Here is a 144179-nt window from a genome sequence, read left to right on the forward strand (position 1 = left end):
GGGTTCACCAGCAGCAACCCAGCTGATGTGAACTATGACAGCAAAAGAGGTGAAGTGTCTGAAGTGTCTTGGCTTTCAATGCACCAGATTAGTTCTGAAAATGCCACACAAATTCCTAAGGTAGTTTCAAATACAGCTGGCTTTGTGTACTTTGGAATGGTTCTTTGGCAGAGAGTATTTCTAAACAGACTCACAAAATGCATAATGTCCTGCATTATTTGCATAATTTGCATAATTTGCCTTTCTGGCAAATATTTGGTTAAATTGGATGTTTTTGGGAATGTGCCCTGTACTGTTGTTGCTGACACTAAGGATTTGTCATTTTACGTTAGAGGACAAAATGATGGGATGGTTTGAAATCACAGGATCACAGAGTGGTTTGGGTTGGAAGACACCTTAAAGATCATGTGGTTCCAGACCTCTGCCACAGGCAGGGACACTACCAAGATCCACATACCTGTCTCTAGTGCTGGTTGAAGTAGTTTTATCCCACTGTCAGCCAAAATGGGAATTTTATTCCTGCTGTATATTTGAATTAGGATAAACTTCCCCCACAACCCCACTCCCCCCATACTGTTGAATTTGCTGCTGCAGTCATTGCAGTATAACCAGAGGAATAACAGAAATGCAACGTCTGGCTTCAGCTCCTCTGACCTGTATCTATAGGGACCTTTGTAGTCCTGAGTTATTCAGGCATCTGCTGCCAAGATTCAAGCTCGAATTTGTATTATAAATCTGCAGGAGCCTTTAAAACCACAAGAGACCAGATAACAGAGGCTGAAGAAAATCTGGAAAGAGAACTGGGCAGGCAATGGCTCAAGGTTTTCCAAGGCAAGGGTTTGCTTTATGGGAGCAGCCTGTAGTTGAATACATCTGCAGAACTGTGCTAGTGAAGGGGGACTAGAACTGTGCAGTGGGAAAGCTCCAGCAACCTGGGAACTGCAATCAGAATAAATAAAATGGTTTTATCGTTCTTAAAGGCAAATTGGTTTTGAGGGTAGCTGACTTGAAAATAAAACAGGAGCCACTGACACCATCCCTCAAAGTCCTGCCTTTGCTCTGCACTGAGCCCCTGACTGCCTGCTCGTGTGCTCTGCAGCTGTGGTGCCTTCCTGGGCTGCCCCAGCCTGGGGGATCCTGCACCTGAGGGATGGGTTTGGCAGAGGTCTGTTTATTTCCTGTTTTGGTCTGTTTGGAGAACATGTTTGCCTGCTGGCTCTGCACCCAGCACAGCTGAGGGCAGGAGCCCGTGGCTGGAGCAGTGGCAGGTTGGGTGTGCTGGCACGAGGAGCTGCTCCCTGCTGCCACATCAGGGGAGGAGACTCTTAATATAAAGCAGAACAAGGTCAGGAGAGACCAAGAGTCACATTTCATGTTTACTGAGAGGCACTGGAAAAGGTTGCCCAGAGAAGTTGTGCCTGTCCCATCCCTGGAAGGGCTCAAGGCCAGGCTGGATGGGGCTTTGAGCAACCTCTTCTCATGGAAGGTGACACAATCAAATGGCAGGGGAGCTGAAACTAGATGGTCTCTAAGTTCCCTTTCAGCCCAAGCAATTCTATGACTAGCAACTGGCTTTATCCAGCCTCTGATAAGTGGGTATCTGGCTCCTGAATATAAATATCTAATGAACAGATATAGATAAGATATGATTTACAGCATGTGCCAATGTGTTCTGATGCTGCAGCTGAGTTTCTGTAGCTGTGATGGAAATGAATCTCTAAGAAATGGGTTGGGGGTTCTGCTGCTGCAGTTTCTGAGGGGAAAGGGAGAGAGCAGGAGGGTTCTTTACCAGGAAAGAGAGAAATTAAGTGACAAAGGATTTTGGTTATCCTTTGCAGAAAAGCATCGAGCTTTTTCCCCCTCCAATTCTGTTCTGTGTTTGGGTGAAAACATAATGGCAGTTAAATGAGCTTTGCTAAATCTTTCATAAACCACACTCTCTGTGGAGGAAACAGAAGAGTTAAAATAAAACCTAGTGTTTTTCCTGCAGATGTTCTTGCAGAGACTCCTATAGATGCCGAGGTCTTCAGTCTATGACTCCTAAATGCAGTTGCTCATTTTTGCACTCAGAAATTCCTGCAAGTGGCTTTTTTCAGAGAAATCTCACAGATCCTGAATTTTTCTCTATTCCATCTGCAGTAATTTTCAACCAAACCAGTTCCATCTGAAGTTCATTTTGTTAATTTTTCTCCATCTTTAAAAAAAACAGATTTTTTTTTTTTTTTTTTTTTTTTTTTTTGTAGCTGTAGCAGTGTTTTTAGGTGTAGAGTTCTTTTCATGAAGGATCAGTTAGTTATTTTGAAAGGAACCACACAATGAGAAGAAGGAGGCTTTTGGGTGTAGCTATAAATTTCTTAAATATTCCCATTTCCTGGATATAAGTGGTTTGCTAAACTACCCCTGAATATAAACCCTGTATGTATCCAGGTCTGTGTTTTACAGAGATTTTGCAAAAAAGCCAAGGCTGTATGTGCTCAAATGATGGTGTAAGTTATATCACAGGTGACAGAGATGAATTTCCAATTTTATGGATTCCACAGTGCTGCTCGGATTTTTTTGTACTAATTAAATTTTATTACATCTGAAATTTCTGTTATCTTTTAATTATACTAAAATCTAAATTCATATTGAAAAGTGTAGCTTATCAGCCTACACAATACCTTTCACAAAATTGAATTAAATGTCTTGAAAAAAAATTTTAATCCATGTTTATCAAGATGAATGACAAAAGAGCTTATCACCTCTCTCTCTGCTTTTCTTATTTATATTCCTAGATGCTTATTTAATCTGGCTTTCAGGTCCCCAGTGTAGTGGATTTTTCCTGTTTAAAATAGAGCAATCTCTTTGCAGGCAAATAAATGTTTTTCTAAATGAGAAATATAAGTATTTGGCTTTTTTTGCCTTACTCACCAGAGTTGATGCTGTGAGGAGGTTGGGCTGCTTTTGTGTTGATCCTGGCAGTGTTGCTGTGTTCAGTACCTGGGCATTTCTGCTGTGACTTATGGCAGTTCAGAATATCAAATATTATCCCTAACTTTATTTTCTGCAGAATAACTGTCCCAAAGCAATGCAGTTTTTGTGTGCCTCCTTGTTTAACCCGGGCTATAATTTTTGCAGCATGTGTTTGATGTGGGAAGACAATTTAATGGAGACATATTTCCTCTCATTTTCAAATCACTCCCTTGTGATGAGCAATGAGTCAAATCACAGGGAGCTTAGGGAGATGTTGTATTTCTCGTATCATTTTCTCTTTGCTGGGTCATGGGTGACTTGAGGCAGCAGCTCTGTTTTCCTGCCTCTGTCAGATGGAGCTCAGCAGAATGTTGGCTTGAACATCTCATAGAGTGAGATGAGCATAGAAGAGGTTTGTATAAGAAGTATAATTCACTTTTTCTGCACCTCAGTATGGAGCTGTGCCTCATTCATGCCTCATTCACTCTCCAAAGTGGGAGTTGAGTGCTTTGGTCACACTCAGTTGAGTGTGACCATACTCACCTCCAGTTTGCTTGAGCTCATTTTTTTTCCAGTTTGTAGTTTTGTCAATCAGTTTTATACTTGAGTGACATGAAAGGGATATGCAAAGCAAAGTCAATGAATAGAAGGCCACGTCTTAGGGTCTATATATATGGCAGTGCACTTACTGAAGCAGGCCCTGTTTGCTCTGGTTTTTGAGGTTTTTTGGGGCAGGAGTTATTCCTCTGCATAGCTCTGAATTGGTGTTAAGATAGTGGCACCCAAATTTTGAGTTGGGTCTTTAAGGAGTTGTCATTCTTGCTAAAACTGAGACACTCTCAAGCATTTAGCAGCTGCTGAGGCTGTTCAGGGAGATGTAAAATGCTTGTGTTTGTCCAACAGCAGTGTCTTTTTGAGAAACAGGTTTGTGGAAGGGTATGAAGTGCAAACAGGAATTAACCACTATGGGCAAGGCTGGTGAGATCCACAGGCATGACTCTGCTGGGTGATGTTTGCTGGGTTCTCAGAGCCAGAGAAATCCCCATCCTGGCTTTGCATATTCCAGTCTGAATTTGCAGCTGAAATCCTGACTGGCATACATTTGACAAAAGCACAAGGAAAATTCTCATAATAGTGGCACTAAAATAACAAGGTACTTCCTCAAATTTAGCTCCTTTCTCAATATTGACTCACCTGTGTCACAACACACAGTGTACAGGGGTGTTGACATACCAACCAACTTGGCAGAGTTCCACGTTATAGCCCAATTTTATATTTCTACCTGGCCTGCAATTTGATATCTACTATGCCTGCATAATTTACAGTAATTGTGTCATATTCTCTGATTTCTTAGGACAGATTTGACATGTGGGAGCATTAAAAACTGCAGAGCACCTGGAATGGAGTCCCCCAATGGATAAGATTTGGAGTTATTCCTTTATTTCTCAGCCTGCAGATGGTTTTGCTGGTTTGGACATGTGAATGGGTTTTGCTTTGCAGCCAAATTATATTAGAGGTGGAGAGGAGTGTTTCAGAAAAGGCTGAGATTCTTGTGTGATATTATTCCAACAGCTCAGGCTATTAAAAAAAAAAATCCAAGCAGAATAAAAAATGCAGAAGAAGACTACAATACTTTGTTAGACCTTGAATGAGAAAATAATTGCAAAATCAAGATAAACCCAGTCATGGAAATATTTGTGGGAAAATATTTAGCATTGATCCTGTCCATGTAATGACCTTGTGTCCAAGCCACTAGGCAAAAAAAAAAAAAAAAAAATAAAAATGCTTCCAGCTTGTTGCTTTGCTATCAGAAAATGTGACATCTGTTCATCATTTTCTTTGACTGCATTAAGCTAGTATTGACTCAGTGGTTTGCAAGAGCTAATGAGAGCTGAACACTATCTGGGATGCCTAAATCAGGGGCAGGTTATCAGATACTCAGAAGTGTCAGTGTGGCTATTTGTGAAGGTATTTGCCATGCCCAGAAGTTGACACAATCATTTGGAAAGCTTATTTGGAGAGAGGCAAAGGGGGTTCTCCTGGCCCAGGACAGTCAGTACCTGGGCAGAGCTCTTCAAGGCAGGGCCTCTGCCTCCTTGTCAAATCAATGAGAGGGAGAGTGGCACATCACAGTGGTAAGTGGTGCCACATATGAGAAGTCTTTATCCACAGTATTGGGAAATATTTTTGGGGCTCTGAATTGCTGTGTTTGGGCATTTTGGGGACTGTAGTGCCTGTGCTGGAGGCTGCTCCTCTGACAGGCCCTGTCTGCAGCTGTCCCTTGCTGTATTTTGGTTTCTGGAGCTGCTCTACAAGGTTTAAGGAGGAGAGACCCATTGCTGCTGTGGTCTCTTGTTTAGGACCTGCATGCAGCTTTGATGCAAAGCCACATGAAGACATCACAATTCTGGTCTCATCCTGGTTTGAGACATCACAGAAGAAAATTAAATTAGGAGATAATATGAAAACTGCTTTACAAATTATACTGCTAGTATTTTGAAGGCAAAGCAATGCAGATAAAATACATGGAGCAATTCCAAATCCATTAGCAGCGGATGTGCTTAGAAGCCCCATGCCTATTATGGAAATTTGTGGGCAGGTGTCCATAAATTGATAAAAATGCATTCTCTAAGCAATGCTCACAAAGCTGAGGCTGGAACAGTAATGGGGAAGCTATGCTAGGCATCAGCAATTACTATTCTCCATAGCCATATGCAAAGAGAAAAAAAATACAAAGCTGGTAAAATCAGAATTAATGGCAATCTAACTTTACAAGGAGAAGTGAACTCACAAGTGCCTGTAGAAGAAATTTAATCTGCTTAATGCAGAAACTGAGAAATAAAAAATCATGGGATATAATCAGAGGCTTGGTCTGAGTCAAAGCTAAGTGAAGCACATTTCAATGGTATGGCTTTCTTTGCCTTATCAAACCTGTGCTATAGAATAAGGTTTAAACAAATAAAGAAGAATGTGATGTTATATGTTGCATTTTAAGGCTACAGGAGCAGTGAAAAGGATAATGCAACATAGTTCCTCATGTAATGGAGAAGCGAGAGAGAGAAGTTTATTTAAAGAAACACTACACTTTATAAAGTAGTACGTGCAAAACAAAAGACTCCTTGGCCCAAGTAAGGCAACACCTCTTTGAAAACATGCTTTCTGCAAAACATCACATCTCTCATGCACCCTGCAGGTGCACAATCATTGTTATAATTCTTGTCCTTGAGCAGCCTGAGAAAGGCAAGGCTTCAAGGCTGCTTTTTCCCTGGTTCCCAGCAGCATCCAGCAAAAGTTATAGATGCAGTAACTACCTGGTCTGGAAGGGGAGAAGGTATACAAATAATTCTAAGGACAATGTTGGCTTTAAAGTGACTTGCTTGTAAATATTAAGTTCAGGATCAACAGACAATAACATGATGAATTTTGGAAAGGGGAATGGAAGATTACTGTGGGTGATGCTGAGTGAGGTTTTAAAGCACAGAACACATCCTCATGCATATGACCAAGCCACTGAGGCTTGGACACTTGCCTAGAGGTGGGATTTCAGTTATGGACACTGCTGACAAAATTCTGTACAAAGTTGTTTCTGTTGAAATGAAAAAACCAAACCCAAAACAGACGTCTGCTGACATATGGGCATGAAAATGTCACCCACAGGATTTCAGATTCAATTTAAATGAATAAGCTTGTTGTGGATTAAATAAACCAACAGAGCATATCTGAACAGAATACTAAGAAGTGCACATATTTAAAAAATTTTCTTTCCCTTTTCTAAGGCAACATATCTGAAGAAGGAGGCAAACCAACTCCACTATGTTTTTAATTTTAATTTAATTTTAACTGTTTGAATGATTTATACAGAATTGTTTCACACAGGGAACCCAAAACATCTATTACTGAGCTGCAGGGGAAGCTGTAAGTATATAAACAAGGAGAATTTTATTTGATTCACATGGACAAAATACATTCCAGTCTCTTCACGCTATGTGTAAAAGTGAGAAAGGGATGCATATGAAGCAGAGATGTCTCTTTGTATGTTACTTTGGTAGGGAATACTAATTTAAAACATTGGGGAATCCAGGTACAAGCCTTTTAAAGCTGTTTTTGATCTTGTTATATAATACTAAGTGAAGGACATGGGAGCTTTGCCTGTGGAGCAGGTGGATAAGGTGTCAGTGAGCATGCTGCAGGACAGGTCAGCCTGGTATGTATTTGTGTGATGTCCTTTCTATTTGATACCAGAATCTATCATTGCAGAGTTCTTAAAAGTGTGGGGACCTTGTTGGTAGTGAGACTAGGGTGGCCTGATGTTTTGAGCTTGAGTATTGAACAGGAGCTATTCCCTTCGTGGTGTTAGTTATTACTTGTGTCTTCTATGCCATTGAGTGTAATCCCAGTATCATACAACTGGGAAGGACTTTTGGGTCTTTTATTCCACCCTTTTTGCTGGGCCATGGCTGCAAATGTCAAGTCTGAACCTGACAGTACTCATGGAATTCCCTTGCTGGATGTCCACACCTGCATGAGCTCTTTGGAATGTGTTAGGTCAGCTAAGTCTCAAAATGTTTCTCTACTTCCAGTGACCAAAAGGTTTCCACACATCAACATTTATTCTGCAGACACATGGAGTAAGGAGAGATGAATCTCACCTCTGTCACCCACATAGGTGAATTATGACCCAGAAAACTCTGTGACTTCACTACAACTCCCTTCTGAGAGGAAAAAGGAGAGGAAACAGCAGAGGAAAAGTAAGAAATTTGACAGCAGGTTCAGTTCCTCCTTTTATGTTAGAGTTAACTTGTGCCTTACTGTCTTCCCTTTGCAGCTTTTTTATTAGGTTAGTGGGTAAGAGGGGAAATGGATTGTTTTAAGATGGGGTAAGCTGATAAATAAAGTAAAATGAAAGAGAGCCTCCTCCCAATTCAGCTGCTACAGACAAAGAAAATCCATCTCTGGGAGGTTTGGCCCCCTTCTCAGGGTCTCTCAGGAGTGTGCCCTTCCTCCATTTCCCAGCAGACATTCCTCTTACTGCTGACTAATTCAGAGAAAAGCAGGGAAGGCTTGGATCTCCAGGAGACCTCATGCCTGAGCAACTTCCAGCACAAGCTGTTCCAGGAGAGGATGTCACAGGCTTATGCTTTGCCCAGGCTGTGTTAGCCAGGGATGGGCTGCAGCCTCCCTGCCACGCTCCAGACTTCACACCAGCTTTGGTTAGGCAGCATAAAATTTTATCTATATGCCTCAGGGGTTCCTGTTCTGAAAGCAGACAGAAAGAGGCCATCAAACTTTGATGGCAGACTGTAGTTAATTTACATGAGAGCTCTTCTTCCATTTCAGGGCATGGAAAATGTTTTTCTATTCCATATTCTTCTATTCCAATTTTTCTACATCAATAACCATCTTTTCAGGACTGAATTTATTCATGAAAATTCCACAAATTTTTCCAATAAGCACGAACTGCTAGAGAAGCCAAAGATGATGATCTATTACTGTGAATTTAAAAAAAACCCTGTTCTTTAAAAAACAACTATATTTGAGAACCTTGTGCTCTGAGTTATTTTACCCTTAATTTCTCCTGGTATCTCAGTGTTACATGGTCTTGTGTTAAGCAGCAGAGGCTGAATGGCTTCATCTGTTCCCACTGTAGAGATGTGTCTTATGGAAAGCACTTCTTCAGAGATAAACTGTGAAAAAGTGTTTCCTGCTCATCTTTGCCATTCCACTAATGATTTTAGAGGCCTAATGTATCCCATTCATTTGCCTTTTTCAAGTGTCATGTCCAAAGCTGTAGCTTGTTTGAAAGGCACCCCGTGCCCTTGGTGACTTCAATAACATCTGTCCCCCGACAGGTTTTATTGTCTTCCTTTGGGAAAACTGCACAGCAGGTTAGACTGCAGAGTGTAAAACTAGGTGTTTAGAGTGGCATAACTCTTTTTGTCACAAAATGAAGAAATGAGGGATGTTTAATCCACAAAAGGGACTCTCAGACATGGCCACTGCATAAATAAAATGTCCTTATAATTAAATCCCTGAGTAAATATTCTCAATGAACCTTTTAATTTTTCCTTCTTTCCCCTTTCTTTCTGAAGTGTGTAAGAAACTCTGCCAGCTTTGCATCTGCCTGGGTGGAACCCTTTTCCTCATTGCCTGTTTTCCCATTTCTGTCTAGCACTGTGCTTTAGCCAGACTTATTCTCCTCAGCATTTTAGTGCACTACATTGCATTATCCAAACCCTCCCTTGCTCTATTCAAACTAATAATGACAACCATATAATGAGAACCAGCCACACCTTGTGGCTGCTCTCAGCTAAACCCTCAAACAAATTGCCTTGTCAGAGGTTTGGGATATTGGTGGGTAAACATTTATGAGTCACAGTGTTTCTGCAAGACATCTGCCTGGGAACCAGGAAAGTGCTCATGTAATCCCTCAGCCAGGGAGGTCACTCCAAAGAGAATTGCATTGCTGGAGATGGGTCCAGACAGACCTGCTTTCATCTTTCCCCCCACCACTGAAACAGCAAAGTTCTCCACATTCAATCTTTGGGTAGCTGTTAGGGGGTGGGAGAAGTTAATATGTTCTTCTTGAGTTATTAGTGTCAATTAATACCAACCCAAATTCCACTGTCTGAGGGCAGCAGGAGCCCCACTGTGGATTTCCAATTATGTCTGTCAATCATTATTTCTCATTGCAAAGATTGTGCTACAAGATACCCTGGTATTTCTGTGAGGATGTATCATCCCTAAGATATCAGCAGACTAAAAGCCTGGTCTTGACACGATTTTTCTCTTCCTTTCCTTCCTGCAGACAGCAGACCTTCACTACAATCACTGCTCTTCAGACCAGTTATGTTTTGCAGCTTCCTCTGCTCCCATGGTGTTCAAGTGGATCAGACAGACCTCACTGGACTCCTGCACAACCTCCTCCAGGGCACTGAAGTGTGCCTCATTACACTTTCATTTATTTCATTTCCAAACTTAAGGAAACCAAATTAAATTACTGTCATAGTAGTTCTGAGCACGTGTCTCTACACAGTGACGAATGCAGTTGAATTTGTCCACTTTAAACATTAATTCAGAGTAACTCCCCCTGTGCCCCCTGTGCAGCAGAGCCAGCAGTGGTCTCCCATAGAGCCAGGAGACTGGCAACTTTCAGGGAATTGGAGAAATAAAACCACCTAGGGTGAGATTGATGTCACTTGACCTCAAAAAGGTCTCTGAGTTCATGCTGAGCAGTGAGGCTCAGCTCTGCTGGCCTCCTCTGCACAGGCACATTAGAAAACCCCCTGGAGCACTGAATTGAGGACAGCTGATGGATGTCTGTCAACATGAGAGATGATTCTCCCACCTTAAGATAGGTCAGTATCCTAAATGTTAAGGAAACTACATCAATTCTGTAAGGTAATGCAGTGGCAGTTATAATATTCACTGAACTAACTGTGCCCCAGAAAAATGCCCAAAATAATTATGAAGTGAAAGCTCTGCACCATGAAAGACAAACTTTCTTGAATGTGGGAGCTGGATTGATTGAGATCACCCAGAATGGCTTGGAATGACTTTCAAAAACATTGAGTTTCCATATTTTCTTTTATTTCATTCAGTTTTCAAAACTGAGCCCTGCAGCATTACCTACCAAAAACTCAGTCCTCCTAAAGTGCTGTATCACCAGCCAAATTGGAACAGCATAAACACAGGCATCTTGTGCCATTAGAAATGCCATGGAGGCCAGACCCTCACAGGGTTGGTAAGTCTAACACAGGATCCATGGCACCTACCTATTTCTGGAGCATGCAGGGAGACCAAACAGGGTGTCCTGAAGATGCAGATGGCACTGTTTGCCCCTATTGGGCTGCACTGCTTCCTTTGCATCTTCATTTCAGAGTCTGGGTCCTCTCCTGTTTCCAAGTGCTGTCCTGATGAGCATTCACCTAAACATACCTAGAGCCTTCCTTAGAAAGCGGCTAGAGCTACTTGTTAAGGATAAACACATAATTGGGTAAAGAAATGAGAAACTGCTCACCTGACACCTTCATAGGCCACACAAGAGAACATGTGAATGGAGAAAAGTGCTTAAGGTTGTGGTTTCATCCAGATCTGAGCCTCCCTGATGGCTCTATCTGCCCTGCTGTCTCTGTTCTCCACTGCATGATGGCTCTCCCTCCTTTCCTCCTGGCTCCAGACTCTCTGGTTCCTCCTGGAAATCAGTTCCACATTGTCCACTCCTCAGTGGATAAACTGTCTCAGAGTAGTGTTGCTATAGTTGGTGTCACATATGCATCAGGTTGAGAGCAAAAAGGGGACTGGTAAATGGGATAATGCCCTCATCCCTTCTCAGCAGCACAGAGCTGTTAAATGGACTCAGTTTGCCCAGGCTGATGGGTTGAAAACCCATCAATGATAAATGCTACACTGTGGGGTGTGAATGTATCCCTGTGAGTTTTCCTTAGCACTCAGAGCATCTGTGTGAGTAGCCAAGTGCTAAAACAGCCATAAGCCCTAAAAAATCAATTAAGAAAATACTAACAAATGTTAAAACCCTTTACTGTTTCCCTCTATCATAATCTGTTTATAACTAAGAGAGCAGTTTCTGTTTGGAGACACCTGAATTAACCTTCATGATGTAAGACATTCCTCTTTCCAAGTAGCCAGGCTTTTCTTCCTCATTTACTCCTTAATGCCACTCTTTGGCAACTCTTAGACATGAACTGCCAAGCTACTGCATTGCAAAATGACTACATATGCCACGGACTGCTCAGTGAGACAGGTCCCCTCTTTTGTGCTAGTTTTATTATTTACAGCAGTTTCTTTATTCTTTATTAATTTCATGCATTTTCAATACAAGGAACATTTTTGCTTTTGCAGAACCATGGAGCACAGTGTATCATATGTATGTTTTTTTCATGAGACATGAAATAATGAGCTAGTTAACACTTGTGTATTTGGTCAGCAAGTTGTTCAGTTAGTTTAATTAGGTTAAGCAAGACATTATCTAAACTATGCCTGTGCTTTGTCCCAAAGTCTACACTTGTATCACTTCAAGGACTAGTGGAAATATTACATTGATTATATTGCTGTGAGACTAGAACATCCTTTTCCATATGAATAATTTTAAAATGTTATAGTATGCCTGCAAATGCCCCAGGGAAATAAGAAACTAGAATAATTCCCATACAGCAGCTGCATGAGCTGTAATTCAGAGAAGATGTGTGACCAGCATCTCTACAGAGAGTAGATTTTATCCTCAACCCATGCTGTAAATCCTGGCATGCCTCTACACACCATGCTCAGTGTCAGAATATAGGATCACAGCATGGGATCAGGAGAGCAGAGCAAGGGCCTTGGGTGGGCTCCAGTTCAACCTCCAGCTCAGAGGAGAGCGATCCATGAGTGCAGACCAGATTGCCCAGGGTTGGTCCAACCAGGTTTTGAAAATCTGCCAGGACAGAGATCACACAGACTCTCTGAGATGGTTGTTCTAATCCTGAACTGTCCTCATAATTGAGATTTTTTTTTTTTTTTTATATCTGGGACATACAGGGAGAAATAACTCTGATCCATGGGAGGACCTAAACTAAAAAAAAATAATTTATTGTATCTACCCACTCTACCAGTCTCTGATATCTTGGCCAAACTCATAAGATTCTGTTAATTTTGATGGGATATTTGTACACTGGGGAGAAAAGTCTGGACTGGTAAATCTGGAGAGAGTCTATGGACTATCTGAAGAGGGTCTATGCATGCAGAGAAGGAGCAGAAGTTGAGTTAGTGCAGCAAATACCTGGACCACATGAAGCCTTGTTTAAGGATATACACCTCATAACCCAAAAAACCCCAGAATACCCAATTTTGGCATTGTTGCACCCCAGAACATCAGGCTATTGTGCCTCTGGAGGTTTTTTATGAGCCAAAACACTGGCTGAGCCATGAGCTGATCCCACCCAACTGCAGCTGCATGGTAGGAGGAGGAAAAAATGTCTGTAAAGGAGCACTATGAGCCAAAACCACAGACTTTTGCTGGGCTTCAGTAAGCAGCTAACTGCACTTGTACAGTGCAGTGCTTTGGGAAGCCTTATCTGCAGGATCCGTCATGAGCATGATGAAGTGTTTGAACAGCCTCACCCTGCCCTGGCGGATCTCCTTGGGTTAATCATAAACACAGGCAGAATCCCTATGGCAGGAAGAGGGCTGGGGTGTCTGGCATGTGTGGGATGAGCTGCTGAAGGCCAGCTTGACACCAAACAGGAAGGTGTAGGAGATGGAGGACAAAAAGCCCAGGTAATGTCTTTTTTTTGTTTGGTTGGTTTGTTTTTTTTTTTTTTTTTGGCTGTGAAAATATAAGCCATCTGCAGTTATAAAAAAATAAGGTTTAGGAATGTCTAGAACCTAGAATTTCAACATTAAGGTGCTTGCATGAGGGCTTCATTTAAGTCAGCAAGATATGTATATTTTTTTTGTTTCAAAGTCTTCAAGAGATGACCATAAATTCTACTGAACTACAAATGGGAAGAGATGAATGTCTCTGGCAAGCATATTTTCTCAAGTCTTTAGGTCTTTCCTCTGTTGTCCACTTTTTCTAGAATTTCAGTGTCTTCAGAATCACTCTGGTTCACACTTGGTGTGCATGACCCATCAGTGCAAGTTAAGAGAACAGAAATCCCTTGGTCACCCTAGTCCAGGACTGTGGGGCTCGAATGTGTAAGAGTAACTTCTGTGTCTCCATCAGTTGGCTTAACATAACTGGGACCTCTCCCTGTAATTTCATGTTTCTGTCCTGAAGAAGTACTTAGAAACAGCACTGCTGTGTTTCATGGGTAGATACATAGATAGATACATGTATACATGAATTTATCCATTGAGAACATCTTTTGATTTCAACAGGAAGCATCTAAAGGCAAAATACAACACCTAAATCTTTTATTGCTCAGGTGCAGCAGCTGGAAATAGTCTTACTTTCATGAAATTGATTCAATTCATGAGCTAGGGATTAGCTCTAGATTTTTAAGTGCTTGTTTTTCATAGGGAAAGGTTACTGGCTTTTTGCTGAAAGAGAACAAAGGAATATGAAGGTGTTTGTGTATTTGAGCATAAGCATATATACATACATATATATATATTATTCATATGTTTCTGTATTTCTGTTAACAGTAAGGTTATTTAAAAAGGATATCTTGCTTGTAACATGTATTCTTGTTTCTACCTCCTTTTGCAGTAGAGCTGAATGTGGATCTAGAAAACAAATTTTGCCTTGGCTGTAGAGCAAACCCAGAACTTTTTAATGGTTTTTGTAGCTTCTCTACAGGCTCACAGATGCGGAACTGAGACCAAAGCTTAGCCAAAGTTCTTAGAGAATTTGACTCAGAAATTTATATAGTTTATATGAATAGTAAATAAATGGTAGTGATTAAATAAATTTAATGTAGTGATAAATTTTAATTTGTGCCTCACCCTAAATTCAAGGACAATTGTACAAGATTTTTTTTAATGTGTAAAGAGAAAGTCATGTTTTGCTTTAATGATTTGCTTCCTTCATTGAAGCAATTTAATAATATCTATCTAAAATTAAATTACATTAGCTCTGGTAAGATTTATATCAATTTTTCAATTTCTTCTGCTGAAATGTATTTGTTCTGATGAGATATATATATATGTGATTTTAGAGTCCAAGTCATTTAGTGTTCTGTGGGACTGTTCCTGCAGACAAGGGATATCTCCATCAGAGAAGAAAGGATTTCCAGTTACTATCACATAGATATTTTTTCTGCATTACTGTGGAATACCTTTAAAGTTAACAAAAGTTTTCTGAGAAGGGCTTGTCACAGAAGAAAGGCAAGAGGAGGCTGGATAGGATTATTTGGATTAATTTTAGGTATTATGTTGTATCCAGGCTGCTTGATGTCCTTGAAGGAATTATTCCTCCTGAAAACAATTCACATAATTCCACATAAGCCTTTGTGGCTAAATGCTCCCTGGAAGAGCCTGTCTGTCTCCACTGCTCTTCTAGGAGGATTCTGCCTGCTAATAAACAGTGTGAGCAAACCCTGGCTCCCCCTCTCAGTCCCAGCAATGGTCAACATAGTGGGGACCTTTATTTCCAGTTTGGAGCTTTATTCCTGTCCATTACAGCTCAGCAGCTCTGTCAGGGACTGCAGCACAAGGAGAAGCAAAGCAGTTGGGCTAGGGATGAAAAGTTTTTGAAATAGTGGATATGGAAAATTACTTCAGGGATATATTGCTTTCCTCTTTGAGTCACACAAATACTCTCAGCAGGTTTGCAGACAACACAAAGCTGCAGCTGATCCATGTGAGGGAAGGGATGTCATCCAGAGGGGCTTGAGGAGTGAGTCTATGCAAACTTCATCAAATTCAACAAGGCCAAGTGCAAGGTCCTGTACATGGGTTGGGACAACCCCCAATATCAGAACTGCAGAATGAGTGGGTTGAGAGCAGCTCTGAGGAAAAAGGCTTGGGGATGCTGGTTGGTGAAATATTGGACATGAGCTGACAATGTGTGCTTGTAGTCCAGAAAGCCAAGCATGCCCTGGGCTGTACCAAAAAACCACAACCAGCAGTGATTGTTCCCCTCTGCTGTGCTCCTGTGAGAGCCCATCTGGAGTCACCTGCCCCACTGTGCCCAGCTCTGAGGTGCTCAGCATGAGAAACTCTTGGAGTGGGTCCAGAGGAGGCCACGACAATGATGGGGGCTGGAAGAACTCTCTGGTGAAGGAAAGCTGAGATACTTGAGATTATTCAGCCTGGAGAAGAGAAAGGTCAAGGAGATCTTATTGCAGCCTCTCAATATATAGAATAACAGAGAAAGACATTTACCAGGGCCTTTAGAGGCAGGACAAGGGGAAGTGGTTTCAAACTGAAAGTCGGTAGGTTTAAATTGGACATAAGGAAGAATTCTTTTGATGAGGACAGTGAGACCCTGGAGCAGGTTGTCCAGAAGAGTTGTAGATACTCCAGCCTGGGAAGTGCCAAAGACAGGCTGAATAGGGCTTGGAGCAACCTGGTCTGGTGAAAGGTGTCCCTGTCTGTGGTGGGGGGAGTTGGGCTTAACAATTTGAATAATAACCCAAACCAATCTACTATTCTGTGATTCTGTGAATAGAAGATTAATTATTCCTCTATATGTTTATATACAAAGGGACATATTAGTAATTCCTCCAGCAATCTTTCTTCATATAATAATCTGTATCTTTTTTTCATGTTCGTTTGCTTTTCTTCTTTATTAAATAGTCCCAGTAAAATATGAATGAAATTTGATGTAGATCTAATTCCTCACAAGAGGACCAATTTTTATGTGGAGAGAGGCTCCTTGCCAGCCTGGTATTTTTGACTGGCCATTTCTATCTCTGACATTAAAAGACTTGTGGCAATTGCAGTTTCTTGGCTGCTTCCAAACATCTAAAGAAACACTGCAATAACCAGAAGAAATTCAACTAAATGTGCTTTTTGTTGACAAAGTGTGAACCATACCCCCAAACAGCAAACTCCTTTAATTTCCACCCTGTGAAGGAGGATGCTCTCAAGGACATTGATGAGACAGAAATATTGAGACATAAAGATGTTACTGCAGGCATTAGTGTTCTAGACATTTTATACAGCTTTTATTTGAGTGGTTTCCCTCTAGCAACAGTGAAACAAAGGAGCAATATTGATAAAAAATGTTATATTAATGTCTGTGGTAAAAGGTGAGAGACAAGATACTTGTCCAGAACTTTCAAGCCTTCTCTTTTGAAAGATAAAACTGTCTTTGGATTAAGGTGTGATTCTGTGGAAAATTTGGACTAGTTATACACCTTCTTTTTACAAGTTTGTATTTTCTGGTAGCAAATGGAAAGTGGGTTGCTGCAGCACCAGAGGAGGCTGATTTCCAGTCTAGTTTAAAGGCATTTTACAGCATCAGTGTGAAGCACATACTCCTAGTTTCAGCTGGGATATTTTTTCTAGTAGCTGGTACAGTGCAGCAGGAGTGAATTTAGGGTGGAGAATAATGTAAAACACTGATGTTTTAATAGCTGCTGAGCTCTGCTTACACTCTGTCAAGGACTTTTCAGCTTCTCACATTGCCCTGCCAGTAAGGAGTCTGGAGGTGCACAAAAATTTGCGAGTGACACAGCTGGAACAGCTGACCCCAGCAGATCCAAGGGATATTCCACAGCATATGGCATCATGCTGAGCAATAAACTGGGGGAATTGACTGTGGGTGGGGACCTGCTGCTCAGGAACTGGCCGGTCATCAGTCTGTGGGTGGTGAGCAAACTGCATTGTGCATAATTTGTTTTGTATAGTCTATTATTATTGCTATAATTAGTAATAATAATAAAAATAATAATATTTTCCCTTTCATTTTTGTCCTATTAAACTGCTTTTTTTTCTATTCTCTCCCCCACTCCACTGAGGGGGAGTGAGTGAATTGCTATGGTATTTAGCTGCCTGCCAGGGTAACCCAGAAGTGCAGTGTGGCACTGATCAGCACTTCCAGAGGGTCACTGCTGCTGAGTGGCAGCAGCCTTGTCACCAGCTCATTGCCCTTGAAAACTCCCTGGGATTTGGTTCAGGCAATTATCCTCATGCTCTATAAGTAATTGTTCAAGGTGTTACTATTTTTTTCTCTCTCTCTTATGACTGGTTCAGGACTGGAGATTAAAGGAGTTTATTTGGGTAATAGGGTACAGGCTATCCATACTGGAAATCAAGTCACCTTGCAATGATTGCTGTCTGGACCAGAACATAATTACTGCAGTAGCAATTCTATAAAATACTCCATTTAAACTTCATATCTATAGAAATGCTGAAGGCAGAATCCACTCTTCTGGTTTTCAAAAGATATGTCTGTTAGGAAGATAATCCTCTAAAATCATACTGAAGATTAATTTAAAAGTTTAAAGGTTAAAGGAGGTTATTCTGGAATATGTGACTGGTAAGCTTTAGCATTTCACAGCCCCACTGAGACAGAAATAAGAGTCCTTTGCACTTTAAGATAAATGGGATTTTCCTTCTGTTTCAAGAAATGTCAAAATCACAAGCTACTTGCTTCTTCATCTGGGTGCTTCTTTTACGTTGGTCAATGATGGTCTTTTCACTTATTTGGACTGGGACTGAAGTGGGGCCAATAAGGACAGATTTATAATGGAAGAATAATGGAATTATAATGGAAGAATAAAAAGAAGAGAGATCTAATGTTGGCAGGGTGGGATCACAAGGACATAGGAAGTGAAAAATTGTTGTCAGTCTGTGAGCACTGCAAAAATCATTAACTTTAATCTCATACATAGGCATTTGTAAACAGAGAACTGTATTATGTGCTCAGGAATTGTCAGTAGCTTTTGGTAGAACTCTGGGAGGACAAAGTACATTCCTTATCCTCCAGGTTTACCCACCAGGACCCCTGCTACTGGATGCTGTACTTGTCTTGCTAAGGTGAGCTACAGCCTTTCTGAGGCTGGAATAAAAAAGCAGCTCTGTGCCAGGCGTAGTGACTTCTGAGCTGCTTTGTGCTCACAGCATTTCGTTTATGGAAACCAACCTGAGCAGTGTTTGAGCTTCATATCTCAAAGCTTTCTCTTGGTAAAGAATCTGTGTGTGGGATAAGCTGAGATGCTGAGCACTTTCCTCAGCAAACAGCCTGGTTTTGTTGCTGTGTCAGAAAGGATTTATTTGGGATTAATACTTCCCTGCCCACCAGTCAATGGTTATATTCCAATGCAAACAATCTACTGATAAAACAGAAGCATCTTTGCAAATGTCACTGCTTAATTGACATTCACAGTATATTTATTTTATTTCTTCACTGGAGAGTGAAGACCCAGACAGGAGTGTTGGTGCTATATTGGTGGGCTGTGTTTTTTGGCCATGGGTCCTGATAGATGCACTGGACAGAAGGCAGAGCCTTGTTTCCCCATCAGAGCATGTGAGAGCTCACAGTGCTGGTGCTGGCACTGACAGGGTTTGGTACAAAATAGGGCAGCCCCAAGTGTGTTTGATATCCAAGACCCAAGCAGCCTGCTATAACCAGGAATGGAAGGGGGGGAAAGGAATTAAACAACTGTGATTTAACTCATACCTTGACAAGAGACTGACTTGGGGCTGACAGGCACATCCAAAACATACATCATATTGTGGGTTAAGTGCATCCAGATGGGATTTATGATTCCTCTCCTTTTCTAGCTTCACAATAATTTACTAACAAATCTTGCTAATGGACTTTGGAAAGTCAAAGACTAAGTATATAGTGAGTACTGTAAAAAAACAAGCCCTCAGGGAGAGGTAGATTGCACAGCTGAGCTGCAAAGTTTGGGCTGAATACTGAGATCTGGCATGGCCTGGGAAGGGTTGGGCCACTGCCTGTGAGAAATGGCTGGGCAAGGGATGCTTGTCTGCCTGGCTTCACAGAGCAAGGCTTGGTCAGGAGCAGCTCCTGTTTTTACACTCACTAAGTCAGGTACCGTCACTGGCTATAGCAGATTACAGACCCCTCCTGGCTGGCCTGGCAGTGAGACTGCTCTGGGACTTGGCAGCTGAGCAGGGTTCTTTTGCAGACCAGCACAGCCCTAATTCTGTCACTGATGCTTCATTACTTCTGCAGATAAAGTTGTTTTTATGGCTGCAGAAGTAGAACCAAAGGCAGTAGCGGGGTCTGAGTCACTTTGTGCTGCCTGAGCCACTCTGCAACACCTGCTGTACAAGCAGGGGGATGGAAGGGGAACAGGGGCACAGAGACCTGCCAGCAGCTGCTCACCTGCCTTGAGCAAAGCTGGGATTACAATTCAGGGCTATTGAGTACCACTCCCTGTGCCCTTTTGTATGTCTTTATCTCCCTGAAATAAAATTTTTTAGAAAAGCAAGTGCAAAAGTTTTGAGTCAGGGATGGTATCAGAACACTGAGGTCCCCCTGAGGGCACTGAATATAATACTTCACTTCCATAAGCACATATTATGTTTCTCAAATTTGAAATATTTTTCTTTAGGTCAAAGCATCCATCTATTCAATATTCAGGAAGAAATACACTCACAGAGGGTAATCCAACAGCATGTCCCACACCAGCCAGGTCTTGCAGAGGTTCACAGAGACTCTCCATCCCTGTGTGACCACCTTGCAACCTGCTTCTCAAAGCTGTAGGAAGCATTTGAAAAATGCTCTTGCTATGGCCCTGTACAGCCACTTCCATATCTGCACTCCCCTTGGCCCTTGTTCAGCTTTTCATTATCACCTAGAAAAGTGAAATTGTCTTTATATTTGCTCTTTATACATGCTCTTTATACTTGGCTCTATCAAATTTCTTTATTTATTTTCAGCTAGATGGTTCTGCATTGTTTTTGACATAGGTATTTTTCTCAGAAAATTTAGAGAAATCCCATTTATAGGGCTACCCAGTCACTGAGAGAGCATCCCAATTTACACCTGCTGAGAACATAGCCTATTTAATGTCTTTTTCTAACCAAGTATCACTTTCTTCAAAAGCAGTTGTTCCAATGCTTTGAGGACTCCCTGCCAACAGATGATTTATGTTTCTTGTTCTCTGACTTGCCACAAGATGAAGTCATGACTGTTTCTAGCTGCTTGCATATGGCAGCAACACACCAGTTTTACCATGTGGAATCATAGAATGCTTTGTGTTGAAAGAGATTTTTAATGGTCATCTGATCCCAACGCTCTGCCATAGGCAGGGACACCTTGAGCTAGGTCAGGGTGCTCAGGGACCTGTCCAGTCTGTCCTTGAATGTACAGATGGGGCATCTACCACCTGTCTCAGTGGAACAAATGCATCACGTCCCTCAGGGTCTCAAAGGTGACTGAGAACAATATTCTGCACCCATTAAAGAAACTGAACACAAAACATGTGGATCATTAACTGCCTGGGGTAGTTGGAATGAACCATTTTGTCCTTACATGCACCAGCCCATCTCTATAAATGCTGTGGTTTTGATCAGAGCACTTTTCAAACCACCGAAGTCTGACACTCCTCCCAAGGGACAGGTAAATCTTTTAAATCCATTAACTGAAGAGACCACTCAAAGCTACACAGCTTTATTGTTATAGCAGGAATGAGGCTGGAAATAGACTCTGTATCTTGACTTTCTTCTCATCCCTGGCCTTCCACTGGAGGCTGGATTTAGCCCAGGTCTGGTCTACATTTTTTTATGACAGGAGAGGGACTGAGTCACTTTTTTAACATACTGACTATTGAAAACCTCCCCTTATGTAAGCTTTCTGTTTCTTGACACTCCTAAGTGTCCTATAACTTGGTGCTAGGCACAGCCCCCACCTTGATTTATCAGGCAGCTCAGAGAAACACCCATTCTGTAAATACAAGGGAGTTTCTCTTCAGCCTCAGATTCATAAAATGAGCTTGCCAGCAGGTTCTGTCCTTCTGCTCCTGTGGCACAGAGCAGCCCATCAGGCAGAGGGACTCTGTCCTGTGCTGCCTGCCTGGTGGGTTCAGGCTCACAGCTGGTGCAGGGCTGTTCCTGCTGGGTGAGAGGGGGGAATGCAAAGCTGAACTTTGAGCATGGTGGGAAAAAAGATTTTAACAAATATTGCTGAGGTTGGATTTACTAAGGGAGGAGAAAAAAGGGGGAAGGCTTGGGAGTTCTCCTCAGGCAGTGATTTGTGATGTGCTTTGTGATCTGTGATGGGCAGCTGGTGAGGGCAGGGCTCCTGTGGGGCTCTGCTGCTGCTTTCCTGTATGAACACCACAGCTGGGAACAGCCCCCCTTGTTTCCACCAATTTTAACAGGGTGCTGTTAATCACCTGCTGACAAAAATTTCACTTTTGGCTAGCACCACCCTGAATCCTGTTCTCTCAACCACGGGGACTGTGCCCTTCACCCAGCACTTGTTGGGTGTCACAGCAATCACCAGGATTATTACGGTGACATTTTTCATTGTATCATTTTGATACAATGGCAGATAAAGACCAGGACCTCACTGTGTTTGGGTCAGAGTATGCTCACAGAAAGTCTCAGACAGTCTCACAGAGTCTCTGAAAGTCTCTGAGAAAGGCTTGCAGAGTTTTTAGTTTCACTATCAAAGGGTGAGAGGAATGGAATTGTCAGTACTATTGTCATACAGATAGGAAGTATCACACAGTCTGATTTCTAATTTAATGCCTAGCTCCTACATGGCACCCATGGCTTTTCTAGTGAGTTGAAATAAATGGAAAGGGTGGTTCCTGGAAGAAGACTCTCCATTGTACCATGTGCTCTGCAAACATGGCTTGATTTCAGAGTATTTGTAAATACACACATGGATTCTGCTTCTGCCCTACTTATTGCACGGCTGCTCTGGAAGCAAATTTCAGAAAACATGGGCTGAAGTTGCACCTGGAATGTAGTCCTTCACAGCAACAAGAACAGGAGATACCTCACAGCCTTTCCCTGCTGTTACAGCACTCACTTATAAAACACTCTGTGAGATTTCTTGCCAGCCTTGCCAGTCTGGATGCACATGGACTGAGGAGCAGTGTACATGTTTACATCCACTTAAAAAAGCCCTGTTGGCAGCTCAAGGCAGGCATCCCATATGGCCTAAAGGCTGATTTACACCTCTTTACACACTGAATCTTAACTGTTAAATTTCTTAAGTCTGAAAACATTTCCTATAGAAAATGAAGCAGTCAAGACAATTTTACTCTCTGCTTTCTCCTTCAACAAAATGTCTCAGAAAAAAAGAAAAGAAAAAAGAAAAGAAAAGAAAAGAAAAGAAAAGAAAAGAAAAGAAAAGAAAAGAAAAGAAAAGAAAAGAAAAGAAAAGAAAAGAAAAGAAAAGAAAAGAAAAGAAAAGAAAAGAAAAGAAAAGAAAAGAAAAGAAAAAAGAATTAGATCATGGCAGCTGCTGAATGGTCACCTCAGCTTTTGGCACTCAAATGCTGATTCCTCAATGCAGAGCCACCATGTCCAGCTGAGCAAAGGGGATGTTGTTGGGTTGCTGGATTACTTCAGGTCTTATGGGAATCTTCATTTGTTAGAAAACAAGCTGTTTGAGACCTGGATGGTGTAGGGGGCTTGCAGCCTGGCAGAGAATCTCTCTGCAGAGGTAAGCAGAGTTTGGTTGCCTGACAGGATGTTGGTGAACACAACTGATCATCCACTGGCGTGTTCTTGGGTGCCCAGGACTCTCTCTCCAATAGCTCTTGCCTGCAGACCTGCCAGTTCTGCATACTTGGCTGCAATTTATAGGACAGGGTAGTGAAACCATTCTGTGCCGGTCATGAATCATTTGTAAATTCAGCCCTGCAAGAGAGATTTTTTTTTTTTAATTTTATTTTTAGCAGACTGAACAACCCCTGCACTGAAAGGGCACATTGACTGCTCCTGGTGTTTAGGATTTAATGTAGGAACAGGGTGCTTCAAAACCTCACTTTGGTGAAAGTGCTTTGGAATGTCTGTGCTGTGTGGGGTGTCCCAGGGGACCACACATTCTGCTGTCAGCCCAGTCTGCCTGGACTGGGTGTGCTGTTGTGTGCTATTATCCATGTTCTAATTCCTTCCTTAGTGTAGCTCATGCTTTTTAATGAGAAAGGTTTTAAGCCTTTTAAGGGAAGTAGATAGGTAAAGCAACAGGAGCTGCCTGTGGCATAGGCATATCATTACCCAAAATTATGAAAGACAAGGTAGATAAGAAAATATAAGAAAATAAATTAAAGAAGAGTATCCCAGTAAAAGCCAGCACAAGAGCTTGGAACTAATTGCAAAATTCAGAAGGATGAATGAAAAATAAAGCCTTAATTTTCTGCTCCATTGGAGAAAATGGAATTTTGCATATGCTTTTTAAAGATACAGGAGCATATGTGATATCTGATTTAATTACCATTTCTCCTCTGAGCAGAGCTGTGCTCAATCACTCAAGTCAAGCAAGAGTGTGATGGATGCTGGTGGAGGGCACAGCAGCTTCTGGACAGCTAGGCTGGGATCTTATTGAACAGAATAGCAAATAAGCCTGACCTGCAGAGGCAGCCATTCCCCTAAATTCCACTGAAAGAAACAAAATAATAGAGAATTTTGACCCTGGTTGATTGCTTAGGTTAAGCTGCCTATTGCAGTTTAATTTCTCTGCATTTTTCACTCAAGCAAAATTACTGATACCTCACATGCTTCAGGTACTTCATCACTGCAGGGAATTTATTTTGTGTTTTGGGAGTAATGAATCCTCCTGCTGGGGTTCAAATGTTTAATCCCAAAGGTGTCCTTAACAAGATGTTCACCTCACAGTCATATAGTGTCCTCTTTAAAGCCCAACTCCCACCAGACAAGGTTAAGAATGGTGTGAAAATGTCCTTTGAGAAGTGCAGAACAAAAGTGGTCTTGTGCCTCTGTAATTTGTTCTCAGCAAGGACTGAAGTATGTCCAAGAGGAAATGTCAAGGAAGTAGCTGTACTTACAAGGCTAGAGGCAAGAGCTGTGACTAATATGATGGTTTATTAACTAAGAATAACAGATATTAAGCCTTTGAACTGGGGAGGTTGGAGCAGTAGAAGAGGGTACCACAATGCAGAGCCTTGTACATTGAGCTGCAATAGAGAGAAGTTAGGCAAGCTGTATGTGGAAAAAGAGAAAAATAAATTATGTCCTTATTAAAAAAGAAATGAGTGTAAATACAAGAATACTTTAGATAGCCTGTTTTTCCAGAGAGTTTTTGCTAAGACTTTTTTTGCTAAACTTTTTCAAGGAGTCTTCGTGGGTGTGGTAAGCCTGGTGGGCTTTTGGCTTGGAGCTGCTGTTCAAGAGCATTGCATGGCTTCCACAACAGACTGGCTCCTGCAGATCTCTGCAGAGCAAGAGGAGTTAATGTTTGCACTGAGATAAATCTTTGTTCTTGTTCAGTGTTTACCAGACTGACTAACCAGGCACCACTCTTTCTAACTTAAATGTAAATAGAACAAGAGGACACAGCCCCAAATGTGGCCAGAGGAGGTTTTAGATTGGATATTTTAAAAAAATCTTCACTGAAAGGGTTATTAAGCAGTGAAAGAGGCTGCCCAGGAAGGTGGCTGAGTCACCATCCCTGGAGATATTTAAAAGATGTGTAGATGTGGCACTCAGGGACCTGGTTTAGTGGTGAACTTGGCAGTCACAAGTTAATGGTTAGACTTGATGGTCTTAGAGTTCTTTTCCAATCCAATTAGTTCTATAAGCTTGGAAAGCCCATTCACAATGTAAAAGGTAGAGACTGACAAAAACCCAGCAGGATGGAGCCCTCAACAGTGGTACCTCAGGCCCACAGGTATGTCTAATACTCTCTGGAAATTCTTCCAAGTTTTAAATTAAATTCAGCTAATTGTATTTAAAGACTTTTTCTTGAAGGAAAAGAAAATCAACAAGTCCTTTACTGCTTGTTTGAGCTGCTTCTGGGGGGTGTGATTATTATTTCTGGTAAGATCTAGTCTATAATACCTTGTGCTGTCATTAATAATTTCTAACTGCACAAGGTCCTGGGAGTCCTTCACAGCTCAGCAGGTGAGGGGTGAAGGACCCTGTAGAAAGAGTAAAGAGCTCTAAGAGGTGCAGGAATAAAATAAAGGACCTCTCAGCATGTAACAACTGCATTCTTTATTTTGTAAAGAATTTTGCTGTGTTAGTATGTAGTAGATCTGTTGCCCAGCTCTTGTGTATTGACATGAGAAAAGCTGTTGAATATAACCACTAATTTGCATCTGTTCAGGATGTGGCTTCCTTGCTGTCATGATTCATGATGCATGAGGATGCTGAATGTGTCAATAAAAAGTCACTGGTTTTCTGCAGAAGGGACAGTGTTTGGAAGAACTGAGGCTGTGTGTGCCAGGGTAAATGGCCAGTGTCTGCAGAGCTACATTTGCTGTGGTGCTGCTGTTCCTGAAGCCTTCCCAGAGTTTGGAGTTTGAGATCATTTGTGGCAGAACTGTGCACAATTCAAAAGTTCTGATTATAGGTTTCTCAGAGTGCATATCAGTATACCTTGTATTTCTTCTTCTGCATCTAGAGAAATAATTTTTTAAATTAAAATGCTGAAAAACATGGAAGAAACTGTGTCAAACCACTTTCTGCCTTCCAAAAAGGGCCAAAGGTAGATAGTTGGAAATACAGTTTGTGAAACAAGTATAAGCAAGGCCTTCAGCAGTTTCATAGCCTTAGAAAGTTTATGAGCTGGATGGGTATCAGACCTCTGTCCACAAACTCCATAAATGTGTCTGAAGTCTCTTTGAATTCTCCAACGCAAGGACCTTCTTTGCAATGTATGATTTTATGTATGTGTCTCACTGAAGGGCACCTCGTTTGTTCACACCCTTATTTGTTTTAAACTTTTTGGCTGATAATGTCATTGGGCACTGTGGTTTTGTGGCCCAGAGAGTGAAACTCCTTTTCTACCCATCTTTGCACGTCAGTCATTATTTTATAGCTCACTTCCAAAGGACACTTCAGGTGTGGTTAAACAATACAGTGCACCCAGGTGCCTCTCAAAGACATGGTGATCACATGAGATGTGATAATTGGGAATGAACTCACCTTCCTGCTCAAGTGTGCTCCAAGAATGGATTGGTTTTTTCTCCATCAGGCTTTATGCTGAATTAGGTACAATTTTGGCAAAAGCTGGTGCTGTGTGCTTTGATCATTCAAACAGAAACATAATAATGAACCCATATCTGATGCAAATCCATGCCAGGTAACCCAGCCATGCACAGATTTGATATTTATGATCAGGGAATTATCAGAACAGGAGAAACATCCTATGAGGTCAGATCCCATATCCATCTGGCACTGTGCTCTTCTCCAGCAGTGACAAATGGATGGGATATTCAGGGAGAGCACATGAGCCAGGGCACTTTCTGTGGTCCATTCTCCTTAGCATCAGAACATATTTATCATGGGTATTAATGGATCCAGTCCTTTTAGTATTTTCAGTCTTGCTTCATCAGCTGTATCCTCATTCTACTGTTGTGTTATGCTAAGAAGCAGCTCTGCTTTCACCCTATTTGCCAGTTTAAATTTATAAAATTTTATCCTATTCCCACTCAGTCATCTTCTCTGCAAATGAAGAGCTGTTACAGCTGTTTCAGTCTGTCATAAACTGATTTTCCCCACCCTTTTTCTATGTCTTCTCTGACCCTGTTGCCTTATTTGAGATGTGGAGACCAAAGCTGCACACAGAATGTGAGATGTTAAACTGATTTATTCTGGGATCCTGTGTAATGACCTTGTGTAGGTTCACCAAAGCTTTAGAGACAAACTGGCAATTGCTCCTTTCTCCCTGACACCCACCCTGACAACACGCAGCACAGCGTGGATGTTTTTAACTGAGGCTGCACACTGAGCTGCTGATTCAGAGACCACCAGGGAGGACTCCAGGATCATTTTCTCGTATTTAGTTGTCAGTTCAGCACTTCTCAGGCATGCTTCATTATTTTTACCTCACTGCATCACCTGAAAAACACAAGCTATCATCTCGTTCTCAGGCTGAGATTCTGCCAGGACCCTCTTTTGATCACACTTCACACTGTTTTCTCTGCATTGCTGAGTTTTAACTTCCTTTTGAGATGGGAAGACAAAGCAGCAAGCTGTAGCTAAAATGAAGTAATTTAGTGGCATAAGATGTTTCCTGTCATATTTTTATTTAATTTCTTATGATTTCTAACGGCTGGTTTCAGGTTGTGACTGTTGAAGTGCAAGAAACAGAAGTTTCACACAGAATTATCTGCAAAGAAAGCAGAATTTCTCCTGAACAGTTATTTTAGAGCTTGCTCTTGAATGCACAGAGCCAGTGTGTAGCTAATCCTGACCACTGTATTGTCAATTTGCATTTTTTTTCTTATCAATGAGATATTAATGAGGTGTTAATAGTTGAGACAAGACATGTAAAGTCGCAGTTTCACATAGGTATGAAAACCCCCAAGATTCAGGGCTGATACCTGTGGGTGTGCCACAGCTGTTTCATAAATTGCAGCTTGTCATACAGGATTCTGTGTTCATCTTCTTGAAGAGCTGAAGCTTTCCTATTGCAAATTCTTGGACCTGTCAAAACAGCAGGACCAGGGGGAAATCAGGAGAAGTATAAACAAGTTAAGGCAGCTTGTAAAAGCTCCAAGCTTTGAGAGAACCACAGCAGAAATAATGGATCTGGGGATAAAGGGAAGTTCTTTGCTGAAGCAGGGTGAAGGATCTGACAGCATACTGAACAAGGCAACTCTGCACTGGGAAACAGAGTAAATTAAATGAATAAATTGGCAAAGTCTTCCCTTAACTTCTATAATCCTGAGAAAAGAAGGAATGAAATGAGTACATCAGTAACCACTCATTAAGATTTTTTTGCTTTCCATATGCCCAAGACCACATAATTTATTTTATTCAGCCCTCCTTGATAATTAAATGTAGTGCAATAAATTTCTTCTCTGGAACTTCATTTATTATCACAAATGACAAATTGTCCTAATAAAAAATGGTTCTGAATTAATCAGCTGGGCTTATGTGACTATTTTAGATTTATTAGACTTTTCATTTTGAAGCCGTATTTTTGTATTGTAATTATATTCTATCCTTTGGAAAAAGGGATTTAGGTTATAATTCCTTGACTAGTACAAATTGTGGAAGTGATGAAATGAGCCAAGAATCATTCCTACATTTCAGATTTTTTTTTTCATTTGAAAAGAAAAGAAGAAACATTTTTTATAACTTAGAGAATTAGGTTCCTTTTGCTTGTGTTTATTTCATGGAAATTAGAACTACTCCTGTAGATTATTATTCACCTAGTGCAGTATTGTTTGATATACTGAAATACTCTTTTGAAGATGAACTTACATTGAAAGAAGTGGAATTTTAAGGAGCTGGAAGAAAATACTAAGTTTAAACAATGTTGAGGAGCTCTGAGGTTCAGTATTAGTAAGATCATTTGAACTCTCATGCTGACAGCTCTGAAGTGGATTTCTTTTGACAACTTTCCTTTAAATTAGACTGAAAATTGCAATTATTGGATATCTAAGAGAACATTCTGTGCAAGAAGTGTTCACGAAGCCTCTGTGATGATGGGATAGCTTAGATGAAAAGAAAGAGCATGAAAGCAATTTTTTGAAAGCTGGACACAGCCATGGATGAACCTTGACAAGAGTAGAATGAAATTTGTGAGTCTTTTTTTCGAGGTATCAAAATTAATTCAGAGATCCAGTGGACCTGTGGCACTGATAACAGGAAATGAACACTTATGTTTACAGAGGTGCAAATTCAACATGGTTTGAGTATAGTCAAATGCTGTGCTATGGTTGATGTCCCACTCTTATTTATTGTTTCTATCAGGGAAGACTCAATGAATCACAGTCATAAACTAAGGTACTAAACATTGTACTGTACATATGCAGAGAAGAAAAACTTCTAAATTCAGATTTTTTTACAATGCCTATGTCAAAGAAGCTGGGACACTCAATCCTCTTTGAACTAAGAAATGTTCTTGATTAGCTGAGATGGCTGATTTTTAATTGCTTCTAATCAAAGCACTTAAAACAGGAAACCTCTTGTTAGACTGTAAGAATTCTTTCATCTGCCTTCTCTTTGGACATTAAATTGCTTTATTCTATCTCAAATTAACTTGTAGGATTTAGGAAAGAGCAAAACCTCTATTTGTGCATCAGGTAACATATGGGGGCTGAATCTTCTCTAAAGTTTGTGGGTAATACCTCAACACTAACAACCTCCACACTCCCCACAGGTCCATAAGAGTTTTTCTGCACATTTCCCATGTTTGTGCCACACTGATAGCCAGGAGGTCCTGTGGGGACCATGGGAGATATTTCCTCATGATGTCTTTGGGGTTTACCTGGAGGTGGCACACATGTTTATGCCTGGCTCAGAGACAGAGATGGGTATGGATAAGTTTGGGGTCATTATCAAATCTGGTATAACTGCATAAGAAGGTCCAAACTTTCTCTTGTTAAAATTTACACCATCTTGGGGAAGAAGGGATGGAATGATTTCCAAGTTTTCAGGAGGTGATTGAATTTATTTCAAAACTCCAGTGAAAAACATTTTGTGGAAATGTGAAGAAAGTTTAAATTTTTTTTTTATTCCTTCCATGATAACAAACTGTCTCCCACAAAAAGCATGTACACAGAACACTTTCAAGAAGCCTAACTGGTTATATTAAGCAGTGTGGATGTTCCCCATGTGCACAGTATTAGGGTGTGCACACTGACACTGGCTGATGAGCAGTTTACAAATCAAGATGATGGAGCCTGTTGTGAAGGATTGATTCATTCAGTTCCCTGAAGACTGAATTTGCTTTGTTTAGACCCTTACAGAGAAGATTCTCTCTGGCAAATCCCATGTACAGAGAATGCCACCTGCTCTCTTGCTGTAGAAACCCACACTCTTCTTCCCCCCCAGCTGAGCCTTGAAATGACCTGTGCATCTGCCTCTCCAGCTGTCAGGGACAAAACTCTGCATTATCTTGGTTATCTTGGCTGAGGTGACCTCTAGGGCCACGGGGGCAGCAGAGCTCACATGCAGCCTGATGCTGTTTTGTGCCCAAACCTCTGGCACACTAAAACCTGAGACTGAAATCTGGTTTACTTCAAAGATGGATTTTTCTCTTGACACCATGCAGTTATCCAAAGCTTGGCTACTTCTCTTCCTGTTACCCTGTGGCACCTTCTGCAGTTCTGTCTTTAAGCAGTTTCAAGTGTTATGTAAACATAAGAATCATGGAAGACATCCCAGTTAATACATCAGGCTTTATTAATGGCCTTTTCCTCCAGGCACACTCTGACTCTTGCTTTGCTTTAGGCATGTTTTTGTCTGAGTGCTACATTTTCACTCATACTGATCAGATTTTAGCATTCTTTGGCAAAAAGAAGTTGTGCATTTTCTGCTATTGTATCCTACATTGCTGACATTCCTCTTGGGCTGGCCAGTAAACTTATTTGCTTGCTCTGAATACAACCTTTAAACATTTCCAACTTTACTTTCCAGTTTTCAGTATATTTTCCTCCACAGCTAGAGTTTGCAGATGATTTCAGATGTTTGAGCACTGGTTGCTATCAGATTTACTCAGCTTGTAGCTGCTTGCTTGTTTTGGCTAGTTGGACTGTGTGCTTCTCCAGGTTAACTTTTATACCTGCAATAATTTAGGCAAACAAATCCTCTAATGACAGGGGGAAGAAAAATTTGCTGAATGTTTGTCACTGCATGCTTGTGGCCAACAAAGAACCTGAAAAATGCTGCTATTGTATTAAATCCTTTGTGTTTGACTCTCATCACTTGGTTTGTTTGTCAGTACAGTTCAAACACGAAATTCTGAAGCAGTATAGATTGTTTCTCCCTCTGAAACATGTGGCATATATATTTTTTTAGAAGAACTGATGCTAGGCAGAAGTATGTCTCTAACACAGGTTCAGGTGCCAGCCTTGTTCAGGCTCATTGCTTTGCTGATGAAAAGGAGTGAGAATCACCTGAATTATATGATTATATGGTCTATGTGCCACTGATACCATGAGTGTCATGGGTGGGTGTTGTGACCAAGGTATTTACACAAATTACTTCATCTCAATTCAGTGGAAAATGGCTTTACTCTGGGTCCTCTAATCTGCCTTTTATCTTTGGTCTTGTCACAGCTAAGGAATGAGATACATGTGTGGGAAGTCACTAGATTGGAAACTTATCTTTGGTTTCTTTTCTTTGTATCTTGGTGTCTTGGTTTGAACAGAAGTTTTGGCTCATGTCACGTTATGTTTGCCTGTACATGACCAAATTTTAAAAAGAAACTAAATTAGATGAAGCAAAAAATCAGAGCTTTCTCTTGTTTGCTGTCGATAAAAGAAAATTCAGAATATAATTATCTTGTCTAGGAAATCAAAACTTCCCCCTTAACAACTCCTTGAGGTAAATTAGAATGCAGTACAGAAAAAGATTTGAAGATACTGCACTGATCAATTTTCTTTACTTTTTCAGAAAGGGGCTGTTTGGTGGCATGAAGCTGAAGAAGAAGAAAAAAGGCGAGAAAGGGCTGACTATTGCAAACAAAGATGCATTGGGTAAGGCCTCATAAGTCAATATTGCAACAGGGATGAGCAGGTGGTGGGGAATTATATTAGATCTGATTTCATGTGAACTCATTTGAATTGTGTCTCAAGGCTTAGCATTGATAAGTCAGGCAGTAAACTCCTTATCACTCCCAAATAAACAGAGAGCTAATTATTTTTGCATTAACTGTTCCATGAAGTTCACATTCAGATTCTGTGAGTTCATGCTGCTCTATATGGTAAAGTAAGCTAAAAATGTCAGCCTGCCTCTTACCATAGAGACATGGCACATTTTTGAGGGCTTTTTTCCCTACTTTACGGGTAGATAATTTACTACAAGTGTGCAACTCCTCTGGAAGTTCTGCTTCTTTTAGAAACCATAAACACAAAACCTGCACAGGCTGTGGTGGCTGGGTGGGCTGGCTCAATAAAGCTGGCAGCTTTACTCATTAGTGTGCATGTGCCTGTTGTGAGTGCACACAGGGTGAGGACAGTGGCTCCAGCACACAAATGTGGCAAATGATGCTGCACAGGAGGGGAGCTGCTGCTGCAATCAATGCTGCTCCATACAGACCACTAGAGTATCTCTAACTGGGACACCCAAATGCTCTGCCCCAAATGAGCTTTTTGCTACTAGAAATCAGATGTGAATTTTACTTCCTTGTCTCTTTTCTTTTTCAGGTGATCATGATGAAACTGCAAATTTTCTCCATGACACTCTTGGAAGACAGGAAGAGGTGGCAGAAGACCTAATGAACAGTGATGCTCTGTCCAGTGCTTTTGGATCCTTAAGCCCAGATAGGAAAAGGTGCTGTTTCCTGTGTCTTACCTAACATCCCCCTAAACACCTTTTCCACCTTTCCTGGGAACGGCTTTACCCTTGAACAAAATATCTGATGGAAAATCCATTTGTTGATCCCATCGGTCCTACTCTCCCACATGTCAGAGTAGAATGCACTTGTCAGCTCAGTGATATCCCCAGGTGCTATCCAGTTCAGAGAAATTGAAATGCATCCTGAGTGTGCCTCAACTGTGCTAAGGAACTCTGCTAAACAAAACAAGCCAAAGGGAGCAGCAATCTCTATAGAAAAGAGCTTGTGTAGTTGTGTTTTTCATACAGGAGAGGAGTGCAGCCTAGGGGGGAATGGAGTCAGGTTTGATGGGATCAACAAGTGAAATCATTGCTGTGCATGACAGGTACCTGCACTGGTTTGTGTGGATGCAAAACATTTCCCTATCAAAAAGTACACGAGAAAGACAGAGATGGTCTCTGCTAATGAAATCAAGCCTAACAGTTCACAACAAGGCTGTCTGCCATAAATAATACTTGTTTACTGTTGAAATCTTTCCAGTGTGTGTCCAAGTGCCAGCTCTTGCCTAGAGATGTCTAATGACTTCTTATGTCATTTAAGCAGGGCAAAGCTGGTGACCAGAATTCATGAAGAGGAGATGAAATCCCAGAGCTACCAGGTGAGCAGGGGGTGACAGCCCTCATGTGCCTGTGAGTTCCCAGGCAGGCTGGAGCTGAGCCCAGGAGTGTCCCTGGTGTCCCTGTGCCCCACAGATTGCCATCACCATCATCGAGGCCAGGCAGCTGGTGGGTGAGAACATCGATCCCGTGGTGATCATCGAGATAGGTGATGAGAAGAAGCAAACTACAGTAAAGGAAGGCACAAATGCCCCTTTCTACAATGAAGTAGGTGCTTTCTCTTAAAGAAGACACTTTCTTCAATGGTTCTGGGGGGACTCTGCCATTTGGTAGCTCATAAGGGGATGAATAAATGTGCATCATTTCCACACCCGAGAAGGGAGGTCTCTCCAGGAGACAAAGCACCAGCAATAGCTCTCTTGAGTTTAGATCTCTTTGCTATTTCTCTTCTCCAGGTCTGTCCAACCTGTTCCCCACCCTCTCCAGCACATTCTGCCTTACCCTCATTGCTGCTGCAGTTTTTAAAATTATCCATTTGGGAACTTTATCTACACTGCACACCACCTCTGACACCACCCCCCCTCCCTTCACTCCCTTTTCTGCTATTTCATGGTTTCAGCTTTTCCCTGACATACATTTGCTCCAGTTGGTGACAATTGACACCAAAACAACCCCCAAAACCACCAGATCTTTTGGGTTTCCTTGTGCCTCCTGTCCTTTTTGATAATACCTTCTGATGAAGGCTGAGACCCATGGGCATTTGTGGACCAAGTCTTGTGCAGCCATGCAAGGAATGGAGTAGAAAACAAGTCTGGGTCATGGCAGAAACACGTCAGGGGCAAAGAAGGAGTTCTGCTTTGTCACCACTGCCCACCCAGCACCCCCAGTGTCTCACTGGGGCTCTGTGCAGTAACACAAATGCTGAACCATGCAGCTGACAGTGCTGGCTGCCTGCCCAGGGATGATTCTCATCTGCTGTTCCCCTCTTCCCACAGTACTTCGTGTTTGATTTTGTTGGACCGCAGGTGTTGCTGTTTGACAAAATAATCAACATCTCTGTAAGTACCTATCAAAGCTTGGCACAGTAAGTAAAGGTCATTGTTGTTTGTGTCACTTCAAATCTAAATGATTCTTAATGTAGTTTAAAATAATAATTTTAGGTACCAAGAGTGCTGGAAAGTCAGCATGAAGTATAGGAAGGAGGATAGAGGAGAGGATAAGGATGAGAGTCATCTGGCAGAAATTTGAAGAAACATACCCAAAGGAAGATTTAGTCTGCATTTTCAGGGACACTCATTGCTGGTGTGGGAAACTGCAAAGTAGAATGAGAAAATTCAGCTTATCTCTCTCTTCTTCTCACTGTCTTAATTCATCTAATTTTCAAGTGGCCATTTGATTCAAACATCTGGTTTATATCAGTTCCTCAGATATAACTGTTTCTAACTAAATTAACTGAACTAATGCAGATGCTTTTCCTCAGCAGGGGCTCTTGGGCTATATAGGAGTGTCACTGGTTGGTTGCTTTAGCATGGGAGTGGGCTCCAAAAGTTTGGTGCTGATCCCACAGCTTACTGCAACTAAAGTCCCAGCAAAACTATCAGGGAACCTTTTCACCCTACAAATACCTGAAACAAGGTTAGAGAATGGTATGGGTTGGTCCCTTCTCCCAAATAACGTCACAGGACAAGATGAAATGGCCTTAAGTTGCACCAGGAGAGATTTAGATTGGATATTAGGAGAAGTTTCTTGTCAGAAAGGGTAGACAGGCATTGGAATAGACTGCCCAGAGAAGTGGTAGAATCACCATCCCCAGAGGGATTTAAAAGGCATGTAGGTGTGGCAGCTGGGGACATGGTTTAGTGGGGGACTTGTCAGTGCTGGGTTCATGGTTGGGCTCCATCTTAAAGATCTTTTCCAACCTAAATGATTTTATGATTCTGTGACATCTCAGAACTGTCCTGATGGAAGACACACATGCTCTTGGACTTGGAGCATTAGATAATGATGTGCACTTTTGAAAGCCAAGTCTATGGAGCCATGTTAATTATCTTGTCCAAAACTCATCACCATATGTAGCAAAGCTGCTAAGGAATTAAAGATCCTGACTCTGAACAGTGCTGTATAAGCTGTGCACTTCATGAACTCTTTTTTGTTCTGCTTAAACTGCATCCATTTTATTAGATATTTCTCTGACAAATAACAGAGTGCTCTTGCTCCAGGAAAAGTTCTTTTTTTTCTGAAGTGCTTTGTTGATTTCAAAAATGTACACCAGAGAAAGGTCTGTTGAACTTGACAGAAACAAGCAGTGCTTAGGAGCCATAGGACACATCACTGTCTACTTCCTTTTCTGAGCTGCTTATAGAGTGACTTTTGCCAGCTACAGAATAAAATGTGTTAATTTATACATGGACAACTGGACAACTAGGTTTTCAGTGCTGGGAGTAAACTGACAAAAGAATCCTAAAGCTCCATTATAATCCACTGTGTCACACTCAGACCTCAGACAGATGAACTTCATAACTACATAAAGTATCTGCAGATCTGATCTCATCTGTGAGGACAGAATTTACTGCAGGCTGGCCATGGCATGGGAGTATCACCACCTCACTGCTGTGACACATCACAGTGTGTGTCCCCATAGGTGCTTCAGGCATGGTTCATGTATCAGCACAATGCCAAGGCACCAACTCCTGTGTGCTGCTGATGCTATTGGGGGTGTATAGTTATTTTTCTGTGAGATACAGCCAGTCTTTCCAATCTCACATTCTTTTGATAAAGATTCCATATATCCAGTGGTGGAGGGGAAACTGCCAGGTTTCTGACTGCATTGGGGGTGTGGGAAAACATGTCACCATTACCTGCTGTACATCTGCACAGTTTCATCAGGCTCAGCAAAATTATTTGATTTGTAGCTGATGAAGGTGCAACCCTAAGAAATTAAAGGTTTTCTAGGTAAAATGACTTTAAGAAAAAGCTGAGTAACAGCAATGAACAGCCTTGGGCAGTGCTCATGCATGCTACTGAAAACAGAGATTCATTACCTTGCAACATAGTTTTGGAGAATGCAATCTATCAGGGGAATAGAAACAAAGAGAGGAAATATGGTGCTGGGAGAAAAGGAAACCCTGAGGGATGGAAAGTTTCACAGCACTAGCTTAGCATGAATCTTACTTAAGAAGAAACAAAGATTGACAGCCTCCATTATTAGCAATAATTAATGCACCAAATTTGCTTAATCTGTAGAAATGAATTTATCTGCATATGGAAGCTCAAGGAAAAAAAATAGATTAGTGCCCTTGTCCATCAGTTTAGCAGTTAGTCTATCTGTATTCAAATGCTGCATTTGAGAGAAAAATGAGACTTTCAATTCCCCAGCACCTGCAAATTTCTAGATTTTTGTCTTAATCATTATCTTCCTGCACATTTCAGCAAACTTGTAATACCATGGTAAAACTGAGGTGATCCTTTTGTGTTAAACCTTTATCTCCCTTACTGAAATATTCCTCAGGGTAACACTCTGCGTGTTTGTGATTATTCAGAAAATCTGTAGAAAATCCTTCAGTCATCTACAGTCAAGTATGAAAGGACACAAATTTTTAATTAGATATGGTGGGGACATGATGCTCCCCCTCAGAGGAGACAAGAAGTGTTTGCTATAAACTTCACACTAGCTTGCTTTGTTGCATTAGAAGAAAACACTCTTGGAAAAAAAGGATGAGGAAAGATGTAGTGTTTGATAGAAGCAGTGAGTTATTTCCTCAGCTTTAAAAGCAATGTGTACTGCAGGGAGTGGAAACCTGCATCATTTCAGTGGAACAGGGTATTTACATTTCAAGAACAGAGTAGTGAGTTTTACACATGTAACATTTCACGTCTCTGGACAGGCTGCCACGGAGAGGAAATGAGCAAAGAGCAATGAGACAGCATCACTTTGGACTCACCACACACCCTCATCTGGGTTTTGAGTCTTAAAGAAGCTCATGGGGGATTTTTTTCCTACAGAAAGGCTGCAGCCTTCTTCCCCCTTTAATCTATCCTGGTTGAATCTGCTGATTTGGGCACTCCCATGTCCTTCATCCAAAGCTGTACTGTTGCCTGGCTTCAGGGAAAAACCCAACAGATTTTAAAGCTTCTTCCCAACCCTGTGGCTCTGATCCAGCCTCATAGGAGGGAGGGTCCAGTGCTGTGATGGGACCTGACAGCACCAGGGATTGAGGAAGAGCAGTACTTGTGCATGAAGCATTGACTTCACTAACTCCTCTTCCACATGAAGGTTGTTTAATTTTTCGGCTTAAATAGTAAAACTTAAAGTAAAAACTTAAAGTAAAACAGCTCCTTTGTCCACTCTTGATTTTTCAGCTCTAAATTGCTTCAGTGTTGAAGTGAGGAATTACCAAGGACAGCTGAGTGTGTTCCCTGGGTCACAGTGGCCACAGGCCCTTAACAGGGAAGGACATTATATTGCAGCTAGACACCCCAGGAATTTTCTGGTGAACCTTGATGAAGGTGTTGGTGGTCTTTACTTAGAAATGTATGTCTCCTGCTCTTGAAAAGTGTAGAAAATAAAGTCACATGACCAATCCAGTGCAAAATTGCAGAAGTCTTCCTATTCTAAGAGAAATATCTTTATCTACAATGTGTAGGTCCAAAGAGAGGATGTGATGTACTCCAGACTCCTGAAATGTGGTCAGAGGCTTGATTGTTTACTTCCAATATTTAGATTTAACTTCTGTGGACTTGAAATAATTTAGTTTTTCTTTGCAATTTGAACAAGGTGTTCCAGAAAATTCAGCCTCTTTCAGAGGTTTTTCCACAACCAAGGAATAGGTTTCAACCTTTTAAGTTATTCTGAAACCAGGTGAGAACATTTTTTGAAAAATGCAGTTTTAGAGCAAATCTTCCCTTAGAAGAAGCCTCTGCTTTGTCTGTAAATTGAACCACATGCAAGCATTTGAAAACAAGACAGAAATACATAGGTCTGGGAATCATGGCAATTGGAAATTATTAACTAAATTTGAATTAAATTAAATTCATCACTTGGCAGGAAGAATACAGAGACAGACTCACTGGTGCCTGCTTGCCATCTAATTTACATCTATATAACTTCTTTGATTTCATTAATATTGTGGGGGGATAGATTAGAATAGAGTCTCTTGGTTTATATGTGCATTCAAATGTTTCCAAGAAACACTTCAATTCTTTCTCCTCTGAGTGTACTCAGTTTTTATGGCAATTCAGCTATTGCACAGAAAATGATATGATTTCTGCAGCCTAGTGTGAAGTCAGTTATGTCCCATGTATTTATATTCATTATGTTTTACTTTGAGCTGCCAGGATGAGTAATATAACTGTACCTGCTCAAGGAACATCGATCTAATTCCTGCTCTCTATATCCCAGGGACCTGGAATGAACCTATGTGATTCCACTCAGATGGAATTATATTATTTTCTAAATTGGCACAATGTTGGGTAAAGAATATATTTCAAATATTTGCTGTATCTGCTGTGGCTCTGTGCTCCCAATTTTGGGTGGTGCTGGATGTTGCTGCTTATTGCCTATGAGCTAAATGTGATTTTTGGATGCTTTTTCTTAGGCTGACTGGGAAGAGACATAGTGCCATTCTTAAACCAGTTTTTTTTTCTAACAGGTTATGCACAATAAACTGATTGGGAGTGTGTTGATAGGCTCCTTTAAAGTGGATCTGGGGACTGTGTACATTCAGCCAGGTGAGTGGGTGCATTTTCTGCCCTTTTTGTTTGTTCAGAGAGATTTGAGGCAGGGAAGGAGAGGGAGATGTACTGCTTTTCCACTTAGATGGTTGTAGTTTACAGCAACTTAAAGCTTTTAGGGGAGTTGTTTCCTATTTGGATAGCAGAGTACCAGCCAAACTGTTGGAAGGAAGTTCACTTAAAGCTTTTGGGGGAGTTGTTTCCTATTTGGATAGCAGAGTACCAGCCAAACTGTTGGAAGGAAGTTCAACACTGAAAACACCTTGACAATCTGCCCATTGTGGGTAGCACTTTTCAAGGATGGCATTTCTTGAAGTGGTCAGAGTGGGCAGCTGAATGTTCTACAAAACCCAACTGCACTCATTTGTTACAGAGCATCCAAAGCTCTGCCACCTGTGTTGGGGTAGAAGGAGTGGAGGGAGGGAGACCAGGATGGAGAGTGGCAGGAATGGTAAGGAGATCACAAGACAAGAGAAGCAGATCATAATAGGAGAGAGAAGATGACCAAGAGGTGACCATGGGTCTACTTGAATTGTCATCCTCAGAGTTGTTCAGCACTTTCTGAAATTTTAAGCTAAAAAAGATCACCCACCTCTCTTTTGGTGTTTTTTACAACCATACATGAAACATGTGCCTTCTTCTCTTCCATAATTACTCAAGGACACGGTCTCTGCTTTGTCTTTGGGAAAGAACATATTTAGGCCACTTGCTGTAGATGTCACATCAAACAGATGTTATAGCAGGAGTGTAGAGTCATTCAGGCCACCCTGTCTGCAGGGTTCCTGTAAGAGTCAGTGGAGAAGAATGGCCTATCTGAAATGAGAGTCTACGCACATGCTCTGGCTGTGTTATCTTGAATTCTGTCCTGCTCACTTTCTAACAGGAAGGGGGTGTCTGAGGGGGTGATCTTGAGCTCATAACCCTGGTACACTGTGATCTCTCCTTCCCACTCCTTTACCCACCCAAGGTGATGTCCAAAGACTTAACATGAGATCTTAAGACCTTTCTTGATGGGATTGTTGAAACAGGGTTACAGCAAGGGCTGTTGTGGGTGAATTCTCTTGTACATTTTCCCCCTTGAAAGATGGAGCTGAACACACTTCTGGCTAATTCTTCCTCTGGTGGCTGTCCACCTTCCTTCCCTTTCCCAGCTGTCTGCCAGGGTTAAAGTGGCCACAGCACAAACCCAGCAAGAGTTTTGCTGCTGGAGTTCTGAGATCTTCAGACAGTTCTCATCAGAGGTGGCCTTTCCTCATGAGGACTCAGCCTTAACTCAGCTGCTGAAATCTCACCCAGGCTTCCACTGGTATTTAGTCATTGATCTCAGTAAACTGATGAAAATGAGCTTGTTTCTGACAAGCTCTGGATCAATCCTTTGCTTGCCTTTTTGACCACCAAATATTTTGGACCCTCTAGATGTGTCTGGTTAACAAGTACATTTCAGCACAATCCTCCTGGCAGCACAAATGTTTGATGTACTTTTCTGGGAGTGAAGAGGAAAATATTTGCATGTTCTTATAGACCCTATTTGAGTGTTTAAGCTTGTCCTTCTTACAGGTCATCAGTTTTGTGACAAGTGGGCACTTCTCACAGACCCTGCTGACATCAGGACAGGAGCCAAGGGGTACCTGAAGTGTGACCTCAGTGTGACAGGGAAAGGTGATGCAATACAAGCTACACAGAAAACAGCTGATACTGAGGAGCAGATTGAAAAGTACTGCAATAATTTGTTTTGTTTTGTTTGTTTCTTTTACTGCTTCCTTCCTTACTATGTGCCACAATAAGTCTCTGCCCTCATTTAATTCTTTTCCTTGTTAACTTGGGCTTAATAGCAGGATAACATTGCAGGATAACACCTGGCTGTTCTCACTTGTCCAAAGAGAGTTTTTACAATCCTCTCATCTAAATTGGAGGGCTTATTAGGGTCACTTCTCTGCAGCTGATAGAATTGACCAAGTCCTGTTGGCTAAGTTCCAAATTACCCCTGACAGAATGTTCATTCTCTGGAACCAATGAATGATTTCTTAAAGCAGTGAAGCAAGAAGAAAAAAAAATATGAGGAAAGCCTATTCCTTCTCCACTCTCAGATGTGAGTGCATGGATATTTCCATATCCTCAGATAAACTCAAGTGCATTATCATCCTCCTTGTAAACTATAGAAGTTCAAGGTGGTAAATATGCTACAAGCATACTTTAAATTTTACTGAAGCAGTATTTCTGGTCAGCACTGAGATCCTGGACCACGTCTGTGAAAAGTCACCAAGATGATGAAGGTCTGGAGAATATGGTCTATGGGGAATGGGAGTGGTATTGGTTTTTTGAGCCTAAAGGAGAGCACTCCAAGGAGCATCATGCACAAAGAGGGCAGAGACTGACTCTTTTCAGTGTTTTTTTTCAGTAGAAGTGTGAGAGGCTTTGGAGGCAGGTAAGAACAATAAAATGTCAGAACAGATATTTTTTTTTTCTTTTTTTACCATGGAGATGGTCAAACTAAATAGGGGCCCAAATAGAGTGGGGAATCTCTGTTCTTGAAGATATTCAGAATTTACTGAACAAGGTCCTGAGAGCCTTATCTGACTGGACCTAATTCTATATCACATATACAAGTTTACTGAGTAATGTCATATAATTTTCTTGAGGCAATTTTTTTTTTTTTTTTTTTTTTTTGTTCATATGAAAAAGCAAATTCAAACACCTTTTTGTGTCTCCTCAGGTACATGTTAGCCCAAGGTCACAAGGCTCTGTTGGAAAAAATATCACTTAATTTTCCAAGTTTCAATTTTAAGAAAACAGCTTCCCTTTTCCTTTCAGGAATCTCTTGATCCCCAAAGGCTTTCCATCTGAAAGACCATGGGCCAGATTTTATGTGAGAATTTACAAAGCAGAAGGACTTCCAAAGATGAACTCCAGCATCATGGCCAATGTCACCAAAGCATTCATAGGCGACAGTAAGGACCTTGTGGATCCCTATGTGGTGGTCATGTTTGCAGGTCAAATGGTAATTGGGATCCTCTTGATCACAAAAGTAGGCCTTCTTTCTTATTAGCTGTGCTACAGGCAGGTAATTTTGCTGATTTTCTTTATGGTTACATAAATTAGGCAAAACATGTATCTTGATAATCAGAAAATGTTCAGTTTTTAAATTATGCAGAAGTGAAGTCATGGAGACACTTAAGGCCAGCAGATCTAATATCAGCCTCACAGCAGTAGGTTAGAGGCAGGCAGCAGGAGGGGAAAGAGAATTCTGCAGCACTGTTACTAAAACATTGAGTTACAAGACAGTGATTTACCCAGCTCAGTATTAGGTAAGTGCTGTGTTCTGGTCTCCCATGAGTGAAATAAGGAAGCAGAGCTGAAATCAGTGAATGTGGTTCAATCAAGTTTTTAGGGCTGTGTATTGATTTCTGAATTACTCTGCTGAAATTCAGGACCCTCTCAGCTTTCCTGTGGGTGGAGTAAGCATTTCAGCAGACTGGCAGTGTTGCCTGGTTTATTGCTCCTAGGGCAACTTCAGCATCAGACATGGTGTGACAGATTACAGTTCAGAGAGGCTGCTGACAGTGGAAGAGCCATGCAGAGGAGGTCCAGGGCCTGGTTCCCCTGGGGTACACCATGAAACACTGTGTGAGGAAACCTGTCTTATTTATTGGTGTAAATAAGACAAGGATCAACATGGAAACTGTTCTACGCCAGCAATGCTTTCTGTGTGCAAGGAAGCCTTAGGGACAGCTCCAGTTAGTCCTTTTTTGATGTTTCAGGTATGACAATGAGGTTCTTGGTGCTGGTTGCATGTTTTGTCATGAATCCAAATTGCAAAGTACTCCTGTGGGTTAAAACAAACAGAAGCATGCAGCACCTTCAGGCTCAATAGAGGCCTGAAGAAGATAAGAACGGGTCACTGATGTGAGTTTGCACACTGGTGTGGATAATGTGGTTTTATAGAGAGGGTTGGTGAGTTTTCTGACTCAGTTCTCTCCACTTGATGTGAAAGTGTAAGTCCTGACACAGCCAGTGACTGCACGGACTGATAGAGTCCTGCCATCTCCTTGGGTTTGGAGGAATAGCTCCAACACCTACCCCTCTTGCAGACAGGCATATGTCCAGAACATGAACCACAATAATCATATTTTATTCTAGATAAATTGCCTCATTGAAGGTAATCCCATTGGTACACACAGCCTGGCATCTGTAATGAATGTAGTCATTTGTGAGAAAAGCTGTGCTGGATCACCACTACCCAGATATTTCAAAAGATGTTTGAATATGTGCAGTTTGTAGCAGAAATGCCAAAGTCTGGCTTTACAGACACATTTTGTGGATAGTGATCCTGAAGAATTAGATTTTATTCTGGGCTCTGCTGTGTACATGAGAGAATTCTTTAGCCAGTGTGGTCTTTGATTAGATATGGAGGACAAAATGGACAAGGTAATAGAAAAGCCAAAGTACTTTCAAGATTGGATATTTGTGCTTTGAAAATGGCCAGAGAGATACTGCTAAGTGCAATTTCTGCTGTACTCATTGCCATTTTCCAGAGCCTGACCCCTCTGGAATTAAACTTGCTGGACTTTCATTTCAGGGCCGGACAACAGTACAAAAGAACTGTGCAGATCCAGTGTGGCACGAACAGATTATCTTCAAAGAAATGTTCCCTCCACTCTGTCGAAGAGTCAAAATCCAGGTCTGGGATGAAGGCAGCATGAATGACGTGGCCTTAGCCACCCACTTCATTGATTTGAAGAAAATATCAAATGAACAAGATGGTGACAAAGGTAAAGGGGAAAATGTCTATTCCAGGATATATCTTTAAGCTAAAATCTACTTGCATGGGATTTTGGCACATGCTAATACTAATTTAGGGATGTCCAGAGTTCAAGTGTTGGTTCTGAGGCAACCTTCTGTTGCTTAATTTCACATTATATTACATTGTGCTCAGCACAGGGAGGGTCTGACATTGTTCTTTTTAAAGGGCTGCTGCATAATTTGGAACTATCTTTGTGACTGCAGTAATAGTCTATTCTAATCCATTGGGGATGGCAGATCTAAGTTTATAGCTCATGTGAGTTTCTGTTGAGCAATGAAGCCACAAACTGAAAATCACAAAAAATTAAAGGCAGAGCAGGTTTGTGGTTTTGGTCTACCCAATGGAAGTAAAGTGTTTAGGTAAGGCTCAGCTGGGTGCTATCACAGCCCATGAAGGCACCATGGATTAATGTGTTATCTTCTATTTGAGGAGAGGCCCACTATCTGGAGCCTTTTCACTGATGTTTGAGTCTAGATGTATAGCCTTGTTTATTTGTGTGACCTACACGTGGAACATGGTCAGCTATCACAGCTCAGTGAAGGCACAGTAACTCCTTAAACCTGCCAATTCAAATGTGTATCTCAGTCCTTAATCAGAAAATAAAGGAAAAAATTATATAAATGGAATGACACAGACTTGAAACAGTTTGACCTAAAGGAGAAGGCCTTCATCCTCTCCTGTCATGTCCCAGTCTTTAGTCTGCAGCAGCAAGCTCTTTTTTCAAGAGGTGCAATAGACCTGCTCAGAATTGGGTCCAGATTTGGTTTCTGGAGTGCTAGAGGCAAGATTTATTGAAGTAGACAGTTAGGAGAGCACACTAATACCCAACAAAAATGCCACAAAAGGTACTTTATCTCCAGGGTTTTTGCCTACCTTTGGGCCTGCCTGGATCAACCTCTACGGCTCACCCAGGAACCACAGCCTCATTGATGACCACCAGGAGCTTAATGAAGGTTTTGGAGAAGGGGTCTCCTTCAGGGGACGTCTCTTCCTTGAGATTGCCGTGGAGATACTTTCAGGAGGAGCCCGTGAGTCAAAGTTTTCAAGCATTATCAAGAATGTTAAATCGTCATCCAAAGATAAAGACTTCAAAGCACTCAAAGGAAAAGACAAAACTGACAAAGCAGGAGAAGACCGAAAGTCAGGTTCTCCTTCAGACAAGATGAACTCAACTGAAGTGGAAGTTGAGCCATTTGATGCACCTTTAGAGGTCAGTATGATATCAGGAGATTGGTTGTCATGTGTCTCTAAACCTGCAAGGATGGCACTGGTGTGTGTATTTGGGGTCAGACTATACAATACTGCTTCTTGTGCTCCCTACAATTTCTCTGTGCTTTCACAGTCTCAGGACCTCCCCACAGTAATACAGCACAAATGGAGCATTAATGGGTACCTGTAACTCAAAAAACTCTGGAGTAGGATTTGGTCTTCATAAAACTTAATCTCCTGTCATATTATCCCTTTTGCACTACTTGCATCCACATAGTCCTACTAGAAATTTATCTGACATAGCATCTACTAATGGACAGATAACCAGTGTGGACAGCTGGGAATTATAGAGCCTGACTTCTTGTACTCATTCAAGAAAATCCATAGCTGTCAATGGAAGTCAATACAGAATCATTGACATAGAACCTGTGCAAATGCAGAGAAATAGACACAGTCTTGCCTGATTTAGTCTCTTCCTTTAATACTGCATTGCCAATGTGGTGTTAGTGTTAGGCTGATAATCCCTTTAGATTAAGAGCTGAAAACTATGTGCTCAGTTTCAACCAGTATTAACTGATATTGTTTACCTGATTCCACCTGTTGTATGGGATTACATCGTGGGAAAATCTGCCTTACAGTGTTTTAAGAAAGTTGGGCAGTTGTGGCAGAGTGTGTGGGCTTGGGAGCTGAGCTAGTGTTTGAGCTTTGATTCTCAGCTCCACCATGTCACTCTCTGGGAGCAACAGCACTTGCTTCATATGCAAGCTCTTTTTTCTAACCCAATAAATAGGAAAAAAAACCCAACAATTTTCCTCCCACTTCACTATATCTACAACTAACTGACAGGAGGTTGTGGCAAGAGGGGTTGGCCTCATCTCCTGGTCAGCTAGCAACAGGACAAGGGGAAATGGCCATGACTTGTGCCAGGGGAGGTTCAGGTTGGATATTGGGAAAAATGTTTTCATTTTTCATTAGTGGTTAAGCTTTGAAACAGGTTCCCTAGGGAAGTGATGGAGACACTATAGCAGGAAGTGTTCAGATAATGAATAGATGTGGAGTTTGGTGATACAGTTTAGTGGGCATGTTCAGTCAAATTTGGACTTGATCTCAGAAGTCTTTTCCAGCCTTGATGATTCTGTGATTCTTGCCATTGATCAAAATTTTTTCTTTTGTAGTAGGAGTTCCCACTCACTTCTTAAGATATTTATGTCCTTTATGAGTTCTGATTCTTGGTCTTTCCACTCATCTCTACAAGTAAATAGGAGAGGAGCAATTGTTCTTTGGTCTGGATGCCTAGCCTTGAGAAGTGAACTTCCCTGGTCTGTGCCTTGGTGTTTCTGGCCTGAGGGCTGGCTGGGGTGGGTCAAGGAGAGTGCTAGCAGAGAGCTACCCTGGGTAATTGCAAGTTGTGTGAATTTGTGCTCTGCTGCTACTTTATTTACTCATATAGTTGCAAAGTACCTCTGTCCCTCAATTCTTCTCTAAAGACTAATAGAGGGGATATTCAGACATTTATTTCCATATAAATTTTCCTTTATATGCAAGAAATCCATTATTATGAGTAGCTCAGACACTATGGTCTTGGACCTGGCTAAATCCCTCAGGTAGAGAAACAAACCCTGCTGTAACACCCACCAACAAACATTAATAGTAATAACGAGGATTGATTTCCAGCTGCTGTTTCTCAGTTTCAAATTGAAAATGTATTAAAAAGAACAGTATAATACAGTGATGCTTGATATTTTTTTGGTTGTGACACTCAGTACTTCGTGCTACAGTAGACAGTAAATGTATTACAGCTCTCTGAAAGGAAAAGCAGGAACTGGAGACATTACCAATAATGCGAAAAATGTCTCATAGAGCCTCTGAGACAGCAGAGGAAAATTATGCATCCCCACAGCACAACTTTATTGACCTATTCCAACAGCAAGAAGATATTAAAATTTGTTTTCTTTATAATGGGAGATAGATGCATGTGTCATAGTCTCTGAGCCTTGGCTTTATTAGATACCCTTTTCTCTGGGTTTCATACTGGAAAAGTATGAAAAGCTGAAGTTACTCTGGAGCTTCAATCTGTTTGAGCTGTTGACTTTGATATATGATGCTGCTAATCCTTTCACTGAAGACCCTTGATCTTTTGCTGTGTATAGCAGAGGTTTTTCAAAATGAGGATGTCATGGGTTGTGTCGAAATCTGTTTCTGCTTTGCAGAAGTCAGGGAAACAAATATTCATGTAGAGCTGATGTTATATTCATTGCTCACTCACATTGCAGAAGAGCTAGTGATCATCTTGCCTAATGGACCTCTTTGCAGGTGTTGTGAAATGAGAAGGATTTGGAAGGGAAGATTGTGACAGCTGGGGTGTAAATCTGGGGAGAACTCGAACCATAAAGTATATCTCCTTTGAGCTTAGTCTTGGCTTGGGGTTAATAGCTTGTTTTGTTAATGACCCAAGAGCATCAGAAGGGTTAGCTGGCCCTCCTTGACTGAGAGTCTGTGCCAGGCACAAGCACAGACTCCAGCAGGTGTAAATGGAACCTAGCAGAGCTTTAAAATCTAACAAAAGACCATTGCATTTTTTCTTTTGTGCTGTAAAAAATAGTAGAAGGTAAAATAAATGCCAACATTTTCCTCCTTCTTCTCTAATAGATCTATGAAGAGAAATTTGAGGAATTCCTTCTCTTTGGGACATTTTTTGAAGCCACAATGATTGATAGGAAGTTTGGGGACAAGCCAATAACTTTTGAGGTTTCTGTTGGTAAGTGTGTTAAGGTCTTATCCAAAGGAGAGTGGGAGCCTCAGGAGCAAGGGGATGATAGGTGTTACTGACTGGTGTGTCTCAGAGCTCAGGAATCAGCTTCAGAGTAGAGCTTACATTTGATTTAACCCTTTAAATCATTTCTCTGGATAACAGTCAATCTGGGCATACTGATGCCTATCTGTCTTACTTTCCAAATGCATTGCATTAATAAAATTCCTCTCCCTCAATATATACAGCAACTTAGCCAGTATTTACCCTCTTAATCACTTGGGAGATCAAACACTTGGGAGATAATTTCCTTCAGGCAGAGTTCATTGTGTGATGTCCATTGCAATGAGTCCCTGGCTGTGAGGGAGCCCTTTGTGGGGGATGATCCCTGGCCAACCCCATGAGTTACCTGTGTGTCTGTGAGTGTGGCAGGGGGTGATGTACAGTCAAGACTCAAGCTGCAGGCACCACTTTGTCCTAAATCCTCCTGTTGAGTCCTTTCCTCTTCCAGGGGAAAGCAGGACCATAGTCCATGAGCTCCACATTGTGGAGCTAAATTATCCCTGGAAGCAGACTAATGAGAAAATGGAGACATTTTCATGAACATGGAGTGCATACTTTCCATGCAGAACTCTCTCTTAAGAGAGAAGCTTGAACTGGTCTCATTTCCCTGGCAGGGGTTTGATTATCTCTGTTCCAGCCCCACCAAGGGTCCAGGTGAGCCCTGGTATTCCCAGGCTTTGTGCTTGTGACCATGAGTGCTCAGCTGTCAGAGAGGTGCTGTGAAAAACAGGGGAACCAGTGAGTGATACTGATTCCTGCTGAAACTTAGCAGGAAGCTGAGATGAGAATGACAAGAAACTCATTGAAATACTTGGCCAAGAAATTATAATGATTATTTTCAGAATTCATACTTTAAATTAATCAGGCTCTGAATTCTGGACCGGAACATCTATTAGCCACTTGTGTAGCTGAAATTTGGACCCAAACTTGGCAAGTTGGCATTATTTACACAAAAAGCTGAACTAAAAATCCAGATCAGGATGCCAGTGATTCAGCACTTTCCTCTCCTTCAGGGAATCTTTTCTGTCTGTCTCTTTTCAAATCTGTAATTATCAGTTTGATGGATGTGCCTCTTTCCCAGCGCTGATAATTGCCCTTTAAGGGAAAATCCTTTTAGGGAGGATGATTGTATCATTAGCAGAGTTGTCTGGCATTAGGCTTGAAGCTGGGGCCTCAAAGTGTTATTATTGCTAACTCTGCAGCCCTAATATGCAAAATTTACTTGTCCAAAAAAAAGTTTATCACTTCTGCCATCAACCTTTGAAATGATCATCCATATGTTGTAAAGAAGACGTACATTTTCTCTGTGAATCAATCCCATGTCAGGGCTCTGGAGTATAGAAATATCTACAGCAGTATTGTTTTGGTTTCTGAATTTCTTTAGCAGAAGCTGAAGGTCCTGGGGGCCAGCAGTCAGAGGATCACATCACTGAGTGGTGTGGTATGCTAGATATATGTCACACAGGACAGGTAAGGAATGTCTCTGACATTCCAGAGACAAACATGACCTGTCACAACCTTTATAAGCTGTGGTATGGTATAACAGCTAAATGAACAGGAGGGGACAAAGTCATTCCCCTGGTATGACTGGCCATTTTCTTTTTTTAAAACCTCAATCTTGTTTACCACCTCCAAGTTAGACACCTCCTGTACCCTGGATCTCTAGGTAACTTTGGAAGTACTGCTGATGGGGTGTCAGCAGGAGCTGGAGGGAAAAAGAAGACACACAATGGAGAAGCAGAAGAAAGCCTTCTGCAGGAAGGGGAAGATGACATTTCTCATGACCTTGGAGTACCCCTGGTATCTACCACACCCCCCGAGAAGCCGCTGATCACAGGTGGGAACAGGTGAGGATCTGTTTCAAAACCTCATCATGTAGGACTCTGGTTCATATTTTATAATCCTGTGGGACTCACTGATGAACCCTGGCAGCATTGAAGAGTTTATGTGAAGGGAGGCTTTCAGGTCCTCAATTACACCTTGCAGAACAGTAAATTTTCTTGTCTTCACTGAAGTGAACAGGCTCTGATGTATCTAATCTTGGCCCTCATGGGCTCTTGAACCCTTTGTGAAATTGTTGTGTGTCACTACAGCAAAATGCAATTTCTTCAGTGCCATTCCTTTTAGGGATAGGTTTAGAGTCCCACACTGTGAACACAAGTAACACCCAGCCAGAGTCCAGCTCCAGAAACACAATGTCACATGTGAAATATTGAAATCTGGTCAAGGCAAAGTCACCTTCCCAGAACACTTTCTAGAGCTAATAATTACAGATCCAGACTTAAATAGAGAGTAGTAACAGAGGCAGGAGGAAATAGTAATTGAGAAAGATATGGAGCAATGGATGAAAACATGCAGAACAGTTCTCCTAAGTAATCTTTTTTAATCAACAGAATTGTAAAGGTTTAATTCATTTGAAAAGGGCTAATAAAAAGAAATATTTTATTTGTTGTTTTGGTGGGTAGAACAATCCCCAGTATTGGTGACTGCCAAGACTAGATGGTATTTCTTTCTTTAGAAGTTCAAGCAGTCTACAGCTATAAGAAACAGGAGGAAAATATCAACCCAAATCTCTTGGTTTCTTGATGTCTCTAAATTTAAAAAGCACTTTCATTCTTTTCTGCAATCAATGGCTCCCTTAGATAAAATAAGAGCTAATGAAAGAAAACAAGAATGAAAATATCATGGTAAAAAAATCTGGTTTTGCAGCAAGTAAAAAAAGAGAGGAGAAAACACTCAGTGCTTGATAGAAAGACAGTTGTCTTTCCTCTTTAACAGAACTGCAAATTTGGGTATTATCTTCCCTGAGAGAAGCTGGGATTGTTTAGTTTTCCCTTAACAAGAATTTAGATTTTAAGAAGCACTGTAAAGGAATGAATCACCCTTCAAATCAGCTCTTTGCTTCTTGGCTTGCTCCAGTATTAATAAAGTTTTCTCTCATTAAAGATCCTTTTCCCTCAAATTTATGTAGAATGCTGCATCTTTTATTCCCTCCTGTGCTATTTAAAACAGTTTGGTCAGCCACAGATACCAATTAATGAGTTTTTCACTGTCTTATAATGGCATCTTGGTGGTCTCACCACTGGATATTTTTAGTATCAATAAGTACTTAATGGGGTATCCAGTAGTTTAGATAAACCTCACTTTGCATTCATAAATGAACAATGGAAAACAAAAAGAAGGGTATATTTTGGAGATTAAAATCACTAACTAATTAAAGGAACAGGCAACACAATAAGACTTCTAAAGCAGACACCATAAAACTCCCAGGGGTTTTCCACATTTTTGTCAAAATTTAAACTAAGGATAAGCTAAGACTGAAAAAGCAATTATTCAAAATTGTAATAGTGAGAATAATAGACATGAAATTTCAATTTTCCATTTCAATTTTTTCATGACTATATTCTCTTCTTAGTAAATCCAATGAAACAGTTCATAAGCTCTGTGAATTTCAGGTTAAGATGTTCAGGCCCTGGGAGATGGTTTTGAATTGATTTTCTCTCTTCTGAAAACACCCAAAGCACCAAATGACACCCAAGGCTTGTGTAGCTCTGCTGTGCACCAAATTCAATGGGTAATTCTGACCTTGTTGTAGGTTATTGGGGAGAAAGTAAATGAAAAATTCTTTTGATATCACATAGAGCAGTAAAATGTAGTTATGGGAAGATATTAATATTTTTAAATGGAAGAAAATCACACATAAACCTCTTAGGGATGTGTGGAAGTTTGGAGTCATTGATATCACACTCAAAAGAAAAAAGTTATTTGGTTTCCACAGTCTTGGCTTGGTGATGTAACACATGTGGCCAGTTCAATCTAAAATCCCTGAGAGTATCTGAGGCCAGTCAAGCCATGGCCAGAAGAACATGAAGTGGTTTGCAAATGTTCATACACATTGAAAAGGTCTCCACTGTCCCACTCTTGGTACAGAAAATGAGGAAACCTCTATAGCTAAATGCAATGTGGCTGAGCAGGTAAGTTTAATGAATCTCTAGTAGAATGTGCTTATCAGATACCTAGTACCTTTGACAGATCTAATCAAAACATCAGCTTTGTGTCAGGTCTCCAGAGACTCTGGTTATGTTGGCCTCCTGCTCATTTTTTTCAATGCAAGTTGCTCATGCAGATGAACACACAAAGAAAGCAAAGTTATGAGAAGAGTCAATATGACAACTTGGACTTAAGATCAAAAGTGTGAGAAGAGAGAGCAGTGGATGCATTTTATCACTGAGTTATTATGAATTTGGTATTACTTTTACTAAGCAGGCCTTGCAGATCTGTTTCTGATAGGGAATGTCACTCTCCACAAACTCTGAAAAAGAGCATCTTGTGGAAGTAGTGTGGTGTTGGCTGCCATGGCTCTCCCAAGTGCAGTGTGTGGAACCATTGTTTTTGAAAATGTGATCAGATATTAATCTTTGTTCCTTTTCCCTTTGTAGTTTCCCACCATTAATAGTATTTCAGAGCTTCTTCATGCCTTTTTGTCTGGCTTTTCTCCCACCCTGGAAAGTACTGAAATTAGATCCATTGTCTTAAAACTTTTTCTCCTCAGGGATCTCACAGGTAGCATAAGCAATGTTTGTGTTTACTCTTTCCAGAATTTACTTGTTAGCACATGAGAACACATCCTGTTGTGTCTACAGTTTCTGTGCTCTAAGAGCACCAAACAATTTTTATTTGCTCTGCCTACCCTTGAACTGCTCTGCCTCCTTCATGATCTGCTCCCTACCTGGTTTCCACAGGAATTATCAGTACCTGCCCTATGATGAGAGGAAGCCCTGTGTCTGTGTAAAGAGCTACTGGGGCAACCAGACCTTTCGGCTGTACTCTTCCAACACCCTTGAGAAAATGGCAGATCACCTGGTAAGTGGTGACCATCCTCCCAGGCTCATGTCTTCTGCAAAGTACAGCAGTGAGAGCCCACACTTCCCAAATCAGACCTTCAAAATTTCCCCCAGCTGCATTCCTTGCTGTTAATTTTGTGTGAAATTAGTTGATATAAACCCTTTCCTTTTTCTTTCCCCCAAATCGCTTTGAACTATTAGAACTGCTCAAGTATTCCCAACCACAACTAATTTTTTTTTGGCCACAGGTCTTCCTTCTTTCCTCAGCAATATTTTATTCTTTGTAAAAACATTCAAACAAATAAATTATGAGATACAGAGTAATTTTATCTCCTATGGCTCTTTCTCTATTGTCTTCTTGCCATATATTTATGCTGGGCATTCCTTAAAGGACAATATTTGCTCTTAGTTTTTCTAAAACACTGACAGAGACAGAATGGCATATCATCTCATGGGCAGTCACTCTGATGTCCTAATCACAGTGTTTTCCCATAATTATGGGGTTTTTTCTACCTTTGTTTAAAGTTGAATATCAACAGTTCCAAGAAAGAAGTTTTTGGTTTCGGGTTTTTTTAAGTGACTCCTAATATTGAATATTTTAGTGTAGGGCACTCAGATTCTTCCCTCATTTATCCATTTATCCATCTCATGAGCAACAACACTGGAGTCATACTTATGCAAGGCTCTATCAGGAGAAGACAGTGACTTATAGCCAAACATTGTGAATTCAGGTATTTGCGTATTAAACATCTGAATACACATATATGGAAAGATAATGTTTGTGCACCCAAACACCCACCAGTCTTGCTGAAAATCCAGATATTCATTTTAGTTTTTAAGAACCAATTCCATTCCTCATGGATAACAGTAGGTTTTGTGATGGACCTTCTGTATGGATTCAGGTGAGCACTGAAATTTAAGATGTTAACTCCTGCAACTTGCTGAAGTTGAGCAGCAGGATTAGAAATGGAACCGAGAATTTTTTTTCTCCTACTTAGTGGATAATGTTTCCAAATTATTGATCTTCCTCAAAGAAGTAAGAACAGAAAGTTGCTCCAAGCAGTAATAGCTTGGACAAGTAATTGGAAAGACTGGGAAAAGGTCAAAATACATCATGCTGCTGGAATATTTTCTCTCTGCACTTCAAGTACAGTGAAATATCAAAGGTTCTTTCTGTCAGGCCACAAAATCACCCCCTTCATTCTTGCTAGTCATAAATGGAACTGTAACACTGGCAGAATGACAAAGTGCCCTCCTGTGATAATGGCTTTCTCATGTGTTTCCATAGGAAGAATCATTAGAGCAAGTAAAGGACTTGATCAAGGTTTCAGAGACTACAGCTGAGGAGAAAATGAAGAAGACCCTAAATGGTTTTATCAATCAAAGCAGGTAATAACATTTACTAGATGCATACAGAAAATCAAATTTAATGTTGGCTACATATTCAAGACTAGACAAGGAAACCGATAATAATTTTTAAAAAGTATAGTAAACTTATTGAGATATATATTTTATTTATTTTGCTGTAAAAGCAAAGACCTTCCCAAACTGCAGTTTCTGTTTAGACAGTGAAAATATTTATTGTCCTTTTCCATATTCAGTATTGACAATAGATGACTGCCAATCATTGTCATATTATTTTCGCTTTCAGAACTCAAAGAATATGTAGTATATGTGATAAGTAGGATTTAATAAATTGTGTGATAGATACACCCTGAAAAATACAACCAAGGTTAATATAAAAACAAAGGATGCCACATATTGGTATAGATCCAGTGAGCTTTTATCAATTACATTATTGGGCTCAAAATAGATATAACCCCTTATTGCTAGGTATTATCAACCCATTTCTAGAAAGTGTAGTGCAGAGGTTTTGGACTCTATTCCTTGAATCTTATAGGCAACATTTTCATCATCTTTGTCTTCTGGTTCAGGTACTGCAGCAGGCACAGAATATTCCAATATATTTTAGCACATTCATATTCTCACATTAAAAAAAAGCCAGATTTAAAAACTCTGTTATTCCTGTGTCCTAGGGCATTCATGGCCATTGCTGAAAGGAAGCCCAAAGGGTTGAACTACACTGCTTTGGACAAAAACAGGCTTATGCTGTTCAAACAAGAGCTGGTATGTGCAGTTCTTTTCCTGTAAGAATTGATGCAGTGATGATTACTGAAAGCACACTGCTTGTTTTGTTTTTTTTTTTTCCATTTTATTTTTTATTTGATTACACTATATGGGAAAGCTTTGTAATTCATATGAATATAGTATCCATGAGCATTTATTTTAATATATCGTACTGTGCTTAATAAAGAGTTGTCAGATACACTAAAATTAATCAGAAGATGTTGTTTTAAACACCAATAAGGCATCATAATAATGAGATTTATTTTCTCATCTATACATCTTAAAATGGAATGATGCTGAGTTCAGTGGAAAAGCACCAAATTTACACTGTTGTCAGGCATCTAATTACTATAGTGGTGCTGAACTTCAAGACTGGTAAAATCTGGCCTTTGATATTCCTGGACCTGGTAACCTCCTCCAGGGAATCAGTGAGAAGAAACCAAACTAGATGAAGCTCATCTGAATATTTATTATCTTTTTTTACTATTTGTAACACAAAAGATTGTCCTTCTGCCAGGATCAAGGCCTGGGAATTCCAGGTGGCAATCACATGTTTTTTGTGACTTCCATACATGCAGCGTAGAGACAAAAAAAAGACAAAATGGGGAACATTCAATTTTTATGTTGTCGAGCTCCAAAGAGTTGATAATTTTCTGTTGTGACAAAGAAACATTGAACAAAGTGTCTCCCATCTTCTCTTTTCAACTTGAATCAAAGATTGTTTCTCTTCCAGTTCAAACTACTTGATAACAGATGAAAAGTATTTATTGTCCTTCCTCACTGCAGGAAGCAATGTCCAGTGATGCCAAGGGAATCATTCAGCAGCAGAAAAAGAAGATGCCACTGGATGAAATGATTCGTGAGACTCAGAGTTTTATAGATAAAATTCGATTCTTGGTTGATGAGGTAATCCACACAGAATTCAGAAAAAAATAAAATCCAGGACTTGACTTTGCTTTTCCCAATCCCATGTGAAGAATAACTTCTTGCTTGGTTATCCAAAGAGCTCTTCTTCAGATATCTGGACCTTGTTATCTTTTGCATTACATGGAGCTGTTATCAAACCAGGGTAGGAAATGTTGTGTGATATGGAAAGGATGCACCACAAATATAATTTTTAAATAAGGTCATCCCATACCTGGTGGCTTGGAGAAGCCAGCTTTCTGATATGAACTCGTGTCTCCACCTGTATGGACACCTGTATGGATTTATATTGATACGAGCTCAAGGTGACTGTATTATTTAGCCTGAGAATAATTTGGTTGGGCCAAAATCCAGCCACTGGAAAGCTGTGCCTCTGAGAGCTGCTTGTGTTAGCAAACCAAAGAGGGCCATGGCTATTCCCTGGCTCAGAGAGCAAGCGGAACAGTGGCATGGTTTGTATCCTAAACACAAATTCTCTTTCTTCCTAAAATAGAGTGACCCTTCTTACAGTTCCTTTAGGGAACAGACCATTGGTTGGTCTTTTTTTCAAACCACACTGAAGCTTTGCTTGGGGAAACATTATGTGGGATAGGGCAAGGCAGTCTCACTGAGCAATGTCACAAGCAGAAAAGATGATCATATGCCAATGTTTGAGCTTGGTCCTGGTCCTTTTTGGTTTGCTGGTATAGATGAAATTAATGTTATTTTCATGGTAGTTACTTATGTTGTCTGTGGTTATTTCCTGGGACAGAGCTATACCCAGATCCTTAATTTTACTTTCTCCTGAAATTACTTATGAAGTGGGTGATCCTTAATCACTCTACAAAGCTCTTTACCTTTAGCTGTAATTAGAAATTGAAGTGTGGACTGCAAAGCATCAAGTGACAGCCTCATTTAGTTCAAGGGCACATCTGCCACTCCACAGGAGCCATGAGGGCATCAGCTCTTACAGTGTTTCAATAAAAATATGATGGTGGTGGCTCACAGAAAGAATTCTGTTTTAGTTCAATATGCCTCCTTTAACAGCCACAGAATACAGTGCCTGATGTGTTCATCTGGATGATCAGCAACAACAAAAGAGTTGCGTATGCAAGAGTCCCAGCAAAAAACATACTCTACTCCCCAGTGAAAGAGCAGAGAGGCAAGGACTGTGGGAAGATTAAAACTCATTTCCTGAAAGTAAGTCTGTGGCACACTGCAAACACAGGTAATGCCTGAGGAGCATTTGGTATTCAGATTTCTTCCAGGGATAGTATTTTACAGGTTAATCTTCATAATGTAAAAATTGGTACAGATTTTTATCTGCCATTTATTAATATTTGCTTCTTGTATTAATGCTTGTAATTCTTTAAGCAGTCTATCAATGCCAGGCTTTTGATGTATGAGTAATTAATTCCCTCACTGCTTGTTATGGCAAGTATAGAACATTATTTACCAATGGCTGTATACATAAACAAATAGAAAATGTAGAGCCTCTTTGCTGGCAGAAACATCAGAATGTAGCACATGAAAGTCTGGGAGGAGACTGATGAGAGATCAGCACTCAGCAACTCAGTGAGGAAACCTATGTATTCAGGGGTAATACAGGAATTATTTATACTATTTGAAACATGTTGAAGTATGCACAATATATGTCCAAAATACTGTTATGGGGTTATTCATGATGAAGGAAAGCCCTAGTGGATATACTCCTACAAGGGCAGTGTGACCAGTAGTACCTACAGTGGAATATTGTACAATGTAATTGTTACTGTGACTGTCAGGAAAAAATCCCATATCCTCCAGACAACAATAACTTCACATAATGACTTTTTAGTGGTTTTTGACCTTGGGCTTTGGAGAATACTCCAATTAAAAGCACAGTTAAAGAGCAGATAAAAACATCTAAAATCCCAAGATACTTGCCATAGGTACTTGTAATCTGCATTTAACTATCCAGCCCCTTCTGTATCAAGACTTTCTTAGGAACAGACAATATCAAACTCTGAATTTAGCAGATCTAGGTGAAGTGGGAAGGAAGAAAAAGCAGATAATAGGTCAAGATTAGTAACATTTTATAGTGGAAATCTTTTCTGACCTTCCCAATAGAGTAATATTTTTAGTAATACATGGGATTAACTACTGGAGACCCACAAAACTGCATGAAATGGAAAGTGGGCTGAAGTCTGGGCAAAGTAGGGAAAAATAACACTTACATGTGTGCAGCTATAAGATAGCCTGCACAAATCTCTGCATATTAGGCAGTATGCAGTTCACACAGACTGTCAGTTGAGTAAACTACTGATTTCTTCCCTAAGAATCACAGAAGTTTCTTGTGCTAAATGAGTTTCAGGGCGACTAGCTGAAGAAATGCCATTTATCAGTATATCAGCTCTGACCCTTCTTTATTTTACTCTGGCTTGGTAAGACACAGCACTCAGTCATCTCCCTTGAGCTTGTTGGTGATAATGGATTTTTATTTCAGCTCCCAGGCAAGCGCCCTCTGGGCTGGACTGTGCAGGCAAAGGTGGACATCTACCTGTGGCTTGGACCTACCAGCTGTGCCCACAGTGCCATGGAGAATTTGCCTGTAGGATATGAGATTGAATTGCCATCTAACACCAGCTCAGGGCACAGCGTGCTGCCCTCAGCTGCCTGCCTGCTGTATAAAAGTAAGGCACTCTTTCTTCTCCTTGTTAGCAAGAGAAATGGCCTCAATAGCTCCAATTCAGTGTGGCACGACCCCTCTATAAAGTAACTGTTCCAAGATGATAATGGCTTTGCTTTTTCTCATCAGAAAAGGCTAGCTCCATTGCCAAGTCATCAGTTCTGCCACTGAAACCTTGTAGATATCAGGGAAAAAAAAGAACTTTTTCACGTGCAGTTTCTGCTCCCTGTCCCATGGATCTGTCTCCTTGTAGAGAAATCATCCCTCAGTTTTCCTGATAATGCATAGAATATAAAAGTAGTGATGAGAGACACCAATTGGCATATAATAGCCCTGCAGGAGAGACCTACATACTTGATTTTAAGTGTATTCAGATGTCTTGCACAACTCCTGAGTGCCTCAGGTGTTTCTTTAGTGAGACAGCACTAGCAACAATTCCCCTTGTCAGATCCTGGTTGGAGGCAGCTGGTGAATCATTTCCCCTTGCCCATGTGCTGCACAGTTTCCATGGAGCTGATGTTCTGTTTTCTCTGCCATGATGCAGCCTCACACCTCTTCCAGCTGAGAGCCCACATGTACCAGGCCAGGGGGCTCATTGCTGCTGACAGCACAGGACTTTCAGACCCTTTTGCAAAAGTTACCTTCACATCACGCTGCCAGACCACAAAGGTAAGTTCCAAAACTTTTTATTTTCTTTTTTTTTCTTTCTTTTTAAACAACTAGTCTATGAAAAGACATAAACTTGATTTTCAAGGAGGTACCTAGCAGGAAAAGTTAGATGCCTGCTGTTAAAGAGAAGACCATGGGAGTACACTGCAAACAAGGCAAAACTTTATGTGCTACTCACTACTCCAATAAAAGGTGCACAGTACTAGTTTATTTTAGCTCAGATTCTTTGGGATTATGGGACTTTGTAGCAAGTGTACTTTTCTTCACATCTTTATTTATGTGTTTTAAATTTGGACAGTTGTCATTGGTAGGTATAAATGTGGCTCTTTTCCTCTAGCCTATGCATTCAGTCACTGAGCAGACTGAAGAACTTTCTGTGGCTCCTGCAGCCATGAGAGCCAGCATGACCCTTTGTGGGGGAATGTGGCAAAACACACTGATGGATCTAGGGTGTTAAAATGGAAATGAGCTGAAAACAGAGAGGCAGGAGACTTAAAGGCTGCTAAAACATGCCCACTAGGGAATGGTCTCTCATCTCCCTCAGGAAACTCCAGGATCAAATGGGCTCCTGTGGAGCCTCTAGAGAGAAGTGGAAACTTCTAGAATTTCAGCAAGAAGGGTTGAAGTACAGCCTGGGCAATGGATGGTCCCTTACAGAATATAGAGACTGACTTTCAAAGGTCCTGAGCCCTTTACAACACCCTGGAGTTAAAATTGGGCAGGAATTCTGACAATCATGCCACAAACAGAATTTGCTTCAGAAAAAATATTTAAGCCTCCCATCCAGCCCCTTCCCCTAAAACTTCAGAAGACTGTTTTAATTGAATTAATTCTAAAATTCCCCTGACATTTTATTTTGTTACAAAGCATTTCTGTTGCATGTGTCAAAGGGAGCAAAGGAAAAATCTTCCTCTAAATTGTAAATGCCTGCTTGTGCTACTTTTGCCTCAGGATTATTAATTGATTTTTTCCTGTAATGTGATTTTAACTTCTAATAGAAGATGGTGAATGAATCCAATTAAATTAGTGTCTAGATGCACCAGATTCTGGAAAGTACAATTTGGCCAGGAAAAATAGGTGTTTGTAGGCTCAGAAGTGTTAAGTTTATTCACTGCTTGAATAAAATATTGCAGTTGATTACTTGAATGTTTTCATAAGAGTGTCAGCCAAGTGCCAATAAATGGTAGCAAAGAACCTTATTTCCATTCAAAAGAATGATAGCAGGTTATGAGTAATTTTGAAGTTGGCACATTTTTCTTCTTTATTTATATTGTTAAATATATATTCTCTCTAGACAGTTAAAAAGTTCTTTATGACAAAATGCTGTAAGAATCCACCTAATTCAAATTACAACAAATTAAAAAACTTTTGATTTCTTGTGAGTGATTCATGAAAATGTCTTCTTTCTTTTTTTATAAAGTTTTAAATGTTCTTACACAGAACTAAAAATAAGATTAAAGAATGTGCCCTGGAGAAGTGAAAACTGGCCTCAGTTAGCGCAAAAGCTTTACTTTAATAGAACTTGGCATGCACCTGATTTCCTAAAGCAACAGCTTTCCTCTATCTTCAATACTGAAGTTTGTCTACACAGTGGTTGTCATGTATTGATATGCTTGTTAGGGATTTGTGTGGGAAACAGAGAAATTGAGAAATTGGAGGTACCAACTTCAAAGTAAAAAATTCGCATTTTCCTGACTGGGAGGAGCTGCTGAAAAATGTGGTGTCTCAGATATGGCATTGTTCAGGCTGTGGAAAAGGGGGGCAACAGCAGATGAGTGAGTATGTCCTTCTGAAGGTCACTCAACCAAACAGCTCATTAAACATTTCCTCTCTTCCATTAGATCATTCCTCAGACATTATCCCCCACCTGGAACCAGACACTGCTTTTCAACAGCATTGTGCTTCATGGTGACAAAGAGGAGATCACCCAGTTCCCCCCGGAGATTGTCATCGAGCTGTATGATGATGATGCAGTGGTAAACTCAAAATTCTTCTCACTAAACACCTGGGCTCTTACATCCTACTGCAAGCATGAAAGCAAAGCTCAGTCACTGAATAGGCTTTAAATGGATCATCTTGCTGAACAGAGCTCAGTGTTACTGTGGATTGCAGTTTAACATCTGAGAACAGCCCTGAGATTCACTATTATGCCTTGCAAAGATTGGCTCTGTATTTTCCCCAAGTGAATCTTGCTCCCAAAGATCAGCCTACAGAAATCAGAAGCATCTTGCTCCCAGGTCCCTTGAACACTGCTGTAAATATTGTGTCTAAGTCTGGATCAAGACCATGTAGACTCTGATTCAGTCTCACTGACTAAATCTAGACCTCAGAAATTTTGGATCCTTAGAATACTCAGCTCTTCCTTTTCATAGCTGCCTTGCATCTTACCTAGGCCTTTCCTTCAGAAGGTTTTTTCCCACAAATACTAAGCTCTGCATCATCTTTGCTCCTATAACTATTGTGAAATCCAGATTCATTTGACCCCTGTATTTTCCTTTATTTAGGGTAAGCCAGAATATATTGGGTCTACAGTGGCTGCCCCGGTGGTGAGACTTGCTCATCAAAACTATGAACCACCAAAACTTTGTTACCACCCAGTGCACTGTGGAAGCCTTTCAGGAGGAGACCTTCTTGCCACATTTGAGCTGCTGGAGGTAAATTTGAATTTCTCAACAATTACACTTTTACATCCTGGGCATGGCATCAGGGTCCATGACCATCTTGAATTAATAGGAACTGGAGCCATTTGGCCTCACAGTGCCCAGGCAGGGGTCACTGGCCACACACACACCACTGCCAGCCCTTCACACCCTGTAACCTCCTTCACCTGTCACTTGCCCTGCCCTAAACTGTGCTCTGGCCTGAGGAACTGAGAAAATCCCATTGCATTGCAATGACCTGCTGTTTGGAGTAGCCCATAACCCTGACTACCAACCTTGAAGCTCCCAATACTGCTTTCACTCTTAGAAAAATTAAATGGTGAATAATAGGATTGGATTAGGAAGGCTGAGTTTTCAGATACCCCTGATATATTAGAAGAAGCATTACATAGTTTCTAGCTGCAAGACAAAAGGAAAATCAGTCCTGGTAGGTGCAGGACTGGGGTCTATCATGCCAGGATTTCAGAAAATGTCACTGAAATTCACCAGTTAAAGGTAACTTCCATCTGCTGAAAACTTACAACAGTTTTTTCTGAAATCTGAAATGGGAAAAATGTGGAATGTCATAACATGTTTTACAGATAAAACAGGCTTTTAATCATTATAGCTATTTATGTTTTTGGTGAAAGCCTGAAATATAACACCATGTGGAATATTTCCTCATTATGGTGGTGTTGCAGGAGAGAATCAGAGCTTCAGACAAATTTCCTTAGAGAAGCCCTCCTGCTGAGTCACAAGGTGCAGAAAGGATTCTCTTGCTTTCTAAATTCCTTCTCAGAGAGCAGACTGAGTGTGGCTGGGTCCAATCTTAGTCCCAGTTGTCAATGGTTTAAATCTATGGAATTATAGAAGTGTGAGTGAACCTTTCTGTGATTTCACTTTTTGGTAACAAAAGAGTTCTATATTATATTTTGTTTTGTTACTCATGGGATTAAGAAACATCACTATTTAAGGGATATATTCAAATATATTCCTAAGAATTCTCTAGAAAGTTGACAGTTTCATTTCATGAAAGGAAATGAACTCTTGCTATTTTAGTGAGTGCCCATTTGGCAAGGTTTGGTCCATTTTCCTGAACTTCATGCCATCCCATTCCATTTTACTGTTTTCACTTTGTTTCAGAATTTTCTCACTCTTTTTTTTTTTTTTTTTTTTTTTTCCCTCAAGCATTTAATTTCAACAATTTCTTCTCTTCTCTCTTCATTTCACTTTGTTCCCTCATTTTGAGATTTCAGTGAGCATGATTTTGGCCACTTTTTGTTCTTTTCAATGCAGTAATAATTTAATCTCAATCCATTTACTGTATTCACTCCTTTTCCAAATTTCCTTTATTTTTTCAATTGCATTTTATTTTATCCTATCTCCTTGCCTGAGGGTTTGTTACACATTGTTCTGTGATTTCAAGATTTCATTTCTTTCATGAAATAGAACTGCCAGGCTTCAAAGCACTCCAAGAGCTGATATGCTGTTGGCATTTTCTGACAGCAGGGGATTCCTGATGGTGCTCTGTGTGAGGAAGGAAAAAAAAAATCTCTCATTACTAATTTATTCTCATTCTGAACCCATAACTTTTCCTATGACATAGCATCCTTAATAACTCTGATCTGCAGGTACTGTTTGGTTCAGCTGAAGAGTGTACAAAGTGAATGCTCCTTTCTACTTTCAAAATTAGTGCTGTGTCTTGCTGAAGGGATAAAATTAATCTTACAGTGAAGCATCCTGGCATTCAAAGGAGTATGCTAAAAAAATACAGACTAATGAATACTGAGAGTCTTGCTTTTGCTCAGAACAAACTCAAGGTTTATTGATTTTCTTTTAATCAAAAAAGCAAAATCCCTTTGTGAACCTTCATGCAGGTATTTCACTCTGCTGTCATTTGAGTGCTAGACTGTTTTTCACCTTTTGTTCTTTGCAGTTATTAAATTAATTGCTTTGGATTTTTACTGATAAAATGTAGATTGCACGTGCATGTGAATTATTGCTGGTAATATGTGAATATTCACCTCTGCTGCAGGTGCTCTTCTAGATATTATGTTTTCCACCCATCTCTTCCTCCACCTACAATGTGCCAAGGAATACATCCTTTCTCCCTTACATTGATCTGACACACACAACTGTATGTAGACAGCCTGGTTAAATAAAGCAGATTTCAACTTCACAGACCCTTTGTGAGCTGTATCTCCCTGCTTCACCTCTCAGTAGTGACAAGTTAGCTTAGGAGCACTGCTGCCCTCCAGAAGTTATGCTTCTTTTCCACAAGCTGCATGTACAGTGCTCCTTATGTACCATGCTCCAAGAGGAAGCTGAGAAGAGCTCTGTTGTTCCCTGCTGCCACAGCCTGAGCTTCTGACAGGATTCATCAGCATGTGCTGGCTCCAATGTTTTATGTAAGAATTTTCTAAACCAGGGCAGGCTTCAGATCTGTCCTGTTAGGGAATGAGATGGTCATAAATACTCAGCTAAAAATTAGGAAGATGTTAGGAAATGAACCAATCCAACAAGCTTTGTCACAGAAGATGCACCAAGCAGGCAGCAAAGCCTGGAGCACAGCAAGAGGCAGAGATGGTCATGCCTCAGAGCTGCTGTGGAGTCTGCTCTCCTCCCACCCAGCTGGAGCAGGGCAGTCATGAACACCCAAATATGCTCCTGAACGTGGGGCAGGTTCATGTGCAATCACACACAAAAAACAGAAGTGCTGCCTGCCACAAGAGTTTAGTAGCTGCACAGAGAAGATTAAGCCCAATGTTGGAAAGGTGGTTTGGAAGTTCTCAAATGTGAGAGCATGCAGTATTGCAGGAACGTTATTCCATAGTAGATGCAGACTATTATGTCTCTCCAGCAAATATGTGGTTTTGCTGATGTGCACTGTCTGTTCCCCAGCTCTTTTTAACTACAATCACATCTAGAATCTTCCTGTGGAACTCTTCTAAGCAGTCAGGATTTTTGTTAAATAAAATTACCATTATGCTTTCCATTTTTAGTAAGTAGAATTACCATGCTTCAGTACATACATGTCTTTAGGGTAAACTATGTCCTACAAGGTAAAAGGAGCTTTTTTTCAGAAAGGCACATAACCCAAATCTATTGAATACTTTTTCTGCTGTAAGTTTTAGCATCACAGCATGAGAGAGAGCATTTCAAGTTGCATTCCTTTTACAGCACAACTGTTCTGCTCTGCAACTTGTCTTATAAAATTGCTTAAATTGGTGTGTGCTATGTGCCATTATCAACAGATACTTCCAATACTGTTTTTATTCTTCCAAAAACCATCCTGAGTTATAACTCCTTCATTTTTCAGATTCCTGAGTCAGATCCAGACAGACTTCCCCCACTGGATCCACCAGATATAGCCCAGATTTACCCAGTCCCAGCTAACATACGGCCTGTTTTAAGCAAATACAGGGTGGAGGTGAGATACTTTGACTATTTCCCTTTCCTAATCTCATGTCCTTTTATTGTCTTGTTGAATTGTAACTGATGATTTTACAATCTTGATCAATAGGATTCACATGAAAACAGCATATAAAGGGCATGTGAGGGTGTATTTCCACTGAGGGGAACAGTGGGGCTGTGTCTCAATCCTGACCTGCTGGGAAGGGATTACTCTTGTGGCAGAGCATGGCTGGTGGATCCACACTCTGTGCATCCAAGGAAGTGTCCATAGGAGATGAAGAGTTTCTGTTTGCAAATGACATCCCTGGAGCTGAAGTTTGGCATCAGCTATCTCACAGGCTTTTTCTGGGTCCCAAACTTCAGGCAAACACTGCCTTCTGCCTGTGTACAAATGTATATACCTTCCCTGCCCTTCTCTCTTGTATGATTTGTGTCCAAAGTATTCTTATATTAGAAAACTGGGAAAAGTGGAATCTTTTCCTATCACTGCAATGCCTGATGCTGCCCACCCCATAGTTCACAGCCACTCCTGCAGCCTTCACACCACCTGCTTACCAGCCCATTTCCCTGTGCCAAGGCAGGGTTTGTGCAGGCTAACAGTGTTTCTCTCTGCACACCACAGGTCCTGTTCTGGGGTGTCCGAGAGCTGAAGAAAGTCCAGCTCCTCTCGGTAGATCGGCCCCAGGTTCTCATCGAGTGCGCAGGGAAAGGAGTCAAATCCTCTGTCATACAGAGCTACAAGAAAAATCCCAATTTCACTGGCCTTGCAGACTGGTTTGAAGTGGTGTGTACAGCATGCTGCCCCTTGCCTGTCTGTTCTCTGGTCGGACAAGGTGTTAATTACCATTATCCTTCCTTTCTTGTTAAATAATTTCTTTCGTCTTGATTAAATACTAAGGGATGTCAGTTCTCATGAATGCTTTAAAAGATTTCTGCTACAACCATGTGATATAAGAAGTTCTTCATATTAAGTCCCAAGTAGATAAGAGAATAAGTTGCAAACAGATTTTTACTAATAGGTTGGAACCTGTGGGCAGCTAACAGAAATATATTTAGTATGTTTCCTCCTCCTTTCCAATTTTGCTGGGTAGTGTTCAGTTTCCTTGTTTTCTTTCCATACTTGCAACCTTCCTTTGTGTGTTACTGGGCTATTAAAGGGATTGATAATTTATGGCTTATGAGCTCAGGACCTTCTCACATTGTTACCTGCTTTTATGAAGTGCAAGGTAATGTATCACCTGTTGGTTGGTTTATAAGAGCTGGCACCTTCATAATCAGTCACCCTCAGAATAAAACAGTCTATTCCATTTGCTTTTGAGAAACATATATTAAAACAATAACATGGATACTGAAGTACAGTTTCTATAGTATTTTTAGCTCCTACTGTATTGTCCTAAGTGCTGTTTTCCTCTTGGTAGTTCAACCTATAAGGCATATAACCACCCAGGGTCCACATCTTGTTGTTGGGCAACCTGAGGCACATAGGGTTAATAGCCTTCAACACAGCAGCAGTGGAATTAAGACTCACAACTTCCAACACTGTATTCCATCCCTCTGAATGCTCCTGATTCTCCCAGTTTATTCTAACAAGAGATGCTTCAATATGGGAGCATGGGATTAATCTCAGCAGTACAGTCTGTACAGTCCACCCTGTATTTAAAAGAATAAACCTTCTCTTGATTTTGCAGAAAACCTAAATCATGTTCCCTATGCTGAATGCATTTTGCATTATGAACATGTTCATAGCTAAGGAGGAGAAGGCAGGGAGAGAGGGAGCAGAGGAGGGAGGGAGGAGTAGAAGCCTTCTTACTGTGCATGAGAAATATCCTATTCTATGTGTTCTAAGCTCTCTAGCAATTCTCTCCTGCTGCTGTCTGTCTCCTGCACTAGGAGCTGCCTGAAAATGAACTCTTGCATCCACCACTAAGCATCTGTGTGGTGGACTGGAGAGCGTTTGGGAGGAGTACTCTTGTTGGAACACACACCATCAATTGTCTCAAGCAATTCCTGTGTAAAGCCCCATTAGGTCCTCAAGCTCGACCTGACAGAGTAGACACTGCAGAAGCTGAGATAGGTAAGTGTTCCATTCTTACCCCAAATAAAAAGACAAAACACCTTCTTAGAGTTTTACACTGAGAAGTGTACTTCATAGTGTTGAGCATAGGATCAAACCCTTAGTCACATGATTATTTGATGATCACCAAATGCTATGACAGTATTTCTGGCAAAATTTTACCTAACTTGCAAAGTTTCAATCTCAGATTCACCTGAGCCATCCCAGCCTGCTGAGCTGTCCCGAGAAGAACCATTTTTAGCTGATGACATCTACGCTGAGGTGGAGCAGGGCAAATGGACTGTGGTGGAGCCAGACTCATCCCCCACAGCAATTCCTGCCACTGAACCAGAGCACGCTGCCTCTGGGCCAGGGAAAGAGAAGAAACAGAAGGTGGGTGCAGCTAAAATTACCAGCTAACTTCCTCCTGCAGTCTGGCTGATTTCAGCCCTTCCTTATAAAGGGGTAATCTGTTGACCCCAGGTTTAGAGATTTTGAATACTGATGTTGACACCCACATGATCTTGCTGGCTCTCAAGAGGACTAATTAACAATGCAGTTTTGACCCCACAGGGTTTCATTACTTCAAGTAATAGATTCATAAAATACTTGCAGAATCAAGTGGGAGAAGCTAATTTGTATGTGAACATTTGCATCCCTTGAAACATCATTATGTATTATCTTTGTAGATTTGTCTATTTTATGGGTTACTCCTGTGGCTCCAATGTTTAAAGTCATGGCATGTCAGTAAAAAATACAAAGATAGCTTTAATAATATGATGGTCACAGTGAAGTGTCTTGGAATAAAAGACAGAGACAGGAATTCATATTGCATTTTATTTAACTCTTGGAGGCTGAGATTTTCTGTGTGTACAGCTGGTCATGCTTAATGTCATGAGTTAGGTGATCAGCTTTAATCAGTTCTAGTGCTTTTGCTACCATTTGGTAGGATATGAAAAAATCCATCCGACGATCAACAAAGAGGAGAAAAAGAACCATTGCAGATGAATCAGCTGAAAATGTTATTGACTGGTGGTCGAAATACTATGCTTCTGTGTCCAGAATGCAAAAGGTGAGTCACCCAGCATGCCCCAAACTCTCACAGATGAGCAATGTTGTAAAAGTAGATGTACTGGTGAATGATTCCCTTTCGGTAATACACTCGTAATGATGAGTTTGTCCATCATGTTTTTCTTTTGAAAGGCAAAAGAAATTTTTTCCAGTGAAGGAAAACCTGAAGACAGTAAGTAAATTATTTCCATTTTTCTACTATTTTGCACCAATACTTCCTCAAGTATCACTTCCCTACTATTTAACTGGCAACAATTAATGTCTGGGAACAGAGTACTGTTGGTCTGCTGGGCTTTTTCCTCTGCAGCTAATCAGATGATGGGTAGGTTAAAACTTCACAGCCAGAGTTGGATTAACATGAGTTTTCTGTCATTCAAACACCATGCACAAAGATTAGCAAAGTAAAATAATAGGTAAAGATTACTGTGATCTTAGGCTGTATTTGTAACAGGTTCTGGAAAAGAAACTCCTCTAAATTTTAAATCCAGCTCAGGATCAATGATGCAGAAAGAGCTTCTGCTTGCAGTCATGTGTGTTATTTTCATAGCTGGAAAAACCTTATCTAGATCAAGTTTAAAGATTTTTTTTTTTCATAATAACTTAAAAGAATTGGCCAGAAACAGGCTCTGTGTGTGTGTGTCTGTCTGTCTCCATACATGTATATTCCATGGCTCAGCAGGTCCTGCCACAATCAAACTGAACACTGGAAAATTTTATTTTTGGACAAATATGACTGCTTGAGAAGGCTGGGAAAATAGAAAAATATTTAATGTTTGCACAGAAGTGCTATTCAGAATGAAACTAATCAACTTTTCATGCCTGAGCTGACCACACTCCTCAGTGACTGAGGTGATTTAAAGGTTTATGGAGATGTTGAGGTTGCTTTGAATAGAAGATGTGACCTAAATATCACATGACATCATCTTGGGAATAGCAGATAATGGTGCTTTAGTGATCATCAGGGCTGCTGAGAGATGAGGAGATCAGTTTCTGAGTGAAGCTCCTCCAAAAGGAGGAAATATCTACATAGAAAATGTTCTACAAAAATGTGATGTTCATTTACAGTTGTGACATCCACCCATAGGCTGCTCAGGCAGTTGTGGCATATTGGTTCAGGCTGATGATTTCACACCTTGTGAATTCTCTTCTAATAATTTTTGTTACAAATTTTCTCCTGTGATGATAAGCATTATATAAAAAGGTCATCTCTGACATGAAATATGTATCTCTAAGTATTTAGTGCTGTTAAACACACAGGAACTACTCAAAAAAAAAATGAAAGTAAAGTGAACTCAAAATCCAGATTTCAGCCGAAGAACTGAATAATCTCAGTGTGACTTTTGAGGGCTCACCCTCTTTTTGTTGAGAGATCCCCTCTCAGTGTTTGGATTTTGACTTTAGTCTGGTGTACTTCTTCCCATTTCTTACACTTCTAGGCTTCCACCAGGTGAGATTCACCCTATTTTGTGATATCCTTAAGCAGAAAAGAACTTGGGTCATCCTGATATCTGAAGTAGCTGTCAGCCTAAACAACAGTTTTCAATTTTAAATAAACCTTAAATTTTCTGTGAAAGCTGTTAAGATCTGTTTATTTGCACTGGGAAGGAGTCAGAGAGGGAGGAAAAGGGTGGTCTGGGAGGTGCCCATCAGGGAGTGGGTGATGCAGGACACCATCACTTGTCCTACAAGCTCATTATGAGCACTGGGAGACACAGAAAATAAATTGCAACCTCTCTGCCTGGGAGGACCAGTGGTGAAAGAGCCCTAGGTCCAGCAGTAGAGGAATAGAGAATAGAGCAAGGAGGGACTCTTTAAAAAATGTCTTTTGCATCCTTGTCTGAAGCATTTTATGTGGTTTGATTACTAAAACATATGTGATGTCATTAAATTTCTGCAGATAAACAGACTTCTGACCACATAGCATTGACCATAGAGGATGAGCCAGACAGAAAGAAGAAGGATAAGACTTTAAAAAGGATACAGAAGGAAACTCCAAACCTAGCAACACTGCAGGTAAGAGAAAAGTAAGACTGAGGTAAGGCTGTTGTTATTCACTGCCTCTCTGAAGTTTGACATCAGCAGTTGAGCTTGGCAAAACCTCCTTATATATATTTCAGATGCTTCAAAATGAATAAAACACACTAAATTATAGTGATAATGCCCTTCAGCACAAGGGGCACAGAGGAAACCTAGGTTTCATGGGGTGGATGTAGCCCACTTGGTCTTAAACATAGAATTTATTGGTGTAGACAAACACAGAGAGATTTCAGTGAAATTGTTTTGTTGTTTTCATGTAAAATATTGCAGTTGGAAATCCCAAATTTCATGTTAGAAATATTGCAGCCTATTAAGAATGTCTTAAAAAAGAGATGGAAAGCATTGCTGGGATGGGTGATGGATGATTCCCTGATGGGAAATAATACTCAGCTCACATTAGATTTGGTTGGGTAATGATAGAAGGGATTAAAAGAAAACTATATTGGTAGTGCAAACTGTCTGGAGGGATGAGAGATTTGAAAAGATTAGGACAGTTTGGATTAGATTGTTGCTGAATAAATGGAGATTTGAAACTGCTGTTTCCATTTTTTAAGGGATGACAGTAGTATAGGCCCTTCTATTTCATGCTTGATAAGTTACTGGGGGAGAGTATTGAAAAAATGTGCTCTTTGAAAAATTATTTGGTTCTTTGAGCTATCCTAAAGCACTGTCCCCACAGCATTTTATTATTGTCTGCTTTACTTTCAAGATTTGACACATTAACACAAAAGAATAGGTCAGTTCAACAAAGGAACAGTGCAAGGAAACAGAAGCAAAGAACAGCACATCCCAAATTTTTCACTCATACCAGTGCTTACAAATGTTCATTTTGGTCCCTCCAGATTAACTTCCACCTGCTGTATTAATGTGTTATTTCAATAGTTGGGGAAAGACTTTGGTTGAGGACAAAACTGGTCCTGTTTTAAACAGGGAATTTTTTTCCCCAAGGACTTTTGCAAACCTTGATTTTTATTGAAGTCTGCATTTTGGGTCAAAATGAATTTCTATTCATTCTCTAATAAAAATTTTGCTATAAATATATTCACTGCACCACAAAATATAAGCATTCTTCTATTTTCAAAGATTTATGAAGGAGACTTGGAGAGTGAATTTAATAACTTTGAGGACTGGGTGAAAACTTTCCAGCTCTTCAGAGGAAAATCTAATGATGAAGTTCATGCTGATGCTGAAGACAGAATAATAGGAAAATTTAAGGTAAGCATTAATGTTGATTAAATGGGCAATTTAGAGACTTCAGGTTTTAATATTTATTTCAGGTACGCTAGGGATGAAAGAAATATACATTTATAGTCTATTGTAAATATAATTCGTTTTATTATGTGCAGAGTCAAGTTTTTTTCCTTTCCCATTATCTGAGAAAAAAGCATCATTCAGCACCAGGCATTCACTTTTGTTTTGCAATAGGGAATTACAAGGAGTTTGAAATTACTGAAGGGGAAGCAGAGATATATTATGATGTCCAGATTTCATTAATGCAGCTTGGTTTCTACACTATCAATTATAGAACCATATATGCAATTTTGTGTAATTTAAGTGTAGGCCCCCACAGCTACAGCCTCACCCAGGGCTCTGTCAGGCAATCTGAAAAATTCAAAGCCTGAGTAATGTTATTAGGATTTGTTTTTAGTTTAGAGGAACTGAGTAAACCCATTGATATCTCAATCAGCTTGCAATTCAGATTTCTGTCCAAATGACTTGTGGTTTTCAGGCAGTATGAGCTACTCAGCAACATGAGTTGATATTGATTTATATGAGCTGCAAAAATACATTTGGATTCCTGTCACACTGAGTAAGTTATGAAACTTACTCAATGGAATTATTAATTTGCCAATATACAGTTAAGGTAAAAATATTATTTTAAAAAATTAATGATAAGAAAACTGTGTTTAGAACACCTACAGGTATTAGTTTTAAATAGTTAATAGGCATGGAGGTACTCCTTGTAAATATCTAGATATGACAGTACCATATTTTAGAGAAAAGACATTTTAAAAGGTGATGTTTAGTGCAATGCAGTTTGGGTTCTCTGTGAGGGCTGCCACAAAAGAAGTTGCATGAATTATGTTTTATTTTTCATTCAAAGAGTTGCTTTTTTAATTGCACTTGATCTGTTTTCAAGGGAGATAAAAGTCAATGTATTTCCAGGGGTCCTTCTGCATATACCCAAGTCCTGAGGATGGCAGCTTGCTGGATGGAGGGCAGCCCCACATCCTGCAGGGGATACCCCCAAACCACTCTGTCAAAGTCCTCATCAGGGTTTATATTGTGGCAGTAAGTAGACAGATGCTCTTTTGATCTTGAAATAACTTGGATTTTTCTTTTCAACTCAGTTTAAGTGTCTTTGCAATGAAGCTTCTGAAAATCCTTATCCTTGGGGTTTGCTTTTTTTTCTGGTCATATTTCAGACAATGTTTCATACTGTAGAAATGAGTTTTCAGAGTATAAAATGTTATAGATATTCCTCACGATAAATCTGGTGATTTCTGCAAGACAGGAGAATCACTTTACTTGCTCAGACTAAAAGCTCTGGATATATAACCAACATAATATAGACAACTGTTCCAGCCACAAGATGCAAATGCAGTCAGTTCTAATGAGTAGAGTTGTTCAAAGTGACACACATTTAGACAAAACCTCATTAAGGGGGAAAAGGTAGCATATTTTTGAGGGGCTGTGAATAGCATACTATGAAAGCTCTACATGTGAATAAATTTTGGAGCCAATACAGTTGGAAATATGGAGCACAAGATGAGAGAGAATGGTGTCAGAGGTAAAATGGGTAGAAGAAACTGGTATTTCAAAGAAACAAGAGAGTTGTAGGTAATCTAAGACAGAAAGATGGCATGCAGAGAGACTGTGGCAACAAAAAATATGAAGAGATTGTTTTACTTCCTGAATGAATGTAAAGACTTAGAGGTCTTTTTCAACCTTAGCAATTCTGTGATTCTATAAAGAATTGGTTTGCATTGTTCAAAAATCTGTAGGTAAATCTTTTCTGAATCCTACCTGCACTAGTGCAGCCTCTTCCTTAGCATTGCCTCTCCCTAGTGATGGAACAACAATTCCAGCTTGCAAACTCTCCTCCCCTCCAGGTCATCTTTTCTTAGTAGCCTACAAAACTACAAGCCAAATTTTACATTACATGAATCAGGCAAAGCCCCTGAACCTCCAGAACACCCAGGACTGGGCAGAAAAACCCTAGTCCTGTGTAGGGACCCTGCTGTATTTAAGCAAACTTCTTGAGGACACAATTTTTCTTCTTAATAGGCATTTAACCTCAGCCCAGCTGATCCAGATGGCAAATCAGATCCGTACATTGTGCTGAGTCTGGGCAACACAGAAATTAAAGACAGGGAAAACTACATCCCCAAGCAGCTAAACCCTATATTTGGAAGGTCAGTGTTGACTTATTTTAGTATTCAGTGTAATTTGTGCTTTATCTCTTGCTACCACTGTTTCTGTTACTAAGTGTTTGCTATATGCTGATTTCTGCCTGTTTGAATGTTTTGTAATTCTGATGATTAAAACGCTGGGAATTGGTGTCACACTGTATGACAATGAAATATTTCATTTTCATACCTCTCAAAACATACCAAGTAATGCAATCTGTGAGAGATTTTTGCAAAATGATGCATGAGAGGAAATGAGGCAACAAATGACAATTGTCTGTGGAAATTAATGTAATCATTAAGTTTAAAGCAAAATAAATGTCAGAACAGTAAAGTCTGATTTCACAATATTTGTTGCTGTTTCAGATTGAATAGAGGGCTAAGTAAATCTCATATTTCTAGGAAATATGAACTCTTTAAACTCAGCCTTCTGAATGGGGGAGCCAGGGGCAAGCAATCAGTAAATATCCTGTTTTTATTATCAATGCTTTATAGTTATTTATATTTTTAATACTAATTGTGATAATTGTGATTTTTTTTCAGTAAATTTCCCTATTTTAAGAAGGTTGAAAATATTTTGAATTGGAGTGGAAGAACATTAAGACAGAGAAACTATATTATTTTGGACTGAAAGACCCCTAGAACAGGAGGAAAAGTAAAACTCATCATTCAGGAGATAAAGCTCTGGGTTTTTTTCTGTGCTTTGGAGAAATCTGGAGCCAATTTGTCAATCCCCTTTTACAATCACATTTATATTTTCAACTTCCCATAACATCCTAACAATACTGATTCCTGAAAAATGCACCAATTGGAAAGGGAGTTCTTATCTTTGCTTTTTTGAGATTTATTTAAAACTTTTGCCTGATCATTTTGTTGGGTGCCTCCAAATTCCTATATTCAATATTTAACCCGCAGTTTTTGCAAGAAAACAAAACAAACTTAGATGTCCCTTAGTGGTCTCTGAAAAATGTATGAGAGCTCATACATCCAGCTCTATTAGCATTACTGAATCCAGGATTGTAGGAACAATCTTAGGACAGGGTGCTAGGAAAGCTGGAGAAAGAATATACTTCTGCACTGTGTGTTTCCAGCATGTTCAAATATTTAATTGAAGCAAAAAGCACTACCAAAAAAGTCCACTGTGAATTAGAAGAGACACCACTCACACATTGTTTGCATGGCATTAATTAGCCTTTTAGGCTTCAAAATTGATTTGACTTCATGTAGGTCTCAATTTTTCCTGTAGATCATTTGAAATCCAAGCTACATTCCCCAAGGATTCGTTGCTCAGAGTCTTGATCTATGACCATGACTTCATTGGGACAGATGATCTTATTGGAGAGACTAAAATTGATTTGGAAAATCGTTTCTACAGCAGACATCGAGCTACCTGTGGGTTACAGAGTCAATATGAAATGTAAGTGCTTCTTCAGGCAGCAACAGAGCTCACAGTGAGTGACTTGACTTGGAGGAGAAATTACAGATGTGTTCCAGATATTATGCTTTCTCCAGCACAGAAGTGCCACAGAGGGTATTTTAATTAAAACTCACCAAAGAGCTTAGTGGTGGCTTTGGGTAGCTGCCAGCCTCAGTGGGAAGTGGATATTTTTAAATTAACAGGACTGTTGGTTCAAGAAGTATTTTAGATAGTAAACAGCTGATGTTTACAACATACCTGCTTGATAAACTGCCTTTGGACAGGCATGAAGGGCAAATGGGAAAAATCTCAGAGAAATTATGCCAGGGCTCTACATAGCTGTGTGTTAATCAGCTGCATCTAGAGTGATTGCAGCAAGGCAGGTGGGACAAGGGCAGCAGGAGCAGAGGCTGCTGACACGAGCCCTGTAATGGGGTGAGTTGTGGGGCAGTGAGGCTGAGCTCCTGGGCCCTGCCAGACAGCTGCACTCAGACCAAACCCCAAAACTTCCCTGGCCAACTGAATCTCCAGTGTTAAATTTTTCTTCATGCTTATTACAGGTCCCAGATTACCTGAGATTGTCCTTTTTTATCTGGGAGCTGCAGAATAATTCTCCTTGAATGGAGGCAGCACAAGTAAACTCAAATCTTTTTGGGTACAAAAGGGAACAAGCTCTGTTGCATAACATGCCTATGCTATTACTTTATCTAAGCTGTAGCAAGGCTGCCTCACTTCTCCTGTGTTTTCAGAGGAAGGAGTGGTTGATCTTCAAGGGCCTGAGCAGACACTGTCTCAAGTAAGAGGCAGTGCTGGACAAAGAAAAAGTTTTAGCAGATATCAGGGCCACTGACCATAAAGTGAATCTTTGCATGGAAATTCCTGATCTGTCAGTGCTGTATTCTGAAGGGAAGCCTCACCCACTCTCTGTTCCCTCCTTGCAGAGAAGGGTACAATGCATGGCGAGATGCAACCAAGCCCAGCGAGATCCTCACCAAGCTGTGCAAGGACTACAGAATCAGCGGTCCCTTCATGCGGCCAGGAGAGATACAAGTGGGGACAAAAATCTTCAAGGGACAGACAGTCTTCACAGAGGATGAGAATGGTAATGAAGCATCCTTCCTTTGCAGTGCAGCAGCACCAGGAGCCTGCCAAGGTGTGGCTGGAGCCCTGTTGTGCTGAGAGCTCTCAAGTCAGATTACTGGAGCCTCTTAAACGCTCTTCTCTCATGTAACTTGGGCAGTGAAGGCTGTGTCTGCATCAGCTTTTGCGGTAGCTTAATTGCAAAGAATCTGCAGAGTAACACAGTTGCTGCTGATGACTTGACATCCCCATGGAGGCTCTTGGGGAATACCTTGGAATAGCTCCTCCTTGATCCCAAGGATGGGATGTCCAGGATTGGTTGAGTATAGGGGACCCTGTTGGAACACTTGGATCTTCTGGCTTAGAACTGGTCTGTGCATGCTCAGAAACCCTTCCCCACAGAATATCAAAGCATGGGAAGCCAGCAAGTCTTCAAAAAATGTATCCTCTGTCTAAATCAAAACACTGGAATGAACAGACCCAAGAAGTGAGAAGCAGAGGGAAGGGAAATACTGTTTTGAAGGGAATTACTCAAGGTCAAACAAATCTCTGACCATAGTTACATTCCAGCAACTTACCTGCCAGTCCTAATTTATCTACTTGTCTTTCCTCTCTGTTGGGTTTTTCCTCCTCTTGGTTAGTGCCACTCTGACTTCCCTTCTGAAGCACTGACACAGAACTCTGTAAATCCAGTTATCTGTGGGGTCCATGAATCCAGATGGCAGGATTGAACTTACTGTCAGAGCTCCCAGGTTAGAAAGAGGTGAGAGCAATGGGGACCTTGAGTGTCTATATCACACTGGGGTGGAGTGGGACAGTCATCAGTGAAAGCTGCCCCTGCCCATGGACAAGATTGTCTTTGAGCATTCCTTCCAACCCAAACCATTCTATGACTCAGTTTTGTACTTAGAATAAGAAAAGAGATTGAGGATGGAGCCTTTCAAGGGGGGTGAAAGGAGCTGGTCAGTAGTGGACTCTGTGGCAGTGTAAGGAAACCTTCACTCCCTTATCAGTGTTGGTTTGTTTAGACCACATTCTTCTTGGCAATTACAAAATACAGCTCACACCTTGAGTGGAAGGCTGACAAGGAAGCACTGTTGCAGGGAGAAGAGTTGATCCATTTTTGGTTTCCTGGCCTGAAAGAGATTTTTTACTCTGCTACTGTTGTTTGTTTTCCTCACCAGCAGATGACTGTGACTACTAGCACTAGGATCAATCAAAATTCTGGTTCACTAAAATGAGCTTCAGACCAATGTCAGATAAGATGATTGAAACCAGAAGCAAGGAAACATGGAACCAGATGGCAAAAAACCAAAGGACTTACATACACAAGCTTTCAATATTTTACAGAAATAGTTTATCGCATCCAGTCTCTAAATAATTTCTATCCAGATTGCTGTTCTGACAGTTACATCTGGGTCCTTATTTCCTGATGGATTTCTATGGTGGCCATCATTTGGATCTGTAAAACTAACAAAGATTTGAGCTCTAGAGGCTTGCTGAAAAAGGAAAGCAGTCCCATTTCCACTGTACAGGTGGAGATAATTATAATTATCCATCCAGCTTTAACTTGAAAGAGAGGAAAAAGCTAACTTTGCTCTAGGAACAAAGAACTAGATAGGGATAGGATAGGATAGGATAGGATAGGATAGGATAGGATAGGATAGGATAGGATAGGATAGGATAGGATAGGATAGGATAGGATAGGATAGGATAGGATAGGATAGGATAGGATAGGATAGGATAGGATAGGATAGGATAGGATAGGATAGGATAGGATAGGATAGGATAGGATAGGATAGGATAGGATAGGATAGGATAGGATAGGATAGGATAGGATAGGATAGGATAGGATAGGATAGGATAGGATAGGATAGGATAGGATAGGATAGGATAGGATAATAATAGTCCAGTTGGAACAGACCTACAACAATTAGTCCAACTGCCTGTCCACTACTCCCAGGTAGTCTAGGGCTTCCTGTAGCCAATGGGAAGAAATATGCATCTCTAGAGGTAAAAAAGAATTTTAGAATCTAGAATTTTAGAATTTTAGATCTGTGTCATTGTTGCTGAGGCTGCCTGTCTGAAGAGCAGCCAGAGACCTTGCTTTTAGCTGGCTAAAATTAGATGTTGGTGCACAAGAGGGAACCAAAATTCATAATGACATCCTTCCTCACTCTCTGAGCCATTAGGGAGGGTTTAATACCTACTGTTTCAGTTCTAAATTAGTCTTTTGCCAATGATCTGCAATTCAGACATAGCAACATGCGTAGGAAAGTGCTAACAATTTGTTGACACAAATAAATCCTAACCTTCTCCTCACTTCTAATCTAGCAGATATCACTTTTCAAAAGTCTGGGCTCCTTTTGTGTGGAGCCCACACAAAAAGGGAGGAAAGAGAAATTCAGGAGCTCAAAGGGCTTTCTCAGGTTTCTAACATCCATACTACTTTCAGTATTAGCACTGGTCCTTCCTTGAGGTGCCATTCTCTGGGATTCTCTGGGTATTCCTTCCAGTGGCCAAGGAGAGAGGGTCAGGAGGTGAAATGTTCTTGCCCATGGACTTCAACTCTCTTCCCCTGAAGTGTGATTCAGTTTTCTAAGGCGCTCTTTGCTGTTGCCATCACAAAGTAAAAGGAACCATAGTTAACTCCTAGTGCCTATTTACTGTCAGCTTTGTCAAATCCAAGCATCCTTGTCTTTCACAGGCTTTAAAAATTAGCAATTTTCTGTAAAAAGAGTAGTTGACATGTTTCTTCCATCTTTCTGCTAAAATCTGCTGCTGTAGTAGTGGAATGATTTACTGTATTTTACAGGAAAACTGCTGCCTAAGTGCTAATGTTCTAATTAACCCAGTGGGTCTCCTTATTTATGCAAATTAGAAGCCTTTCAAGGCCCTTCTTTATTTAGCTGGAATACATAAAACCTTCCTCTTAACTCAAGCAAATTTTTGATGAGTACCTCTAATAACTAATGACACATATTACCAAGGAGTTCAATATTATAATTCAGCTCTCATTGTCCTTTTTGTTTTACTCTTTCCTATAGAGGAGCCAGTTGAATCATACGAACATCTCTCCTTAAAGGTTTTACGTGCCTGGGAAGAAATCCCTGGAGCTGGCTACAAACTGGTCCCAGAGCACATTGAGACTCGGCCTCTCTACCATAAGGACAAGCCAGGCATGGAACAGGTAGAGCAGCTCAGGGGTGGTGCTGATGGTAGACCCAGGAGCAGTTTTCACTTCCTCCAGTTGTTGTGGTTTCTATTTGTCACTGCAAACCTACAGAGTCAGCACCCCAGTGTTGCACCAAATGCCAGACTTTGTACAGTATCAACCTGGAAATTGCCACTCATGTGTGTACACAGCCACTTACCCAAATACACAGTAATCACACAAGGTGTAACTGCAAATTTTTGTTCTTTTAAATGCTTTACTTTATTAAGTTAACAAAACCTCTGCTTGTATCTAAGTCTTGGTTCTCCTTTTTCTGTTCATCACATACTATTTTTGCATGGATTTTACCTTGAAGTTGACAGTGTTTGAGGTCTATTTCAACTTCACCAAATACCTGAAAGAATGAAAGAATATGTGCATGAAAACAATACTGTATGGAAAGTTCCTAGACTAAATCATAGTTACAGGATATTGAGCTGGTTGGTGCTTGTAGAGGAAGTGGTGATTCAGATGTCAGAACTGCATTTAAAGCCTTTTAAAGCCTCTGTAAAATAGGGTTACAGGGATGTTTATTTCTTTGTCTTCAAGGGTCGTGTACAGATGTGGGTTGACATGTTTCCTAATGATATGCCTCTGCCAGGACCTCCTGTGGACATTTCACCAAGAAAACCTAAAGGGTAATAATACTCTGTGCTTTCCTCCCACCACAGTGGCAATAACTCTTCAAAGACTGAATTTTTCTTAAGTGTCTGGAAATAAATAGAAAATTAACTACTAAAACAAACGTCTCCAGTCCCGAGGAAAGTTTTCTTACATTCACATGACTTCAAGTCAAAGAGGAGCATCTAGTTTGGTTTCCTCCATTAAACAGCTCAAAGAGCTGTTGGTGATTTCTCAGCAAGAGCTATCACACACCTCTTACAAAGATCCTTTTTTATCCTTTATCATGTACAATAAAGAGATTGCAGGTGGCTAGAGGCAAGTAATTCTGATGTTATCATCTACTTGTTGAGCTGCAAGAATTAATTCTGGTTTTACTGGCTTTTTCACTGAGATAACTTAGTCCTGCTTGAGCTCTTTAATCTGCTGCAATAACATTACATGTATTTGAATTGCAGCAATTTGTTCAAGGATAAGATCAAGAAACAAATAAAGCAGCAACAGATAGAAGAGCTCTGTTTGGAATAGCTTTCTCCCATTTCCTTATGCTGCTTTACATGCAATACTGCACACAGATGTTCAAGCTAATTGAATATTGCAAAGAAAACACAAAAATGAGTAACAGAATTCGCAGCCCATCCTATATTTTAGCAAGGCCTTTCCTGATAATTTAATGTCTGAAACATCATCAGGTACTATTCCTGTATTATTTGATTTGACAAACACAGAATCCATGCATCAATTATTTCTTTCAGACTAGAACTTTCTATAAAACTCCTTAATAAAAAGCATTTTTCAATCCAAAAAGATTTAAAACTAATCAAGCCCATAAAACTAAACTGTTGCTGCCATTTTTGTACTCTACTATAGCAGGGGAAAATAATGTTGAACATTAATGACAAGAAAAAAAACCCAGTACATGCAGACACAAGTTACACATCCTGCTGACAAATGTGTATTGGCTGCAGTAAAACAGACTCCATGTTCTATAAAACTTCAAACACTTTGTGGGAACATCTCTTATTGATGATCAGGTGGGGTATTGCAGATTCAGCTTTGTTTGGCTGTTGAAGAGATTTGGTTTTCATGGAGCTCCTTAAGAACTCTATAATGTGGAGTATCTGATAACTTCTGAAGCAAATTGTTCCACACCCTGAAATTGAGGCTACTTCCAAGACAAAACATTTCATATCAGGGAAAATGCATGCTGGTGTTATCAAACATAGTTTGTTTGACTTCTTAATGTATTTTGCAGTTCATACAATGACTCAAGAACTACCTAAATATTTCAGAACTAAATTCTTATGTCATTCACAATATCTGTATTTCAGTTCAAGTTTTGACAACTTTGGATAGCCACCTTAAATGTTTGCTTATAGGGAGTGGAAAGGATGGAGAAACTTTAATTCCTTTTGCTGTTGTTTCTAAAGATGATTGTACCTGCTTAAATGCAAATATCTCCAAGCAGTCCTATTCCCTTTTAATACCCTAGATTGCACAAAATGCAATTTTTTTAGGAATTTCTTCTAAAAAGCACCTCTCAGGGAGCTCTATTCTTTATTAGCAAGCTGATCACTCCTTTGGACACTGCTCTGATGAAGTTTTTCAGATCAACTTTGCCTTGTTCCACTGCAGTGTTTTTGTGAAAAGAGTTGAAAATGAACAGACTTATAAAAAGCAGTGAATTTTCCATCCTTCTGAAGCTGGCAGTGCCCCTGTTGTTGTCTGTTGTACTCCATGAGCTGAGGGAAGCCAACATCTCCACTCTAACACTAGACTCTTGTAAACAGAAGAGGCCTGAGACTGATGCACAAATGCAATATTTCTCACTTTATAAGAGCATGATTTTATAGAGGTTGGCTTTAGTGCCTGGCCAGAGCTTTACACACAATCCCTTTTTCTTTTTCAGATATGAACTGAGGGTAATAATCTGGAATACAGAGGATGTTATTCTAGAAGACGAAAATATCTTTACGGGGCAAAAATCAAGTGATATCTATGTAAAAGGGTAAATTCTTCATACTTTTCTTCAAAATAACATGTAATATTTAATTCAAAAATCAGAGGAAAAAAATATGTTGTGATAATATTTGATGAGCTATTCAGTGACTTGTCACTTGAAGATCCCCTGGTGACAGGCATGCTTTCCACTGTGTTTTTGCTGTAGGTGGATAAAGGGCCTGGAAGAGGACAAGCAGGAGACAGATGTACATTACAACTCCTTGACAGGAGAGGGAAATTTCAACTGGCGCTTCGTGTTCCCGTTCCACTACCTCCCAGCAGAGAAACAAATGGTGGTTACTAAAAGAGAAAACATATTTTCCTTAGAAAAGACAGAACGCAAAATACCTGCTGAGCTGGTGCTTCAGGTGTGGGACTTTGAAAGACTCTCTTCAGATGATTTCTTGGGTAAGTGTGCAATGGATCTGCCTGAACTTCATCTGGCTCTCACCAGACCTGTGTTCTGCACAGGAATGCACAAAGTGGTGTCTGAGCCCCAGCTCTTGCTTTTCTCTTTCTGAAGCACCACATTGCAAACTTTCACATTTCTTGAAATGTCAATAATTAGGAATCAGATGAGAATGCCAGAGCAATATAATGAATGACTGACAGTACAGAGAGATCCTCAGCTGCTAAATTCCTCCATGGATCTCATCTGGAAGGTGCTATTTGAATGTATTTGTGTCTGACTGCTCCCTGGGTGTTGTCACATTATTTCCTTCTCCAGGCACTCTTGAGCTGGACCTGAATGGGTTCCCTCGAGCAGCAAAGACAGCCAAGAGCTGTGACCTAGACACAGTTGTGGCAGCAAGTGCAGAAAACAAGATCTCCATATTTCAGCAGAAGCGCATCAGAGGCTGGTGGCCTTTCATCAAGGCTGGGGAGCTCACAGTAAGCAGCTCACTGCAGAAAAGCAGCTTTTCTCTGGGACTAATATGCTAATTTTGGATTTTGAACAACCACCACTGGCAATCCCTAAGATTCCTCCCAATGCTTTAGTGGTTCTCCATATATTTGGTTCAGAAGAACCCAGGTAACTGAGGACTAAAGTGCCTTTACAGGTGTACTCAGTTCCCTAGGGGGAGACAGACCAAGAGCTACCAGCTACTCATTTCCAGTAGTATTATAACCCTCTATAAATTCACCTGCTTTGGTCCTTTTTTAGGGTTTTTTTCCCCTGTCTCTAGACTTTCATTTATTTTCCAAGGATGTTCCTAAAGCTCACCATTCCTTCACATTTCTGTCTATCCCAGCAAAAGAATATTTTTGAATAGAAAGTGCCACCTTCAAGTTCATTGCCTTATTCAGTTTGAAGCTGTGTGCTTTCCGTGAATTTATTGAATGAACTCCGCTTCCAAATCCCAGATTTACTTCCCTATTCTCAACTCTAGTACGATTGATTCCCTCTCTCCCAGTCCACTTTGATCTCTCCTTTGCTTTTACATTTATGACCTTTATTGGCATCCTTCTTTCAGCCCTGTTCTGTGCTGAATCACAGCCAGTGGGCATAGATCAACACTGCAGATAAATACCATCCACAAAGGTATAGGGTAGGAAAATCACAAATATGTGCAAAGTCATTTATCTGTTTTTCATCCATTACAGATTCTATAAAGCTGATTTGATTTAGCCACTCTGAATTGTAACTGAAATCTTTAAAACCCATCTTCCTTTCATGCTGAGACCCCACAGCTCAATGGCTCCAGCACTTGTGACTGGCTGAATTTCCCTGTGCTGATGAGTTACAACTGGTCCATGTCAGCAGCACAGCTTCCAGCTCAGACATTCAGCTCTGCCAGGATATGTGACAGATAGAGTACATGTCTTCTCAGATGAATTACATTATAATTTACAAAGCAGAAAATACATTTATGGGTCTGGAAGAAAATATCTGACCCCTCTTTCCTACAGTCCTTGAGCATAAGTCAGCAATCTGTGCCTGGGTTTTTCCTTTTTGCTTACTCTTCAACTGCAAAGACTGTCTTATTTTCCTTAATCAATTTCCTTTGTCCTCATTTGGTTCCATCATTTCTCTCTGCTGTGAATTAGTGACAATAACACAGGACTGGATGCTTACATATTCTCTCTGTGATCCAGGGCAAGGTTGAAGCTGAGTTTCACTTGGTCACAGCAGAAGAAGCTGAGAAGAATCCAGTAGGCAAAGCTCGAAAGGAGCCTGAGCCCTTGGAAAAACCCAAGTGAGTAGGAGCAAACTAATCAAACATGCTGGGGCAGGGGCATTCAGCAGGAGGTGGGGAGGGGCAACCTGCTGATCTCCTTGCAGGACACCTCCTTGCTGGTCTCCTGGAGTTTCTTCTCTTTCCAGCTGCAGCCTTCAGCAAGTAATTGTCCAGCTTGTGCATGGCCTGGTGGCTGGCTCTGCTGCTGGCAGCACCTTCCAAGTTTGCTGAAACATCTTCCTCTGGAAGCCCAAATAAATTGCATTGCTGAGTGTTTGTCCTCAGCTGGAATTCACACATGAGCTCATTCCATAGCTGACTTGGAATGAGATAACTTCTTAAATCATCACAGTTTACACACTCAGTCAACATCTCAGTTTGGTCACTATAAAGATCAGATGGATTATATTTATTATATTAATAATAGAACCATTTAGGTTGGAAGCTATCTTTAAAATAGTCAAGTCAAATCATTAATCCAGCACTTCCAAGTCCATTGCTAACTCATGTTTCCAAGCATGAAATCTACATGTCTTTTAAATACCTCCAGACATGGTGACTCCACCACTTCCCTGGGAATCCTGTTCCAATGCTTGACAGATCTTTTGGTCAGCAAATTGTTCACCAATACACAGTCTAAACCCTCCTTGAAGCAACTTCAGGTTATTTCCTCTCATCCTGTCATTTGTTACTTGGGAGAAGAGACCAATTCCCACCTGGCTGTGGTCTCTTTTCAGGTGGTTTTAAAGAGCAATAAGGTCTCCTCTGAAACCTTCCTTTCTCCAGGATAAACAACTCTAGTTCCCTCAGCTGCTTCTCACAAGACTCATGCTTCAGACCTTTCATCAGCATCATTGCCCTTCTTTAGACATATGAAGGATGTGACTTCAAAATTCCATCTCTAATTCTATTGTACCTCATACGCAAAGAATGAGGATTCTTATTCTTCATCATAAGGCTTTTTAATGAGGACATTTAAGGTGTTTTAATGAAGGCAAATAATCTAGAAGGAGTGGTTTGTCTTGTAGTATTTGTCACATTAAAAAAGTAATAACTGAGTTTTTTGCATTCAGAAAAAAGTACTTTTAATCTATTTTGGCTCAAGTGCTTTGTTTTGCTAAAACACTTGAGCACTTTTTTTATGAGCTGGATAAAAAAAAAAAAGAGTGAGAGAAATTGATGTTATATTTCCTGCTATCAAATCTTCTAAAATTCAATTGCTAGTCATAATGATAATCATTACACATTCTGTTTAATTTTGTTGGTTTGAGAGACATCACAGGCTAAACACAAGAAAGGAGGAAGCAGCACAAAGGAATTATCAGATCAGAGGTATCAGAACATTGTTTAAAACTAACCCTGGGAAGACTTTAATCAATGACTTCACCCAACACCTTTTCCCAAAGGCAGGATGAGCTTTTGAAAGATTCCCAGGAATGGAAAATAAATCACCTCTTTCAGAGGAGAGAGGACTGGGATACCTCTGAAATGCATGTGGTGGAAAGCAATCAGCTAGGGAGTTTTAAGAGGGAGTGTCAAGTGTAATAGAAGGTTGTCACCAGGATGCACAAGGCACTGTCTCATTTTCCTCTCATTTTTTGAGACCCAGGGCTGCCTAGGGCTCCCTGTGTTTTCAGCTCAAGGGCATTTTATCTGCAAATGTGCTGCTGGGCCAAAAACATTGTCACCAGCCTGGTGGCCTCTTCTCTGCTGCACAGCCTGGAGGTGTTCTGACCCAGAAGCCAGGAAACCAGAGTCTTCCTCCAGATCTTGCACTGAGTTACCATTGGGTTTTGTGGTGTGAATGCACACATAATTATACTCTCAATTGAGATGTATGCCTCAATGAAATCAAAAGTGGGGATGGTGTCAGTTGGCACTACCCATCTCAGGAGCAAAACATTCAGGATTTTTTGCAGCTGCTCATGGTACAGGTGGGGAGTCATCCCATTTTCCCAGCACACATGTCCTAAGATATGGGCTGAGGAAAGAGATGACTTGGTCTCCTGAAGGTCCTTCCTCTCCCCATGCAGACAGCCCATGAAGCACCAGACTGAGCACCTAGGCATTAAAGTTAGGCAGAATAAATCCTAAGGTTACTGAAGCAATATCAGCATGTGAATAGTAAAAAATTATTTTAGCTAGACACTCACTCACTGAAAAGAAAATAAACAGCTGAAAATATAATGTCTCAGTTTCATTATTATTTAAAGATATTAAAATTTACCAGCTCAGTATCCTCAGGTGATGCAGTATGTGGTTCATACATGCAGAGTAGTCACTGACAATCAGCTGGGAGATAAAAATAACTGATTCTACCCTTCAGAGTAATTGTCTTCAGGAAGGAGTGGATCTCAATGACCTCTTTTCTCAGGATCTCTATGCCAGTACTGTAGATTCACTCTGGGTTTTTTTGCTCATCATGTAGGAACACCCAGAGAAGCAGAGAAATTTTCAGATTTTTTTTTTTTTTGTGAAATCATTCTTTGTAATTAAAAACCAAAATAATTTCAAAACAAAAATTATTCTCTGGGTGCTATAGACAGTAGCAGACTCTTTGATGCACCAGAGTAAAGGTGGACAAAGATTAAATGTCTGTGAACTAGAGAGAGAAACATGCAAACAAAGAATAAGGTTCAATGAGTATAATTTCCTGCTGGCTAAAGCACTATGAGGTTATTCATCTCTTCAATTCTGCTGATCAACACATGATGCCTTTCCGGATGCAGTCTATTATAATAAATATGCTGCTATGGCTGATAATGAGCTCTATTGCCTATGTTGCAAAGGAAACAAATTAAATAAGCAACAGTCTGGCTTTTTTTTTTTTTTTTTTTTTTTTTTTCCCCTGACTTTAAAGGTTATGAAAAGTCCTCAAGCAGTTGGTAAATGCAGAATAAGGGTCTCAAGTAGTTTTAATTTTCAGAGTGTCCAGTTTTTTTAATAATTCCTTTTATCCTGGAGGGCTAATTTGATGATTTGTTTCTGAATCATTTCCACCTCAATAAAAAGCCTAGTCTTTTGTTAAAATATATTCAGTTGACATTTTACATTTACAGACTTTCTTTCACATTGGCATTCACTTCCACTGGCTGAATGCTGAGTTCACCAGATAACTGAGATACTGCTTAAATTTCTGGGACACCTTTCTGGAGTGAGACGTGGCCACAGCTTTTTGTGACCCTCAGTTAATTTAATGCTCCTTATTGCTGCACCATCTGCACAATTACAGTGACATTGGATTAGAAATACCACCTGCCCCAGTTTTGCAGGTGTTGATGTTGCCCAGCACCACTGTGTCCATCAGGTCATCCCATGGAAAAAGCTGGCAGGTGCTGCCTTTGGCAGGGCTGCTGGAGCAGCACAGTGCCCTCCCAGCCCAGGTGTCATGCCAGAGGAGAGACCAAGCCAACATTTTTCCTAAACAGAACATGGTCGTCCTCTCTGTATGCAGTCAACTTTGTTATACAGTGTGAAGAAACTTCTGGATATGGTGGAGAACACAGCATGGGGCAACATTTGGAAAAATAATGGATTGTGGGATGCAGATATTCTCCACTGGAGCAATGTGGCTCTTCTTTATATACAAAGGCAAACCATCTGAGTTTCATTTCTAAATCTCCTGTTTTCATGAGGCCTATTTTAATTTCCTTCTGAAAATACAACATTTTGGATCACATGCCCAACCTAAGCTGGCTCTGATTATTATGGCACCATGACTATCACTGTGCAATCGGATTTTTTATAGTGACTCATTACCATTTTTGTGATGCTAAATTCCTTGAAATTGATAGAAAACTTTTGTACTCAAGTTTATGACACCTGCATTTCTTCTTTAGGGGTTACCATGATCCTGTTTTCATTTTTGATCCTTGTATCATGACATAAATTGAAGTATTTATGATGTGTGAGCTGGAATTTCATTACAAGTTGTGTATGGAGCTTGATTCAGGAATGGGTGGAAGAAAAGTGACCCAACAGCTTGTGAACATGGGTGGACATTCCCTCTACTCCCTGTAGTGGGTTCCAAGGAGTTAATGGTCCATTTTAGTCTCAAATATATATTTTGCAGTGGAATAACTTTGGAAAGAGATGGATCTTAACAAATATTTTCTTTTTTTTTCTTTCTTCCCTTTTAGCCGACCAGACACATCCTTCTCTTGGTTTGTAAACCCTTTCAAGTGTTTGTACCACCTGATCTGGAGGAATTACAAGAAGTACATCATCATTGGCATAATTCTGCTTATTCTTGTCATCTTCCTGGTTCTCTTTATCTACACACTGCCAGGTGCAATTAGTGAAAGGATAGTTATAGGAAGTGGGTGAGACCTTGGCTCTCATTGTAGTCAATCAAATAACAAAACTTCTGCTAAAAATAAGTCAGGCAAAAAGAATTAATTAACCTGAAACACATCTCATTCATTCAAAAAAGCAAAGTAACTATTCACATCAGAAACTGGACCTCTCAGAGTGTTGGAATGTTTCTTTGAATGCTCATTCAGACCCATCCAGTACATTATCATTCATATACATTCGTGATGTATATTAATAATGTACACCATTATTGCTGCAGCTTTATTGACATTATTACTGAAAGTGTTGTTATGCACCTAAAACTGAATTTAAGAGTAAATTCTTCAGTGCTATGCAGAAATTAATTTCTCAGTCAAGTATTTATTTTACAGATGAATGGTTAAATATTAAGGTCAAAATCTTTACACAAAGATAAATGTATAATACAGTGTTTGCATAGTTTTGTAATTAATTATTTCAACTGTTTTTTCAATGACCTTATAATGCTATGATTATTTTTAGATAAAAGGTATTATTAAAAGAACTCTAAGGTTAAATTGTCTCCTTTGGTGTCAAGTAGAATATACCCTGCACCTCTCAGTAAAAATGCTGTGCTCTACAAAAACATCTCACACACTCATAAATGAGCTAAGAGTCAATGACAGGGATGTAGTAGCAGAGATTGAAAGAAAATTTTCCAGCTGCAATTCGAAAGTGCTGGTGGTCTCTAGAGGAGAGGGATCAGGAAGATGAAGACTCATCCATGGGCATTGTGGTAACAAATGATCCTTGTAGACACAAAACAGGGAAAATCCTGCTGCTTGAAAAGCAAAAGTAAAGGGCAATGGAAAAGAGAAGGGTTGCAGAACAGAACCATGGAGTATTAAAGAAAACAAGGAATAAAACCTTACACAGTTGTCAGTGCGAAAATCCTCATCCTACTTACAAATACATAAAATGTTGCCACCTGTGTCATGAACAAGACAAGGCTTGATATCTCCATGATTCCACTTGGCCTTCAGATGAGTGGTTATGAATTTGAAATAGCCATCCAAATCTCCTCCAGTGCCACCCACAGTTAGATCTGTTGTAAAGATGATCTTTGTGAAAATGCTTTCCACCATGCACCCCACACACAAAGTATTGCACATTTCAAAAGGCAAGACAAGGAGATCCTGTAAATGCTGATAATTCTGCCAAGCTCAGGGTGCAGGAATAGAAAAGCAGGCCCCAATTCTCAGGAGCCATTTATAAGGGCAGCTTGTTTGGTACTGTTTGTACCTGGCCTGTGCAATGAGCCTCTGTGCTCTCCTCTGGCCTATAACACAGGCAATTGCATTAGTCTGGAAAATGGGTATCAGTGAAACTTCCACAGACAAGACATCTCGCTTTTAAAAAGCATTTTAGAGGCTTGTTTTGGATGGGACAACTTGCTCTAAAAGTGCCTCTTCCCCATTCCATTGAGGACAGAGGCAGATGGCTAAAGGCAAGGTGAAAGCATCCCATCCCCACTCCATCCAGCAGATCGAGACTCTCTTTTTCTTCTAAGTATATACAAATATAACTAAATTATCAAGATAGGTGAGTATATTACAACTAGACATGAGGCAAAAAAGAGCAGTGGGTGAGTTTTTCTGTTCTATTTTCCTTTAGGAGTTATTTTGACCAAGAAATTAGAACAGTTGCATGGTTAAATCTGCCTCAATTGAATGTAGCAAGACAGTGATGTGAAAAACTGCTGATCACCCTTGAGTCCCTCTTCATTTCACATCCTCCTGCACCAGCCCATTGTCTGTTGGTCTCTGCTCACACACCATGTGTGACACATTCCTCTGAAAACACATATTTCAATTTTGTGCTATTTTACAACTGAACCTTTATGAAACAGAAAAGAAAATGTTGTTTCTCCTAATATGTTTCATCATACCATGAATTTTGGAAATGCAATTTTAAAACTCCAATGAGAGCAAATAAACTATTCTAGTGCAAAAGATGAGAGATAAATATTAATGACTGGAGTGTGTCGTGACAGCCAAAAAGGCAATGAATCCGAATTTTTTCCATTGTGTCAGGTCAGAGGCATGGCAGCTGTTGTGTTCATCTGTCCTTACTCTGCTTGTTTGTTCTTGCTGCCTTGGACTGTGTAGAGCACTGGTCTGCTCTGTCCTGATTTTTGCAGCATGTTCTGTGCCTTGCACCCAGTCTGCAAACTGCACTGGACCCAGCAGACTGATCTTACAATAACTGTGTTAAAATTACTTTTATATTTGGAAGAAAGAAGGCCCTTGACAAGGTGATATAAGGATTTGCTTTCTTCACACATTAGTCACAGAAAGGTTTTTGGTTCCTAGCAGAGCTCCTCATTGATCTGTGTACCAGCTACAAGCTCCAAAGGGATTTTTGTCATCTTGGCTGAATATCCTGCTTGCCACCAGTCCAGAGTGCAGAGCACTGTCTCCTTCTAGACTAATTTATACTTTTTTATCAGCTATTTGTGACTGGGGAGGAGCTCAACCCAAGATCTGGTTCCAGCTTCCCAGACATTTGGCATATGACAGCCACCTTTTCCTTTCATTTTCTAATTCATCTCAGTCTCAGGAGCAAACAAATTTTCATATATTTTCGATGGAGAAATGATAATTTATAAAACTCTGCCAGACAGTCTCTCTTTTAAGCACTTCTGTAAACAGCTATGAAGACTAATCAGAGCTACACTGATTAGCAGAAACTCTGTGTCTGCTTCCTGGATGCCTCTGCCATGGCTCCAGGACTCCAGGTCAGGAACAGAGAGCCCCTTCATCAGGAACAAGCCAGAAAGATTTCTTGGATGTTCCTTCCCTCCCTGTGACTGGAGAGTGGCCCTGGCTGAGCTCTCTGTGATGATGCTGACAGCTCATTAACCGGTTAATTCCAGCATGCTGCTCCTTCAGAGTGACCTGCCCATCACAGCTCAGCATTTTTCATGTGATAGTTCCTCAAAAGGGCTGTGCTTGACCCACAGCACAAGAGAGAACTGCTCCCAGCAGTGCCTCCTCCTTTTGCTGCAGGGGTGGCTGGAGCTCTTTTCCAAGCAGCTGGCTCCTGCCAGGGAGCAGCTGGAAAGCTGCAAGAGCACTGCAGCAACTGCTGCCTCAGAAGTTGGCGTGGAGACTGGCAAAAGGGAGGGAAATCACCTCCAATTCACATGCCCATGTAATGGACATTGCATTTCCATGCACTGGAAAATGCAGCCTGCATTTTTCTCTCACCATTCAGATACTCAAAACACAGCAGAACTGTAAGTGATATCAGCAGGTGCTGTATGACTTCTTTCCCAAATGTCTTTTAAGATATAAACATACCAAATTTGGTATCCACTAGTGGGCAGAATTGAGAACCACTAGGGATTGGGATATACTGTAAGATATAAATAAAACTATATAACAAATACAGATGAGAAACCTGTTGGATGTCTACACTTCTAGGTGGGATGGTCAAACAGTATAGTTGTACTGCCATCACCTTCTTCCAGCAGACTTCTTTTCCTTTAGTTCTTTGTCATTCTCTGAAGTTCCCATCCTCAATCCCTGAACCAGAGCAGTCAGCTACCCTGGGACACAACATCTCAGAGGAATCCTTCCCCACTTTCTGGTCCTGCAGCTCGTTTGGATGCTCTGCCTCTCCACTCTGCACCCTGGATCAAGGCATCCTGCAGCCATGAGCTGTGGTTACAGCTGCAAGTCCCTGTTGGGCCAAAGGACATATTCCAGGCACAAGAAAACCCACATGCCCAAAGCATGCTGGCACAAACTGTTTAGATTTGCACTGCCACTTAAATGCCAGATTTTAGAAAAATATTAGGAAAAGAGACAAATCCAAAGGCTGATGCAAGAGACAAGGATTTATTTGTTTGTTTACTTATTTGTTAGTGATGTTTCTTGTTCCTGACAGATAAGCAATAGTTAATCCTCTCCAGAAACCAGCACACAGTACTGATATACTGCTGAAGCACTGGCCTGTCAATATGAGTGTACAGCAAATAAACATTGGCTGCATTTAGTGCTTGTGATGAACTTTTAATTAGACATAACAATAAAACCTCACCAAAGCACTTAACAAAACACTTTTCAAAAGCCTCTTGACACTATCATTATGCTCTTGGCTCTTGATGTGTGAATAGTTTCACCCAAGAGAGCAGCTTTGCCTTCGACCAACAGCTCTCTGGGGCTGGTACCCACCATGGATGCACACAGCTTGTGAAAAGTGCTACTCTATAGCAGCTCCAAGGGCTGTTTTACTGTGTGGAATTCACCACACAACTGTGCTGAATACAGTACAGAAAAGTCAATATATTAAGAAAAGAGAGATAACAAGAGCAATCATTTAGGAGAATTTGTTCTGCTCAGTTAGTGCATTTCTTCCCCTTCATTATCTTTATTTGGAAATGGTTTGCATGTCCCAACTCTGCTTTGACTGAATGCTGATGGTATGCAGCTCACACAGACATTCCATCAGCATCTGTGGCCATAAACTGGATTTGCTCATGGTTCTGGAAACTGGATTTTGATGTACCATGGCTGGATTTTTCTGTTCTTGGCACGAGGAGCTGCAGTAGTTATTTGTGAAGGGCACTTATGGACTGGGTATTTAAAATGTGACAATATGGAGGATGGTTTTCAAAGCCAGGCATTCAGACTTTCCCTCCCAGGGCCATGATAGAACCTTAAGAGAGTTGAATATCTCCTTAACCAGGGCTGTTCATGCAATCCTGGGTCAACATCTATCACTGGTGCTGGATGTGCCCTTGAAGGACACATGGACACATCCACCACAGATCTTTGTAGGGTGGAGTCAACACAAGTGCTGTCAAAATAGTTATTGGAGTTTTGGACAGGAAAGACTTTACAGCCTGGAAAGTGAAGCTGGGTTGCTTTGTCAGCATATTTTTTTCTTTTTCTGTAACATCTGTGATGGGGACAGGAAAGATGGAAAGGCTTAATGCTTTCTAACGTCTCCACAGGTTTTGGTCAGGGATTTTTTGCAAAAACAAAGATTGTGCAAGCAGATAAAAAGAGAAAGTTCAGGAAGAACTGTATTTGTAGTTCAAATCTTATTACAGAACTCTAAAATTCAAGGGTCTTTAGAGCCCCTACAGATCCTCAGGTCAAGAGCCAAAGCATCTTTATTTGCAAAACCTTCACTTTCCCACACAATATCTCTAGTTTGGGAGCTCAAGTTTAATAGATCAGCTTTAGTGGTTCCATTTTCATTTAGTGGTTGAGAAGTCAGCTGGATTTATGGAAAGGGAAGCAGAGACTGATGAGAACTTGGTTTTAGTGTCTCTGGCTGAACTCTGAGCCATCAAAGTCATCTGCCCACCCAGCAGCAACTGAGTTCTTCCATCAATCTTTGGGGGCCTGTATCATAAATCCACCCCAGATTGTAGGATCTTGTGTAGCTGAACTCCCCCTTGCCAAAGCCTTTTATTACTGTGTCAGGCAAAGAATTTCCTAGCAGATGTTAGGCTGTCCAAGGTAGTCTTCCCATTGGACCTAAAGAAGAAAGTTGTACCTAGAGATCCCCTGCCCCTGTGGTCACTGGGGTGCTGATTTAATTCCCTGGGATATCTCAGTCTGTGTCAGATCCCAGGTTATGCCCATTGCTTATGCCACACACAAAACCTTTCTTAGGCACAGAATAAAAGAGGTCTGATAAATGCCTGAAAGGTTGTTCCACTTGATTATTATTCAGATATGCTAATTTATTCATGGGAAGAAAATGATCTTGCTGCACACAAAACTAAACCCTGGTTGGTGCAATCACTTACATTTTATTAGCTTCACAAAAAAGTGATAGGTTTGACTTTGGATTTACTCCCATTCATTTTGCTACCCTGCAAGGAAGTTCCTCATGAGTCCCCATGAGCATCATGAGGACTCCCAGACAGGTTGGGGCACTGACACCCTGTGAGAGAAATATCAGTTCTGTTTGAGTCTGGTCTTGTAATGGCTGCAATATTTAACAAGCCCTGCTGATCACACCCTGCTTTGTTGATTGAACCCATCTAGTGGGGCTGAACGACAGGAGCAAGTGATGTGAATTCTACCTGTTAATCACCTGTGGGTGACTCCTTGCCTTCAGGCCTCTCCTCTGCATCCTTCAAGGGCACAAAGTTTTTCCTGCAGTCCCTGATCACAAGACAAGGTTTCCAAATCAGCTCTCACTCACTACTAAAATTAAACACTCACCATTGCCAAGTGGCCTTCTAAAACTCCTGTTTCTTCTCCCCTGTGCCACCTGTTCCCACTACTGCAAGAGCAGATAAGGCATTCCCTCTTTGGAAGAAAGCAACCTCTTGGGTTCTTCTTTCATTTTAAGTACTGATGGAACAAGCTCTTCTTCCACAGGCAATGAAAAGCAGACACACACCTGGTTTATCTGTGCTCATCATTGCTTCTTGTGAGGCCAAGTACCCATAGCATGTTAATTACTGAGCCTGTATTATTGACTTTCTTCAGGGATTGGCTGTAAATTAAAATATAAAATCAGGTGGTTCACACCTCTGCAGTCCTTGGGACTGGGAAACTTGCCTGCTCGGAAAGAAGTGAAATTTAGTTTCAGAAAATGCATTTTATGAGCAGGTTTGGCAGCACAAATCAGACCCAGACGTGGAACCCAGCTCCTGTGCATTCCAACCCACAGCAGAAGCATAAAGGAGGAACCAGCTCCAAATTTCACAGCTGATCCTGCTGGCTCCAGGTTTCAGAGCAGCTTGATCCTGACAGGAGCAGGCTTATCAACTGGAGCAGGTGCCCTGTGGGATGTGTGGCTGCTGGTGTTGCTGAGGCTCCTCAGCCCTGATCAGGGTCAGTGTCTGACAGCAATAGCTCAGTCCAGGTCTCATCTCAGTTCTGTGGGTCTGTAGGCAGTTCAGTATATTTTACAAGTTTTTCAAAGGCTGTGGTTGTTTCCAAACCATAGTTTGTCTTGTAATTGAATCTAATGAATGTGATCCCTGTACCAGAAAAACAGGCAGTATGGGGGGGGGTTTCAGTTCTTTTGAGGGAGCAAGGTGAATTTGTCAACAAAAAATGTTCTTTTAACCTGGGGCAGCTGGCAAGTACTTCATATGGGATAGCTCTTTGATTGCACTGCTTATAGTTACATTAACTCAGGGCTTTTACCAGACTCTTGATTTATGAATGTGCATGACTGTGATCTCCTTTTCTTTAATCCATCAAAATACCTGTCATCACAGGTCAAGGTCTTTTATTTAAGAATTCTTGTGAGTTGGTTTTACTTTACAAACGTAATTGAAAATAAAGCAAACCAAGTAGGGCATATGTGCATTTGCAAGGCATCTGCTGAGCTGTATGCAGCTGGAATGCATCCTGCTCACATCTTGCAAAGCCTTGATGATGAGACCCACCATCAGAGAAGAGCCCCTGAAACATTGGGATGCCACAGCATTCATACTCAATTAACTAATTTACAGACAATATGGTTTGTGTGGTCAATCATCCCTGGCACAGCTTAAACATTAAACTGAAATGACTCTGTGCCAAAGCATCACAGAGGAAAGCAGAACTGCTCTTGCTGAACACGGTGGGAGTTGTATTTCTGGTGTGTGTGGTGCTTGAGATTGCTAGACTTCAAACAGTCAGCAGACAGAGAAAGTAACTTTGTTGCTGAAGGCTTTGGAAAAAATCCTCAGTTGGTTCTTATCAAATATATGTGCTTCTCATAGTTTTGTATGTTAGAGGAAAAAGAGCACGCAGTAAAGAGAGAACCACTGTGATCAAATGCTCTGCTATAAAAAACTGTAAGTAGCTTCAGTATTTCACATTTTCAGACTTTCGTAGTGCAGGACTCAACACGAGGGCTGGGGGGATAAAAAACCCACAAGAAACCTCTCTGGGAAAAAAAAAAAACCCTTCTCTAAACTCCTGCAGTGTGAGTGCAGCCCTGGAGATCAGTTTCTCCCACCAGGCTGTCAGGGTGCAGCTCTGAAGCAGTGGGTGGCATGGAGAGGCATCACCTTGGGTACTGAGGACAGGCTCCATGAGATGCCCCGTTTGCACAGGTGGGTGGGGCAGGCACTGGAGGCAGAGCAGAGCAGCACACTCAGCTGCCTGTGCTCACCCTCCTGCAGCACCTGATGAAGGATCTCACCAGTCCATCCTCACCAGGAGATCTGCTGATGCTCCTCCAAGCCTGGATATCAGCTCTGGCTGCAAATAACACCTTATGGGACATACTGAGGTGGGGCAGGAGATGCCACAAATAATTTTTAGCAGCCAGTGTCTGCAGAACTGAACCCTCCTAGTCAAGAGCATTTCAAAGCTGGAACAAGGAACAAACAGTACACAGCAGAGCAATTCAGAGTGACAGTGGAGAGACAGCTCCTGAGGACAGATTGTGCAGCAGCACTGACCCAGAACAAACAGTTTCAATAAACCTACCAATCAAACCTTCATGGTTATGAGACAGGGATGTAGGTGCAGCTAGATCCAAGCTTAGTCCCAGACTCAGTCAATTATTTATGTCTAGAGGGTTATATAGGCACAATCAATTCTTTATATCCCTTAGGTAAGATTTCAAAGTTTAGCATGGAAGCATCTGTCAGGCTCGAGGAGTTACCTAGAGAGGATCCCTACACAAGGGGAGATGTCAAACAGCCTGCTGCCCTGCAGGAGAATCCAATGGACCCTGGACTCCCTGCTATTCATGGGTGATGGACTTAGTCATATTTACACACTCACCCTGTTTTGGGTTGGCACATGCTCAACTAGTCCTTAGCTGTTGAACAAGGTTTATGGCCCTTAATTATTTTGTTGTTCTTTCTAAGCCAGACATGGCTTTCCTGCACATCACCAGGGGCTATAGCATGAGCAGGAAAAGGGGGAGTGGGAAGCACATTGTCACAGTCAGAGAGGTGGTAAAACCCTTCAAAGAGTTTGAGGCTCTCAGAAAGTGTGCCCCCATAGTTATTTAAATCAAGGAACAAGCTTGGTCTCTGGTAATGACCAAGGTAATGAAAAACCTTTCAGCTGCTCCCTCTGTACCCCATGGCACAATAAATAAATAGATATTGACTCCTCAGCAGGCCCTCAGTGTGTGGGCAGGTGTGGGAATGAGCAGGTTGGGCAGCTCCATCCTCTGCATTAGTGATTGAGCTCTCTGTCCCTGTAGAGAGATAAAGCTCAGCAGGGCCGTGGGTTTCCCAAGATGTCAGTACAATAAATGCATCCTACAAAGTGTGAGTCACAGGAATTCAGAAAGAAAGCCTGAGCCTAAGAAGAATCTAGAACTGAGGGCTGCTAGGAGGACAAGAGAGCTCCTGATACATTTGCACATTATCCCTCCAAGACTATCCTTTGGAGCTTGTCTCCTGTTAGAGCAGATGGTCCCATATAACAATCCGAGCCACCAGCACTGCCTTCCTGCCACAGGGAAGAGCCAGCGAGCAGAATTCAAATGCAGCTGGAAAGGAGGCCCATCACAGATAAAAAGAGCAAGAGAGTTCACCACAGCCACCACTGGAGGGACAGGAGGTGTTTGGTCAGGGCTAAGACCAAACCCCTTTAGAGTTCAAACCCCTTCAGGGATCAACACTGAACAGCAGCAGGAGCTCTGAATAACAACCGAATAGCAGCGCTCAGGAGGAGGAGTGTCAATGCCTGAGCTCCTTTCTGCTCTGAGAGCTTCAGGGCATCTCAGCACCTACCAGGGAGGAATGTTTCTGCACAGGGAGGATCTGAAGTTGGGCTCATTTAACTGAGTTTGGGTTCTGCTTTCACTTCTGTAATCTTTTCCTCTACCTGAAGTGCAGCTACCTAAATTTTGCATGGTTGATCTAAACCTGTCGTGTTCACATCCCTGCCTTGGCAAAGCCTGTGCACCAGGGGAGTTAGAGATGTGCACAGGCAGTGCCACTGGGACCTGCCCCAGCCAGGAGTGATGCTGTGTCTCCTGCAGAGCTTCAAGGGCAGCTCACTGGGCAGTTTTCCCCAGGACCAGCTCCCAGACACAGGTCCCTCTCCAGCACTTGGGGGACACCTCCCAGTTCCAGTACCCTTCTCTCATCATCTGCCCTTGGCACTTGCATCTCTTGTCTAAGGGAATGAAAGTTTCATGCAAGGCAGTCCTCAAAATACTTGTGTTTTTCTTCCTACAGAATTTCTTTTCTGTGTTTTGATCTTGTGAAATCACTGCCCAGGCCCAGCACAACTGCCCCAGCAGTTACCTCTCTCTCCCTACATGGGCTGCACTGCCTCATCTCAGCCAATGCTTGGGATGACCTATCTGAGATAACATGAAGAAAGTAGGAATTATCTCACCTCTCTATTTGACCAAGGAAAAATACCATTATCCTGCTACCATCACTGCACTTTTCCATCAATCTCTTTTGGACAATATCAGATATCTGTTTATTTCTCTTCAAATGGTGATATCATTGTCACATTTTCATAGCTCTTTGATACAAATATTTCTTGCATTTCTATTGAATTTCTATTGGGTTCAGGCATTGCTGTTCTTCAACAGCAGGAAATTCATTGCAGACACTTCAGAGATCAAGTAGGTTCTTCCAATCTGCTAATTACTATAATTAAAGCTAACTAGCTGAAGAATTAAACAGTGTTTCAAATAGGTGTTTGATCAAAATAAAGCCCATTTCTTCATGATACTAGCCCAGAAGTTGGATGCTGGTCCCATGAATAGCAGCAGGGAGCAGGTCCTGTTCAGAAAGGCTGGCAGGATCTGAATGCCCTCTGCCCTCAGGCAGGTGAAGGTGCAGAAACTTTCTACAGCACCCTGGCAATAGGAACAGCTGGTTTAGTGATCCTGGCAGACTGACATCAAATAGATGGCAAAGGTTTGTGCTTCATCTCAGTTTCCAAACTCAAGAAGAATGTTTGAAGTAAGCAGAGATAAGGGCTTGAGGTAGGTTCTATACCAATTATTGGAGATGTAACCATCACTTTTTCACTTTGTCGTTTACAAGAGCCAAAAACCCACATGTGAGTCATTAAAGACCTTGTGGGCCTTTCACATGCTGTTAAAAGCACCAAGAGAAGGAACTTCTTCAGCATCTGCCCAAACATCACTTGTTTGAAGAGCTATTAGGGCCTGAGCTCTATTTCCTGAAGGTAGTATCTTTTGATCAATAATCACAAAATACAAATTCTGTTGGGTATGTACTGAGTTTTGAGTTTTATTTAAAGTGGTTCCCCCAGTTTGGATTGGATGACTGGGAAGAACAAAGACTGCAGTTTTCCCAAACCAAATCCTTCCAGTTCAGCTTAGCAATGGAGTTAAGAAGTGGCAGAACATTAAATTTTGTTGCAACTTGGGCTGAAAGTTTCACTAAAGCTCAGGCCCAGGGAGATTTTCCAGGTTGGAAAATTTTATCAGTGACAATTGAGCAAACTTACAAGTTCTTATAAAGCAAATTTTGGGATTAGAAGGGTCTTGTCTTCAGAGCAGGTGAGTAGGTAGTAGAATATCTACTGTTCTCACAGAAAGTGTTTTCTGCTTTGCAATATGTGATTTCTTACATTTATTTGATTGCTTCTTATCCTACCCATCCTGGGATGGAAGTGGGTATTACCCCTTTCTCCCTTGTAGGAACCTGACATATTTCAAGCTCTGTTTATTGTTTCTGAGTCATTGATTCTGAATGTATCCAAATGCATCAGCTCAGACCTCATTCCTGCTGAACACAGCAGCAGGGTAACCTCAGGTGCTGTGTAGTCTAACTGCAAAAGTCACCTTAATAATTATTCTGGTGTACAGCTGAGCTGTACTGCTTGGGGAAGGGTGGGGGAGTCAGGCAGATCCAGTCACCTGCTCTGTTCCTGTCTCTTGGCCATGTACTGCAGCCAGCCATGGAGAAGGAGCAAAATGCTCAAAGAAATCAGTTCGTTTTCTCCATTGGTAATCCCAGTGGACCTATGAAGCTGTTCTTAAAGCTTTCCAGTTGAAAGGTACTTTGGGAGTACACAGTACACTGAAGAGTGGAAGATATCTTATTGCATCACAACACTTCTACATCTTTTTTACTCCAACATAGCAATATATGCAGAATATGAGCAGGGGAGATAGGAAGAAAAAAACCCTCTGCTCAGAACTTCAAAGACCAAAAAAGAGGAAGACATGACTTATTTGTATGTCATCTAAATTCTATGTCTTATCCTGACCTCAGGTCAGATAGCAATTATTAAATGAACTTTGTAGATCAGACAAAAAATGTATCAGATTACAGTATCCCCCAAAGACTCAAACTCAGCCTCCCACTTCTGTTGGTAGTGGATTACTTGTGACAGGCTGGGCAGAAGATTGATTATTGTTATAAATTATTTCATGATCCCTCTTCTGGTGCAATAAAAGGCAGTGATTCAGCTGTCCATAGAGAGGTGAATGAAAAGAAATGAAGGAATTAATTAAGTGCAATTCTGAGTTTGTTGGTGAAAGATTTTTAAATCCATTTAAAATTTCACTCAGTCCTTTTTATTTCCATTAAAGTCAGTAAGAAATCATGATAGAAGCATTCCACTGTGAGAGGTTGTACCATGGCTAACCATAGCCAGTGAAGATTTTTTTAAGTGTTTCTGGTTTAATGTATTCTTTGATTTAGTAAGATTAATATATTCCCACATTTTCTACAGCATGCTGCAGGTTTTTTATCTGTGTCAATGCAGCATGAAAATATTCCAAGGCTGGAGCAGAGGAAATGTCTAAGAGAAACTGGTTTCTACTAGTGGAAGAAATTAATATACTGGTTGTGAAATTCATGTTATGTTGTTTAAAGGGAAATTTTAAGTGGATGTTAAAAGGATATAGGATATAAAAGGATATATTATAGGATATATATAGGACATATTAATTCTCATTTAAAGAGTTAGGCAAAAGATTTTTGAGAAAAAAGTGTGACATTGCATTAAGCAAGCCCTGGTAGTGATCCACCAAAGAAGATAGATGACTGAATGAAGTCCATGAAGGGAAGTGGTTTCACACTGTCCCAGAACCAGGATTTGAGTACTGGTCCCATCTCTCCAGCCCTAGTCCTGGGCTCCACACCTCAACTCTCAGTGTGATCCTGAATCACATTCCATAAATGCCACAGGTGTAAATAAGAATGGTGTCCTAGAAAAAAGTGTTTTCTAAGGCATTACTGGCAAAATGCTCAACCCTAGAGCTACCTTTTCCCTCCTTCATGTTCCCCCTTGCTCCTTTTTCAGCTCATTTTATTAGTTTCAATGCTGATACCTTTGTGCCCCTGTCTGAGCCTGTGGGGCAGGAGCAGGCTGTGGTTCTTCCCTGCAGGTGTGCATTGAGGGCACAGCAATGAGCCCACAGCTCAGCCAAACTGTGCTTCAGTCTGAGACAAACACTCACTGCCCACAGCATCATAAAGCAGCAGGAAACACCAAATGAATACCTCATGTATCACTATGGACAAAACAGCTCAGAATTTTCCAGCACTGAAGATTCAGGAGAGACAGAATGGCAATACAGCCTCCTTCACAGCACCATGTTTCTTATGTCTAATTTCTTTCAGTGAGCAATATCTGGCATTCCTTGAGATGCTGAAATTCAGGAAATTTACTTTTTACTCTGAGTTTGCAGCATTTCAGTCTTCAGCCAGAAAATCCAGCTATTAAAAATGTCAACCTTTTCTTTTTATTCCCCATTTCTTTTTCTTGCTTTTGAGGATAGAAGGAAGGAAATCAGCAAAAGTTCAAAACTTTAGGTGAAAGGCAATGAAATGTTCAAGAAGGGAGCAGAGAAAAAAGGTGGACTATCCTAGGAAAAAGAGAAAGTTGTATGTCTGGAAAATGGGGACTGTGGAAGCAGGACTGCACAAGCAGCTTTCCTTCCTTGTGCAGGGGCATGATACACGTTATTTATAGCTCACACCTATTAGGTGAACAAGTGATTTGGCAGACAAAAAATACTCTAGAAATTAATAACCAGAGAAATTATTTTTGATCCAGGGAAGAGAACTGATGAAGGAGAGCAGCATGGGAGGCAGAATAGGTGCATATGGGGGGTCAGTCCAGTCCCAGCTGTGTCACTGCTTTTCTGGTGATTTGGGTCAGCTGCCTCCCTCTACCTGAGCAAAAGTTAGTCCCTCTTGGAGTTTTGTGATGTGTTCTTTCTTGCTTTCAATTTTTCTCTGTGGAAAATAAAACGATATTACAATTTTTCTACTTGAAAACCCAACATAATTCCAATTTTTTTCCATCCTCTCTAGGCAGTCTTGAACCCTTTTACACATTGGACTAGGGTATAAAATGTGTACTTAGTTGAGTTTCCATCTATCTCCTCTGCACAGAAGTCTTAGAATTTGATGAAAATAATCTGATTCATGCTCCCACCTGAATTTGGCTTTCTTTTTTCCACTCCATTATCCTGGGTGAAAAAATGTCTTTATTTCACAGTCACAAAATTAAATATATTTATAAATCTCCATTTTAAAAAATCAGTGTGGAATGAAACCTGCTTTCCTGTTCTCTGGCTGTGTTTGGAGAGCAGCTCATGAGAAGTGCTGCACAGAAGGAGCCATTTGCAGGGCACAGATTCCTTGGCCACCCTGAGCCCACTCTGTGCACACCTGGGTGCCTTCTGCTGGCCCCTCCAGCACGGAGATGTGGTGCACAGAGATAATCTCTGAGCTCCCTGCTGCCCTAAGGACAGGCTGCAGCCACAGGGATCCTGCCCACTCCAGCACCAGCACAGAGGCAGTGCAGCTGGAGGTGAACCTGCCACCAAACCTTTTAAGATTTACATGTGAGTATGCTCAGCTTTGCCCTGCTGACCATCTTCTAGAAAGTTTAAGCCTTGATCTTACATCTTTCCTAAAAAGGATGGGGATTTATGAATGATGGTGAGTCAGGAGTCACAGACAGGTCCCGGACAGGACTTTATCCTATATTTCCCTCCAGGTCACCTGTCATTGGATACTGCTGGGAACCAGGGAAAAAGCAGCCTTAGGTACCCTGCCTCCTTTCTGTGCAATATTCTCAGTGTCCCACTCCCCCTTTCTGCTGATATTCTTCCATCCCACTACTTCTATATAACCATATATGATACTTTTTGAAGAGAGAACTTCTACGTCTTTTGTCTGGTGGTCCAAGAGCAAGCAGAAGGTGCCAGTAGGATTTAATGAAGCCTGTTTAAGGGAAACAGAGTGTGAGGCTCTCACCTGCAGCTCTGTGGATCTCTAACCCTAGGTAGGCACTCTACAAATCCCTGTCAGTGGGTTTGTAAAACCTCAGTGGCAGGGAAATGTAACATCTGAGAGGTTGGGGTGATGGGCTGAGCTCAGGAAGATCTGAAACCTACATAGCAGCCTGCCTTGCCTAAAGGAGTAGGAAGGCACCAATTATCCTCAAGAATTTGGATTGGAGTATATAGGAAAGTGTCACTCTGTGAAAATGTTGCACTCAGAATTCAAATTCATGAAACTCGAGAACTGCAGAGTATGGGCAATAGATGCAACTACTTGCAGTGTGTTTTCTTGTGGTAGTGAACAGATCCTGAAAGATGTACAAGGGTAGGACACAAGAACAAACCAGGAAACTGGAGCTGCTAAAAGGAAAATTTGTTCTCTGCTGTAGCAGTAGGCTACAGAATGAGAGAGATAGATGACTGATTTCAATTATTATAATGGGCAATTGAACAATTTGAAAGAAAGATGGTAGTTTGGGGTTTTTAACTTTCCTCTCTTTGTTTCTTTTCAGAACATCAGGTGGTTTTCTTCTACTCTTACCGCATTTTCAAACTTCTCAGCAGTTTTATACAGTCTCCTGATTTGGGTACTTTAATCTTGGAAGGGTCCTCTGAAAGTCATCTAGTCCAGCTTCCTGCTTAAAGCATGGATATCTCCAGAGTAAGATCAGGATTCTCAGCACCTTGCATAGCTGGGTTTTAGAGATCTCCAAGGACAGAGATTTTCCATCTTTGTGGGCACCTATTCTTGTGCTGACTGACTAATGCCCACACACATTGGTTTGTCTGGGCAATTTCCCCTCTGTAATTTTTAAATTATTACAGGTCTATATATATATAAAATGAGACAGCAGTTAATTTGGATACTCCATCATAATTCATTGGGGAAATTAAGAACAATTCAGCTGCTACTGAATTTGCACATATCCCCCAAAGACTCCTCAGTAGGATTCTACTCAGTACCCAGAACTAAAGGCATGTCCATCTTTTTAAAAATCTGTTTCTGAAAATAGCCAATACAATTATTTCAGTTATTTCCATGCTCATGCTTGGTCTTTCCTGCCACACTTGGCCAGCAGATAAGGTGTAAAGAAGTCTTCTCTTCTGGATAACAAAAGAATCAATTCAATCAATCAGCTAGCTGACCTTTAGACAACAAGCAAAGCCTGAACTCTAAAATTGCTTGTTCCACTTGTGTTTTTATGAGGAGCAAGCATGATCCTGTAACACAGCTTAGTCAGTCCATCAGCACTGTGAGATGAGAGAGCAGCTCAATCACATCTGAGCTACTCCTGCTAGGGAGGCTTATGTGCCTTGTAAGATAATGTTGGTCCACTGGAACACTCAGCACATGGATTTCAGACTTGACTGAACAGAAGACATAAAAATCCTTTTCCTCTGGGCTTTGTACTTCCTCTCTTTGTTGTGTTTTTGCTTGTATATTTGTATGTTTTCACATTCAGATATGAATTTGAGTATGAGCTCATCTGAAGATGACATTGGAATAGCCAGAAATTGCATATACAATAAACATATAAATATATATATACATATAAATATAAATATACAATTAACTGATTTCAAGCCCAGCATGGCTCAGGGAGAGCTGATTCTGTCCTGCACAGAGAATCACAAGATTGATATAAAAACCAAACATAATCCTTCTTCTTCCTACACTTCAGTTTACTGCTTTAGGTGGGTTTTTTTTGCTTTTTTTTTTGACCTGGCCTACAAAGCTGGCATCTCTGTAAGGCTTGACAAGATGAAAACTGAATTGATGATCAAGAAGCCATCTGTCCTTTATCTTCCTCTCATGGCATACATAGGCAAATAAGTGTCTTGATTTCCAAATACAGTATTTGCTTCCCAGTATGATTTCATCTTTCCTTGATTATGTCAGGGCTTTTAATCTCAATAACTAATTTAGCCAAGTGGATATGATTCTTTAAACACACCCCTCCTCCCACTCCATTAAAATTTAATCTGAGATTTGGGGTTTCTTTAATCAGATAAAAATGGTAATATTTTAGCTCCCTGTTTCCCCTAGTTAAATCAAAATGGCCCTTTAAGGCATTGATAAATGCTTTCTGTGGTACTACAACTATCACAAGGGACTCAAATGGGATTTGAGAGTAACTGCTTCAAGAAGATGTATATCCCAGTGGCTGCAGAGGCAAAGATGGAAAGACTGTAATTTCTCCCTGCCAAAGACAGCTGGCTGTGCTGAGACAAGGTGTCTCACAATCTTATGAGACTCTTTTTACACTGTTTACCCTGGAGATATGGCATGGGGTCTTCTCTATTGGAAGACTAATGAGTGAGCAGTGGTTTGTTTTATGTTTATCATACAAGACTGTAAAACTGAAAATAAAGTGAAAAGGAATATGAGATTTTTTTTACTACTTAGACATCTTGGCTCTTCAAAATTCCAGTCCTACAAATGCTGTTTCCCAAAACATTCCAGTGAAGCAGCTGACAGTGAGTAGATAATTAACAATAATAATCTCTGGTAACTCAGAACAGGATATTTCTTACATGGGATTGGCAATGGCCCACACTTGGAAAAACTGTGTCTCTTGAGAGATGTACACTGGAATGTGATGGGTAGGAAGGACTGATCTTTCAGAAGTTACAACACTACAAAGTAGTTTCCTGTTTGCTTGTTCTGTTTTTCCTGTTTAGCCTTAATCAAGGCTAAATGGTTCTACAGCTCTCTAACTCAGAGTGATATCAAGACCAAAAAATAGTCCTTTCATCTTGTTTTCCCACTCTTTTACACAAGTTATGGCTCACAAATGTCCTTTGTAGTCAACTACCTTGGGGAACTTTTCAATCACAAAGTTTGCCAAAGACATTAGATAAGACCTAGAAGTTACACCCCAGACCAAACAATATCAGTCTCATCTGTACTTTGGAGCTGAATCTGAACATGACATTTATCACAGGGCAGCAGGTAGTCTTGATAGTATATCAAAAGTAATGCCAGAGAATGCTGACATTTATCACAATGAAGAAAATGCAACTCACTGCACATCAGTTCTCTAAAACATTGACAAATGCTGCCAAGCTTGTCATCACTGCATCACTTTGTGATCAATAAGGAGGAATGGGTGCTCTCCATCTCCTCCAGCACAGGCACCATGGATCAGTCTGCTTCTGCCTGCTAACTGCAAAGGAAAGCTGACTGTCTGGTTCAAATGGAGATATCTGAATGGTGATTATCCTGCTGTTGAAACTCTTGGTGTAGCCTCACCCTGAGCACTGTGTGCTGTTCTTGGCCCCAACAATTAAGAAGGAAATCAAAGTCCTTGAGCATGTCCAGAGAAGGACAACAGAGCTGGTAAAAAGGCTGGAAGGCACATCCTGTGACAGTCCTGTGAGAAGTGGTGATGGACTCTGGGCTTCTCTTGGAGAAGAGGTAGCTGAGCACCAACCTCATTGCTACAACTTTCTGAGGAGGGCAAAGGGAGAGGGCTGAATTCTCAACCCTGAGATCCAGTGATGGGATGTGGGAATTCTTCAAAGATGCACCATGAGAGGTTTAGACTGGATAGTGGGAAGCATTTCTGTGCCAAGAGGGTGGCCAAACACTGGAAGAGGCTTCCTGGAGAGGTGGTAAATGTCCCAAGCCTGTCAGTGTTTAATAGGCATTAATATAATACCCTTAACAAAATGCTTTAACTTAGTTAGCCTTGGGATTTGTTAGGCAGTTGGACTGGATGATCCTTGTAGGTCCCTTCCAACCAAAATATTCTGTTCCATTTTGTTCTGTTCTATGCTATTCTATTTCTTTCCTATCCAGTGTCTAAAGACTGGCACAGACACTGCCCTGGAGTCCTTGTTTTGCCCTTCTGCCTCAGAGACCTCTGCCAAAGAAAAATGAGATGCCAACTTACAGACTTCACTGAAGTGTTTTGAGAAGCACAAAAATCCCCGAAAAAAAAAAAAAAAAAGGAGTTGCTGTTATTTATTTCACTTACAGATGTCATAATAACATTTCTCTCCCCTGAGGGCTGAACTTACAATAAGCAGACTGAGAAAGAAAATAAGAAAAGAGGAGCAGAGGCCAAAGATCTTTTGCCAGTGAAATCCCTCAGCAGGATGGTGCAGGAGGAAGATGCCAGTCAAGCCTTGTCCTGAACAGAGCTTACCCTGACACGCAGCTGTTGCTCTTAGAGGAAATATTAGAAGGCCAGGACAGAGGTGAAGTGAGGTCCCAGGCCCCTGGGACTGGCTTGCTTGGCAGTGCTCTGCTAGTTCTAGGTAGGACCCAGAAGATACTGAAGAAGTTCTTGTTCTAATCCCCACAATATAAAACCCCTTGTGAGAGACTGAAATGTTATGGTAATTGCTTAAACATTGTTCAAGAAGCTGCAACCACCAAAGTCCACTCCCCACTCAGATTTGCCTCCTGATAGGAGCTGGACTGTGGGTCAAGCCACCCCAGGTCTAAGGAGAAGAATGTAGGCACAAGGAAAGCCAAAGCCAGCAGCTGTCCTGACAATCAGCCCTGGCTGGGCTCCTGGGAGGGATCACAGCCCATAGACTCATTTGTTGATGCCAGGTTTGCACACACTCCCCCCAAGCATGGAGGGAGAAGGAAAGTTTCTTGGCACGTGGTGTAACCACTGGTCAGAGGGAGTGAACACCCATCCTGCCTTGTACAAACTGTCTCCATTGTAAAACCCCCACCATGGGAAGGCCACATACACACAGGACATTTATGTGAGAGGCAGCTGAGGAGTGACATAAATCATCAAAGACACCCAAAGCACCCCCAGATGGGCCTCATTCCTGAGGCCTTGCACCAGAGGGCTGCATGTGATGCCAAATGATGCAGCAGATCCAGTCTGTTGCAAGAGACAGTTCCAAACTTCCCCCTAACAAGATGAGGCACCTGGATATTCCCACCCAGTCTGAACATGCATTAGTCCACTGGACTCTATGCACCAGAGCAGAAGAGAATCCAGACAGTGGTGATATTTTCTACTTAATCTGTCTCTCTGTCACTGTCTTTCTGTTTCCCTCACTCCCTTTTTCTATTTCTTTCTCTCTCTCTCACGTTTACTGTTAAATAACAATCCATACTATTGAGTTTGGCATATGGTCTCATTTACACCTTAATAAGGGCAGATTCATATCTCTAACAATTTTAATAACTGGATCCTCTCCCTTCTACATCCTGAGTATGGAAATATATGCACACATATTGCTTTCTTTAACAGAGAAGCAATATGTGTGCAGATTTTGCATTGAGCAAAATCCCTTTGTGTCCTGTCTTGCACTTTTGAGGCTTCAAATCCATATTTTCTATCAGTTGGAGAAAAGCTCCTCAAAATCAATTATTCAAATCTGTCTGTAAGATGCATTGGTTTACACCAGAGATGTATCTACCATTTCCTGCCTTTGCCACAGAAAAGGCAGTAACAAGAACAGATACACTTTACCATAGGAGGAAACAAAAGGAAAGTGTTCATCCCAATGAATGTGCACACAAGGTCATTACTGGCATTACAACATGAAATTATTAAGATTGATCATCTCTTTTTAATTGCACAAACAAAAGATGGCATCATAGATTATGACTAGAAGTAATTTGCCAGATAGACACTGCAATAGCAAATGAACTTGAACTTCCTTTGAAATTGGAAAGGTAGTCACAATAAATATGCTACTGTTTATACCACCTACCCATGGGTTATCTGGGGAAAAGCTATTTGAGCAAAATTGGAATATGCTGCAGAACAGCATGCTAGCAAAATAATCTCTCTTAAGCCAGTCTCCTGCCAAGTGAATTTAGTGAAGAAATTTAGATCTGAATAAAGAGATAGACTTCATTTAGCTGTGACTGAAAATACAATGACTAATATTTTTCCTTTAAAAAATACTTGTTTTGCAGAATTTAAACTTCTCTCTTAATTCCTTACCACACAGCTACAGGTGAAAATGCTTGTACTGTTATAATATTTCAGATTTCCTGGTTGATTTGGGTTTTTTCAGTTTGGAATACAAGGTCAGAAATTCTAGAGTCTCCCAATGATAGAAACTGCATTTCTGAGGAGCTCAAAGGATGGAAATTAATTGGAAATGTCCAACCCAGACTCAGATTTCAGGCTTACTGCATGTCTTCCATACCCTCCATTGAACAGTTATAAATTTACAAAATGAACACATTCTGTGGAAAAAGAAATAACTGAAATGGCAAGAAGTTTTGGGATAAAGACAAGGAGAGCAGGGTAGATCTACAGAAGAAACCAAGTGGAAATCAATCATCTACATAGCAGAGGTGTGCAGCTGAAAACCAGAGGATTTGTGGGGAACTTATCTATGCCCCAGAACTTTGTAGGCTCATATACTGCTGTCAATGCCTTTTTCAGTGGAATAGGAAAAAGAATAGACTAGACTGCTTGTCCTCCTGGTGTTACACTGCAAAGTACAGCTCTGGCAGCCCCTATTGCTGCCTGGGGAGTGAAAGGTGGAGTGCTCAGGCATCCCTGAAAATACAGAGATACAGCAGTCCAGAAAAGAGACCTGTTTCAGGCAGTGCTGCCCCAAAGGCATGGGTCACAGCCATCCCATTGCTAGCTCAAACAGATCAGTGAGGTTGCCCCAGATGGCTGTAAAACATTATAGTTAAATAAACCAACATGTCCACATGGTGCAGGAGGTTATAGTCACTGGGCAGAGCTGGTCTACACAGACCAAGGTTTCTTAGGTTAAACTACTCCCTTCTATGTGACCAGATGTGGAGAATGGTATGTCAGAGACTCACCTGGTTTTTATTAATAGTGGTTACAACTATGTCACTCTAAAGTCAATGTCTAAAACACACTATATAAATCATATGTAAAACTGTCTACTTTTTCTTTCTATTGGCAGTATCAGGAGCTCAGATAGAGAAACAAGCACTATAGTCATCCAAACATAGCAATGATGTATCTTTCCCTGTACAGCAGAGGTACTTTTGACACAAAAAACTATGTCCAGTCTTTTTGAAATGAATTATCTGCAAAAGCATGTGCTTTGACAATATGTTTATGGGTCTGTTTGTAGCATCTAATCAGTGAAAATACTTTGTTCTTCTTTTAGCAGTGCATGGAGTTTTATTTGGTTACACTGATGGCAAATTCCTGCACAGAGTGTGTCAAGGCTGTTTGCTAAGAGCCCCTGGGAATCACTGATAGATTGCTCTGGCTGTTGTATGTCTGCTTCTGCCTCTTCCCATTTCTGGCATAATCTGGTTACTTTAGGAATAGATCCCTTCCTTCCTTGCCAGAGGCAATTGGCTCTAAGTGCTAGCAGGGATGAGGATGAGTCTTTCAGAGCCCTGGAGAAACTAAAAAAACCTGTGACATAGGCAGTAAATTGCATTTTACATTTGGAAGAGTACCTGGCCTCTAAGTGACCTTGCAAACTGTGGGTGCAAAAAGAACATCAACACTCAAACTGGAGAAGAGGCAATAACTCACATTGCACAGTATCTTAATCTTTCCATGAAAAGGGGTGCTCTCTGGGAAGGCAAGAGATTTCCATGAGCTTTCCTGGCTTCTTCTCAATCTCAAGAAACAGGAAGGTTGGATGAAGAGGGTAATTTTCCTCTACCTTATCATTTCAAAGAAGAATCTGCTGTAGCCACCTGCTTGTCTCCAGGACTTTCTGTTTTGCCTGACAACTTCTATTTTTAAACTGGCTGAATTCCTCTCAGGCATTGCCACAGCCACTGACACCCCTCCCAGTCACACCTCCCAGTTCTGCCCTACTCTGTGGATTACATTTCCTCATACATTGTGGTCTTGTTGCTATTTTATGTCTGTTTCTCCAGTTCCTCTGTAGCACATGCTGTGAGGAGCTGACATAAAGGAACAAAACCCAGAAATATGTCCCAATTCCTTTTGCCTTCCTCCAGGCTACACAGCAGACTGGATTTTTCTGCTTCCTATTTTCTTTCCACTTCCTACCGCTGTTCTTATTTTAGACATTATCTTCATATTTGATTACTGTAGTTTGCAATTGGGCTTAGCTTAATAGTGGAAAAAAACACAGCTGTTCAGTGTGTTAGCTTGCAAATGCTGATAGCTTTCACAGTGATTTATACCTCCAGCCATACTCCCCTAATACACTGGGAAAAGGTTATTTGAGTGTTGCTGCTCATTCATGCACATGACCCTAAGCCCTGTGTGGCACACCCATGATCCAGGATCTCATGGTTCTAGGTGTTAACCATGAAAGCAATTTTAGCACAAGTCAACAATGGATTTGTTTCTCATCTGTAATTTTTTATTATTTTGCTTTTTCTCAATTATTATGCATGTTTCCTCTGAGTGAGTGAGGGTTCAGTCAGTCAGGATCAGACTGAGCATTTAGCCAGGACAGGACACTGTTCTCTGCTGCAGATCTCCTCACACAGCACACATAGTGAGGATTGTAATAGGATTTCAAATGCTGTGTATAAATGCAGTATACAGATCTCTTACAAAACACTACCTCCTTTTTGGTTTAAGACCAAAATCTGATTTTAATGTAATTCCTTTCTAATGCATCCCATACAATCACATATTTGTGGCCCACTTTCCAGAATCAAGAATCCCTGCCACTGTATTTTCCTATGATTCTATAAATGCTGTGAGAAACAATGGCTTTGGAAATTCAGGTGAAAATCTGAGGGTAGATAGGTCATGACCAAAACCTCAGCTCTGAACACAGGCCTGAAGATCCTGTATGTGATCTGAGTGCAGTGTCATTTGTGACCAGATGGTAAATTCATACCAGCAGGGATTTTGTTTAGTTTTGTGTTGTAGGGCTTGGGGTTTTTATCTCAGTGTTTAGCACAGCCCAGTGCTAAAGACAATAATAAATGTTGAAAGGAAGTTTGTCACATGAGTCCAGGCCAAGCCAAACCCTAATTCCTCATTTCCCCAAATTCTATGATTTCTGTATCTTTAATCATCTATCTGGCAACATGCTTACCTATAATCTAAATAAAGAGCAGAAAAAGGAACTTAATGTTCACTAGAACATTCAAATCCTTTCCAGTCTCTCATCACTGCTCAGTCTCAGCTTAAAGGAAAATTTGCTCTACCCTACTGATAGTTTAGTCTTTTAGGCAATTGCAAGGTCAAAAGAGATCCTTTATCATAAAATGTGTCCTGCATAATTCTATACCATTAGGTACATACGCAAGTCACCCTGTGAAAAAGCAAGAATACACCTAAAGTTAGGAATTTGACTGATAATAGTATTTTCTGTCCTCATTCAACACTGAGAGCATAGAATCATTTAGGCTGGAAAAGACCTTTAAGATAATCAAATCCAAACATTATCCTAACTCTGTCATGCTCACCACTAAACCCTATTCCCAAATGCTACATCCACATGTTTTTTGAAAAATTCAAGGGATGGTGACTCAGCCACCTCCCTGGGCAGCCTGTTCCAAGGCTTGACAACCCTTTCAGTGAAGAAATTATTCCTAATATCCAACCTAAAACTCCCCTGGAGCAACTTGTGGCCATTTCTCCTAGTCTTATCACCTCTTACCTGGGAGAAGAGACCAATTTCCACTTCAGTACAGCCTCCTTTCAGGAAGCTGAAGAGATTAAGTCTCCCCTGAGCCCCCTTTCCTCCAGGCTAAATAAACCCAGATCTCTCAGCTGTTTCTCATAAGACTTCCCCACACTCTTCCCCAGCTTTGTTTCCCTTTTTGGACATGTTCCAGCACCTCAATATCCTCCTTATAGTGAAATGCCACAGGATTTGAAGTCACCTCACCAGTGCTGAGTACAGGGGACAATTCCTGCCCTGGTCCTGCTGTTTCTGACCCAGGCCAGGTGCCATTGGCCTTCCTGGCCACCTGGGCACACCCTGGCTCATGTTCAGCTGGCTGTCAGTGTTCTCAGCATGCACATGGTCTCACACTCTGCAGGATCCAGTTGCTTTGCAGGTCCACAACCACCCTGACACACCAGTAATTTTAGTACCAAATCACCCCAACTTCACAACAGTAAAATGAGACACCAAGTCTCCAGTGTTCAGGGCATGGGCACTGCTCAGAGTCCAGAAACATGGCCCAGAGAGACAAAAATTGTAGCAGAATTTGACAGCAGCTTGTCAGGAGATGAGCTTTTGTTGGCCTTTACTCAATGTCCTTTATGTATCTAAATGTTCCTGCTTTAATAGCCCTCAAGAGAGGACTTTCTTACCAGCTGCTCAACCCTTTTCATCACCTGAGACATGGTTTATGTTTTGCATATTAAAGACCTAACATATCTTGGAGAAAGCTCTAATGCCTCCAATTTGTGTACAAGAGTCTTGGCTTAACAAAAGCATTGGGCACCCTTGTCTTCATGACAAGCCAAAGCCAGCCCAGAGCCCACACTGCTCCATCTGGAAGATGGCATGTATTTACTGTATAATTGTTAGATTTGGGCTTTCTTAGGGCCAATGAACAATGGCACAGCCTCTGTGATTGGACTTCCCCATCCTGCAAGGATTTTCTGGAGGCTGTCCCACATCAGCTGTGTGGTTCCCTTGGGTCTGCTCCAAGGTGGGTGGAGAAGAACACCCCCCCTTGGCACTCCACCTCACCCCACTGCTCCCAGGAAGCTCCAAGTATTCTTTGATCACAAATTGGCAGTGCTTACTATGGCAGAGAGGGTTTGTGGGCAGTATCAAATGTTCCCCCAAGACGTGTGGAGGTCACGTAGCTCCCAGCTCACACGGGCATAGGATTGTGCAATGTGTTGGGAAATGCTCAAGGACACTTGGGCATTCACTGATTTCTGCTTGCACAGCACAGAGGAATGCACAGGCCAAAGCCAATGGCAGAGCAGGAGGGGCACAAATAGTCAGTTCTGTGGTACTCCATCCTCTGCTATGTCAGTTGTTCAAATCCCTTTTTCCCATGTCAGATGGAGCTGCCTGAAACCTGCAAACACCAGGAGCCTCTCTGAAGCACGCTGCTGGGCAAGGAAGGGGCTGATGTTTGCTAGATCTCACAGTCTCAGAGACAGGAGGAACAGCATGGGGGCAAAGAGGATGGGGAATCCTCTCTATTCAAGCATTTGATTATAACAGTTTCCTCAAATCTTTTAAATACCTGTCTCTTCTGCACACAGGTTGTGAGGGGAAGGTAATAATGATTTACAATGGTGTGTCCAGACTGTGTGAATTCTCCTGATGTAATTCAAAAACCTAAACCACAATGTCTAGTCTGTTTTCTTGCCACATTATTCCATTGATGACAGGAATCTCTTTTCCACCAATTGACTGGAACTTCTACAGTGGGAAAACTGGTGTAGCTATGTCCTACAAATCTTAGAAACTGAGTGCTAGCGGTAGGGAAAAACCTAAAGTCACCTTCACAGGTACCCATGATCATGGTCCTGCACACCACAGTTAATAGATGCTTTAATTCACATTCACAAGAAAATATACAGCCCATGCACTTGACTCTATTGGCTGTACATTTAAGTCAGGGCCGTGTTGTGCATGTTTCCAAAAGGAAAACTAATGTGCATAATCTGGAAGAAGAGCTCAAATTAAAGAAAAGCTTTGAAGTTCTCAACTAATTTAATTCCATTTCATAGCATGATTACTACTGGATTACTTTTATTCTAAGTACTTTCCAATGTAATGAATGGTACTGATGAAAATCAGCATGAATTTGTGGTAATAATTTTATAGACTTAACTCTGAAATTTTGAGGGAGTGGGACTTCTGCTGCACACCTGTGTTCATATCTCCAGTCTTTGGACAGGCATTTGAAAGATCACTCAATCTTTTCTTATTTATATGATGATCCTAAGCAACACATGGTTCAAATACATAGTGTGTTAAGGAGCTTTGACTGGAGGATTAACAACCAGGATTCTTCTGATTAAATACTGGTGTCTATGCATCCATGTCTGCACCTGGACAGCATCATCTAGACACCCACAGAAGTCTGCAAAGTAGGCTAGAAAGATTTAATATTCAGTTTGTTTCTGTTTGCAATGGTGTTTACATAAGCAGAATTACTCCCCACAGGTCTGTCTTCATTGACTAACAGTTCAATAATCAAGAATGTTCTATGGGCATCCAAAATAATTTTGGGGAACTTTAGCAAACTTGGCTATTTATAACTGTGTCTTATCAGTCAGAAAGTAATGGACAACCTTTTTTATCTGGTGCCTAAAGTTGGTCTGTATTGTCTTCCACTGAATTTTGACCTACTACCTCCCCTTTGGGACTTTGTAGTGTAATAATTTGTACAGCTCAAGAGACCAGAGGTGACTTGTTCAATCTCTACTGTTTGGTTACTGTCTGAGCCAGACAGTCATTCTGAAAAATCCAACCTTCACCTACAACAATCATTTGCATGTATTCATATGTAGCCATTCTATTCTGTATCTATAGACAGTAACAATTTATTCTGCATTCAGAAAATTAGGCAAGTCTGTATGGAACACAGATTCCTAAACAGGCCTACATTTATTTTCCTTCTGAGTCTTTTCACCATATTATCAATTATACAGCTTAACATAGATTGTCTTGGGGATTGCAGGGCCATGTGGATCCTCAATGGATGGCTTGGCCAGAGAAAAATACAGATCTTTGAAAAAAAAATATCATTCCAGTCCTTGCAGGATGTGGAGGAAGCACAGGACTGTGATCTTGAAAATCTACTTGAACAATGAGATGTGAATTAATTTCCCAATGAGAATAGTCCTTCAACTTGTTCTTCCACACTATAAATCAGCTGAAGGAAGTTGGGGAGAAATTTTGTGGCATTGGTAAACCAAAGATCAATCAGCAGCTACAGCCATGTGTCAAAACACACTTTGTAATCTGTGTGTGGTCTAAGCCACACCACTAAATATGAAAACAACTCACAATGTGGTTTCAGCAGCAGCTGAGGCAAGTTCCTCACACAGATATGTTTGCAGCACTGACCACAAAGAGCAAAATAAGACAGTATTAACAATGCCCTTTTCATCCAGTGCTGTCTTCATTCTGTTTGCATGGGACCAAATGCCTGCTGTTCCATTCTGGTCCATGCCCAAAATCTGACACCAGAATCATGCAGCCATCCAATCCAGAGGGAGAAAATGTGCAGGGACTTCCTGCCTTCTCTGCTCCTGAGTGCTGAAGCAGGAGCTGCCATGCAATAGCTCAAGAGGATGTTCTGCTCACACAGCTGTCTTCAACCAGCTGCAGTAAACCACAAAGTGATGGTCTTCTGAAAATAAACAGATAAAGTTAGCTCTGAAAAATAGATCAGAGTTGAGAATTAGAAAGTCAAACAGGAGGACCTTGCCTCCAGATCAGGGGACCTCTGATTTGAAGGGAGTCTTTCTGTGGCAAAGCACTTCTTGCAAGCTAGATGATCCCATTGGCCTTACACTGCAGCTGTACCAGAGATGGGAATGAGGCAGAAGAGTCATGGCCCATTATCTTTTCCATCTATACCAAAATGCCACAAATTAGAAAATTTATGGATGCATTTTTCATTTCTGATAGGATGCATCTCTCATGTGCTCTCAAAACCTGTTTTAGTCATCTCTCATACACATCCCTTGTTGAAGACAATTACTTTCATAAAACAGTGGAAAAATAAAACCAACATGCTTTGACACGGAGCTATAAATTGTCAGGGAATGAATTCTTGGTATGCAAGATATCTGGGTTGTACACTTCCTGTCAGAGAGAGCATTTCTGTGAGTGGTCAGGAGCAAAAGTGGGAAGTCTTCATGAAACTAGAGGTGCAAACACCTGCTTAATAGTTCACAAACAACACAGAAGTGAGCATCAGTTGTTTGGAATTCCTTTAGCTGCCAACTCTCATGGCTTCACAATATATTTTTCTGAGGTGGGTCAGATTTGGCAGTGAAAAAAATCTCATAATCCCATATTTGCCTGTAAACTGTTCCCATTCTAAACCTTAGTGTGGAGCTGAGACTCTTCTTCCTCTCTGGAAATCTCTACAGAGCAAGATGTATTTCTGAAACGCTTGTTTACTCAAATACATGCTGTTTCATACAAGAGTTCAAAGGAGGAAACCTAAGCTCCTTCCATTCAGACTGTCATAATGAATTATTTTACATTCATTGCTGGATTTAATATTTATGCGTTTAAAGAATAAAAAACAGATGGCAAGTGAAAATAATCCCATCAGCTTTTTTTATTGTTAAAAATAATTGGTTTTTTATTGTTTAAAAATAATCTTTTGGGGGTGTATCACTTTATTATTTATTAAATGGTTGGCAAAATTGATAATAGCTTTACTCTTCAGCCTGCAAATATTTTTGCATTTATTTTCTATCAAATACAATGCAAAGAGATCAGGTAAAACAGCCAGTGGCATAAATCTAGTGAAGAGTGTAAGCACAGCATTATCAAAGGCAGTGGCCCTAAACTGTACCCTATGATCAGAGCCAGAAGTTCATTTAGCCTCACAACATCTTCTGTTAGGCTTAACATTACAAATTTTGGTTTAAAGATAAGGGAAAAAGGTACTAAGAGAGTACTAAAATCATTATGGTCATTCAGTCTTACATAGAGCTGGGAATTTATGTGGTTTTAAAAATAAAGATATTTGAGGCCATTTCATGGCCCATATATTACCAATGACTGCAGTAGCAAGAGATTTGGAAGATCAGATTTTTTGGTGCTGAGGTTTTTCCCTCTGTGCTGTGTGGTGGCAGCAGGAGGGGTGCAGTTCTGATGAGTTTCCACCTGGTCCCCTGGACCCCCAGCCTCAACTGGTTGTGTGACCCCAGGCTGCCCATGTAAACCTCTTCCACAAACTTTTGTCCTTTCACAGGCTCTAAAAAGGTCTGCACTGAACTCATGTGTGCCACACCAGTGTCAGGAGCAAATCACCTCCTTATTGCCCCCTTATAGGGGTTTTGCAATCCCTCATGTTGCTGCCTTATTTCTCTAAGAGGCTGCCATGTATACAAAAATGTCCCATACAGCCTTTGGACAAGCAGGTGGTTTCATCATTTTGGTTTCATCATTTTGAAGGGGGTTAGATTTCACCTTGGTAACAAACCAGGCTGTAAACTGACACAAAGCTCTTCCTCTGCCAAAAACTTAGCTAAGAAAAAAGGAACAAGTGTCTCCCCAGATGTGATACACCCCTCCTGACTGGCTGTTTCTGAGTCCTCCTCAGCTGGGATGCAGCAGGACGTGGAGGCAGGAATGCAGAACAGCTTCAGGGTCAATCTCACCCAGGGGCTGCCTGCAGCAGCACCCCAGAGCTGCCCCAAGACTGGGAGGAGAGGATTGGGCACTGTCAGCTGCAGTGCACTCTGTGGTCTTTTCTAGGCAGCAAGATGAATTCTCCATAGAATGGAAAACTGGTCAGGGCTTATAACCACTGGATACACTGGTCTCTGGATAAAGAGCTCTCTTATGAATGGTTTCCATATTAATGCTTTGAGAGCATCTTTCTGAATGCTAATCCCAAAAGTTAAAACAAACAAACAAAAAAACCCAACAAAACACAAAGAAACCCCAAGAACCATATGTATAAACGGTGTCTTTAAGCTATGACATCTAGGAAAAAATATCTTTTTAATTTGCCTTCTGTCTGATATTTTTGTGGACACTACTGAAGGCTTGTGGAAAAATCCAACTCAGATTTTTCCCAGGTTGTTGGCTTTCTCAGCTCCAGCTCAGATCTTTCCCAGGCTGGGGACTTTTCTCAGAGACCAAAAAAAAAAAAGAAAGAAAAATAAATAACACAGACTGTGTGTGTCTCATAATGTTTTACAGAAACCATGTTTTCAAAATGTGTTGCCTTCTTGAACCAATGAGCCTTTTCTACTTTGTTTTGCACACTCTATCATATAAATGCCATAGCTTTTCAATAAATCACTTCTTCTTGCTACTTTGAAGAAGTTGTGTGTGTTGCTGCATTATTCCCCACTCCTAATCAGACAGCAACATATTTGAGTCATGACATTTATTTTTTGAGTTTTACTGCAAGCACAAGGAATCAGGAGCTCAGTCTCTGTCAAATACAACCATCCAAGTCAGGAACTGGAATTATGGAAAAACAGCCACCAGAAGATGGGAGATAGAACTAGTCAATCATTTCAGACGTTCATTCTGAATAATAACTGAAAACAAACTGAAAATTTTGCACTTACTTTTGATACACAGCTCTCCTTTGGCTTTTTCTAATGTCTTCAGCCACTTTGTTGTCACTTGTCTGTTCAGGACTTGTACCAACTCAATTAAGAGTGTTGCTTTGGACTATTAGATAACATTCACCAGGGATAAAAATATGAGTGGAAACTAAAGGTTAAATATTAATTTAAATATGCTAATGTAACTTCCTCTTCTTCCTGCACTTTACTCACATTACATAAATCATGGTAACATCCAGTTGTAGTCTATCAGGAAATGAAAAGGTTATAGCAATCCACAATCCATCAAAAACAAAGATTAGAGTTTTATCAGCCTAGGACATGATGATATAAATTTTTCATGAAATGTGAAACTTTTACCATAGTTTTAAACTTTAGCACTATGTTTTATACCTGCTATGAAATGGCATATGGAATCATGATTTTAGCAATATTATTGCTTTATTAAAAAAAAGTTGTACTGGGTTCTGTTCAGGAGAAACTTATTAAATTAATGGCCCATGGTGGGTACATTACATTCCCAGCTACTCTGTACCAGCAAGAGCAAGAGACTTACAGGCTTTAAGATTCCCAAAAAACTCTTAGTGAGACAGATAAAACTGTCCCATAAACCTTCATGGCCAATCCTTGCAGTATTTTAGAAACATATACATAGAAATGTTTCACAGAGCTCAAAAGCATGCCTGGGCTCCAGGTTAGAGGTGCAGGCTGCAGGATGGTGGATTCCTTGGCAGAGGCACTAAACATGGTTTCACATGGATCAATAACATACACCAGATTTTGAATGGTGGAATTGCCTCCTTTCTGCTGGTTTTTACAGTCATTTTTCAGCATGGAAAAAGTTCATCTCAGATGGATGTTCAAAAAACTTTGAGTTAGTCAACAATAATTAAGCTTTTGTTTGCAGTCTGCTTGACAAGTTACACTGCAGTAACTGTGGGAGTGGATGCTCAACAACATCTCAGAATCCTTTAACATGGGAAAATTATTTCCCTCTGCTCCTTCTTAGAAATGTTGAATATCCAGCAGAGGATGTATTTATTCAGACAATGAATTACAACACCATGCTGACAGTTTAGAAAAAGGCCCTTTCTCCTACATAAAGCCAAAATGGTAGAAAGACAGGGTCACTCTGCATGGGCCAATTTTGGGTATTTGTAGGGCTGAATGTACTCAGATGACAAAAGAAACAAATTGCTAAGAGCTGGAGCAGTCCCTCTGACCAGACATGAAATGATGGAAATTTTGGATTATTCTCAATATAAAACCATTCACATCTTCCTTTCAAACACATGTACCAACAGGGGACATGCAGCTCCTTTATTATTTTCTCTTTACTGTCTCTCTAGTGAGAACTGCAATTCCCAGGCTGACTGATTCTTCAGTAATTAATAGTTTATCCATCTCAGCAGACATCATGACTCAGAAAACTACCTACTCTTCTGAATGGATTGTTTAGGCAAAACAGTTCTATCAATTACCCATGAAAACATGTCCTGTTTTTTCCTAACCAGATTTCTCATTTGGACTTCCAAACATGCTCATTCTCAAACAGGATGAGAATGGAGGATGGATGAGCAGCTAAGGGGCAGCACAAAGGCCAGATAGGTCAGACTGTGTCCTCCCTCCACCTCTCCAGTGGTGGAACCAATCTACTTGACTAAGACATGGGACTTCCAAACCAAAAAGTCATTAAAAGGTATATATGTGTCTTGCACAGATTGGAAAACAGACAGAGAAAGGAAGGGATATAATGAGATATGTCTTTTAAATTTACTTCAACTGAAATTATAGATTCTGGCTCCAAAAAGCCAGGACCCACATTTTCAAGGATCTAAGGCATGCAGCTTTCACTGATGTCTACAAGACCACCAAGAACAGTGAAACTCCTGCAAGGCTGGGCTGTTACCTCTGACCTTTCCCATCCAGCACCACTACCAAGAGGTGCAGAAAATGGATTGCAAATACATTTGCTGTTGTTCCACCAGTGACCTACCAGGCAGACTGAAAAAAGCATTACTGTGTTGACCAGTTGCTGAATTTACCTGAAGAAGTATTTCCAGGCTGCTGAACAATTTTACCTTTCATTATGTATAATGATACATCTTTTCAAGATAACTATTCTGGTGAAACAGTTCTGAATGCCTTAGTGTTTGAGTCAGGATCAAAGAAAATCCAGTTGAGTCACATTTGTCGCAGTCTCTAGAGTAAAAAATGACCATGGATCTGCTGAAAGTGTCTGGATTGTGTGTCTGAGTCCTTCCCCTGCCTATGGCACTGCCACCCACCTGCAAAATAGCAGGGACAATAGCTGTTTCCCTGGTAGTGCTCATAAAAGAAATTACCAAGAACCTCTAGAAGTACCTGGTGCCTTGAAGGAGCTATTACAGAATTCAGCTGGGATATGTGCTAAGCTTTGGATTGATCTGCCTCTGTGAAACAGCTGGAAAAGCTAAATCTATTTACTGACTTCCAGAGACTGAAGTAAACTGACGTGACATGTGGATCTAAACAGCTCTGTCCCCATGAAATTAATGCTGATGCTCTCCCTCCTTCCTGGCTACAATAACATTTGTGATTAGTTTTGACAAAAGCACAAAACAGAATTAATTTTGGCAAACCAGTTATTCTTGTGAATAGTGCTTCTCAGCAGTAATCTTTAATATGCTTTTTTGACTGATTGTTTACTAAGAAGCAGACTGGAGTCTTGCAAGTCTGCCTTGTGGTCTGATCTCATTTGCTTTTATTTACCATTTTATTACACCAAGCTGGGTACTTAAATTATAATTCTGAAGTTTAAAATGCTTTTCTTTGGTTATTTTTAATCTAAGTGTTCATATGTTGTGCCTACTTTCTAACATTTCTATAGAAACATTATCAATTTGATGTAAAATTATGTATAGCAATCAACTGAATTATGTCAGCTTGCTACTTGCATATAATTTTCATGCCAACTGATCAGCAAATTATGAGCAAATCCAGTGAGACTCCTGTAAGGATTCATGTTTCTTAGAAATGCATGTTGCCAAGAACATTCCCAGGTGAGGTGGAAGTGAATGGCTGCATTTAAAAAATCTTTGTTCTGGCCAAAAAGAAAAAAATATCAGCCCCTGATATAATCCTTTCAAGACTTCATATAAATATTTTACTATCTCTTTGCTTGCTTTCTGTTGCTTGAGTCTGTACATTTTGTTCTGGTTGTATTTTCAATTTCCCCTATCATGGAGGAGAGGCTTTTAAAAAACAGAAAGAAGGGTGAAGTCATTATAAATACACAAGAAATAAAAATTCCTAAACAGCACCAACTGGAAACTTGGATCAATACCATTAGGTTCAACATCAGAAGAATCAACAGATTCTTACTATTGCAAATTATGTGATTTACCCTCACTAAAAAAAGAGTGTTGCTCAGAGAGAATAACTGTTCATCAGATAATAGATGTCACTGCACTAAAAACCCAGAAAAATAGAACTCACAAGGCAGGAAAAATGTTTAGCTTTTTCCCTACAGTGTCGCTGTGGCATTAGGAGCCAGACAACCAAGGTAAACATGTTTTCCTACATATATTCTGAATTTTTTAATTCAAAAGCTTTATTTATATGCTCCAAGAACATGTGGGGTAAACTAACTGTGAACAGCAGCAATGCCTTCTTATCAAATAGGATCAAATTTCAGAACTTCAACATTCCTTTGTTTTCTTTCTCCTTTACTGGTGATCAAAGCAAGAAAGGTTTTATATGCTGCTATGTTTTAAAAGAATTTTTAAATGTGGATCTAATCCTCAGTCAATTGTTAATCAGTGAATACTTGTATGTGATCCTTCAAGTTTCTGCTGTTGGATGAGGAAGAGAGAACATATACCATGAAATCAGGCCCCTGCACATACCAAATTTGAAACTTTGGTCACAGCCTTAAAAGCCAAACCCACTTTTCATCCATAAGAGTGAAAATAATTTTTCACTCAAAGGCCATTTTCCACATGGAAATTCATTATGAGCACCTCTATGAATGCTCCACAGTGTTACTATATCTTTAGGCTATTTCCTATATTTAGGTGCACTTAATGCATTTCATGCATTTATACCATCTGAATACTACTGTGGGGAGATAATTTTTCTTCCCTTCTCCCCTTCTGAAGAAAGTGAATCCACTGAAGTCATGGTGCTTTGTCCACACCTGTATAATGGTGAGCCCTCACATGTGTTCACATCTAAGCACTTCAGAAAAAAAATTATTTATTGTCTTATTCTGCTTCAGTCTGTGTCCCCAAGTGTTGCTGGGCAGGATCTGAGCTTCCTTTGGTCAAAATAAAATTGGAGTTGTGCTCCAGGAGCACCCCAAGCACTCCCACTGCTGGTGGGTGTTTGGTCTTCAGAGCCAGAGTGGAGCAAATCCAAATTAACCACCCTGAGACAATTTTAATGTGTTTAAGCAGTGCTTTGATGATGTCTTAGACAGAAGCTTCAGCTAGATAACCATGTCTCCTCTCAGTTCATTATTGTGTCAGTTTATCTGTTCCCCTTCAGAGCCTATTTTTACTTCTGACCTCCTTTAAGAAGCACAGCTGTGAAGTTGCATTTCCTATGAACCAGTGTGATCTCTTCTTTGTTATAAACCTATGACCTAGTCATTTAGCTGAGTTCTACCTGTGGCACAGACTGTGAGAAGGAAAGAATCCTTTCCTCTTTTGTACCATCCACTCTCATTTTCATTCCAGACTGAAGTCCCTTTTAATGCCTTTCCTTCTAATGAAGTGTGATCTTCCTTGCTGCCTTTCTCAGTTCTGTTTCAAGTTGTACTCTATTTTTTGGGAGACAGAGTGATCTGATCCACACACACTATTCCACATATTGATGTATTAGAGGCAAACATGCTTAATCAGTCTCTGTTGCTAGAGAAAACCTCATTTGGTGTTTATTTGCTGCACTTAGTAAGTCTGGCAGCACCACAGCCCTCTGACACCAGACTGCAAGGGAATACCAAGAAAAAAAAAAAACCTCAAAGCCTGAAATAAGAAAGAGGCAGAGGCACAATTACAAGAGAGTCTTCTGCATAATATGATGATTAAAAGGTCTAGGGGAAGCCAGAGAAGAGTTGGGAGGCAAAGTGGTGAATTTGTAGTCCAGGGATCATCTCAATTTGCATGGCAACTAATTTCCAAAGTTGCAAATTATTGAATTAATATATCTATTAAAAAATAAATCCGTTTAACAAGCTTTCTATGCCATGTAACTTTTAATTAGATAAAGTCTCAGCACTGAAACACCGAATTATGTGTTAGAGAAAGAGACAAGCAGTGAGCCTGACATTCCATCTTACTGAAATGCTTTACAACAAAATGCTGCAGCAACAAAATATTATGGGACTGACTGGAGGTGAGAAATCACCTTTTCCAAACTCATGTATATCCATTAAGTGCATGATTCTGCTGTTTTATAGTCAATAGGATCTTTGTCATCATATTCATAACACATCAGTTAAAATATTTTCTCAGGAATATTTTCAAATCCTAACTTCTTATGGAAAAGATGTTTACAATTCAGCTATATGACAAGTTCAAAATGCATTGCTGTGTTTTCTTCTGCTTTGTGACAAGTAACTCACCCTTCTTGTTCTGCAATGGAGACAAGTGTATTTTTAAGCATTACCACGACCACCCTAAAGCTGTTTCAGAAGTTACTACTTGACACTGACTATAAGCAAATGTTTATGTGTGTATTTTAAAGCTACACATTAAAATTAAAATTGCAGCCATTACAGCTCTAATTCTGAAGTGTCATCTCACAGCTAAGAATAACTTCTCACTTAAACTTTCTGAGGGATTATGTACTGAATATTTCCCAGATTCTGCAAACTTCCAAAACTTCTTCAAGTGGACCTTTTTTCAAATTCTCATCTTCATTTGCAGTTCTTGTGTATGAAAAGCTGTACATGGATTATAATGTCATGAGAGCGATAACAACAAAAACAAGGTCAATAGTTAAAGATGGACCTGTGCTTGGAGATCATTTGCTGTGTCGAGTTCTGGTTCCCACAATTCAAAACAGACATGAACAGACTGGGTAGTGCCCAGATGAAGGCCACAGAGGGGTTCAAAGGGCTGCAGAACCTGCCCTGTGAAGGAAGGTGGAAGGAGATCTCTCTTTTCGCCCTGAAGAAGAGAACGCTCAGGCTTGTGAGGGAGACCCATCAGGCTATTTGAATAGTTAAAGGGAAGCTACAAAAAGGATGAGAGTGTCTTCACAAAGGCACCACAAGGAGAGAAGGTCAGCAGGTACAAGTTGCACAAGGGGAGGTTCCATCTCCTTATAACAAAGACATTTTCTCCAGTGAGAAGATCACACACTGTAACACCTGTGCAGGGGTGTGCTGCAGCCCCATCTCTGAGGGGTTTTGGGGCTCCCTGGTTGGACCAGGTGACCTTTCAAGGTCACCAGCCAGGGCTTGCTGTGTGACTAGAGAAGGATCAGGTGTGTGTCTGCTCGTGTTTAATATGGACATCAGACCACTGGAGAGTTCAGAGATCCAAAATGGGGCCACCCAAGGCCCACCAAGGCTCCTCACACTGAGACGTGTGATCCTTACAAAAGTCTATTGTTTTCCCAGGGGTTCTCTGGGAGGACAGAAGGACAGACAAGAGCACTATAGAGATGTATTTTTTCTTCAAGACTCACTGAAACTTTTCTGTTGTTTTTCTATGTGGAAGCAGAGTTTTTGAGAGAACTCATTAAATCTGCTTTCTCCAGCTGTGTGCAGGGTTGGCTCAGCACTAACACCCTGGAAACTGCCTCTCATTTTATCCCCATTCTGCAGCTCCAGGAGAAGCCTGGTCTCACTACTCTATAAAACCAAGACCCACATTAAGATGATGCCTTTGTGTGTAAGCATCTGAAATCTGTCAGGTCACAGCTCAGTCCCAAATCCCCTCAGGCTTCTCTCAACTCTCCAGCTGCTTCCTTGTGCAGGCTGAATAAGAAAACACCAGCTGAAAATCCCAAACTTTCATGAATCTTCACACATAGAAATACTATAGCTGATTGGGGTAAGGTATGAGAAATTGTTAAGGGTCATAAGTGGGCAGCAAACCTTCAGAGACACAGAAATCTGTTCACCTCCAATACAGAGAAATGGAAGTGAAGCCTCCCTTCTGAAGCTCAGCTCTTTATAATTTTAGATGCATTAAAATGAAATTAAGTGATCTATTTTTGTGCAGCTGTCTTACAGAGGATACAGCTACATCTGTCTTTCAGGCTGGCCAGTTAGGAAAGCAGTGATGCACTGTCATCTTATTGCAATGGTATGTCAGGTGACCCAACAGCATCAAATCTATTATTATATTTAGTAGTACACTTGGTTTAGCTGTACATCTTGCTCTTCCTACCTTGAAAGCAATTTCATGTAAGGCACTGTTGTGTTCTCCTTTTGAAACAGTTGTTCTAAAGGACTGCTGTGGCACAATAAACACAGCCTGCTTCCATATTCTGCCACTGGGATTTCATAAGGAATGGCAGTAAATGTGCATTCCTCTCTGGTCCAGGTATCTGGTAGGATTACAGACTTCTATTACAGTTTAAAGGAATAAAAGTCTCCTTAGGGTAACAAAAGAAGCAGAAATGTGAATTGAAGGAAAGTATTTGAATTTGGCAAGTTGTAAACCCAAAAACTTGTAACATTTTTCATATTTGCTGCTACTTTTGCATGAAAACTTGAAAACCAGCATGCACACAGCTACATATACACACAGGCAGGCACACTGCTTAAAACTTTACTAATCTAGTTAATCCTACTCTTGAATTTTGCAAACATAGCCAGTCAAAAGCATGTGACTGTCACTACCAGGTCTGTTCTCATGTGCTACCATCTTTTCTGCTTGCAACAGCCTTTTGAAAAGGGAGACTGCTATCTTAGACTGCTTTTGGGGTGTCATTTTTCATCACTTCCCTATGAGGAACAATTTCAATCTGTCAGATTGAAACAAGTCAAGGGGGATCATAACCCTGTGCTGGAGGAATGGATGCTCTAAGAGGGTGAGTGATATATTGCACTGCTACAGCCAGTGCACAAAGCACCTCTGCTGGCCTGACAGACCCGTGGCCCTGCAGATGCAGAAGACATAAGGGGCTCCCAGACAGCCTCCTGTGAGGCCAAGAGGGACCACCTCTCATCTTCAGTGTTCTGTCCTCTTTATAATGATCTGAAAACTCTTGTTCTACATAAACCAACATGCACACATCCATGTCTTCAGCAAACTCTGTTTCCTAATTTCTGATGGAAAATTAACTTTCCACAAGGATAATTTCCCCATTTCTGTTCTGAGGATTTTGTGGGAATTCATATCCTAGGCACAGGGAAGGACTGAATTCCACTGCATCACAACTGAACAAAAACTGGGGAAGCTAGAGAAAGGAGATGTTTATCTGTGTTGCTATTCCTGCAGCTGTAGCTGCTAATACAATCTGCTCAGAGCTCCTGGGAAGGGCAGATGTATCTCCTGATGAATGGGCAGTGCAGGAAACAGGCAGCTCTGAGGGTCACTCTGCTGCTCAATCCCTTTCTTATGGGGATCTGTATAATTACCCACCAGGCTCCAAATGCCCTGTGGGAGGAGGGAGTGACAAGCCTGGGTGGGCTGAACTCTTCTTGCCTCCCAGAGCAGCTCCTGAGCTGATTTGCTAAAAGGAAGCAGCTGTTGTGCTTCTGCATTAAAAACTATCTCAGTACAGCACCCACATGCTTTCTTGTTAGTGTTTGGCTGCCATAAAGCCCAGGGGATGGACCCCAGCTGGCAGCTTCATGGCATGGCAATATCTCTAGAAAAATCCTGTTCTGCTAATGCCTGAGCAGTGTATACCATTATTATTATCTACTTTATTGTTACATATTATTATAACCTGTTACAGTAAAATTATTCCCCCCCACTAACTTAAATTAGACAATTTAGAGGATGCTTAACATTTTATCATCAAAGAAATATTTAAATAACAACTTTGCCATTAATTTATCTGCTTCTTTAAAAAACAGAAATAAAAGATGTTATCAGTTTATTTGTTTTCCCCTACAGCACAGTCTCAAACTACCAGCTCTCTCAGAAGGTTGCACAATGCTGGGCAAAATGGGAGCAAGAACAATTGCAAACCTCACTCCCAGCTGAGAGGAGCTGGGTTTGCTGGTGGTGCTGATGCATTCAGGGATCTCTGATAATTTCACCTCCTCTGTGTTTCATTTTTCACCATTTAAGAGGTCAGGATCTATGTGTATCTTACCTTTATGCTTTTCCTAATACAGGAAAGTCAAAATCAGACCCTGTCTGTAAGAAAAAATCTGGGGCCAGATTTTAAGACCAGCACCCTTCCTCTCCCCCATCCCCCCAGTAATTCAGTGATGATGGTTTCTTGCAGAAAGGCTTGCACATTTTTCTTCTTGTCTTTTAAAATTCAGAGCAATCCCAAGACTCCCTCCTCTACTAGCAGTGATATATTCCCGATATCCTCATTAGTGAGCTTTAGGAGATAGAAAATGGAGAAGAAGGGAGAATACAGCAGAAGCTCCAGCCAAAAATCTAAGAATAGCAATGATTCAACTCAGGCTAAAAATATCTTCATTTCTAGTGACAGGATCCAGATGTGGAACAAATGCCCATTTATGTCACTCAGCTCTGACCCAAGCACATGCAGTGAAGAGTGCAAGCAAAGAAATGGCAATTAAGCAGAGTTATAAAACTGACTCATGGGTTCAGAAAGCAGCAGCATTTCTGTTCCCACAGCAAAGAAACCCATCTAGCTAGGCTCACCCTTAATAAAACAGGTCAGTGCTTTTTATATCTAAAAGCTTTAATAGCTCATGAATGTCCGACATCCTTTGCCAGAAATTAATCTCTGCTTTGCAAAGTCCTTTCAGCTCCCCATGTCAGCTCTGAGCTCCTGAACTCACTGCAGGCTTCCTGATTTGTTTTTGGCAGAGAGCAGAGCTGCAGAGCTGACAGCACTCCTGGCTGGCTGCCCCAGTGCTCTGCCATCCCACTTGAAGGAGCTCTGGGGAGGGTAGTCTGAGAGGGCAGAAGAGCAAGGGGAAATTTCTTTTCCTGGAAATAGCTTTGCTGACTTGCAGCTTCTCCATGCTGGTGGTGTTATTTGCAGCACACCCATGGACCTGATGGATATAGGCTGCAATTATGGTGGGTCCTAATTGCAGGATGCACATCCCACTAGGAAAGATGGAGGCAGGGAAGGAATATAGACTTGCTAAACTCACCCTTGGAAAGACATTTTAAGTGAAATCAAAATGCTTCACCTTCATAACACTCCTGCAGATCTCCCCATCTGAGCTGAGTGCCCTGGCAAGACCTAACACAACCATTTTAATAAAGCTTTGCTTTAGCAACTGTGCCATGGTTCTGGGATAGGAAATTTGGAAGAGCAGCTGACTCAGACCACAGCAAAGAAGAGAGGGAGCCCAGTGTCATGGGAGAGCTCTGTTTGATCTTTCTTCCCCATTCTCCTAGGGAAAAAGCATGAGATTTTTCTGTGAACTTATGCTCTGTCTCTGAACACATAAGGCTGAGAATAAACAGGGAGGAAAAGGCTGCCCTTTTCCAATGCAGAACTGGGAAATAGAGGACTTTTTTTTTACTTCCCTTAGGTCTTGGAGAAAAACTTCTAGGGCTGGAGGAGGAGCAAGGGAACTTCTTTTCTATAAGTCACGTTGGGATGTGAGCTCTGGAACCCTCAGCCAGTAACCAGAATTACATAAATTACATGATGACAACTGCAGCTGTGGCACCCAAACTCCTTTGCATGGACATATTTTGGAGACCTGACAGCCTGCAAACTTTAGGGACAAAAATAAGGATGAAAGAGATATTAAACCACTTTGGAGGTACTTAAACACCATTTCTTGGTCCTTTTGGTGGCCTTTCATTGTTGTCTGTGACATTTTTGGAGCTTACAGCATCCTGAGCAAAGTGGGGCACATGTGCTTATGGAAGAAAGGCCTAGAAAGGTGAGTGGGGAGAAAGCAGGATGCTCAGTGTAGTCCAATATCTCACAGACTAATGGTGATAACCACATTTGTTATTAGGGAGACAGAGCTGTGCACAGATATGTCCATGAGTCCAGCTCACTTATGCTGCTGCTCAAGTCATATTACATTGTCAGTCTGTGAGCAGAATGATGCCAATAAAAGTTTGGTATAGCCAACAAAATCAATCTCTGTAACCAGGGAATTACTCTGGCACATCACTCATTGCTTGTTGGACAAGTTACCTCTTAGCTGTGTGCTGTAAAAGCTTGATGTATCCCACTTTAAAAGAACCTTCCATGCACAAGGAATTTCTTTGAAGCCATGCCCATCCAGAATATGAGATAGAAACATCATTTTTTGGTTTGCTCCAGGGGTAAAGAAAACCAAAACTACCAGAAGAGGAGCCCTAGGGAGCACACTCCTGCTGCCCCATGTCCTCACCTGCTGAGAGCTGATGAGTCAAACCAAGCACGTAACCAAGGAGCTCTCACAGACTCCTTTACTGCTGAGATGAGACTGACTGATTTCCCTCTTCTCTGCCTCTCTGAAACTTACTGGCACTTACTAAATTTCAGGCTCCTTATCTTTGTCAAAGCTGATGAAAAAGGTGGATTTGAAAAGTATTGGGAGGAAATAGTTCACTGACAAACAGGCAGAAATGCAGTTCCATAAACTTTGCGATATTTGACTTAAGGCTTAAAAAATCCTGTCTCCTAACTTATTTGTTATTACCAAGGTCACTTCAAAACAAGATAAAGATAAAGCAAAAGAGTCTGAAGAAGTTATGTTAGGTGTTTCCTTCTGTATTTCAAGTGACCAAAATCTGTCCAGTTTACAAGAAAATGTATTTATTAGGATGTTTAGGCTGCACTCCCAAGAGCAGATAAAGCGTGGTTCTGTCTGGTGATGAAAACCTATGAGTAACACTAGAAAATGCATCAATTCTCCATCCAGATTGTGAAAATTTAGCTGCCCTAAACAGTAGCAACCATACATGCATTTTGATAATGGTGATTCTTTCATACAAGAATTATATCAAAGCTCTTTATAGGTCCTTTGATCTCATGATAAATCATCTTCCTATTTAATGACATTCAAGTGTTTATTTATGAAGTTAATTGTGAGTCACAACAGTCATGAATTATATATTTCAACATACTTTCCATGTACCTAAACAGTGTCCCAGGTGAAAGAAGAATGCTAGAAAGCGCCTGATTCCTCATCAAATGAAACCTGATTACATTTCTTTCTCACAAGAATTGCATTTAACTGTTCAGTCCTTTAAAGCACATAAACAACTAGTGTAAAAACCTTCCAAATTGAATGACCCAAAAATCAAGCAATTTGACACCCGGCTAAAACCTCCAATATTATCCAAATTCCTCTGTTTATCTTCTGCCCAATCCCTACTGAAAACTTCATGGTATATGCAGGTCCTCCAGAAGAAAAATAATTGTCAGTCAAGGAAATAAGGAAATTGGTCCCATTCCTTCTCCATTTTCAAAGCTGCAGTATGTGAAAAGGTGAATTGTCATGGAGATCAACTTACTAAATTGACCTCCTTCTTCATTGTTACTACATGGCATCTGTAAAGTTTGGCCATTGTTTCCTACAGAGAACTGGATGTTATATTACTAATGAAAATGAAAATTTAATATTAGCTGTGTGGCTGTTGTAAAGAGCTGGTTCCATCCCAAGGAATCCTCTATTCCTCATTCCATCCAGTGTAGCTGTTTGAAAGGCTTGTATGGCATATGCTCATGTCCTAAAACACTGACAACTGCTTTGGCAAACAAAGCAGATCTGCCCCTTTTTTGCAGGAAAAAACAAGAATAATGCTGGAAAGCAGAACTGGAAGGAATGGACAGAGAAAATCTCACTTTATTGTACTTGTTTCAGTGCTGAAACATTTCCAGCTCTCCCTAGGCCAGCAGGCTTAACATTATGCCAGCCCCTAAAACTGCAAATCTAAAGGGTGTTAAAGCTGCCATCCAGATTTTCAGGCCCAAATCTCTCTGCCTGCCTTTTAAAAGCTCGGGATGGAGAGAATCCTTTGCTGCCTATCAGGCTAAAATTTAGAGTGTGTTCAGCCCTGGAGCTTTAGTTCTATGTGATGGCCTGTGATCCAGCTGTCTGCCTGTGAATGAAAACATCAAAAAACCCCTTTCACCAGGCTGAAACTGAAGAAGATAGTTTTACAGAAAAAAAAAATTATATATATATTCATACAAATAGACAGGAATGTAGGCCAGTAGCATTAATAATTACTGACTAAGGTCTTTGACACAGTATCATGAGGGAAGAGGTAGAAGCTCAGTACAGTCCATTAATCCACCCAGGCAGAGTACTGGTGGCTGCAATATTGAATTAGCTTTTTCTGTGACCTACATAAACTGGGGAAGAAACATTTCAAGCCAGAAAAATTACTGTTAGGATTTAGCACTGCCAGAACTACTTTATTTTAAACTTCATCAAAAATTCTGCACTCATTTAGTACATTTCACCTTTTTGGTTTCAAAATATTTTGCAAAGTCATCAACTGCTGGGATAACTTTGTTTCAGGGAACGCTTCACCTCATGACTGAAATCAGAGACATAAAAGCAGGATACCATAACTGTGATCTCTCTCTCCCTGCCCAGAAGCACAGAGGGTACTTCACTGGTGGGATGGAGCCACTCAAGCTAGATGCCAGTCACAGCACATTCTCATGATGAGCACACACAATTTTTGATGTTCTTCTTCATCAGGCATTTAGGTAGGACATACAGCATCAAGGGACTACCAGGTCAGCTTCATCCCATCCAGTGCTTGAATCTTGGCCCTGCATCTCTGAGAAAAGCCATCTCTGGAGGATTCAGAAGTTGAAGAGCTCTCTCCAGGGTTGTCATGCAATGATTTGCCCTGAAAAATCATTTCCTTCAATATCTCTTTAGGCATTGATTAACTTGTGACCTGAAACTATAAACTAGAAATCTATTGCACAACTGCTTTCACTCTGTCTACTGTGGTTGCATGTACTGCTGCTACCAAGACAATTGTCTAATCTTTTCCTAGCTTCTGTTCAGTCATTTAAAATAATCAAGCCCTGTGCCTTGGGTTATCTGTTCTATTCCTCTGCAGAAAGCTTCACTGCAGACACAAGTACAATTTGTATTTCTACATATTCCCTCAACATATGCTGTCAATATTGCTCTATTATGAGGGGAACAAGAAGTCCAATCTACAGAAATTTTGATAAAACATTTCTATTCATAGGATCAAGGATTTCAGTTTTCAGGCTGTATACTTTACCTCTATTCCCAAATGTTTGAGTGCCCCTCAAGTCTTATTGCTTTGGCATTTGTATTACATGTAGACTTAGAGCACTGCAGAATGTGCTGGACTTCCTACAGCTGTGCAGTGCTTTGCTGTTCTTTTCTTGTCAACCATCTGCTCAGACCTCACTTTTCTCCCACATGCAGCCTGGTTGAAATCAGAATTAACAGAATCAATATCTGTGGTAAAAACAGAGATATCAATAAAAGAGTGAAAAATGCAGATATTTTGAAGGCAGCACACATTGGTGTATTTTCCAGTCAGCTACCTTAAGTTTCCACAGCATTCCCCAAAAATACATCTACCAAAACATCCAAGCATATTTTGTTCCTGACTGTTTTGTCTGTGCAGGGAAAAGTGACCAAGTGGTTTTAGAATAACAGCTGTGTGTATACTGAGGTACATACCTGACTTAAGCAGAAAACAAATATCATTGTATCGACCGAAATTAAATTGCATCTGCTCTAGAAATAATGCTAAACCCACAACTCATAGTGGGGTCTGCCTCTTTCCTGCATCCCTCTGAGGACATGCTCCCCCTCTCCTTCGAGCTGGGTGGCTGTGACTAAGGAGGGTGGATCCTGGTGTGCTCCTTCAAACTCCTTGTGCTACCCATGGTGAGCCTTCCCCAAGGTACAGGCAGAGCTAAATCCATCAGGACATTACTGCACAGCTGGTGCATTCCCAGGCTGGAACACAAGCACGTGCTAAAGAGAAGCATTTTAAGAAATTAATATGATTCTGCTGTAATTATAAAGTCAAAATGTAGCTTGTAGGGCAGTGCACTTGGACTGCTTTTTGCACTGGTATCCAAACACTGTGTCTCTTCAGCTGTTCCCTCTATCACTGACAACTAGGATTTTTCTTTACAGGTAAAAGGTTCAGCCAACATTTACAAACAGGAATGCTGTGGTTGGTTTCATTCATTTCCATATGAAAAACACAAACGTGTCAGAGCTGAATCATGTGTTCTGTCACCTGTTTATGACAGGGAGAAGGTTGTACCACATCTCTGTCACCCAGCACCATGAAAGATCTGCCACCATGTTAGATGGGAACAGGAGCTGTTGAATGGAGGCCTCTTCTCGTGAAAAATATATTTCTGTCACAGATATTAAAGATTCCTAATAAACTTGAAAACCTCAGGGCAGGTTCATTCATAAACAGTTCATTTCATCAGTTAGAGCAGAGCTGCACACCTGACTGCCCTGGGCTGCATGTGCTGCTGGCAATGGCCATGTGCACAAGACTTGACCCAGCAATGAAAGAGGAAAGGTGGCACAAATCATTTCAGTGAGTGTGAGTCACATCTTACCAAGAAATGAGCAATAAAGTGTGTGCTTCAAAGCTACTGCCTTGAAGACTGGAGCTTCCTTTATGCCTACACATAAAATAGGCAAGTACTGAATACTGGAGGGACCATACTTGCTTGGTCAAGTAGCATAAGAAAAATGTTTCCAGATGGAAAAAAGCAGAAAATAAAATAGCAGACATCATCAGCCTTTAGGTTTTTTGAGGTGTCTGCTTCTGTTGTCAAATCAAGAGACAGAAGGGATTTTTTATTGTTTTGAAACTCATTCCTTGGTCTTTCTGCTGTGTAACAGGAAAGGCAGAATAGTAGCATGATTAGACAGACCAAGCCAGAAAAATACATAAAACTAGATAACTAAAAGCCCTTGGCTAGCTAGAAACCTCGAGGGCTTATATGGGTAGAAGAGCTACAGTATTCATAAAACAAATTTCAAATGAAAATACATCCTCTAAGTCTAAGTGGGTGAAAAGCCCATCATGTGTATGAGAACAGTATCTGATAATTCTGTACTAAACTCATTAATAAAAGTCATTAGTATGCCTGATGGATTATCACTAGTTTAATTTGTGATGAATCCAGCAAGTACTAGGCTGTAATGACCTGGGCCTGAATAAACTCCTGAAGGATGCCATGTGTTTATTAAAGGGACTTTAAAACTCTTTTCTGACAGAGTTTCATGCTCCTTATGAGTTTACCTACAAATACTGACAAAAATATAATTCTGACCTTATTCATATTTTCAGTTGCTGAAATTCAGTTCCATTGAGATGAGACATTTATAACAAAGTTAGAAATACTAAAGTCTTGCTTACCGTGAGACTAGAAATGAAAACTTTTCTTAAAACTTATTCATGAAACTTTGCTCTTTACAACATAGGGTCACATCCCATTCAGAAATTTAAAATGCTTGTGGTTTAATTTTTTTTCTATGCAATAATTTTGTATAACCTTCTCTACTCCCTTCCATTCACATTGTTTTGTAGCAATTCATATTCCTTTAAAACTCCTATTGAACCATGAAGAAAATAATGAACAGAACTTGGTTTAGGTTTAATAAATATTTATCGTATAATTTTTGCTGCTTCTTATACTTTAATCATAAAACTCTTAAGATCTGATGTTTTACTTAAAACTAGACCTTCTAAAATCATGCCATGATATGAACACTTCTGCTTTGGAAAAAAAAAGCTTCTCCCCCACAAATTTAAGCAAATAAAAAATGAAAACATTCATATGGCATCAGAAAAAAGAATGGTGATGGGCTTTGGAACTTGATTTACAATTGAAATTTTCAGAAAGGGATCCTTTCCCATGCTAGGTAAATAAATATTTGTATTAATAAAAATAAAACAAAAATCTTATTTTCCTCAGAGGCATTTGGAAAAGAAACTACTTTTGTTGTCATTGTAAATCACAATTTTTACTTTGACCTTAATATTGGACTGCCATGTCCAGTAATATCCTGTTTATAATATCTCAACCCCTGTTAACACTGACCATAGGGAAATCTATAATAGAAACTTATTAGCATGCTCAAGAATATTTTCAGCTCAGGGTGAAGTGGGATGTCTTGATATGCATTACAATAACCCTCTGCTAGGTTTGAGTCTCAGTAGTTTATAAAAAACCTGTAAATCTTGTGGTGAAAGGTGATACTTCCTAAATATTATTACTGCTTTGATTACTTTCTTATTCCTTGATGATCATCTTTTACATCATCATTTCCTATTTGAGAAAGAAAAAGCATGAGAAGGCTGTTTAATGAGCATTTTGAGTTCAGACATGGCAGATATTGGTTGATTCACTCCTCATAGCATTTTATGATAAAACCAGGTACACACCTTTATGCATCAGCTGTGTTGAAATACTGACTGACCATCTACTGCTTTGAAGAAGATGTTTATAAAATTAACTGTAGAAAGTAAAGCACTAAAAAAAATGAGTAAAATTGAGCCAAAGGAAATCTATCTTCTAAGAAAGTATAACAAGGTCAAAGTAAAGGCTGCAACCACAGTGCTAAATAAAGTCTAAGTCAGTTTTGATTCATTTCCCTATACCCTAAATACACTCAGGTTGTAAATAGAACACGGGAGGGAAAAAAAGGTCCAAGGTAATTTCTGTATCTCTGAACTCATGCCCATACCCTGGCACAAACAAAAGGTCACATTACCCAATCTCCTTATATGTGCTACTGCTTGTGTCCTACAGCTGCTAAGAGCCTGAATGTGTGCTAATAATAGCCACACAATCCAACCACTCTCAGTGAGATGGGGAGGAAAAATGCTAAGTACCATACCATAAGGGCCAGCAAAGTCAGAAGAAAAATGGGCTCAGCCAGCCAAACTCAGGCATGGTCCCCCCAGGTGGGATCAAGAGCAGTGGGCAGCATCAAAACAAAGGGCTGGTCTGCACTAAACTGGTGAAATGCTGCCAATAGAGATTGTCCAACATCCCTTTTTCTGATGTCATGGTTTCCACTTGATTCCCTTTTGTATGGGCAGCTCACCCTCCTGGGACAGGACTGCAGTGGGAATTCCCAGGGCGAGGGGTCTCCTGGAACACTGAAGAAAATGTTTGATTCCTCAGCTCTTCATGCTGATCCAGCAGCATGCCCAGCTCACCACACTGGCCTCCAGGCAAACAAATGGCATAGCTCTGCTCCAGAGCTCAGTCACAGTGGTTTGCTGATTCAGAGCCTTTTGCCTGGTGTTGGACAATTTCCCAGTGAATGCAGGCAGAGCCTGTGGTGTGCCTGGTTGCACTGCATCATTATTTGGGCAGAGATAACAGACCTAGTCCATGAATTGGGTTTCTCTTTCCATTGCAGAGTAAAAGATTAAATATCTCCTGGCCCTCCATCCTCCTCCATTACCTTGGCAGGTGAGAACAAGCACAGTGTGTGAAGCTAAAGTCTAAGAAAACTTGTTATTTCATCTCTGACAATAGCCAGCAGGTGTTCTAAGACAAAAGCAGGCAACAAGAATGTAACACAGTCCTGGAAAACTCCAGAGAAATGTTGCTCAGGGACTTTAGGAGATGAGAGTAAGGCTTGTTATTCCCATTTCTCCTATCTTCAAGGAAACACTTGTCCAGTCCATCCTCTGTGTAAGAGTTCCACTACTCAGCTGTGTGTTGCAAACAGTAATCTCTTTTGTTTCTTTTGAACCCTCTATGTAATTCTCTTTGTTTGTGCTGTTCAGACAACTCACCTTGTTTCTTATTTACCTCCTCTGTTTGACCAATGACTTTAGACTTCTGTCACACAACCCAGCAGAGGCACAGGTAATCAGGGATGTAACATTGACACCAGTGATGTCTATGTCCTAGTGACCACAGGTACAACAAAATGTTTTTGAAAGCTTAGGGCAAGCTGACATACTCATCCTGGCAGTGTTGCTGTGCAGAATGTGTTTCCTAAAATCTTCCATACTGTCACATCCTTGGAAATAAAGAAATATATCAAATATAACAACTGCCCTACAGCAGGGAAAGAATATGTTATTAAAGCAGCAGATGCTGGGTGATCACAGTGTGAGCCTCTGGCATTTAAGTGGCCAGCAGAAAGGTTGTACAAACAGAATGCAAACTGCCCAGCAAACACTCCTGTTACCAATGCACACCGTGTTTTTCATGCTGTTTGAGCAGCCAAGAGAGGTGTGCCATTGCTGGGGACATGGGGATGAGCCATCTGCTGACTCCCACAGCCACCTGAGGGGCAGGCACAGGAACCAGCAGAGGTGCTGGGAGTACCAGGATATCCTGCACCACACAGTCCAGCACAGCTCTGACCTCAGAGAAACTGCAGATATCAATCTGCTGATGTGCAATGGAGAGTGTGATGGATATATGGGTGTACAACCTGGCAGACAGATATGGGAGACAACCTGTGGCTGCCCACCATCCCCATGTTGTAATTACTGTCCCTCAACAACCCTTTCTCTCCAAGATCTCTAGAGGTTTGTGTAGAAAAAGTCCCTTGAATCACAACAGGAACAGGGCAGCTCTGTGTATGCACATCCAGGCTGTGAGCAAACATCACGTGGGGGAAAAGTTCAGGGGACTTTTTCCAAAGAAGATGAAAATTGTCAAAGCAGAGGTAAAAGCTACAGCCTTTACAAATGACAAAAAGATGTAATCCTGGCCAAGTTATACCCCTTCAGCAAACCAACCCTGTACTGGTTTGGCTGTTTTCAAAATCAAGCTGCAACACCCAAATAGTATATTATAAAAGCTTGTGTCCAAGAACTTTGTAACTCTATTTTCTACAAACTTTTGTTGTCTGGATGCTCAGTTATTGGTCGTTCACAAATTCTTCCCTGATAGAAGCATGATTTTTGATAGCAGGAAGATCCTGTCACTATAGCTACACTAAATGCTTCAGTACTGCGATCAGAGAAAGCTGATTTATTCATTTGAAATGGGGCTTTTTGGAATGCATTCTCACAAAAGCCTGATTTTTGTATGTAACAAAGCTGATTACTCAGTACTGATGTAGGAATTTTGGCAGCTTTCTCCTGGTTTTACGTCATCAGTTCTCCATTATGCTGCCAGGTCATGCTCTTAAAATCAGTGAGTTATTTCAACACCAGAATTCTTTTTGTCCCTGCCAAGGCACTGGCATCTACCATCCCAGTGAGGAAAGAAAGTGAATTTTTGGAGGCTTTGAAAAACAATGAAAATCAGTGGTTTCAGTGCCCCCTGACCTTGCCTCTGAAGGTAATTTGTCAGTGATGTCTTGGATCTCTGATGGTTTGCATTACCTCCTTCCAATTCTGATGGCTTTGCCTTGTCTTCCTGAAAAGTGAATTGTGTCACTGAAACTCTGTTCTGTCCCCAAGTGCACGCAAAGGTGAGGTGGCCACGACCTGGAAAGAGCAGGAGCCACTGTGAGGGACTGGAACACTTCCAGTCTCTGAAGCTTCTGGGCAGGAGAGTTCAAATGTTAACAAACATTTGGGGCACATGGACTGGGGCTGGAGGAAGGCAGGCATGGGTACTTAAGCGAACAACCACACTTGGGGTAGTAGGAGGCAAACAAACCCAGCAAACAGGTTTAACATCCCTTGGCAGCACTTCATGTGCTGAAAAGTCTTTTCCATGAGATGGCCCAAGCCCTGGCTCTTCTCTCAGTTGTATTGTAAAGAGAACAGACCAGGCCAGGTCAATGGAGAACATTCAGAAGTTGCATTCCCACTGTTGCTCTAAGCTTGTCCTCAGACACCCCAACCACACCAGAGCCATGTACAGTCTGGAGGGGGAACCATGGCAAACGTGGGCAGCCTGTGACCAGCAGTGCACTCATGAAGCTCCTACAGCTTTTGCCTCTTCACTTAGGAGGAAGGGAAGCTCAATTTTCATTCTCACAGCTCTTCTTGGAGAAATTCCTCCTAGACCAGACCTGCACCCTGGCCAGAGGGACCTGGTCACCCTGGAGGATCTGTTTGGCTTGGCCACTCCAGCTCTGTGGGACAGATCTGTGACAGCACCAAGGTCATGAAAATTTGTCAGCATCAGCCTCAAGTCACACAAAAAAAATTGACATTACTGCCATACCTTTCCATAAGGGGACTAGAAGATCATGGGTTGGACTAGATAAACTCCAGAGGTCCCTTCCAATCCTAACTATTCTGTGATTAATACAACCAGAATCTGTGTCTACCTCATATTTACACGTGATGCTCCAACCAGCTCCTTTTATTGTAAATATTAAAACTAGTTACTATGGCTAAATTTACACTTCAGTATGGGCAGAACCAATGGCCAAATTAATCCTATTTTTGTTCATAAGATTTTATCACCTGAAGGCCCTTGGCTAAGGGAGTTAGCCCACAGGAGGATGTGACACCATTTGGGGTTCTCTGAACAACCTATGAGCTGAATTGCCTGGCTGACAATTAATTAGTTGGGGATCCCTTTGGAGGTAATTAACTTCCACTGCCTGTTAAAACAACACCTGACAAGATTATTTACCACCTCATTACACTGCTTTGTCTAATTCAGCTGCTCTGTTTTCCACATTAAGGACTATTAGAAAACATCTACTTTCCATCACTGGCAGGTAAACGACATCCAGGGGCTTTTGGAGCAGTGTGGAAGGATGATAACACACTGAGCAGCCCCAAAGACACAACACTATCAAGGTATATAAGGCCACATTTTGGCCAAGCACTACAGCCACTGCTGGACATCTGAGGATATTCATATAACAGATTTAACTGTTCCCAGAAGGGATTGGCCTGGAAGGGAAATGAACCCCAAGCCATAGTTTCATAATCAACAAATATACAGTTTTCTTCTCATCTTGGGGATAAAAAAGTAGTTTTTAGACAAAGAGAATACTTTAAAATCTTGGAGGCTTAAAACTATGTCAGAAAAAGTTTGATGACTGTGGAAAGTATTTTAGTTTGATGTCATATTGCATTTACCCAAAAAATTAGCTTAAATAATTAAAAGCCATATTGAGCCATAAATATAATAATTTTGGGTTAAAAATATTATTAGATCTCTTAAAATTTAAACACCTGCCAAAGCCAATGTTCTTCTGGGAAGAACTTCAGTTTTGATGAGTATTAATTTTTTTAATCTGTTTATTTATTAAAATTCTAAATATATTTATCTTCTTTAAGTCAATAATGACCTTCACCAAAGAAGTGCTCTTAGATTCTTCAGCAAAGCACCTACAGAAGCTATCTGGGAAACATTTCAGAACAAAATCAATTTTCCTGGATTTGCAATATGTGCTTGGAGATATTTAATGTGGACAAATAGCACAGACATTTATCTTCATAATATGGTTGTATATTTTGATCAATCACATTTTTTTTCAACGCTTATAAAAAGTGAGATATAGTGCATTTTCTCAAAGTCCCAGCAGCCAGTATTTATATTTCTGTTCACTTTATAAAGACCAATTAGTTTCCACTCAAGGATTAGGGGAAGTAAGAAGTTTATAGTTTATACACACCACATAGCAGCATGCTGATCCCTGGTTAGGATCAGAAGCTCTGAGCAAGTCATTGCCTTAAAAAAGGCCAGTGTGATAACTGATATTTTTGCACCCAAAAGTGTTAAGTTTCATCCTGGCTCATGAGGCATTCAGAAAGGATACATATTTCTCTCTAGCTCTTCCCTGAGTTCCACATACATTTTGGGACTGCAAGGCAAGTATGTAATGCTGCAATCGTTCTATTGTTATTTCATGGCTAGAGCAGAGAGTTGTTTGGCATCTTATGTGTAACTGTTTTGAGGCAGAGCTTCATTTGCATTTAAGCTACTTTTTTTAACATACTCTGGTTATTTATTGCAATTCTACAGTAGCTGAAATATCAGTGTTATTCTGTTGCCACTGAACTCTCTGCCAAACTCCTGGCAGTGCAGGCAATGTAGTTCAGAGCTTGGTTCTGATGCCAGTGTTTTACATTTGATGCAGGAAAATGCTTCTGATCTGATATTTGACCAAAAAAAACACCAAAACCCCAAACCAAACAAACAAAAAACCACCAAAAAACAACCAAAATCAACAAAACTGTTCACATGGCCAGCTAAATGAATGGACTACACTTGTAAGTGAATTGTGTTCTCAGAGGTTAGCAAACAAACCTGGGGCTGTGTTTGGGCTCTGAAACAGGTATCAGGTAAACTAGCATGGCTCAGTTTTTCCTTGTCTCATAGACTGGCAAATCATCTCTCATGTCCTCATGTGTGAGATGTGAAGTTGAATTACTCACAATAATAATTCTTTTAGTCCTAAGAAGCCCTAAGGTGTTTTAGGTGTTGTTAATGATTATTCCCACAGTACTGCCAGTACCATAAACCTTTTCCAGGTCACAATCTTGGAAAGATCAAGACAAGATTTCAGGTATTTCTGAATTTAGAACTTAGTCATTAGAGTAACTTATCATACATCCTTCATCAAATTAGTCAGATCCATATTGCAAGAGAGATTTTACCATATTAGGATATAAATGACTCAAGTCCATATTGAAAATGGGACTGTGAAGTTACTCATCACTAGCCTGAATAAAGGGTGTGCTTTGCCAAGCAGGACAACTGCAATCTATCCATCAGGGGGGAAAAAAAAGAGGAAAAAAAAAGAAAATAAAAGAATGAAATAATGCATCCAAAGTACTTTGAGAGTTTAAAGCAGGTGTAAAACTTATCATCTGTTACAGTCACCACAGATGAATACTTAAATAGAAAAGGCATTTCTCTGGCTGAGGGCTACCAGAGAGAGAATTCAGGGCACAGACAGACATACAGAGAAAAGCACATGAGTTTCTTTTCCTGTTGGTAAACTTCTGAAACTTATTCTGTATCAAACAAGACAGTTATAGCAGCTGGAAATGTTCATAATGGCCCTGGGTCTGCTTTTGTCATCTTTAGATTCCACATTTGAGAGGTGACAGTGAATCTACAGCAACCTGAGGAGCCTCAACCTCAAATGCAAAAGCACCAATAGTTAGACCAGGACAGACTGAGTTGGCATTCCCAAGTCACCCTCCATGAAATAATTTTTACTTCTCTTTGAAAACTTCTACAGGACATGGTCATTGCCCAGTCAATACCCAAGTTATCCTGCTTAATAAAGAAAATAATTTACTTTATTCCAATAATTTACTTTATTCCATTTATTTAT

The 144179-nt window shown here is 40.8% G+C and overlaps 1 protein-coding gene and 2 long non-coding RNA genes across 4 annotated transcripts; 1 reads left to right on the forward strand and 2 right to left on the reverse strand.

Annotated features, from left to right (window-relative positions):
- The first annotated feature begins 25022 nt into the window (after positions 1–25022).
- Positions 25023–88996, forward strand: FER1L6 (fer-1 like family member 6). 2 transcript variants are annotated; one of them, XM_079299770.1, is made up of 41 exons: positions 25023–25177; positions 31861–31943; positions 32613–32739; positions 33347–33401; positions 33496–33627; positions 34356–34418; positions 39009–39087; positions 40648–40804; positions 41902–42088; positions 43667–43859; positions 44752–45101; positions 47750–47858; positions 49579–49759; positions 52655–52775; positions 54045–54145; positions 54793–54883; positions 55670–55789; positions 56834–56986; positions 58272–58458; positions 58999–59123; positions 60965–61099; positions 61628–61777; positions 65082–65192; positions 65799–65960; positions 67067–67250; positions 67438–67622; positions 68179–68301; positions 68433–68472; positions 70198–70313; positions 71421–71552; positions 72504–72629; positions 73626–73753; positions 74994–75164; positions 76106–76266; positions 79292–79434; positions 80008–80096; positions 81989–82087; positions 82247–82488; positions 82808–82971; positions 84178–84278; positions 88400–88996. In XM_079299770.1, exons 1-41 carry the CDS (start codon positions 25143–25145, stop codon positions 88584–88586), a joined length of 5598 nt encoding a protein of 1865 aa, XP_079155896.1. In that variant the 5' UTR covers positions 25023–25142; the 3' UTR covers positions 88587–88996. The 2 variants fall into 2 exon arrangements, with proteins under 2 accessions (XP_079155896.1, XP_079155897.1); XM_079299771.1 differs by lacking the exons at positions 82808–82971; positions 88400–88996 and having other exon boundaries at positions 84178–84280.
- Positions 82083–84280, reverse strand: LOC306799171. Its single transcript, XR_013773543.1, has 3 exons — positions 84140–84280; positions 82429–82526; positions 82083–82352 (listed from the first exon to the last, which is right to left on the reverse strand). It is a non-coding gene; the product is annotated as an uncharacterized lncRNA (long non-coding RNA).
- Positions 88997–140188: 51192 nt separating the features above from the next.
- Positions 140189–141345, reverse strand: LOC306800293. Its single transcript, XR_013773801.1, has 2 exons — positions 141098–141345; positions 140189–141018 (listed from the first exon to the last, which is right to left on the reverse strand). It is a non-coding gene; the product is annotated as an uncharacterized lncRNA (long non-coding RNA).
- Positions 141346–144179: the final 2834 nt, after the last annotated feature.

This window comes from Erithacus rubecula (assembly GCF_903797595.1).
Source record: "Erithacus rubecula genome assembly, chromosome: 3".
Classification (NCBI taxonomy): Eukaryota; Metazoa; Chordata; class Aves; order Passeriformes; family Muscicapidae; genus Erithacus; species Erithacus rubecula.

What these genes read in the sequence shown, in the direction of transcription:
- FER1L6 (XM_079299770.1), top strand. Translation starts at nt 25,143, where the DNA reads ATGGAGCCCTCAACAGTGGTACCTCAGGCCCACAG. An exon ending in TGAAATCCCAGAGCTACCAG is followed by an intron (nt 33,402 to 33,495) that starts GTGAGCAGGGGG and finishes TGTGCCCCACAG; the next exon opens with ATTGCCATCACCATCATCGA. An exon ending in GAATAATAGGAAAATTTAAG is followed by an intron (nt 71,553 to 72,503) that starts GTAAGCATTAAT and finishes ATGTATTTCCAG; the next exon opens with GGGTCCTTCTGCATATACCC.